Source organism: Ostrinia furnacalis, unplaced genomic scaffold (assembly GCF_004193835.3).
Source record: "Ostrinia furnacalis isolate ACB-3 unplaced genomic scaffold, ASM419383v2 OfSCF2810, whole genome shotgun sequence".
In the NCBI taxonomy this organism is placed as follows: Eukaryota; Metazoa; Arthropoda; class Insecta; order Lepidoptera; family Crambidae; genus Ostrinia; species Ostrinia furnacalis.
Genome location: NW_021133049.1, coordinates 1 through 116,041, shown reverse-complemented (window position 1 = coordinate 116,041; position 116,041 = coordinate 1). Strand labels below are relative to the sequence as shown.

The 116,041-nt window shown below is 39.7% G+C and overlaps 5 protein-coding genes across 5 annotated transcripts; 3 read left to right on the top strand and 2 right to left on the bottom strand.

The window, feature by feature from the left end:
- Positions 1-1,522: 1,522 nt before the first annotated feature.
- LOC114356490 (Down syndrome cell adhesion molecule-like protein 1) lies at positions 1,523-71,675 on the bottom strand. The gene is made up of 32 exons (XM_028309701.1): positions 71,626-71,675; positions 67,992-68,073; positions 60,586-60,683; positions 45,793-45,867; positions 44,796-44,940; positions 43,533-43,708; positions 42,266-42,356; positions 22,449-22,599; positions 19,345-19,509; positions 18,814-18,949; positions 17,783-17,902; positions 17,315-17,479; positions 17,074-17,218; positions 16,618-16,766; positions 16,180-16,390; positions 15,601-15,796; positions 13,289-13,455; positions 12,653-12,735; positions 12,223-12,360; positions 10,834-11,037; positions 10,403-10,532; positions 10,034-10,218; positions 9,465-9,644; positions 8,797-8,985; positions 8,195-8,419; positions 7,656-7,864; positions 5,334-5,448; positions 4,798-4,963; positions 4,287-4,438; positions 3,652-3,819; positions 2,386-2,493; positions 1,523-1,928 (listed from the first exon to the last, which is right to left on the bottom strand). The coding sequence occupies exons 4-32, from the start codon at positions 45,863-45,865 to the stop codon at positions 1,801-1,803; spliced, it is 4,470 nt and encodes a 1,489-aa protein (XP_028165502.1). The 5' UTR covers positions 45,866-45,867; positions 60,586-60,683; positions 67,992-68,073; positions 71,626-71,675; the 3' UTR covers positions 1,523-1,800.
- Positions 71,676-74,776: 3,101 nt separating this feature from the next.
- On the top strand, positions 74,777-75,349 carry LOC114356478 (uncharacterized). The gene has a single exon (XM_028309689.1). The coding sequence runs from the start codon at positions 74,777-74,779 to the stop codon at positions 75,347-75,349; it is 573 nt and encodes a 190-aa protein (XP_028165490.1).
- A 631-nt stretch (positions 75,350-75,980) lies between these two features.
- On the top strand, positions 75,981-80,797 carry LOC114356474 (regucalcin). The gene is made up of 6 exons (XM_028309685.1): positions 75,981-76,342; positions 77,857-77,992; positions 78,911-79,117; positions 79,537-79,755; positions 79,996-80,108; positions 80,435-80,797. The coding sequence occupies exons 1-6, from the start codon at positions 76,256-76,258 to the stop codon at positions 80,681-80,683; spliced, it is 1,011 nt and encodes a 336-aa protein (XP_028165486.1). The 5' UTR covers positions 75,981-76,255; the 3' UTR covers positions 80,684-80,797.
- Positions 80,798-81,329: 532 nt separating this feature from the next.
- Positions 81,330-86,453, top strand: LOC114356477 (SWI/SNF complex subunit SMARCC2-like). The gene is made up of 6 exons (XM_028309687.1): positions 81,330-81,555; positions 82,056-82,175; positions 82,535-82,648; positions 84,158-84,326; positions 84,869-85,023; positions 86,295-86,453. The coding sequence occupies exons 1-6, from the start codon at positions 81,439-81,441 to the stop codon at positions 86,451-86,453; spliced, it is 834 nt and encodes a 277-aa protein (XP_028165488.1). The 5' UTR covers positions 81,330-81,438.
- Positions 86,454-92,464: 6,011 nt separating this feature from the next.
- Positions 92,465-115,924, bottom strand: LOC114356462 (protein disabled-like; the record flags this gene model as incomplete). The annotated part of the gene is made up of 26 exons (XM_028309669.1): positions 92,465-92,652; positions 93,103-94,072; positions 94,147-94,240; positions 94,696-94,853; positions 95,431-95,622; positions 96,736-96,884; positions 98,366-98,444; positions 99,018-99,137; positions 99,724-99,813; positions 100,173-100,235; positions 100,504-100,695; positions 101,477-102,053; positions 106,166-106,452; positions 106,562-106,870; positions 106,912-107,043; positions 109,020-109,151; positions 109,247-109,378; positions 109,875-110,192; positions 110,285-110,489; positions 110,637-110,758; positions 111,768-111,898; positions 111,939-112,073; positions 112,461-112,479; positions 112,876-113,025; positions 114,281-114,424; positions 115,640-115,924. Coding segments are annotated over 26 exons (5,373 nt in total), but the record flags the coding sequence as incomplete, so codon positions are not given.
- Positions 115,925-116,041: the final 117 nt, after the last annotated feature.

The following is a 116,041-nucleotide window of genomic DNA, read 5'->3' as shown; positions in this document are numbered from 1 at the left end:
TAGCGGCAATTTGTATTATTTAGGGATTCTATACAATCCCTAGTAAATGTGTAAAATCAATGCCTGGGGCGCGTAGGCAATGTATAAAATATTATTGTTCAATAAATTCTTTACCTAGGCAGGTGTATGTAATTCCTAGGCATTGTATAGAATACGTCCAGCTGGCCCACCGGTAATGTGTAAAGTAAACAGATTTTGATCATTATTATTTATGTACGGTTAGGGTGTAGCAAAGGGGGTGCAGGACTTAGCCAAATAACCGAATTTTCGAACGTAATTTGTATGGAGCTGACACTAAGAAAAAAAATTACGGATTTAGTATAGAGTTTGGACTTTCATGGAGTAGTAAAGGGGGTAGGGGTCATTTTAAAAAACTAACTGAATTACAGAATACTAGGTTAGGATTTATTTTTCCAAGGTAATCCTGAAGTAGCCTAAATAGCCCGATCTTATTTTCTAGGTAGCCTAAATGGCTACCGGTAGCCGTTTGCATTTTTTGGTCGCCATTTGACCCCCAGAGGTAGCCTAAATGGCGATAATTCGCCTAATCTGGCACCACTGGCTACTATGATAATGTTAATAATGTCTCTGAAGTCTTGGATACACCAGAGACAAATGGGTCAATGTCGCTAAACAACACCTACATATGTACGTGAAATGTCCGGGAGATAAAATAGTAGGGTGTGGTTTGTGGTTGTTGTCAAAACAGGATCTCACATCATGAAACTGTTATTTTACCTTCATTTATTGATCATAATAATATCAATTTGTTATTTAACTTCGTTAATTTGATGAAAACAGAACGCAAATGGGTAGGCGAAGTCCCTAATTGGCAATTTGGAATATTTTATAAACTGTCAAAACAACCCATGAATAACACACGGGTATTTTTTGGTAGGTAAGCATAAGTAAGTATTATTTGAAATGTATTTTAGTAATACATTATTTTATTATTTTTTACATTCAGATATCGTATCATATCAATATTTTATACAAAGTGATTGGCACATTCCGATTTTGTGTCATTTCAACTATAAGCAACCTTTATGGGTATATTCAGTACCTTTATGGGGCAAAGTTCGCCATTATCTTGAGTGCTATAGGAAAGAAGCAACACAAGAGTTATCTAAAAGCGATGTCAGAACTAATAAAACCTAAGTGTTGTACTCAAATAGTTTTATGAAGACCCTAATCGCGAGTTATTTGTTACACATAAAGTTTGGCACTCGGAAAGTTTTCCGCGATTACGTGTGGGATTATCTTTTGGCCACATACATTGTTCTAGGCGGGAATCTTGACGTGTGTATTGGATTTTGTTATCACAATAAAACTGATACTCGTGCGACTTCAAGGACAGACTAGACGAAAACCAACAACATCTAGGTATCATGTGCCTCGTACTGTCTGTGCTGAAAGGAGGAAATTGAATGAGTAAGCTGCTTCAGAGTACAATTCCTAGAATAGTTCCTATGACGTCACAATCATAATAAAATTTAAAGATTTCATAAAGGTTTGTATTCTAAAATAACGCTCATACTCGTGCACATTTTCATGCATGTAAATAAAAATCAATATTAAGTTCACTCATAGGCTTGATTCGTTTCATAATAAAGATGCGATTCCAAAGCGTTACAGATAGCAGCTGCCGATGGCATGACTGGTTTAAATGTAGCTGCTTCTTTATGCATGCAGTCCACTTCGGAATAGCACCTTTATACAGCATCGTTTTAGAATACAAGCCTAAAGTTTGACATTTCATTGGGTGCCGTCGGACGTGGTTCGACTGTGAGCGGTTGACCGCTAGCTGTGCTCGTGGTGCGTCCGCGGGGAGAGAGAGCCGGGGCCTGACTCAGCGCTGGAGTCACCAGCGTAAACTTCTGAGAACCCGCCCCCGCTACCGCCTCCGCCGCCGCTACCGCTGCCACCACCTAGTGAATTTTATTTATTTTTATGTTTCCTATTTATTTAATGTTTGTTAGGTAACTTACACGTGTAATGGTAATGATGTCTACTTTTCAAATTAAAATAATTGTTGTGTCCTTGGTAAAGCTTATTGTATGACAGAATAAATAAAAATAAAATACCCACACGGGTATTTTATTAAAGTTGTACTTTTAAGTAAATAATTTTAGGTAGATAGAATAGAATGAAAATGGTTTTCGTATGAACAACTTATTTATTAGTAACCATTTGAACGCCGGCAATCTATGTTGCTTAGCCAATCTGTTTTAAAAACTAGCCTAATGCCCGTTTTCGCCATCAATCCCTAATTTTTAAGTGACGCCTATGAAAACAAAATTAATATTGTGTTAAGATAGAGGTCACTTAAAAATTAGGGATTGATGGTGAAAACGGGTATAAAAGTATAAAAATAAATACATTTACCATGATGAGAGAGCGGCACGCAGTAAGAAGTCGCGGCGCAGTGGCGCGGGCGCACCTTCTCGTAGCGGCTTAGCTGTTGCAACTCGCACTCCGAGTGGTGTTTCTCAACTGATACAATAAATTAATTTATCTATCTATTCTTTAAACAAAAATTATCACATTAAATCATATTGAAATGTGTAGATATTATAAGGTAACAAATAAAACAATAACCGCGTCAATAACGATGTGTTCTAAAATAAATCTGAATTATTTGTGGATACGAGTAAAACATGAAACATGCTTTATGGTTTTTGAGCAAACCCTAAAGTATGACACTTGTAGGCACCTACACATTTTTGTTATACAGTGTGAGTCACGTTAAAGTGTACATATGAAAATAGATGAAACTAGACCTATTTTTATCGACAAAAAAGAGGTCAAAATATTTTTAAGGTTTTTTTTTATTTTTTTATAAATAACATTTTCTTCCAATTACTTATTGTAAAGAAAACGTAATGACTTTTAAATTAAGCGGTATATCCTGATAAAATAAAAACAGTAATAATGCTAAATAACAGGCAATAGTAAAAAAATACATAAAATACACAAAAAATGCCAAAAAATAATAAAAAATGATACTTTTTGAAAAAAATCTGCTTAAAAATTCGTGTTTTTTTGGTTATTTGATAAATTTCTCCAAAAAATGCCCCTATAACAGGTGGTTTTTATTGTTTTGTATTATTCTCTATCGTATCACCTTTGTAAAACAAAAAATTGCATGTCTCTATCCCTATCACAACATTTGCTATGATAGCGATTTTTGTTTTTACAAAGGTAATACGATAGACAATAATTCAAAGTAATAAAAATCACCTTTTATAGGGGCATTTTTTGGAGAAATTTATCAAGCAACCAAAAAAACACGAATTTTAAGCAGATTTTTTTCAAAAAGTATCATTTTTTATTATTTGTTGGCATTTTCTGAGTATTTTATGTATTTTTATAGTATCGTCTGTTATTTAGCATTATTAGTGTTTTTATTTTATCAGGATATACCTCTTAGTTTAAAAGTTATTACGTTTTCTTTACAATAAGTACTTGAAAGAAAATAATTCTATAAAAAGTAAAAAAAAATCTCAAAAAATTTTTGACCTCTTTTTTCTCGATAAAAATAGGTCTAGTTTCATCTATTTTCATATGTACACTTTAACGTGACTCACACTGTATTTTGTTAGCGGACAGTGAATCCGTTAAAAATAATTATGGTCATATCCTCAAGCTTACCTTCAGCCCTCTCGCGGTGTCTCTGAGGGTGCTTTCTGCAGGGCCGGTGCGGTGGCGCGTCGTTGTCGCGGTGGCCGAAGGTCCTGAACTGCAGCGTGTGGTCCAGGGTTGCGGCTGTCGCTTCTCCGCCCACCGCAAACGTTGCATAGGGGCTTATTTCGTATACGTCTGTGTAAAGCCCCATTTTATTAGTTAAGTTCTTTGAAAATAGCTGTGTAGTCTCACAACATCGCCCTTCATTACATAATGATCTAGTCGTAAGGAATGTCTGATGGAGTGTAAAGGTCTATTGAGTATAATTTCCTAAGATTTCAGGGATGTTAAAAAAAGTTGAAGCGTATTTTGGACAAATGGATATTTTTATTATATTATTATTATTATATCGGTTGCAACATTATTATTATATCGGTTGCAAAATTACTGGTAAGCAGTTCCATATGATGCAATAAGGACATACTTTTAGCTTCTATATGTATTTTTACTATCTTTGAAATATTGATCTAAGATTAATTACATAAAACAGTGTTCATATTAGGAGCAAAATTATCTATAACTAGGGGTTAAATTTTAAAGCGATATTTATAGCTATTTCTTAGTATAAGTATAAAAACATGTGATAGACAAACTTTCGATACCAGAGGCCGGCGACAGCTTGTCATGCTTGTAGTCGTGCTGGCAGTTCCTTATGTTCTGCTGTTCAGGACATACGGACTTGTCGGTGCTGGCCACGGAGTGGCTGCAACGCCGCGTCTCCTCCTCCAAGTTGCCTCCGCAAGGCCAGAGAGTGCTGGGTGAAAATATGTCTTAGTTTAAGTTTTCTTGGAATAAAACTTGACCCTCATTGGTTGGGTCTTTTGCTACTTAGGAAAACAACAGTGGTAATAAAAGTGGTAGAAATAGTCCCAGTCTAAAATTTTGTAACACTCGAACTGCGATCATGGATCACTTTGTGGTTCCAAATAAACAAAAAGGAACACGATGCTTCGTAGCATGTAAATAAAATATAGACAAGCTAAGAGACACTGACAATTATTCACAACTCATTGGAGACTTAAAGGAGTAGATGTAGCCGCAGGGTTCTCGAAGCATAACTTCTAGAAGACAAGCTTTTAAATTATGTATTGTTTTTAAGTATCTAACACTTACCTCCTCTTAGCCAACAACACGACTATCAGCGCCGTAACAGCTATAGCAGCCAGTGCTGCGAAGGCCACAGAGACCGCGCCCAACACTCGCTCGGCGTCCGCGCTGCCTCCAACAGTTGTGATCGGCCCGCCCTCCGATTGGAAGGCGACCGGCCGGCGGAGGCGTTCTGTTCAGATGGAGACCAGTCGCTATCAACTATTCTCTAAAAACTTAAATAAATGACTGGCGAGGTTTGATAAATAATAATTGATTTGATTGGTCTTTAACTTTGAGAATTAAGATCGATATTCTTCGGCACGCGGTGTTACCTAGTTTTCTTTATCTTTCTAATGGACTTTACTAAAAAGTAAAAAAAATAAAATAAAAATAATACCCTAGTATTTATTTCTATTATTGTTTTTATTGATTACAATTGAGAACAATGTTATCGCTGCAAACGCAGCAATTCTGTGATTCAAAAAAAAATTATCTGCTATAAACATCCTCATACTTGCTAGATAGCAATACCTAATGTAAACTTGTTTTCATATTATTACCTCCCGAATGCGTTGTAGTAGCTGCATATAACACAGCTTGGTGGCGAGCTGAGTCCGTGGCTGTCCAAAGCCTCAACCCGTACCAGGCCCCGGCTGTCAGCCCTCCGATCAGAACCTAATAGAAAAACAACTTGAAACTATAAACAAACAACTAAATAGGTTGGCACAGTTCAGCTGGCTACTCTCTAATAATTCTCATTCAATTGGGATATGAATATTTCATAATAGCAATTCCCAGCGGTTGTGTCCGCGCGCCATCTCTAAATTCGGTCTATCTTTCGGTTCGGTTTATCTTTTTGCGTATATCTTTCGACTTGGGAATTGTAATTTGATCTTAAAAGAGAAGCAGCTTAACAATATTTTGATTGAAATCGTTAAAATTAATAAAATGGATACACTTCAGCGATAGAACCTCAAGAACTCATCAAGATTGATAATTTTAGAGAAAAAAGTGTAAAATCTCGCGGGATCGATAGTCGATAATGTTTGCATTGCCAGTTGCAGTTCGTTAAAATTGCTGACTGAAACAAGTAGCATTAAATCGTCAAAAAACATAATATTATGTTATTTTATTTATTTATTTATTTAAACTTTAATGCCAAGATTTTGTACATAAGGCGAACTTATGTTATGTGATTTTTAGTTAAGTCTTTCAATAGAGCATAGAAATAAATAAGCAAATTATTGCTATCTAAATCACAATTTAAAGGGATATCACAAAATGACAAATTAGGTATTATTTAAATAATAGAAACAATTTATAACCCTTGTAATTTGATAATTTACTCTTGCTATTACGAAAACACGGCCAGTTTATCAATTTAGGCTAAACCCAACTCCCAGACGATTATTTACGCAAATAAGAAATTCATAAAGAGGTCCCTACCGACGGACTCTGGTGCCACCCTCGCAAATTTTGCCTCTGAGAAACTTTTCAGGTACCAACTTACTGAATTTACACAAAAAAGTTGCGTAGCTACCGCTGGCACAAATTCGTATGGGATTGTAATAAAGGTTTCAATTTGCGCCTTGTTTTTGTGGGATCGGAATGTGGATCGCGCTTAATTGAGGCATTCCTTCTCTTTTGGAATGAAATGGAATAAAATATTTTCCGTAATTTTGAGTGCCTGCGAGGCTTTTGAATTTCGGAATGCAAGCGCCATACTCGAAGCCTGGTTGCTTCAAAGTTTGGCTGAAAATATGAACGAAGTTTTGGAATACAGTTATCAACTTTAATAAAATCCCAGTTAAATTTATAATATTATGTGGCAAAGATGCTACTGTTGATTGATCTGCCTTCAGACGTACCTTTCAATGATGATGAAGTGATAATAATTTAAAAGATCAACGTTTTTCCAAACGAAACGTCAGAACCTCCTTTACCCAACAACCAACTTTTTTTAAACTTGATGAAGCCAGTGCTAAGGTCTACGGATAAAAGGACATTTTGATGCTCGCGGCTGCTGCTAAATCATCTTCCATCTTCATCCTCTTGAAAATCTTCACTATTAGCCCTATTTATACACAAGAACCATCGATACCCAGGCCCTGCTTCATTTAAAATCTTACCTCTCGGTGATGATGCAGCGACGTGAGGTCAGCGTCCCTCCAAGAGCCAGTGCCTCCTGCGTCCACCCTCCGCCACTGGAGGCGGACCAGGCGCGCCCCGCAGCGGACAGCGCGCCGAGCGTCGATAGCGAGGGCGCTGCTGTTACCCCAGACTGCTGCTTTGGCGCCCTCCTCTTAGGAATCTTCACTATTAGCCCTATTTATACACAAGAACCATCGATACCCAGGCCCTGCTTCATTTAAAATCTTACCTCTCGGTGATGATGCAGCGACGTGAGGTCAGCGTCCCTCCAAGAGCCAGTTCCTCCTGCGTCCACCCTCCGCCACTGGAGGCAGACCAGGCGCGCGCCGCAGCGGACAGCGCGCCGAGCGTCGATAGCGAGGGTGCTGCTGTTGCTCCAGACTGCTGCTTCGGTGCCCTCCTCTTGGGAATCTTCACTATTAGCCCTATTAATACACAAGAACCATCGATACCCAGGCCCTGCTTCATTTAAAATCTTACCTCTCGGTGATGATGCAGCGACGTGAGGTCAGCGTCCCTCCAAGAGCCAGTGCCTCCTGCGTCCACCCTCCGCCACTGGAGGCGGACCAGGCGCGCCCCGCAGCGGACAGCGCGCCGAGCGTCAATTGCGAGGGCGCTGCTGTTGCTCCAGACTGCTGCTTTGGCATCCTCCTCTTGGGAATCTTCACTATTAGCCCTATTTATACACAAGAACCATCGATACCCAGGCCCTGCTTCATTTAAAATCTTACCTCTCGGTGATGATGCAGCGACGTGAGGTCAGCGTCCCTCCAAGAGCCAGTTCCTCCTGCGTCCACCCTCCGCCACTGGAGGCGGACCAGGCGCGCTCCGCAGCGGACAGCGCGCCGAGCGTCTATTGCTAAAGCACTGCTGTTGCTCCAGACTGCTGCTTCGGCACCCTCCTCTTGGGTATCCTCTCCTCCGCCTTCCCATACTAACACTGTCGTAATAGTTTAATTTTTACTGTCCAGATCGCTCGGTAGGTATTTAATAGTCATCTTAATTTTGTAGGTTTTAAGAGCAATACAACGTTTCACTATTACAATTTAAATATATTTTATATGGTGGGTAGCTAAGGCAGTGGGGAAAATCTATGAATGAATAATATTAGACAAGAAACTAGAGCGCTAAAAGACCCTGGAGGGACGAGGTCAGAAGCGGAGCAGTGCAGTGTCAATATTACGCTGCTTTTTTGCTCAAGTCCACTCCGCTTTTCTCCTCTCCGCTCCAGTGGTCTAGGTCTAAAAAGTATAACAGCATACTTGCTCACCTGGTGGTTTCGTCCTAACTAGCAGAGGCACGGAGGGTGGCGAGGGGCCTGCGCGGGAGTGCGCCACGGCTCGCACTGAATAGGTGGCGCCACAAGCTAGCGCGCGTAATACTACGCTGGCCGCTTCGCCCCCTGCTTCTAACCTGCGCTCTTCATCTCTCAGGCTGGCTGGCTCGATGCCCTCGCCTGAGTCGTCGCGGACTCGCACCCACCAGATTGTAAAACCTATTATATTAAAATATAGGGCTGTTTTAAAATGCCTGATTTTGTGACCACCTAAGATACGATCTAATTGCGAGTTTCATCTGCTGGACTGTGATAGGCGACAAAATAACATTACGCAGTGTATCAGAGTACGCTACGTACTTGTAGTCTACCTACATTTTTTACAATTGAGAAACCTTTTCTTAACAAGAATTTACATTTAAAAACATTTAGTCCACGTTGAGCAGATATCTAAAACCAGATTAAGTAGGGCCTGAATAAACTAAACTACGTGATTGTCTCGTTATTGATCTGCAATTTTGTAAATAGGTAGACAGGCCAACACATTCAAAAATAATGAAAATTCATTCAAAATGATAAAATAGTGGTCTCCTTACCATGCGGCGGCGCAGCAGGATGGTGCGTGGTGCGCCAAGTTAATCGCGCTTCTTTATGCGCAGCGTGGTCCAACTGCATCGCAGGCGCAGCGGGCGGGGCCGCGCACTCCACGCGGTACGTAACCTCCTCCGAGCCGAACGAGTTGCGAGCGGAACACGTGTAGTTCCCGCTGGTGGAGGCGTCCACTTCTGGATGAAGGGGTCGCGTGTTAAACTGGTTTTTAGTGTCACGATTGCTATGCGTTGTAGAGCAACGCCGCGAGTCAGCAGCAACCGCCACCTACTTGAAAGCCTCTGACTTCAGTAAGTGTTTAGATGCGTATTACGTATAACTGAACGAAGTTTAATTTAATTAATCGACTGTCACCGCAGACGCGTGGTGTGGTCCAGCTGCAGATCAAGCTCAAAATGACCGTTCGTTCGGCGTTAGATACTCCCTAGGTCGTGTGATATAAGGTTGCCTCGCAGCCACCTAGCCCTGGGTGCTGGGTTGACACTGGGAAAAGAGTAAACTAGTACACCTACATAAAAAATCCAGTCCTGTTGTCTCCTCTAGCCAGGGGGGACAACAGAATTTTGAAATCCTGTGGGCTATCAGGGGGGCTAACCAGGGGGGACAACAGGACTGCACCTCCAAGACCTATCAGGATCTTACAACTAGGACTCACCGTGTATCGCAAGATGACCGTGTGGCGTTAGATGCGTCCTAGGATCGTGTGTGACAGGCCGGTCGCCCCGCAGCCACCTAGCCCTGGGCGCAGGGTCACCGCGCCACGCGCACGCCAGGCGAAGCGAGTGCCCACATTGTACCCGAGCCCACACTCCAAACGATAGCAGCTTGGCACCCGCTAGGAAAAACATTCAGGGATAGGTACATAAAGTAGGAGCCAATTTTCGAATCGAGTATTAATTTCGTTTTAATATACAAATGTTATTCCTTTTTCTCTACCAGCTGCCTCTATTTTTAGGTAAATAAAACAGAGCAAAGAAAGAAAACTCTTTTTTTTAATTTCTCAAACATACGAGTAGGTATATTATCTTTTAATAAACCAAATATTAAATTACATTTACTTTCATTAAGACCAGTTTATATGGGTCGTATATTTAGGGCATGTTGGAATAATAACTTGCTTGATATTTCTAATTTCATTTACAATAAACTAACTTCGTTTAAAAAAAGACATGTAGTTTTTTTACAAAAGACACATAGACAAAGAATACTGAAAATTCTTATTACCTCTTGACGTAATAGTTGTAGGCTGCGGGGCCGAGGGTTCGCCTTCTCCCGCCGCGGAGTGCGCAGCGACCCACGCCTCGTACGTGGAGCCCTCAGACAGGGACCTCAGCTCCGTCGACCCTCCCAAGCCTACTGATGCGTCGCCATCCTCGGCTTGAATGGTCGTGGTTTGAGGCGGGCGGTCCCTAGATGGTATTATAAATATCGGTCAACTTATGATTCAGTCAAAGACCTTCAAGACATAAAGGTTTTAACTAGTAGAACTCCATATTGCATTTCGAACTCATACTCAAAGATCAAACTGTAGATTCAGGCTAAACAGACGTTTCAAGGGTGGGATTACTTCCGATATAGGTAGATGGTAATTACCTGCCAAGCTCTCGATAGAAGACTGTGTAGTAAAGAATCGGTCCGTTAGGCCGACTGGGGGGCAGCCAGCTCACGGCAAGAGAAGTGACTGATGTTGCCACCACCTTCACAGCGGCAGGTGGTCCTGGTGCTATGGGAATATTGGTTTTATTTAATTACTGGATATCTTCAAGTAATTATAATAATTTGATAAGTAACAAGAAATTAAATAATGAACCTACAAAATTTCAATTCACCTCATAAAAAATACAATCGGTTTATCAACGTAACATCATCATAACATCATAATCTATTTACACGTTATCATTCATGACGTTCTTTAAGCTATTAAGCTTTATCACATACAACATAAGTGCACTACCTTAAGGCATACTTTCGCAGAATCCTATCAACTACCAAGTCTGCCGAGCTTAGCTGCATTTAAAACTCACCATCTTGCTGCGTGGTACAATGTATAGGATGAGCGGGCACGCCGTCGCCCGCTGCAGTATACGCTAGCGCTTGTATTGTGTAGTTCGTGTGCGGTCTCAGTGCGAGCAGGAGCGTTTCTACTCCCGCTACCCGCTTCACTTCTGCGCCCGCGCCCGCTGTCACCGTGCCACTACCCCGCACTTCCCACTCCAGCCACTCAGTCGCTGCCGACAAACAACTGCCATCACTCAGCTTGGAATTGGTTACAATGACTGAATGATGATTAACGAATGTTTTCTTGGAATAGAATTTATGCTCCAAATCACTCCTAAGTAGATAATATGACGGACCTTAAAATAAATAGGGTGATGGAAAGTATTGACAGAGAATAGAGTAGGGTCTGTCCCATAGACTCCATATTATAGAAACAGATTAGACAGTTTTATCTATTGAGACTTTTATCATTATAATAATATAGCCTTTTACCTACCAAGAAGACGTAATTATCCCTACGTGTGTTTGTTTATAATTGAGGTTTCAAAAGATTACCATCACTCCACTAGGAGCTAGCGAAAGTTGAAGTTACATTGACATTATGGTTATTAAACTCCATATAGCAGAGGTTGAGGCAAATACGAAACTTAGCACGCTCGCTTCTTGTTCTAACTTAGACCCGTCCCTCCATTGCTCTCCAACCACTCAGCGCTGCAGGCAAACAACTGCCATCACTCAACTTGGAATTGGTAATCGATTCCGAATACTATTTTAGTGCTGAACTTTATATTTGACCTTTCCATTATTAATATGAAAGAGATTAATTCGAAAACTTTGAAATTACATCACCCTTCATTTATTCAGATGAAATTGGGAATGTTGACAGTTACAACCAACTCAAATGATTATGTTAACAAAAGGTTAACATTACGAGAGGTGTTTATAGGAATCATTCCAACCGTTGCTTTTTTTCTCTAATACACAAAGGGTATCCCAGAATGTGTGAATCAAATTGGTAGGTAAAAACCACTGCCAAAAATTCGAAAAAATATACAGGATGTTAGGTAAATTGATCCGAAACTAGCCTATGGTAACATGGGCATATAAATGGTATGGTGAACTCAGAAAATTGATATCGTCATTTTAATTATTTTAATTTTCATACAAATCGAATTTTATAAAATTTATTTTGTATGAAAATTAAAAGAAATAAAATGATGATATGCCCATGTTAACATGGGCCAGTGTCGGCTCATATACCCATTTACCTAACACCCTGTATATACAGAAAATCACGCCATCTAAGTAATTCTTTTGGGTAATTTTAAGACACTTTGGTCACGCTTTGGTTGTAATCCGCTAGTCAGCGATACTTACACAATAGTATAAAAGAACATAACCGAACCCGTACTCACTGTGTTCCGGGCGGTAGAGCAGCTTGTAGCCGAGCAAAGCGCCGTGGTGTGCATGCGCCGGCGGCGGCGACCACTCCACCTTCAGGCTTTGAGGGGATACCGCGCGACACCGCACTGCCCGAGGACCCTCTGATGGGACTGGTAGGGAAATATCCTTATTTACCTCCATAACTACGCTTTGTAAGGTAATGGGAATATAGTACCCACTGTATTTTTAACTTTATTCTCCTGTGTTAAGCCCAAAAATAATGAAAAGTTTTGACTTGCTACGTCAAATGGCATTAAATTCACCTTATGTAACTTAACTGTTTTATGAAAAAAAAGCCAACAAAGGGAAGTTCTGTCTTTGTTATTTCTTTTAGTGCAATTATTGATACTATTAATCAAGACACAAATAACTTCAGAGACAAACAAGACAAGACTAACTCACCACTCTCTTGTGTCAGCGTGTTCACGGGAGCAGTCGCAGGACCAGCGCCAGCGCTATTAAAGGCTCGAACACTCACAGAGTACCTTAGCACAAAGATAATAATAATAAACACCTAAAATAATCTATACTTATAATAAATCTGTAGAGAGGTCAATTCTGTACATGAAATATATTTTCAAAATAACTATCAGGGGGTGATTAGTGATCGATACTGATGCCAAAAATGCAATCAGTAAAATTTTTGTCTGTCTGTCTGTCTGTCTGTCTGTCTGAATGTTCCTTATAGAAACAAAAACTACTCGACGGATTTTAACGAAACTTGGTACAATTATTCTTCATACTCCTGGGCAGGTTATAGGATACTTAGGAATTCCCACGGGAACGGGCATTAGCGGGAAAATCCTTTTGTATGAAAATGAAATTCGACAAGCAGGTACCTTAGTAAACTTAAAGCTTAGTTACAACAGGATATTGCGAAATTCCAACGGGAACGGGAGTTAGCGGGAAAAAACATTTGTATGAAAAAATCTAAACCGCGTAAGATAGATGAAGGGGGTAAAACGGGTCCACGCGTACGAAGTCGCGGGCGGCCGCTAGTGATAATATAAATTAAGTGAAAATTCTAACTTCACGTACCTAGTATAGTGTTCCAGGCTCTCAATAGTGTACTTGTTGATGAGTCCCCTCACGGTAGCAAACTCCATGCCGACGTTGGAACCCCCTGCCAGGGTTCCGTCGGCAGACGCCCACCACCACACCGTATAGCCCAGCAGTTCCCCGTTCCATGATGACGATGGTGGAGCCTATGGAATTGGCGGTAACTAAACATTGCTTCCTAGGCCATTGCACTTAAAGAATTAATCTAGGAACAGAAGTGAGCAAGCTACTGGGTTTATTTTTCTATGAATTTTTAAGACAAGAATAAACCTGATAAATGATTTCTACGGTTTCATAAGTGTAAAGCTACAATGCAAAAGGATGTAAGATTAAGTAGGTACCTATTAAGGCACCAGTGTAAACGAAATAAAATAAAAGTTCTTAACGATGTAAAGTTGATTGTTTCATTTACAAGTTCTTACTGCGCATCTATCCAACAACATAAGCTCCAACATGAGTGTATAGAACTATACTCGTAGTTATTTTCCGTTAGACACAGGAACTAACGCAGACATACTGGTGATTACCGACGGCGGAAATTTCCATCCACATGCAATATCATAGGAATACGGGAATCGAATGTTTAAGCCGATAGTTGCTTTCTATCAACAAATCATAAGGTACTTGATACAAATAAGGCCTACCTAACTTTAAATGCTTATATTTCAATAAATATTAACGCCTGTCAACAAAAACAAGGTTAATTAACTTCTTTCATCCTTTAATTTTAGCAATATTACAAAAAATAACACAATTTTTAACTAAATCTATTCAAAATAAGCAAATTACGAAACCACTGATTTTGGCTTTATTAAATCACCTACACGGAATAAGGCCTATATGATTCAAATGCCTGTAGACCTTAAAATTGAGGTTGTATTAAACAAAATGCGGTCTTATAACATTAAACACGTCGATTTGTTAGCGTTATCAAAATTTTACATACCAAGTAAACAGAAATATACTGTATATCTCTAGATAAACTTAAATTCCACTTATTAAGAATAATACATAAATTACAGATAAAATTAAATATTCATAGTAACAAAGTAATGATTCCTTACTTAAATTATATAAAAAAATATCAAAAACAAACAATATTATTTTTTTGTATAGGGCTTATTAAAACACCGTGTTCGAATAAGGCCTACACATAAAACCTTTTAAATAAATCAGTTTAGGAACATCATTTAGTCTTGATTTTTTGTAAACAAAATGAGATCTCAATTTTTGTTAGAACCAGGGCATAAAAAGGCTTCTGAATCATCTTTACGAACTCCTACACAATCTTTATGATACCACCAAAAGCAGTCCTTTATGGTAGCATATCTGCTACATTGTCTTCGAGACAGGCATGATAATATCAGCTTTAATCCTTTAGAATTATACATACGGCTTTTTTTTCTTATTTTTTATTGGTTTTGTATTTTGTTTCTTTTTTTTACAGGTTTAGTAATTTTTTTTACTCTGTTTTCTTTTTATTTTCTGTGCTGTTAGTAACATTCTTATTAAATAAATATTTAGTTACTCTTTGACTCATTTAGTTTAATGAATTTGTCCGTAATCAGGTGTTGACATAAGTATCCAATATGGCCTACCATGCTGAAATAAGGCCTAGGCCTTATTAGATATTTCGCTCTTGTTGTCTTTAAAAATTTACAAATAATGCATCTATAGCCAGTAGTACAAATTAAGGTAATTATTAGCTAGTAAGAAATATTTAGAAACGATTACTAAGAAAAGCTTAATCTAAAACAGCGTTATTTTACCGAAAATTTAAGATGAAATCGCCAGATTTTTATAAGAGAGCACAAAATCACCCACCACCTTAGAAGAACGCGTGTCAATTGGTGCTGGGATCGTGGATCGGGACGCTCTTGCACTCTACCGGGTTGTAGGGCATATGAGTACGTGTCCTTGAAGTATTATCCCGGTTGGATTTGTTTATCTATGTTTTCTGATGTATAGGCCTTATTAGAACGTAGGCCTTATTTGTATCAAGTACCTTAGATTCAAATGGGATTAACAACAGCTATTAATTTATTAACACTTGTGTAAGTTTTTTTTTCTTTTTCAGACTACAACAATAAAATACAAAAGAGATGTCTAATTCCCATTTTTTAGAAAAATTGTATTCAATTCTTTATTGCAATTCAAAAATAATAATCTAAATAATTTATATTCTCCAAAATGAAGATGGCACATCAAACTAAACAGGTATAAGTGGATGTAGTTGTAATAGCGGCGATTTTTCAACAAAAGTGTGTAGTCTGACAAAACATAAATCTAACCTGCCAAGCAAGTTCAATAGTAGACGGCCTCGGCGCAGACGCCCTTAGACTGAGCGGCGCGCGCGCAGGCGGCTCGTGCAGCGTTAGCGCGAGCAGCGCCCGGGTGTGAGCCGAAGCGAACTGTGCCGTGACCGTGCGCGCCCGGACTAAATAGGCCGTCGCTGGCTCCAGGCCCGTGATTGTTGCTCCTTCAGTTCTGTTTACGATGTAGGATAGAGCTAGTCTCAATGATTGTCACAGAAAAGGTACATAATACGACTTGAAGGAGGCATATGTTCAGCAATGGACGTCCTATGGCTGAAATGCTGAGATATGTGACTGGAACCTAGTACCTAACCTGCATCAAAGTATTCCAATCGCAAATTGCCACATATAAAGATATAGTACTTATGCCTATGCTGATGCTGAAGCAGTGGACGTCATATGGCTGAAATGATGAGGAAGAGTCATGTTATCTGTACTAAACTTTGAAACCTAGCACCAGGGAGTTTCCATCATAGCCGCCTTCATTGGAACGAGACCGAGGGGAGGTTTCCAGGACTCTAATCACTATCAAATTCATTGACACAGAATACTTACTCAGCGTAGGAGTCAATAGAATGCGCTGACACCGACACATTGTGCGTGTCAGCATCTCTCCAGGAGTCGGCGCTGCTAGAGTCATGCTTTCTATACTGCACCACGTAGCCTAGCACTGGGGAGTTTCCATCGTACGGCCGCCGCCATTGCAGCCTCACTGAACGAGAGGAGGTCTCGAGGACGCGGAAATTCGCCGGTGGCTCCGGTGGTTCTGAAGAAAATTTTTCATAGAATATCTTGCTAGAATTAGCGATGACGAAAAGTTTGAGTAGGAGAATATGAATCAATTGTCAACAATGTTTTGGAAGACTGGTTTTAGCTAACAAACTTATTAACTATGAAGAATGTGTTGGAATAAAGACTTTTGGTTTTTGTTCAATTTGCGCTTGATATGATTTGTAATAATTTAAAATTGTCCGGCCTCATGTAGAACATTACCTTGCACTGCCAAATGGACGAAGTGGTCGGACCGTCCATAAGGGTTGGAGGCCTGGCAGCGATACACTCCGGAGTCCCGGCGATCCGCGCGCTCCACAACGAGCTCGCTTCTCAGACCCTCGGCACTCCGCGTTTCTGATATGCTCATTCTATAGGACAATATTTTGTAATTGCGTATATTTATTGAGTTTCTGATAATTTGACAGTTGCATAAATGTCCCATACAAGGTGAGGTCAAAATTCTTATATATTGCCTCATTGAAAGAAATAAAGAAAAGAAAAACATTTAAACATTTTTGCACAAGATCCACATCATAGAGCTCTCACATTGAGCTCCTTCACTACATTTTCCAAGACCGGTCTTTTCTTTGGAGCCACTTTTCTCCCTCTGGGTCCAGCAGTGACTACAATAGCTGAAATTCTACGGTACCTGCCTATGTACCTAGCTATGCCTACCTGTAATCTGAATTGGGCAAAGCCCTCCCAGAGTGACTCCAAGTGGTAGAGAGAGGAGTGTCTCCGCGTGCCACACAGGCCAAACGAACCGTTTCTCCCAGCTTGGCTGTCACGTTTGCAGATGGTGTCTCAAATCTTGCTGGTTCTGTATTAAAGAAGTTGGAAAACAAGATATTAGGAAAAATGCAGGATAGTTTCGATCCGACCCTTACAAAAACATATTATGGAAACTACAACTTACCATTAACATGAATATTTAAAGTTTTCGAAAGCGCCGGGGCCACTCCGTTATCGGCCCTGCACCGGTACTTCCCCGAATGCTCAGCTCGAGCGGTCTCTAGCCTCAACGAACCGTTGCTAAGGACCACTGGGTCTGACACTCCACCTAGACTCGTCTCTGTGGTACCTAAAAAAATGAAGGCTTGTTGAAATTGTAAACTTCGTTTTAAGTCACGAAAGGGGAAGGGAGGAGGATATAGCAGCTATAAATTATGAAGCTGATGAGTCCTAAACATTTATAAGTCCTTATTCCGCATGGCTACGTTATACCTAACTTATCAAATACATTTCATACATTCAACATGCTCGTAATAAGGTCCAATTAACGTAAATCTAGGTGCCATAAAGGCGCTTGTATATACTTTAGTAAATAATGCCAAAGTTAATCAACGTCGGTAATTAGTTTCTGTGTCCGATCCCAGTGATCTACCTGAAAATTTGGTCCAATAAATAGCCGGAGATGGATGCCCGCGCGCCTCGCAGCTCACCGTGAGTGATCCGTTAAGCAGCACTGATGCATCGCTCGGCTCAATTTGCCAGTATGGTGGCACTGAAAAAATAAACTAAAGTTAAACCAGCAAAGTTCAAAATCGATTTTCACTAATTTTCCTTAAAATAGTAATCTTCCCGCTCCATCAATCGGCTCTCTGATTGCGATTTCGTTGCATTTTCATTGAACTTGTTACCTACATGTTTGTTTTTCATTCAATAGGAATCGCGCTAGGAAGTAACTAGGTCAAAGTCAGCTTACAAAGATTTGATTACCCGCCACAGATGCACACGGAAGTTCACTTGGGGAGAAATGTCACTGCTATTCGTGTCGCTAGACGTCGTGCGACGTCGTCTGACATCTTGTTATGACCCATTTCTACCAATTGACGTTGCAAGCAGCCTGACTTCTATGTATTCTAAGCTATTCTACGTTACCGTACCGTACCGCAAAGGTACGACATGTTGATACCATTTTAAATGCTGACTTAACACCTTATGTACACATGTTTGAACAAATAAATTTATCTTTATCTATCTTTATCTTATCTTTACCGTATTCTACTAAACAAGCCGTTCACATAGGTATCAAGATGTCAGATAGAGTCGTCTGAAGATTCACAGCATTTTAGGGACACGTGTTTGCGTGATATTATTGTTCTAAAAGTTACTGAAAATTTTAAAAATAAGCTGAATCTGATTTCAATTATAAAAGTAAATAAGATTACCCAATCATAAATATCTGGACCACGTTATAAACAAACGGAGCAGGGACTTTAACGAACTTAATATATTTCGGCCCAGTTACTAAATAAATTGATTTCTTTATTACCTCCCCGTCACAAAATATAAGGAACGGTCTTTATTGCTTTTCGTATCCGGCCCCAAATACATTTTGCGAAAAAAGAAAGGAGGAAAACGTAATTATTTTATGTGACCAAAGAGTCGGTAAATTAGATTTTAGTGACTCACCTTTGATGGCTAACTCGGCGGAAGTATTGGCCTTGCCGGCTGTGTTCGTTACCACGCATGTGTAGATGCCGCTGTGGGCCGCGGTCAGGGTTTTGAAGATCAACATGCTGTAAAATTCTGCGCCTCGCTCTTCCACCTAGACGCACACAAATGCCTTTTATAGACCGACAATTTTAATTAGAATTTAGTTCACTGATTAAAAAATTAAAATACTAAAGCGTTAAAGTAGATTGATGTTGATAGTATTTAGCATAAATAAAATGTTACTACGACAACACCTGACCTGTGAGCTAACACCCATTGTTTGGGATATTTTTTTCATGTGATAGTTGACAGACCTAATAATTTGAATGCTCGAATAAATCGCTTAGCTGATAAATCTTAGCACTAAAAATGTCGCTAGTTTTCGCGACATAATGCTTCAACTATGAGATAACAGTAGTTCCAAATGTATTACTCGTATAATGTCAGTTAACTCACATCAAAATTCCTAATTAAATCTAGCTTAACAATATCTTAATTGACACTTACTTGAAGTACACTAGAAATGGGCATCTGATCCTTGAGCCACGAGAAGTAGACGGGCATATCCCCTGAAGTGACGCTGCAGGTCAATTGCGCGCGGTCCCCTGCCCTCAGGCCGGGGGGAAACACCACGGGAGATAGTACCGGGGGGGACACCACTGTTATTTGAACCTGTTGGGGCAAGATCAAGTAGCTATAGATTTAGGATAGTTTTCATTTTACTTAATAAGCCTTATACGGAGTAATTTAAACCGTGTGTGGCTCGACAAGCCTAAAACTTGTTATTAAATATTAACAAAGAGTCGTGAAAGTGCATACGTTCATGGACCTATAAAAAAAGGCGGACGGAACTCGCGCCTCAACAAAACTGTGACGCAAAATTTTGGCGTTTGTCTATTGTGTGAGTGAATTTAGGGATGCCATGTTAGCCAAAACATTTTACCCATTTATTTTAAGAAAAACATACATGGGCAGATGTTACTTGGAAATGTAGACAGAATTAGTCCGTGCCATTTTAAAAGGATGAAAGGTGAATGCGTTGAGGTAGGCGCGAAATTTTCAATGTTCAAAGGATGATGGGCATATTTGGCGTTAAACCAACAGAAACAAAAAGTATACTAAATTAAAGCTTAATACTAGTACTTCATTTCATAGTATGACAAGAATCCTGAAATACGTGGGGATACGGAGATAGAGGTCGTTGAATATGCAAAGTTTCCATAGTATTTCACATCACATTAGGGTAATAAAAATAGTATTAGGTCAATTATATTGCTTTTATCTATCATACTGAGACTATTGTATCATATCTTACTATCGATTCTATCGATTTTGTAAGTATGTATACCGAATAAATCATAATCGATTATTCGATTGCAATAATCGATTATATTGCTGAAAATAAGGAATTGAATTAACAATCAAATGATAGTAATGATGGTAATCAATAAAATCGATTAATCGAATAGTTCATCGATAAATCGTTATTTGGCAATATCGATTAATAATCGATCCGTGATCGATTATGCGACAACACTACAACTTAACTGGTAGAAATCCCATTGAAACATGACTGTGTTCATGTCATTTCTCTAAATGGTACCTAGGTATGGTCCTACGCTTATAATGTACACTCAGCGGCACGGAATTTGGCCCAAGCCTAAACACCCAGATATGAGGCCAAATAGGTGTTGTATTACCTAAGTTTCGTGTGACATGTTAACAGAACATTTGTTTTTGTTAATTTAAGAGGCTAGATTAATAAAAAAATGCGTCTGTTTAACTTTTTTGACTCTAGAAACGCATTTCGTTGTTGTAGCGTAAAGAGTACGGGTAAGTTTAAATTCGATATTAAATGTTGTAAGGGTTTGGCGTTTTGTTTTTTGTTTTTAAATTAATCTTAGGGTTATTCTCGTTTCCGTAATTTGAGAATAATGTCCATTACTTCAGCTCAAGTTGCTCAAATAGTGCTGCTTAGAAGTCAAGGGCGTATGCAGCGGGAGATGGCTGAAACTTTCAATTTATGGCGTACAAACTTAAGATACACTTTAAAAAGGCATAAGCATACCGCTTTTTACACAAGAAGACCAAGAAGTGGGGAGTTAAGGTGTAAATCAGCGCGCGATGACCCGATAATCGTGCTTGCAATATCAAGAAATCGGGTTCTCACTACGTTTGAGATACGCCAGTGTTTACAAACAACAAGCCTAGTGAATGTCAGTGAGTACACAATAAGAAGAAGGATGGAAGATCATAGCCTGCATACTCGAAGACCAGCTCGAGGACCAGAACTTCTCCGATACCTTCGCGAAGTGCCACTTACGTTTTCTAGAGAACATGCAAATTGTACGTTAGACTAATGGAGTAAACTCTTTATGAAAACTGTCTGTTTGCGTAGAAACTCTTCTCCGCACCTTCTCTATACACTTCCACGGCCGTCTGGAGCTCTTAAGGTGACTCTGCAATCATCGATCCATAGAACTTTACTCCATTAGCCTTGCGCCCAATTTGCATGTTCTCTAGAAAACGTAAGTCGCACTTCGCGGAGGTATCGGAGAAGATCTGGTCCTCGAGCTGGTCTTCGAGTATGCAGGTTATGATCCTCCATCCTTCTTCTTATTGTGTGCTCACTAACATTCACTGGGCTTGCTGTTTGTAAACGCTGGCGTATCTCAAACGTAGTGAGAACCCGATTTCTTGATATTGCAAGCACGATATTTCAATATTTTAATGTCGGGAAATAAGTGATTGGATTATTATTTTGCCTGTGAAATATGATTCCTTAATTTTTGTTTGTTCGAACAGAACGGTTTTTACACAATTTCATCACACAAGACATGTCGTATTCGTGTTGTTTTTTCGCTGCTTAAATGTATCAACTGTGTGAAGTTTGCACTCGAAGTGGTGTATCAGGGTGTGAATGTGTGCGTGCCGGCCTGTACGTACAGGCAAGCTGGTGTATCCTAATGTCACAGTATTTTGTTGATGAGAATCCGTCCGACTTTTTTTATAGGTCCATGCATACGTTAAAAAATAGGAGTTGGGAGCGAGAGACAAAACAAAAGAATATCGATATTGGCATAATATTGGTCGTCGAAAAAATAATGAAGTTTTTCTTGGTGGCCAGTGTCGAGCAAGGAGTCCGGTAATGTGCGGTAAAAATATAACGTAAATAGGTCCAAAGCAGAACATAAAGGGGTAAGTTGATCCATCATTCATAAGAAGTAAACGAGCATGTCTCCCGAGGTGCTGCTGTAGGTCCTCCAAGTATGAGGGCCGGACAAGACCATGTCTCTCTCCATGCGTTGTGAACTTGTCAATGATTCACTCGCCGTCTGTACTGGAAGCTAACGTCTACCTCAGTCTCGCTTAAACTATTTTTTATATTTAAACATAGATTATTTATATAACATACAAGGCTTATAAATTAAAAAAAAAACGTTTAAATCACTTTCTTGGGGGAAGGTGCCCAGAAGGCTGGCCACATTGCATTAGCCACGCTAGATGGCCAGACAAATTCTTTGGCCAAGGTATAGGCTAGCCTTTGGATCGTAACAACATACATTAATATTTAAATAGTTATATAAATTCTATTATAAATAACCACTAACTTCTCTCTTCGCCAATTCTCCCCCAGGGGTTAGGACGGAACATGTCCACGTGCCTTTGTCCCTATTCCGGTCGACGTTGTGGATGGTCAGCTGACCACCCATCTGCTGGTAGCGAGAGTCCGCCCCGGCACCTCCTTCCCATTTCACTGACCTGGTACGGAGTTGGTACTTAGTTGGTTAATTAAAGTGGCAAAATAGATCTTTTAATAAAATAAAACTTAATATCGCACCCTTCCTGGAATAAGTACGCAAGTGAAAAATGCCAACTTTTCAGGAGCGTCAAAAAACTGTCCTAAAAATTTATTACCATTATTAAAAATATGTGTTATACATCAAAAGATACNAGTGTAGGTTTTTTGGAGTCGGTTTTTTTTTTTATAATCTGATTCCTGGTCTTTGAGTTGCAAGCATAGATTCAAACTTTTGAATGGTTAAATTACACAAGCTGAATTCTAGTCTTTAGTTTGAAACAGGCCAACACATTCACAGGTTCGAATGTATTCGTGCTGTCCTTATTGTTTCGTTTAGGAACGAAAGAGCTAGACTGTTAAAAGGATTAGTGAACGTCTCATCACTCATTCTGAGTAAATATCGTCGATATACATAGATAGGTAGTAGGTATGCATAAAGGACGCTGCCTGAGTATGAGCTACCAGCTAATATCAATATTTGCATTCGAACTGTTGTTTGAAAGTACGTAGTTACGATAATTTATGCAATATTTTTTTTAAACGGTGCACACGATAGTAGAATCTTCACCATCATGTTGCTACAATTTTATGATAAAACACCATCCTAAAAATCCAGAAAAACCGGTTGTTAGTAGGTACTAGCTCTACCTCAGATCATAGAAGGGAAAGCTCTACCGAATTGCTGCTTTTACACTGCGCGGAAATTAGCCAAGTCAAGTCAAAAAAAAAAACAGTGGGGTGGGGATGAAAAATTAATGAATTTCATCTCCACTTCACTGTTTTTTTGACTTGACTCGGCTAATTTCCGCATAGTGTAAATCCGCCAAATGACATTATTCTGTGGCTCTACTAACAACTAAGACATTTCTGAAAAATCGTAACCCTGAGAAAAAAAAACCATAGTAACTCAGGTTTTTACTAGCAGTCTAGCACATAGTAACCCTAAGCTTTGCACTTGGCAACAACCGGTTCGGCGTCACGAGTCACGGCGCGCGCACGTGCTATCAATAGGTATCACACCACGAGACCATGCGCCTGCGCACTTCAACTTCCAGAGTTCAACGAGTTTGACAAAGGAAATTCGACGATTCACGGAGTTGGAGCGTGATAGGACGTTTGCCGGATGATTCCAAAAATGTTACAGTGCGACACAAACTGTCCAATCCATAATAAATTATGTTTTCTGCTCGCTGAATAGCTTGATTTCACGCAGACACGGTTTTGAAATTATAAATATTTTCCTAATTTGCAAAAATTACCAGCAAAGACAACTTGGAGTCTTTCTGGTCCCGTACTTCTGATGGTCCGAAGGCATCTGTGAGTGTACAGACACAAACTATGAAAAATAAAGATAAGAAAACTAAACTCAGACTCAAAATAAACATCTGAAGCCAGACAAAAAACAGATTATACAATGTAGAGCCGGTATAAGGATGTCCATCATTTCCTTGTTTATCAAAATGCCAGAGTAAAACCGCTGCATTGATGATTCAAATTCAATAATTTATTTGTTAGAATACATTCAACTTCAAGGCCAAGAAACGTCTCTCATTACTGACCTGAATATCGACTAACCGTACATTATGGTTGACTCACCATAATGCATACTTAGAGTGGAAAAACAATGAAACGTTTGCTCAGACTTGCAGTCGCAGACAGTGTACATATTATTATCAATTGCGATAAGATTTTAAAAACGAATTTAATCTGTCTGTCTTATCTGTCTCTACGACGATAGCATTATGTGGTAGATTGTAGAATACATACTGTAAGTAACCTACAGTAGCTTTATTGGGACAAGAATAGTAAACAAGCCAAATTGTAAACTCTGTCAGCTCTATGCTAACTAGATCGGGATAGTTTCAAAACGAGTTTACTTTTAATAAGTCTGCTTTTACTTTGAACTTGATTGTAGTTTATACTTGATTATTTATTTAACTGTAGGATGATATAGTGAATGGTGACCTTAGACGGAGCCTGTTGTCACAGAATAAATAAACCTTTACTCGAGTGCTGTTGTCGAATAAGATGTCTCATATCCACTCAGGGTTAGGATGCACTGTGGGTACAAAGAAGGGATGGATTTACGTAGTCTCTTTAACATTAAGGGGACAATAGCCCATTGCTGTCGGGGTCAGACTGGCCATTATTGCGTGCTCTGTGGACTGACCGAATCGAAATTCGAGGAACGCGAACCCTGACAACTCTGGACTATTACGGTGAACTCTCTCCTATCACAAGCATTATTACGAGGGTTTAACGGGACATTTATCCTTTAAAAATATGTCAGTCGTCTGTAAAAATGGTGGACATGAAAAAGCTCGTGGGAGTTACAGAAAACGTCTATTTTTATTTATTTTATACGATCGCAAATACACGTCACGTCATTCATCTTTCTGCACTAATATATTGGCTCTTGCAGCGGAAAATTCCACATGCAACAAAGTAATCGTTCTATATCATGCGTCGCGTTACCAAGCGAACAGTACAGTCGAGGGCATAACTTGACCTTTATCCTTGGGCATAATAAGGATCTGTGCCAAACTCTGATTATAATGCCCTGGATTAAGGATCTGTGCCAATTGTCAAGCTTGATAATGCCATTATACTTGTAAGTACATTTACTGAAATTGCACTGCATTTGGAATACGAGTATCTTAACAGCCGTTAATCGTCATCCTGCGGAAACTATTATAGAAGCTGATAATATGATGATGGGCAGAAATTATTGTAGAAGCGGTTGACATGATCATGATGATGGTCATGTGTGGACGACGTGTGTGTATTTTAATTTGTTGAAGAAAAAAGAAAATAAAGAATCATTATCCTTCTGCAACTTATAAATAGCCAGGAATGCCAGGATCTGTGACAGTCTGACCGCCAAAGACACCCAAGACCCAACCAGTGAAGGTTAAGTAGACCCGAGGAATAGCTGGAATCCTTAACGAAGTTAAATCTAAAAATATTTGTCTAGTAAACTGTACTATGTGTTATATCTCTGCATCGTGCTATTACAATAGGAATAGTGATGTCAGACCATGACCTATCATAGAGACAGATTAGCAGAATTGCTTGTCATGTTAAGGGCGCTTTCAAGTAAGTCGTTTTGAGCTGGACACCTACTTATATTCTGTGGCTGGACGTTAGTCGTGTGTTTGCAGAACGCATCACACAACGCATAAAGAAAATTGCATTGGAATAAAAACGCCAATTATTACCTACCAAGAGTGCTTATAATCCAATAAATGTAGGCAGCATGTCCTTTTTAATCCGATGAGGTACTGTCCAGTAACTCTCCAGTAGCGCCAACTAGTGAGCGCGAAATCAAATACGGTAGCCCTATTATATTGCTATAGCACAACTCTCGTTTATTTTCGGACAATATAGATTTTGGATACTTGAAACAATTTGTTATTATTTTTTATTATCATCATTATCTCCTACCACATACTTCATTTCACTGATTATCAACAAGGCGCAGACATTCAAGGTCCACTGTAGTTTACCTAATTTTAAAGTAAACATAGCAACAGCTACTAGGTACCTACCAATGTAATCGTGTCTATTTTTATATAATTTTATTATACCTACCATATGTATTGGTAAACTTATTTTTATCATTGATATTTATTACAGCATTGATTAACTTGGTACCTCAGATCATAGAAGGGAATAGATGTGAAACGGGGGCGTGGCGCGTGTCTCCGCGATATGCCCAGAAACGAACATCGACCGCGTAGCTAGGTTAGTCGCGATTCAGTCGTACTAAGGAAATGTTCTCCGATATTTTGGATAATGCGTCGTTACGTGCAATAAAACAAGTGAAACGAACGAACTACAGGAACAATGGAGTCATTTACTACATGTAAGTATTGCAAATCCATTGGTATTTTGCTTATAAATAAAAAAAACTAAACATTTTTACGAACGTATTCAGTGCCGTAACAGTTACTGCGATATCGAAATCAGTGGTGATAAAAATTCTAACACACTTGTACATTGACGATTTAGTTAGCAACCACTTTATGTCGTGCTCAACTACTGCGCAATGTATTTAATTTCTTCCGATATCCACTGTCGTGTGAAAATACACAGTACGGCCGCATGTGCCGGTCGTAACATAGTGCCGTGCTCGTGTTCTAATGCGGTTTCCTATTATCGATAAATAGAAGTAAATTATAATTTTCCATTTTGTAATTTTAAATAAAAAAATGATGTTACAAAAAAAATAATAACAGTAGAAGTAATTAGTAACTGTCAACTATGTAATTACTATAAGAGCTAGTTGAAAGCCTAATATAGGCATTATTTTGGTAAACATAATTATGCGGTACGCAGATCGCCATAATTAAAAAGTAAATGCGTGATAGTAGCTATTATTAACGTATAATAATAAAAAGGTTTTCATACATAAGCATTTTGTGAAACCAGTTTCGAGCCTTGCCCCTAGCGATTTAAAGTATCGATATCTTGTCGACTCCATTTTATCTTTGTTCTCTCACTAGCGTTTTCTATGTGTGCGTCACGTCACGCGGCCATTGATTGGCCATAATTCACGCCTTCTGGCCAATCACAGCACTTTTAAGACGGTTGCACATGTTGTCGTAGACTCTCAGTCGCTTTGTTTTTACACAGTTGAAAGTGTGTGTGGGAGCTGTGGTGGGGGAAATGTGGGGACACTGGTTCTCGTTGTAGTTACGCGCGACTTCATATCTATTCTCTTTCTATGATCTGAGCTTGGTACCCTATTCATTTTCCTAAGTTTCTTAGGTAGGTATATTATTATTAGTTTTCTTTTTATGGTCGGTGCTAGTGTTGCTATAATTTTGGTATTTTTTTAAATCTATTATTTCCTTTTATTACTTTTTTGACCATACATTTTTTTTGTACATTTTTTTTCTTGTCCTATTGATTTTTTTATTTATTGCTCGTCAGAAGATGGAAGAACACACATTTTATAGGTATAGATAGATTTCACTGCGTTCAATTTAAAACCTAGATCGCAGGCGCAATTCCAGCCTGTGCTATAAATGATCATAATGGACGTGGTGTAGCTTTTCTAATATCAACTCTAACACCCTTAATTAAGGAACATCCGCGTTTATAAGTTCAACCTTGACCGTGACTGGCATTGAAGCCGGTCAAAAGTGTTATACTTTCGTGTTTATTAATAAGTACACATATCAATACGGTATTCCTGATTAGTTGTATGAACTTGTATGGCCAGTTGTATGATGCAAGAAATAGTACTTTTACAACACTCATTCTAAATTGTTCGACCAATGAGGACTTGTATTGTAGATTCATCCTTAGATACAATTTTAGTATTTTGTACTTTTGACTTTACACCGTACATTGATTTGATATTTATATTCCAGTTTGCTAATGATAATCTTAGATTAATTGCTTTTTGATTCTATCTTTATTTACCTAATGATTCAGATCATCAAACTATCATTACCTACCTACCGCCACAAATTCATACATTAGCTAGCTGGTAACTTATCCAAAATCATTAGGTAGGTACCTATCTAGTTACTATTGATATCGGAATCATCATCAGCTCATGACTTTAAGGCTGAGTTGCACCACTAAACTTTGACCGTAACTATCACGATAACCGGTGGTTTTTGTATGCAGTTTGACAGATTTTTGACGTTTGTTACAGTCAAAGTAACATGGTGCAACCCAGCCTAAGTGTAGTCAAATTTGGTCGACGGCTTTATACTTTTAAAATTTTATGCTAAGTCGTAATCAGCTCTTATCTCGATTAAATAGAGTTTAAAGTTACTATAATTGGTCCTTGTGCTAATACCAAAGAAAACAATGTAAATTGATACAGTAGAGTAGGTATAGATATCAGCACATCAGACTACACATTTTCGTTGCAATATAACCTCTATTGCAACTACATAAGATCTAATCGATTTAGCTAGACGTGCTGTAGGTACGTTGATCCGCGGTCAGAGGTCGATACCGCGCACGAGACGTGATACTTATCGCTTAAATATTAATCCATTCATTATGTAGTGCTATCGAACATAACAAAGAATGCAATAAGGTCATGTGACATGCAGCCTTGTAGCAGAATATTCTTTGAAAAAAAAAGAATAAATAACCCTCCTTCTGGCACAGTCGGGTAAAAATAAAACATACTAATCTGGTGTCAGTGTACGCCCTTGACGGCATTTGCGCACAATCGCAGACAGATATTATACAGTATAGATAGCATACTGCTGCATTTTTTTAGGAAGGAAGGACCCATGAGATAAGTACTTATTATAGTGAAGACTAGCTATGCTCGCGTGAAAATAATTTGAATAATATTTCCCGTTTTTACAAAATTTTTCTTTACTGCAACGCCCCTATTGGCTGTGGTCTTCCTTGATAAATGGGCTATCCAACACAAAAATAACTTTTCAAATCGGGGACCAGTAGTTCCTGAGATTAGGGCGTTCAAGCAAACAAAAAGATGTAGTCCAGCCCAAAAAGAGCCTGCTGTGTATATCCTTGCTAGCTATGAGAGCACCTACTATTTTTTCTGCTAAAAAATGTTACCAAAAAAACAACGGCATCTTAGCTAAAAAAGACAAGCCGGATGACTCGACAACTACAAAAACATTGATTTTGTACAGACGTCAGCGCATAAATCAAAATTGAATCTTATGTCGTCACAATATGGCGTGATATGCAGCAAACATGTCCTCGTAGGTAAAGTCTGATGTGCTAACGACAGTGAATGTCTGTGAAGATGATTCTTCTTCAACAATTCGACGGATTCAGATAATTCGAGACCTAGATCGTCGTCCGGATGACTTACAATAGAGTGTGCAGGACACTGGTCGTTAGTAATTTACACACAGCTATGGTTATTTCAAATGAAATGTGGATATCGTAATACATTTTTGCTGCAAAATAGATCCTATCACGAATACATAAGATTTTAGTGCTTAGCTTGATGTGAATAATAATCAATAATATTAAGTAGTTACAGTATTGATTATAAAAATTCTAAACCCATTATAACATGTCTTTGTAAGAGATCAGAAACGTTCTCGGCTACCATTCACCGGTCCCTTACTCGGTAGACCAACAAACTGGTGAAGATTGCTGAAAGCGCCTAAGCGATCATGCTCATTGATCCTTATATCTCGAAGAACCTAGAGGAACGCCGTTATCCAGCAGTAACGTTTAGTTGAAAGATTGTGCATTGTTGTGTTCCGGCAGTTAGAGGTAAAATAGCCAGTTCCTCCGTGGTTGAGGATTCCGGGTGAAGCTCGCTTCCACTTTCGGCCTGATCATCACTTACCATCAGGTGAGATACAGGCCAAGAGCTTCCTCGTTGTAGATAAAAAAATGATAGTACTTTATAGTATTAAAGGTGCCTATTTATTTCATTTCATTTCATTTATTGCATTGTATTACATGTGGTTTTATCAATCTAACCCAATATGTTTGTCTCCAGTCTTTCCGCCCGCTGCTGACGTGCGCACCCGTGGCGATGGTCAGCTTCGACCGCAACGCGCACACGCAGGACCTCACCAAGAACATCCAGTACATCAGCAACGACAAGCTCAAGCTGACCGCCGACCCTGCCACCATGAAGTGAGCTACTTCCTCATTTCCACAGCTTATTTCCACGTTAGTCAGTTACGACAAACCTACACCACTGAGCTCAATCCTAAGCTATTCTTTTCCAAATGCTGACTTCTAACCTGACTGACCTTGCCAAAGTAGTTTTAAAGATCAAAAGTTCAATCACTGAACAGTGGAATGTCTTCAGCTGCACCAGTAGTCGCCATTCTTCTGCTGAGGGACTAAAACTTTATTACATGTCGTTTCTCTGTAAAATTATATGATCATTTCTTTAACTTAATACCTGATGCTTGTCAATAAGAAACCACTTAAAAATAACTAAAGACCACACAGCAGTCTCCTATCTACAGACACAGTATCATCAGTTCCACTGTCAACGCTTTCACGAAACAGTGCCACGTTTGTCTTAGTTGTTTAACCAGGTTTGCTAGGCCTAAAGACCTAGATCTTTTAGCTACACAGCTTGCACCGCATCATAATTAGGAGGTCGGTTCCAACTTAGACCTTTGACATCTTTAGCTGGACGAATGTTTGAGGAAAATCGCCGATAGTGATGTCCCGCTTTTCCGACTTATATGGCTTACCGAGGGAAACGTCAGGTTTTAAGTAGGTAGGCCCTGCCCTTCTAGCAAGGAGAGCCCTACATAACCCACTAACTGCCCCCGCGTCTAGTGGGTATACAAATTCATGTATTTTCCTGACGATAACAATAGTATGACTTTCTTGGCTGGACCCTAATGCTGTCCCTTTGCAGGTTGGACAAGCAACGGAACAAGCCGGTCTGCGTGATGATCAACTGGCTTCTAGCGCGGCAGAAGCACGTCATGAAGTATGCCACGCTATACCTGGAGCAGGGCTTCGACGTGGTCTCCGTGTCCTGTACGCCGTGGCAACTCATGTGGCCGCAGAAGGGATCGCAGGTATTGAATTATTTTAAACTTATGCACATTGAAGGTACAAAAGTGTAATACCATACGGTAATGCTGTATGACATTCTCTGCCTCTTCAAACTTTGGGCCGAGCAGAAATTACAAAAGGAGTCATTTAGTCTCCACCATAGGGGGATCTTATTTACCAGAGGCAAATGGAGGATTTGAACTACACTCCATATGCTGGCCAGACGAGTTTAGGAGGCCTGATGTTAGCATAGTTGTTCTTTAGTCAACCTTTAACTTCTACCACGTCCACTGGAAGAATAAGAGTGGTCGTGGTTTTAACTATACTCTGCTGTAACCACACCACTTTTATCACTGCTAATAAGAAAGAGACAAAGAACCCCAGCCCCCCTAGACAATTGTCAAAACGAGGTAATGTCGAAAGGCTTTTCGTCGATAGCTTCGGCGTTTTCTGTGTGGAGTAATGGAGTTACATCGCTCCGTGAACGGATTCGATTTCCGATTCTATCAAAAAGTGTCACTTGTCTAGGTTTAGGCGCATAATGTCAAAAGCGCAAAATGTCAAATCCATAAAAATCTTATTAATTTATGATATTTTTATCCTGCTTTAATTTTGTTGATTAGTTTAACCGCTGATTTATTAAAATAAAGAAGAAATTAGGTTAGGTTTAAGATTTTTCTGGATTTGACGTTTTGCGCTTTTGACATTATGCGTCTAAACCCTTGTCTAGACCTTACTTTTTTGACAATCATATTCACGTTTCACAGCCCCTCTATGATTCGAACCTTGAACTTCTGGATAAATAGATCCAGACCTCTTATCACTAAACCACGAACCTGACTTGTCTTTATTCCCACAGCTGGTAGCAGAGGACTTGATCAAGTTCATGGCAGCGAACGAAAACGACCAGCCGATGGTGATCCACGGTTTCTCCGTCGGCGGGTACATGATGGGCGAGGTCTTCGTCCGCGTCATGAGGAACAAGGCTCTGTAAGTCATCCCAGAAGTGTTGAGATTGTGTATTTGGGACAAAGATCCCAGTTAGCTAAGTTACTGGCACATAGCTTATTAGCTCACAAGATAGGCCACTATAGTTGATGTTATATTCTGGTCTGTGAGCACGTAGAATTTTGCGACTGTGCGACGGGCGCACGCAGTGAGTGTGCGAGCGCGACTGCAACATAATTACGCGCGAGCGATAAGGATGGGTAGCTTGGGGTCATTGGACAAAATTCTACGTGCTCACGGACCAGGCTTTAGTGTGATACGCAGACCAGCGACTTTTAGTTAGCCGATAGTTGGTGGGTCGGCCTGTTAATGTTCTTCATACAAATTAGAAATGGGCCCAGCTATCTGCTAACTAAAAGTCGAAGGTCTACGCCTAGGCTAAAGGTTTGTTTTGTCACTTGTCATCCGCTTTGCACTGGAAGTCGAACTTTAACTTCGAACTCCTCCTATGTTCTTCTGAACTGAAAGTCATCCCAAAAAGCTTGTGTCGTTTTAGCAACATAAAAACATACTTCCAAAATTGTTATAGTACTACTACGAGTATAGCTACCAAAGCTTACTAGTGTTTTGGAATTTCTTGCATGTCATGATTAAAAATATAACATGTGAAATTGGCTCTGTGCCCGAAAAAATAATAACATTGACCAAAAGGACGAAATACACGTAAGGTACAATGAAAGGCATACTTCTGAACTTAGGCATAATGTATTTACCACTAGGTAGTAGCTTTGTAGTAAGCTTTTATTCTATAGACTTTATATGACTGCGACAGACAACAATTCTAGCGTTTAACTCAGTCAGTGCCTGAGGTATGGGGGCGGCACGGGAAGGTTTACTTTGACATAGTTATTATGACGGGAAACTACGCAACATCTTTTCTTCCAAAATACCCCAGTGCCTGAAGACGAAAGTCTACAACCAATGTGTGTTACCTGTGATGACTTATGGCTCGGAAACGTGGCCCCTCACTATAGGCCTTATACAGAAGCTCAAAGTAGCACAGCGTGCTATGGAGAGGGCTATGCTCGGTGTCTCTTTACGAGATCGAATCAGAAATGAGGAGATCCGTAAACGAACTAAAGTCGCTGACATAGCCCGACGGATCAGCAAGCTGAAGTGGCAATGGGCAGGGCACATAGTACGCAGAACTGACGGCCGATGGGGCAGCAAGGTTCTGGAATGGAGGCCGCGTACCGGAAAACGCAGCGTGGGTCGTCCACCCACAAGGTGGACCGACGACCTGATAAAGGTAGCAGGAAGGCGCTGGATGTAGGCCGCTACCAACCGTGCGATGTGGAAGTCATTGGGGGAGGCCTATGTTCAGCAGTGGACGTCCTGTGGCTGAAATGATGATGATGATGATTATGACGTGACAAAGCATATAATTTGTAAGAAAACACAGGAGATCTGAAATCTCGCTGACATTTGACGTTACAAAAACACTCATGTGCCGCTCCCATATCTCAGGTACTGACTGAGTTAGCGGTAGACCTGTAGTAGGTGGTACACTTATTTTCTGTATGGCTGGGGTGTACTTCCTCTGAAGTCTACCTTTGAGTGCGTACTAAATCGGCGTATCGAAGCCTTTAAGCCGAACGTCCACCGCCGGCTAAACTGAGTTAGTTTAGCTTAGCTCGCATAGTTGAGCCAGTTTTTCATACATGTGCGTCCACAGCAAACTATGCCAGCTAAGCTACGTGAAATGCCCCAGCTAAGTGTAACTAACTTAGTTCGGTTAACTCGACGTTCTAGCACAAACTGACCATCACTAACGTAGTTTTAGCTTATTTATTGGTGGACGGACAACGTAGTTCTAGTTTAGCTTAGCTTAGTTCACTGAGTTTAGTTTTCATTTAGTTTAGCCGGCGGCGGCTTTAATTTAAACCCATAACATATTGTTGTTCGTATTCTCTGTCTTATAACTTTAATAAAAGTATTATTGTTTCAGCTACCAACCCGTCCTGGACCGCGTGTCGGCCCAGATATGGGACTCCGCGGCGGATATCAGCGAGCTGACCATAGGTGTCCCGGCTGCTGTCTTCCCCAAGAACAAGATTATGCAGAAAACGCTCCGAGCGTATATGGAGTGAGTATACAGTCAATACTTCTTCTATCGGCTGCAGGGTTACTCCGAAAAACGTTATCCGACGTTTCAAATGTTGCCATCCCTCTCACGTAAAGCGAGATGCCAGCATGAGCGACGGTGACAGATCGACATAGACCTGCTGTAAAGACCTGGTCACCTGGTGTTAGACTTTAAGCAGCAGGCCATACGTTCGTTCGTTCAAGCCAAATGACGTCCACTAGACAAAGGCCTCCCCCAAGGATTTCACTTTGGTTCTCCTGTGGATCTCCTCATTCCTGATTCGATGACGTAGGGAAACTCCGAGCACAGCACGCTCCATTGCCCTTTGGGTGACCTTGAGCCTTATGAGGCCATACTAAGTCAGACGTATGACAGCTATTTGTGGGACGCGATGGCTTATAGAGCCAACCAAGCAATGTATACCTTCACTTATAATTCAAATTCTTTATTAGCACGTAGGCCTAGCTATCATAATAATATAGGTATTTATTTCCTAAAGTACTACGTTGTTGCTATTACGTTTTAGTTTTCCAGACTTATCACTATCATTTGACGTCACGAATGTTTACATTCCAATAATAAAATTCCAAATATAATGTATTTATGCAATAAAAATATTTGGGAAGTCAAAACACCAATTATTTTAAAATGTAATAATAAGCAAAAGATAAATAAAGTAGGTATTCTTTTAGCATTATAACAGTGACCCACAACTGACTTTTTAGTATTATATTATCTATCACTAAGGGTAATATCAGTAAATTATCTCTAGTATAATAAATATTGCTGAAATCTATTAATTCGGAACTAACAACTTGGATTAGTAATAATATCGCCGAAGTTTGAGCTTTGTTTATCAATAAATTGATCGACCCAATATAATACATGTGGAAGGCCGACAAAGTGTTTGTTTTTGTATTTTAAACCTTCCATTTTATACTATACATATTACTATCTACACTAATATCATTAAGCTGAAGAGTTTTTTTTTGCTTAAACGCGCTAATCTCAGGAACTAACTGGTCTGATTTAAAAAAATATATTTTTATGTTGGATAGCTCATTTATCGAGGAAGGCTTTAGGCTATTATAGCATCACCCTACAGCCAATAGGGGCGGAGCAGTAAAGAAAAATATTGGAAATATTACTCAAACTATTCTCACGCGTACGAAGTCGCGGGCACAGCTAGTTTCAGAGATAAAGATAATTCATTTGTAATCAAATAACATACAGGAAATTTGAAAATACTATCATCACGTATTTGATTGCGTAATTTTAATCTTATCGTGGCACGTGTATTCAAATCTCATGAAAAACGTGTATTCAAATCTCATGAAAAACGTGTGTTGCCGAATTTTATTTTGGCATTGAGTAATCTAAAAATATCGCATGATCTTCCAAAATTAGACGGAACTCGAAAAAGCGACAATGGACTTTGGATTGAATGGACAAGACATTCAGCCAGATTTTTTCAGAGTCACTGAACTTAAAATATGTAAAAAGGTGACCTTTACGGTAATATTAAACGTAGCGAGCGTGTAATAAACAATATCAGGAAGGATGTCAGGGACCCATTCTCTCAACTGCTGACCTGTAGCTGAAAATTATTACCTGTCATCATCATAAAAGTGTTGAATATAAAACCCGATCGGGCTAACTGGGCACGTACTATCGGCAACAGTGTTAACTGCCCATTGCCGGTCATGTCTCGTTCTATCGCAAAGAATCACCATTTGATGAGAGCGAGAGCAAAAACGGTAATGGATAGTTAACACTGTGGCCGTGTGTACCTCGATGGAATGCGACTCTACCCGCACACCTCCGCGTTTGCCACGTCCGAACCAAAGCGTCGAAGTGACGTCACAGCCGCTCGGTGCGCAGCTAACTCGTCCGGATTGTAGTGCGGCATTCTCTTAGCGGACGAACTGTAATAGAATTTTTATTTTATTTTCAGGTACCACCTGAGGACTTTCCACGACGCAGCCACCACACACTACATTCGCTCGTCGCAGATGTTCCACAGCACGCTGTGTCATGCGCCCGCGCTATTTCTGTTGTCCCGTAGCGACCCCGTAGGAGCTGAGAGCAGCAATCGCAGCGTGCACGATAGCTGGGTCAACCTGGGCGTTAAGGTAACACTAATGTTTCATGGGACGCACTAATGTCCCGTAATTACCTCTTATAGGCGCCGAGAGCAGCAATCGCAGCGTGCATGATAGCTGGGTCAACTTGGGCGTCAAGGTAACACTGATATTTCACAGGACGCTGTACTTCTGATGTCCCGTAGCGACCCCGTAAGAGCCGAGCGTATTAATCGCAGCGTGTATCAATTTGGGCATCAAGGTAACACTGATGTTCCACGGGACGCACTAATGTTCCGCGTTATTCCTGCTGTCCCGGAGCCACCCCGTAGGCGCTGAGAGCAGCAATCGCAGCGTGCACGATAGCTGGGTCAANACCAGCATAATGTGCACAAAAGTTTCGTGGAAAAACTAAGCAACTAAACTTGCACCACGATACCCACCAAATAATATCCTAAAATAAGTATGCAACAATAGATACGCGAAAATATTTTTTAAAGTCTTCGTGGAAGATGTACGTAACTATTAATATGCTATTATTCATACGGAACTTTATTAAACAATTAAGTGCAAATGTATTTACTTCGTTTTTGCTATGGAAATTTAGATATTTTAATGTTGCAATATTTTACATATTTGTACATAATTTCTTCATTTTTAAGAGAAAAATTATGAAAAAAATTGACAATATGTATTACCTCCTTCTTGATTTTATAGTGCAATAAAAAAAATATCGCACAAGTGGACTTGCATACTTATTCCAGGGGGGGTGCGATATCTTAAGAGTCAATTTACAAACCCAAAATTATTGTTAACATGTAATCATTCGTATTTTAACGATATGTAAAAATCCCCCTTTAACTTATAATTCGTCGCTAAAGTTAACACAATAAAAAAAAAGTTGTATAATTTTCGTATTTTGTAACGTCATACCTAATCTATGTTTTCTGTTATTTTAAGGCAAGAAACTTTACTCGTATACCTACTATTGCAAAAAAACAGGCAACAGAATAACAAATAGGGTAGCAATGTATTTTTATGAGACATGAAAACCAATATGAGCCTTATTGCGTAGAACGTAAGGGCGAATATCGCGGGCGCGCGTGCTATCGCTGTCCTTTGCGCGCTCGCGCTGTCTCTGTCTTTTGATGTACTTGCCGAGCGCCGATGATTTATTTACATATCTATAGCTATAGTTGCGTATACGTATTTACTGCGGTTTCTTTTGATATTTTTAGGGTTCCGCTCGCCGATTTGTAGTCGTCCTGCACATACTCCCGCCGTGCAGCGACGGACTCGTCGATGCAGAAAAACAGCTAGCAGGACGGCTGCTGTCTCTGCTCGGTGAAACGGTGACGGAGATAACTATTACGGTCACGGTGATGCAGTTCTGTATCTCCCGCCGGTACTGGAGTCTTCTCTCTCCAGTTCGTTGATTCTGTAGTTTGGCGTTGTCTATAGAAGTCTGCTGTTGAACGCCGTCTGTCTTTACTTCGCGGTGTTTGGCGTGGTACGGACGATGAGCGGTTCATAATGTTTCTACGCTGTTCCTCTATATTTCTTCCACGCCCTGAAGCCTCCCGCCGGTATGGAAGCTGCGATGACTCCTGTCGGTTTCTATTTGACGATAACTCCCGCAGGTTACGCGATGAGCTTCGATTTCTATTAGCGCCTGATCGATTTGTAGCGGCAATTTCTTTGACGTGTGTAGGCGAAACTATTGCGTGTATTTTCTCTGTAGGCGCGACGGTTTCGTGGTGCAATATTCTGTGATGTGTCTTTCGGCACCCATTTACTCTGCATTGTATGCCTGGGCATCTGTGTGCTCTATTCCAGGGACGAAGGCAGCGGAAGCAAAGGCGGTTCTGTTTCGCCATCTCCCAGCGTTCGCTGCTTTCGGCTTTCTTTATCTTGTAGCAGTCGGTGACGGAGTGGTTGCCGTCGCACACTGGGCACGACGGTCTCTGTGAAACTATTTTCTTCTGTTCGATATGGAAGACACGCTGGGCTCGTGGTTTACGGTGACTGTCTTCGTGGTAAATCGGTTCGGGAGCGGCAAACTTGGCACACTTCTCGGCCTCTCGCTTGATGAAGCGGCTAAACTTGATGAGGTCCGGCTCCTCTTCTGTATGCTCCCAGGCGTAGTCGTACCAGCGGTACCGAAGCGCTGGTGTAAGCTTCTCTGTTAGACTGTGAACTATTTCGGGATTGTACAAGTAGTGTGTTCGCTCAAGTGCACGGAGTGTCGCTACGCTGTTCTGTATTTTACTGGCGAACACACAAACCTGTTGCGACGAGTCGACAAGTCTCTGTAGGCATCTCAGATTTTCTATCTCGGACAGAGCTATTGAGTCCGGGCGGCCAAAGCGCATTTCTAAAGTGCGCATGATTTCTTGCGCCTTCGCGTTTACTATGAGCAAAGAGGTCACGGCTTCTTTTGCTCGTCCGGTAAGTGACCGCCGGAGTCTTGCGATATTTTCTATCTCGCTGAAAAAACTCGCTGTTTCGTTGTAAGCTGCTTTGAACGCGAGCCAATCGTAGTGCGCGCCACTGAAGTTCGGCAATTCTCCTATAAACTGTGGCTGCTGTCCGGCGCGCGCTGCTGTTGCGATAGCGGATGCGAGCTCCGTGAGGTCTATTAATTGTTTCGATGACGTCGGCTGCGGTGCGGTGACGGTTACAGGGGATGGCGGTTGTAAGTCGCCATCTCCTTTCAAAGATGCCGAGTAGTCTTTACTATCGGCGGACTCCATTTCGATTAGCTTGCGACGGGCGATGGCAAGCTCTAACTGTAGGCGGGCTATCTCTGCCTCCGCCTTGGCTAATCGACGGACGCAGTCGGTATGCGAGAGCCGTGCTCGCAGTGAGGCCGTCGAGTGTTGTTCGTCTCCTGTGACGTCTGTAGGTGGAACGGATGGAGGCCCTAATTCTATTAACTCCTCCTGTGCGGTTACGGCGGACTGTGATGACGTCATGTTTTTTGGTGATGGCGTCATGGGCGGCGTAGCGGGCTGCGATGGTTTCGCCTTGCCTTTCCTGGATCGTGTCACAGGCATCTTCTATCGGTGCTGTACTATGCCACTTCACGAAGGCCGCTTCGGTGTTCTCGAAGGTTCTATAACTTCGGGATCGGTAGACAACGATCCGGCTCGAAGGACCAGAAAAATGTGCAGGACTATTTATTATCCGGCTACAAAAATGTGCGGAACTGTCGGAGGCCAGATAACTGTGACTGGAGTAGATGAGCGGAGTAGACTGTACGGATGCGGTGAACGGAGAGCGGTGGACTGTATACTGTAGAAGCTCCGCTGACGGTGTCTCCAATCGCTGCACTACTATACTATAATCGGTGGTGGATCGTTGCCACGTCTTCGTACCTCATCCGGCTCGAAGGACCAGAAAAATTGTGCAGGACTGTTTATTATCCGGCTAAAAACTGTACGGAACTGTCTGAGGCCAGATAACTGATGACTGGAGTGAATGAGCGGAGTGGGCTGTCGAATGCGGTGAACGGAGAGCGGTGGACTGTAGACTGTAGAAGCTCCGCTGACGGTGTCTCCAATCGCTGCACTACTATACTATAATCGGTGGTGGATCGTTGCCACGTCTTCGTACCTCGTGGCTTTTATACTATGTGCGGTGTGACGCTATTAAACGGTGAACACGGTGCGGTCGATGTCACACGCTGTAGGAGTCCGGTCTATACGGTATCCGAAGTCGCTCTGCTATAACGGTGTCCGAGGTCTATGCTGTAGTCGTTCTTCTATTCACTATCTTCACTATGCGCTCTTGAGACTCTTGCGTAGACTGTTCTTCGCTGTACTATCGGAGACTATTCTCTTCGGTTTACTATGAGAGACTATTCTCTTCGATTGTTTAGAGAAGACTATGCTTGGTGCGGCCCGGCAGCCGGTTTATATACCCATAAAATCCCGCCTATTTTCTAGAATAATACGCGGTCCGCCCGTATTCGGGAATACGCAAGTACTTACTCGAACTCGCGGGAGTCGTAAACAAACTATAAGGCGTCCGGATATGAGCCTTATTGCGTAGAACGTAAGGGCGAATATCGCGGGCGCGCGTGCTATCGCTGTCCTTTGCGCGCTCGCGCTGTCTCTGTCTTTTGATGTACTTGCCGAGCGCCGATGATTTATTTACATATCTATAGCTATAGTTGCGTATACGTATTTACTGCGGTTTCTTTTGATATTTTTAGGGTTCCGCTCGCCGATTTGTAGTCGTCCTGCACATATGATACGAGTCAATAATTTAGACCGAATACAATACCAGAAGTAATGTATTAAAAGTTTATTCGTATATTAAGAAATACAGAAAGTTGCCCCGACTTTTACATAAAAAATAACATGGTTAGCAACTTTGTTTGGGAAAGTGTGTAACTTTCCGCGCGTCCTTCACGAAGTTATAAAAGTAATGTTATTTTCATGTTACGAGAGAAATTGATGGTCGGAAAACTTATTTCTTTGGTATCAAATTTATGAATTAAACAAACTTAATCCCACCAAAAACATTCTGTAAAAAACTAGCCAAGTCTCGATGGAGCTGCTTGTTTATCTCTAAAAAGTAATGAAATCTAGACAAAGTCGTGCCAAGTCTATGGTTCTTTACTGCGATTTCTTTTTTATTATAGTTAATGTTGTGTGACTTGGCCGTTGAAGGGTACAAAACCAGGTGCTCCATGACACCATTGCACCAATCTGTTGCCAGAACCACTACCCATTGACGATGGAAAATTGCCACTTGGAAAACGTTGATTTAATAACCAGTTAATTGTAGGCTTAATAAAGCTGCGTATTTCAATAATACTTATGCATAATTATTGATTATCTTAATAAAGATTGTTCAACGGCCAAGTCACACAACATTAACTATAATAAAAAAGAAATCGCAGTAAAGAACCATAGACTTGGCACGACTTTGTCTAGATTTCATTACTTTTTAGAGATAAACAAGCAGCTCCATCGAGACTTGGCTAGTTTTTTACAGAATGTTTTTGGTGGGATTTAGCTTCTTTTTGTAGAATGTGGCATAATTATTTAACGTCGTCGTCCTTTAATATTATCGTCATTTTTTTTACGATATTAAACACATCTTTAAAAAGGACAACGAATCAGAATTGATTTAATAATAACTAGAGGGGAAAAAAAATCTGGACACCGCGGTGCAGAAAATCGACGCTCAAAGTGCTAGCGCCATCTAGCGGTGAGCGGTACAGGCGAACACCACGGCGCCGGTGTGGCGCTAGTAGTATTGATTATTATGAATGTGGTGTTACTCCAGATCTTCGATTTTCCTAGTTTTTATAGTTTTCCCTTTATGTGGCCATTAAACCCTAACTCTGTACCAAATTTCAGCTCTCTGAGTTAATGGGAAGTACTAGTTCTATTTTGATGATCATCAGTGAGTGAGTGAGTGTCATAAATGCGAAACTTTGCTTTCGCTTAACTTCGGAACTAATTGACCTACAGACTTGAAATTTTGGATTTTAAGTGTGTGATTATAGCTTACTAGATGACGAAAATTTCTGCGTTCTGGTCTTATCTAAAGGTTCTCAAATAGAGGCCTGAAAATGCGGCGAAATGGTTCCAGTAAAGGATGGTACGGCAGTGTTTGCTTCGCGCTCGACTTGGCGGGGGCACTGCCGTGCCCCCAGATTTTAAGACTGGATTTTTTAGAAAATGTCTATTTAGAGTGGATAATTATTATAATAGTTTGGCCGTAATGAAAACTCTGTTATCTTTTGTGTTTTGTTTTTCTTACAAGAATAATGATTGTCGTGATTTAGCCTTATTAATAACTTTTTAATTAGTGTACAAAAAGGTTAATATTTAAATTACTTACTTCAAGTTACCCTAAAGTTACAGCATATGCGTGAACATTCTATAGTAAAATCATTTTTTTAATGAAATAAAAAATACATACAATCTAAAAGTTTCTTACTCAACAGGGAATCCGTAGTAGGGGCACCAAATGGTCACTTCAGACCCGGCAACCGCTTTCACAGGCGCCAATGCTCTGATATAAGGTGGACCTAGAAATAAGACCCTAACTTGTAATAAAATAAAGTTTTGAATAACGTTTTCCGGGAATTTAGAGTCGTACAAAGATAGATAGAGCGTGCCCAAATTAACTGATTCAATTTATGGGACTGAATAGGCCTAAGATACAATACCTATATTGGTATGGTAATCACGTGTATTCTCATCTTAAATTTTTAATATACATTTGATTGTGGCACCTTTTTTCACTTTAGCTACTAACCACTGCATTGCTTTGATTAACGATTGCAACAATTAATTACGAACCATAATGAGGTAAGGTAATCCAAATAATCACGTGGTTTTATTTATATTACATCAGACCATAATATTCATAATACATTTTCAGCATCATAAATTCAGATATTGACACATTGAACATGAGCCAAATGTGACCGCGCTCTGTTGGTATTGATAAAATACATTTTAGGGGCATAATAATATTTAATGTACTAGCTAAGTGATAAATTATTAAAATAACAATATAGCAAGAAAGTATACTGTAACTGAATATGTATATTTAAATACAATTCACTTTATACACATATTAAGTAGGTACCATGTCGAAATCATAGCAATACCATTTTAACAATCGTCGATTTAGCTAACCGATAAGTAGTATTCGTAGCACACGCGATTCGTAGTTCGTAGCCTCGTAGCTCGTAGCCGCGTAGCAGCGCGCCACTCATATGGGCCTTATTTGCACGCCAATCGTAACGCTGGCTGTGCTCAATCCGAACCACATAGGTTTAGTAACAAGTTTGCTACGCATTCTGAGCCCCATCAGTACATTTTGGGAAACGTAATCAATGTTGTAATTATTCTATGCAATAACAATGATGCCCTAAGCTTTTGGGAACGCTATTAATTTGTGTACTGCCTGTATGTAATGACTATGAAAATTGATTGACTTGACAAATGGGGCCGCCTTTAGCGCTAAAAAAAAGCAACTTAACAATATTGTTACTTATTTAAAAATAATTCTCAAAAACGATTGTTTCCGATCGATGGATCCGCAGAGAAAACCGTAGGGCTATAGTGATATATACTCGTATATAGCTATAAAATATATAGCTTAAACTAGAGAAAACTCTTAGGACCACATATCCGTAGTCGCTGGCACCTACGCCGGCCGGGCCGCTCTCCCAGCTATCGGTTATGAAGCATACCATAAACATTGAGCCTGGCAGCATGAGCGATGGACCCGTGCACGTTGGTGGCGCGGCACTCGTATCTGCCGCCGTGCTCCACGCGCGCGCTGGTAAGTGACAGCGTAGACAGCACGTAGTTGCCGCTTGCACCCACGCCAGCTGGGCCACTTTCACGGCCCTCGGTTATGATGGCACTGTAGACAATGAAACACTTTATTGTCTTGCTGAATCAACTATGACAAATGCAAAACGCTTTACTTGAAGAATGATATTAACATGTCTGCATTATATCAAATTCAACGTCTTGCTCAATCTCGTAAATAAAGCAAGCAGTAAAAAAAGAAAGAATTTATCTGATCTAAATTCTCATTCGGATATAAAACAAAATTTATGTCTGCACATAGCATAGACTTAAAATCGTGTAATGTGCTTCGTATTGTTATATCATCCATCTCGATTTGGCACTCAAACACCGTTGTGTGGCAAGACAGGGCGAAATACCGACAGTTGGCAAGCAAGCCCGTTTCTGTGCACATTTTACACACATCTAATGTCGGCCCGCTCGGTTTTTACAACGCGAAATGTTTTAGAGCTTATTTATTCTTTTAAAGCTATGTTCAACATTACTGTGCATTCTGACAGAGAGAAAAACGTTAACGCCCGTTGTATTTTTGCTGTACAGGCCATTATCAGATGGAGCAAGCCATGTTGTTTTTAGCAACGGTTTTGCTGTTCATTAAAATTATTTATTTATCTTAGTTTATAAAAAAAGTAAGTTAGATTGGCAGTGGTTTAATTTGACTAACAAAAAAATCATCATCATTTCAACTAAGTTTGAACGAATATTACTAATGATTCTATTTCCTTTTCCACATTTTAGGGTAAAATGTAGAGCGTCGCAAATCTATTTATACAGCTCTAACTGAAGACCGACCGACAATAGATATTGATCTTGCATCAAATCTATCTGCTCGCGAGCCAGAGAGAACTTCTGGAACGATTGAATCTTCAATGTCAGTGAAATGCAACTTTGGGCAAATCTATAAATGCCGTGACAATTTATTTGTTCTATAAATAATCTTAAATTTACTATTTAGAAACTGAGTGCTAATATCACCTTTCCTAATAAAGTTTGTGATTGCCACCTGACTAAATAAATATTGGTAAAAAAATTCTCGCATTACCTGTCTCATGTGGACTTATTTTATAGCTGTAACAACTGTATGCCATGTTTTATGCAAATAAACAATTATTATTATTAGGTATTATTATAAATCTCACCCGTGATGAGCTGGTATCGGCAGTCCATCCAGGTTCCACCTGAAGCGAGGTGGCGGCTCTCCCACCACGGAGCACTTGAGCGCCACCTGTGCACCTGGCTGTACAGCTTGTTCGATGAAAGTGTACACTAGTTCAGGCCGGGAGTCTGTAAGAAAAACTTTGATTTTCAATCCGTTTGATGGACTGATAGATGTGGTACTAATACTTACCATACAGAAACGGATACCAGTGGGCTGAGTGTGAGTTTACATCAAACGTTCTCACTGGTGAGCGCGTTTAAAAAATGCATGAACATTTTAGTTCTTGAACGTTTCCGCTAGGGGCGCTGTACAATCCGTCATACATTTAATGTAATTTTTTACGCGCTCACTTTGTTTCATGTAAACTTACACTAGGCCCTCAGTAATTAGTAATTACAATCGATTATGAAACGGATTCTTTGACCGATAAAACATTTATTTTTATAGGACACAAAAAACATTATAAAGGAGAAACGGGAAACAAAAAGTAAATGAATATCGTGTCAAAGAGGCGCCCAACTTTAATCGAAACACACATGCATTTCTCGACACTGTACACTCGTAACGGACGCAATAAATTTTACAGCTCTGTTAACATTTTAACTCAACTACATTTAGATATTTACTCATTATTCATACACCCGTATTCACAAACGATGCTTGCTTATGAGAAGCATCAAATCGAACACACAGCGTTGAATAGAGCTCTGTGATTGATTCATGTGTCACCCTGTGCGTCAACGCGCATTGTGAGACATATAGGCCTAAGATGCGCGCCGTGATAACTTTTATCGACGTCAATTTGTATGGGCAAAATCGATAAAATGGCGTGATAACCGTCTATCACGGCGCGCATCTTAGGCCTAATAGTAATGTTTGTGAATACGGGCGTAATATTAGTTCTTGTAATCCAACAAAAAATAACACTTTGAAAAACTCTGGACAAAATAAACATAGCAAAAAGGAAGTACGCTCACCTGAAGACCGTTTTAAACGCTTTCGTTTGAACGACCGGAAGGCGCCCGTTTTCTTCCCTAATGAGCACCACATAACTGGAAATACACGCCGAATTAAATAAATTGTAAGGATTTTTACATTACCTACACGTGGAAAAAAGGAATTTAATTTATGTGATTAAAGGCTCGAGTACAGATGATGTCACCATCTCAAAGTATTAATATGAATATGGAAAGATTCAAGAAAGTATTAAGAATTTATTGTAACTAGCATAAGCCTTAGGCTCGTTTATCACGTCTTATGAGATTTTTACACCTAACTATGTATACATATGTGATGGCGTCGGTACTTTTAAATTACGACTTTTAAAAGACAAGTAGTATGTGGCTTTAGTATACGCATCAGGCATTAAATTAATCTCCCATACAGTATTGTTGAGGTGGCGATGAATGTTTTATAGTAGAATAACTTCTGCTCGAGATTACGCCCGCATGGATTTAGGTCTGTCACAAAATGCTTATCGCGAGACCCTCTAAAAATCAGTCGTAAAACCTAAAGAATGTTATAATCTACGACTTTTTATTTCTCACAAAAGGCATAAAATATTTATCTTACTTAAAAGATATTCTCTTTCTTTAAAATCTTTTATTTAATCTTCAAAGTCTTTTTTTACAAAAAGTACCCCTTTTACAAAAAGTAGCCCAACTTTGTCCGTGATCCAAAATTCTTATGATTGGTTCAGTAGTTTAAGTATAAATGAAACCATAAATGGACATGAAAAACATAACAAATGTCATATTCATGAACCTAGCGCTTCCGTATGTACGAAATATCATTGAATCTATTCGATTATTACCCACATTTAAATTACGACATATAAATCCCTAATTTAACCTGAATAGGTTACCATCAAAGCAACCAACCAATACAAGCCTGAAGAGGCAGCGTATTCACTGAAAATATCTGCTCTATCGTACACCAAAGCTTTTATACCGAGTAGTATGAAAAACGCCATGAGCTAGGTATTTTACGAGTGGCAATAAAATTGCGCTGCACATACCGTACTATGTAGTACATACATAGTAGGAGTAGGTACCAACACAAAATTGAGGTCTCGTTGAAAAATTCACTCAGCTTTTCGTTTTACTATCCGCATTCGTTCAGAATTTATAACGCTGTAAATCGTAAAAGCCGGCAAAAAATTTACAGCCATGCAGAATCCTGGATCGGCGAGATAAGTTGAGCCCTTGATAGCTCCGGCTTATCTTTTTCGCAGTAAACAACATGTGTGCGCTGTTAATTAAGCATTTCACTGGTAAAAGCAACGGGAAAACATAAGGCATTAATCCTGGAAAATTTTAATAACGCATTTTCGTTTCACGTGAGAGTGATGACGTGAGGGAAATTTAATACTGTTCGTGATTAATCACAGAGAGTCGTGAAAAGAAAATAGACAAAAAGTTATCTCTGTATTCTCATATTATTTTACGCTGTTCTATGAATTACATAAACAGAACTAACTATAATGTACAGTAGACAGCACTAACTTATTTGTTCTAAAATTACTTAGTTACAAACAAAGTTAATAAAATTACTTACTTACAAAGTTCATAAAATGCCACAGTGTTTTGCTTGATGTACCATATTCTGTACTTTAGTAGAGAATAACCTAATCTTTACTGAAACATGATATTATATCCATTTAAGCGTTTCATATAAATATCTTTAAATAAATAAATATCTTTGGACAATCTCACACAGCGCCATCTAGCCCCAAAGTAAGCAATTAATATGCTTGTGTTATGGGTGCTAGCTTAACGGATATACTATTTATATTTTTTTTTAAATACATACATATTATACATAGTAACACCCAGACCCGTCACAGAAATCAAAATTCATCATTTCAATTTCTGCCCGGCCGGGAATCGAACCCGGGACCTCTCGGCATAGAAGTCCGTTCTGAACCACTACACCAAACGGCCGACAATAGATCTTCAATGCTATACATTGCTTCTAAAAGTATTCTAATTCAATTCCAACATTTCCTGTTGAAATTGTTTCGACATTTATATGCCCAAATCCAAACAAATGATAAAATGTTTTACCTACGCAATACTTATGTTGTCAAATATCGTGATATTGGAGTAATAAAACAGACACTCCGCGAGATGGGTATTGACATATGAAAAAACCCACAAAACCCTTTCCAGTATCGGCATCCCTTCCACCCCCAAAGATGGATGCCAACGCGAAATAACCCGGGAACTATTCCAATTTAGGAAGTTTCCTTTCGGAGGCAACCGCACTTGGCTATCCCAAAATGGACTCGAAAAATTGATTTCCAGGTCTGTGATCAACACTTTTAAGTAGTTTTTGTTAATTAAGCTATTTTTAGAACGTTATTGGAAAATCTAGGAGATCTTGATTAGTGGGAACTTTCAATATTTTGTTCACGTATAACAAAAATATAAATAACGTGATTCTTATGTAGTTGGAATGTGTCCGATTTTGCAACAACACATTCAGTCTGATTTGCCGACGCTGTAGGTTATATTTTAATAGCCTTCTGGCATTGTAGTTCCATGCTTCGAGTTCGAATTCTTCTAGAAGTAAATTCTTGTATGTCTGGGTATTTTGGAGACATAATGAAAGTTAATTTGTATCTAAGAGTATTTAAGTATCAACATTCATTATCTCATGGCTGTAGTGTACAATTACATTAAGGTACAATTTGTTTAATTTGGGGTTCGTTAAATGTCTACTAACATTGTTAGAAAATGTAATTACTAATCTATTTATTATCAATTTCCTCATATATCTCTTTGGAAAAGGTGAATTTGCTGCTTTAGAACATAGCCGAAGCAAAAACATACGAATGTCACAAAGAAAGCACGTAGACTTCTTGCTTTTTGCTAGGAACAATGACATTGAGCACATTCAATAGTCTCAATTGAAATTCTGTTCAGCTTGCCGTACATACGGGATGCGGCAAAAAAACCAAGACCAGACTTGTTCGTTCCGTTCGTACGAATCAATGATCAAATTAGATCCGACGCTCTATGCTCCTGTACTACGGGTAGGTATAGAAGTTTAAGGCTTAGAACTCACAGATGTTTTCAACCACGAGCATGAGCGTGAGAAAGTGAACTTACAATACATAAAATTTTACATCGGTGAGTTATGTAGTCATGTGAAAACTACACCAAATAATGCAGTGGGTATGTTTGTCAGAGTCTTACAGAGGACAAAACGTTAATCGAAACTCTGCACACATAATGATATGTAATAGTTGCAGTAGGGGCTATTTTGAAATTACAATTAGATACTCGTAGGTACTGTGGTGATCTGATATTAATAATAATTATGTTGTCGTCTTTACTTCAAATTTCGCGTACTCAGTCTCGTATAAAATTGAAAATATTTAGTTCGTAGCTAGAATATTTTATTTTGAATAAAGCAATAAAATACGAATACTACACAACAACTCGTTACAGCTCATACTTTGTCTGCACTGGCTTAAAGCATTTAACTAGCATAGTTGCAGAACTTCAACGAGCAAACAAAACAACTTACAAAGCAGAGGCGCTGGTAGTCCGAAACATTTTCCTCTAAAACACGTGGACGCTGAATTTTTAACAACGGTAAATATTTTACAGTCGCGCTGATTGCAACACGCTCAGGCATAGACAAACATTGCAACGGAAGGGTTGCCAACATTTATTTCAAGGAAATGGAAGTATTTTGTTTTATTTATTGAAGTGCAAAGATAGATAACCAATAAGGATTTTATACTGTCGAGCTACACCTATGATATTGACCCATTATGTTTCCACCTTTAACATCATGTTAAAAAGTAGGTAAATAACTAATTCATTCCTATATTCATACACAAAATCATCTAGAGGCTTCTGCTAGTGGGTTTTATTATACATATTACCAAAAGCTTTGCGCCTCGTATTCTTGCTTATAAAAACCATATGAAATGAAATAAATAATACTTTCATTAGAATTAATGTTCAGCTCTACGTTCGCTAAATCTTTAGCTATCGTAGCGCAACATGAGAGCTATATGATTACGACTGTTGAGTCATACTTCACGTTCACTTGCACCTGCTATTAACGATAACTTTAACGGAAATGTCAAGTCAGAAAACAATACGATGGAAAATAAAACTGCAACTACATTATTTCTTGTGATTTCCTTATCCTACTTTTTAATGGAATGCTATATCCCACCGTGTATACCTCTAAAAGTATCTCGTAAAGTCCTATTCAAAGTATAAGGCCCAAGATCTTTCAGTCTATGACCAGTCCAGTCACATTGTTGGCTTTAGTGCCCTTTTACACGCGCCCCAAGTATTGATCTGATTTAAAAAGCAGGGATCGTTAACTTGCGTGTAAAATGTCTTTTTCTATAGAGGGCATTGTAGGCCGCGAATAAGAAAGCCCTATACTGTGAAGGGTCGGTGGGCATGTACTTTCGTATCGTTTTCGCCGAAGGCTATTAAATGGCTTTTACGATGTTCCGAGCCGCTGAGTTGAGGTCGAGATATTCACAACAATCTCATTAAATTAAAATTGTATGATTTTTGTTTCTTTTTTAATTAGTTACCTAGTGGTAGTCAAACTATTTTATTACAACAGTAATACATAGCTGAAGCATGCGATACATTATGGGCAATTAAACAGTGAAAACGTAATAAAAATACTCGACTGAAGGTACTCGGTGTTGTATTCAGTGATTTGAGTAAGCACCTGACTGCCCACGCCTAAAACTTTTGCACGCCTTTGAATAGAACCCATTCATTATTATTATTTCAGAGTACCCTAAAAGACTCTAATATAGAAGTTTAGAGTTAGAATACAATATTTTAAGTACTAAGTATAGTCATGAAAGGATAATGATGACATGAAGATTAGTAGATATATCGTATCTTCCATACTCCTTACTAAATATTGTAGATTGGACTATCTTACCCCTGTGACCGCCCTAATATACCAATATGTACCAGAGACAGCCCTACGCGGATTGGTCTGTCAGTGCATAAAAGATCCGCGAGTCGATCGGGCCGTTTGTAGGTCACATGTGAGCCACACGGCGCACAAATCACAGCACAGTCGTGGAATGATAATGCTGACATGAAGATTAGTCGGTATATCGTATAGTCCTTACTAAATATTGTAGATTGGGCTGTCCTAAAATGCCCGTATGCCCTAGAGGCAGCCCTACGCGGATTGGTCTGTCAGTGCATAAAAGATCCGCGAGTCGATCGAGCCGTTTGTAGGTCACATGTGAGCCACACGGCGCACAAATCACAAATTTCGAGAGGCTCGCTCTGTTTGCGTATTGATCTGCAATATGCCGCTGGTCGGTTATAACCGGCACCGTTGTAATCTATTGTACACGGCTGAATCCACTGATAGTCAAATGTACACCTTTTGATAGTATCCCATGTAAAATGCTTTGTGTATGATGACTGTTTAGTCTCTTGCTACGATGGATACATCGTAGGTGTAAAAAAGTAGATAGGTTTTTTTTGGTCATTCATGTTTATTTTGGTTGTAAAATCCAAACAAAAGTGTTTCATCATACACTTTTCCTTGCCAACATTTTTGAAACAATGGTACGGGCCAATTCTTAGGCTTATTTAATTAACTCTATGCCAAAATTCATCAAAATTGTTTCAGCAATTAATTTACAATAAGTACGTACCTAACAAAAAGACTGAAGGTAGAGTTTTACTTCCGCTATTTTTACTTAAGTTGACACTTTGGGGAATAATGGGCAATGTTCATGTAGCTAATGTTTATATTTTGTGCGGTAACAAAATAACTATGAAGTTAATATTATATTAGTTAATATTGCATTTAATCACTAACGTTCAAAGGCCTCTATCAAACAATTAAGGTTTAACTGACCATTACATGAAATAGTTACGAGCTATGCATGCCACGAACATTCTATCGGCTTTAAATGTTATTGAAGCAGTCGGGAGGATGCAAAATCAGCTCCGATTTAACCGTGACTTACTCAAGGAAAACATTATTTTGCTTAATACGTAAACAAGTAGAGAGGTTGATCGTGACTTACTTGAGGAAAACATTACACAATCACACAAATGGTTACCTACTAGTAAAGTTTTGTTGACTTTTCTAAAAATAATCCGTGATTTAGGTATATTTCAAAATAATAATTATCTTTTTTACTACAATTAAGAAGAAAAATGTCTACCACTGACACAAAAAAATTAATAGTTCAATTACAAACCATTTTAGTTAGTTATTCCGAAAGTAACTCACCTTCATGGCTAACTTTACTATTCGATCAAATAGAAAAACTTTAATTGTTAATTACTTTTATCGGTTTTGTTATAGGTTAACTTAGAGGAACTTAAATAGCTTTTTTGTTTACAGAAGTTAATTATCGCCAAAAAAATTGGGGAAAGGTAGGTTATCTTTTTGGTTCTCTCAATTTCTAGTTACCAAATTACCCTGAATCTCACTTGTAACTCTATTTTGTACCTCAATTTGGACCTACTGACGTATCTACAACACTAGCACACAGGACAAATAAAGCTGCCTGTATTTAGCATGTTTATTTCAAATATTTAATTACCGAGTTGAATTTCCCACGTAACAACATTATCATTGCACAATCTGTATTGTTTGAGCACTAAATTACTGGGATACCTAGTAAAATTCATATTAGTGTTTTGATTGTAGGTATAATAATAATTGGATATAACTGCATCGACTTGTGTGAGATGTCAATATGACTATTTGATTCTTATGTTCTTTATCTACGAATTGAATAGTGAGAACAAAGGGTCCTTGCTTATCCTTCCCTTTCGATCAAAGGGGGAATATAATCTTATTTTACCACGGCCGCTCATGTGCTACTAAATTATCCCTCTTCAACATTAAATAATTCAAGTAGTAGGGTAGAAAAGTCATGTTTTTGCAAGTACAGAGATACTTAGTAATTATCTATTTCTTTTACTACGTCTTACACTAAGATGTGCTGAATTATACCATGAAACATGACTGAGCCCTGCCTGTTTTTGATTAATATTAATTAAGTAGGTACCTACGTTGATGGAACCGTTAAGTCATACATTTCACTAAGTGGTTTGCAATAATGTACCTCATATATTTCACTCGTAAAGTTCTCTGTGAATTTTAAATCTAATTACTTATGTTCTCTGGTTGAGAACCTTAATCTTACACATGTTTTGTTAATGTACTGATTAATTTGAAGCAAATGGATTTCCATGCAGTCCATCCAAAATGCCATTTTAAATCCTGTCAACAAATTTATTTTTTAAGGACAACATTCATTCCATTATGGAGTCACGGTTACGGTACTATGTCAAGTTCTAGTATATTAGCCATAATATGTAAGGTTATTTTTCTTTTTTATTTATATTGACATTTGCTAACAAACAAGCAACGGAAATTAAAAAAAAAAGAATGGTGGGGTCGCAAAATACGATTGATTTGATTTCTGGGAACACGACGTGTCCTTCACATACGTGGAAATTGGTACTTTGCCCTGTTTGTTCGTTATGAATAAAGAAAGAAAGAAAGAAAGAATGATTTATTTGGCACACAAAAAAGAAACAATAAATCAGGACATTAATATGGAAATAAAAAAAATAACAATAACAATAATAATACTTAAATGTCTATAAAGGCGATGTGCCAAAAAGGACGCCCACACAGTATATCCAGCCAGCTAAATACATGGCTGGACACTGATTTTCAGTGGACGCCTTGGGCTTATGGGCATGCTGTGTTATAAAAATAATCAATACAACGAAAAAAAAAAAAAAAAAAAAATAATAAAATAAAATAAAACAATAATAATAATGAGCTCCAAAGCGTACAACATAATAAATAATAAAGATTCAGATTCAATACATAATTTTGTTTGTTTATTACATAATCTCTTTAGGAAAAATGTTTTTATTTCTTGATAATAGAGCTGTCTTGTGTCTTGCAAACTTATTTTGTGAAGTTTCGAATTTGTTGATTTTTATGTTGAGATCTTTTTGTGGCAAAGGTTAATAAAGGTTTTTCAATAATCTTCTCATTTCGACCAAAATAAACGCAAGCGGCAATTCGGGCCAAAATTTAAAGCTACTCTATAAAACACTCATTATCCTACCCGGAGATAAATAAATTACTTATGAATGAACCTGGCACCGCATGTTCGCATGACGAAAATTTGATACAATTTTACTGTGCTACATAATCTTATGCTTATAAATGGTAAGTTCCTTATCAAAAGTCAAATCCTATTTTAACTCGTACTAGCGCTTTGAGATGATCATAAGTTAGTAGTAACTTTAAGAAGTTAATAAACAAAACCTCATTCTCGGCTTTCCATAACATTTTGCAAAATAACATAGCTATAAATTATTGTTAGTTATTAGATTGTTTGTCGAACATCGACTAGCGCGCCTTTCACTGCTTCTGATTGCTTCTATTTAGGTCTGACAAGTTTCCCCAATCAGAATAATTTAATGCCTGAGGCCCTGAAACTAATAACTTAGTGATTCCAACTGTGTAAATTATACATCTGCCATGTCCATAGCAAATCAAAACTATTAATTTCACTTTCGTTTATTGAAAAAACATGGAAAAAATTTGTAGTATTCGCTATTATGAAATGAAATCTAAACAAACAAAGCCAGATTGAAACTCAAGTAAAGAAACTAGTGATTTTTTAATTTATAAAAAAAACTATCAGTCTTAAATTCTTAGGTAATTCATACTTGAGAGCCTATGATTCCATACCGAACCTCGCTCCCTCTCCCTATAAAATATTATCGTCTTAATTTTTTTGAAGTACTTATTACGACATGTATTATTATATTATATTATGTATCTCTCCTGTGGATAAGCACGGCGCGGAGGCCGGTCCTTTTGGAAGGCGTTCATGGGGATACAGATCCAACACGAAGAGGCCCCTTCGAGATACGATAATGTGTTGGGATGTGTACACCTAGCGGATACTATCTCTGCCTGCACTATTGAGGAGATACTATGTATTATTATTATAATTGCCCATCACATCAAAATGTTCATTATTATTCAAATATAATACTAAAAATATAGATATTTTAAAACAAAGATCAATATTATAATAATAATATGTTTAACTAGGTCACATTGAACGAAAATCTTATTTTAGTATACTCTTCCCTCAATGTGATCTATACACATTGGCAGTTGGAGGCACAGGTGGCCCCGTGGGAAATTCACCATGCCTTTGAGCCTGCGTCTTTAATCAGGGAAAGAAATGTAAAAGATGTCTTTGGTATTAGGATTTGGATGCATGACGATTTCCTTACTTATCTGTACCTCTATTACGAAAAACTTTCGAGTTCGTTTCGTTTGCGTATTCAAAGTGCCATCGAAAAATTTTGTATAATATAGGGGGCGCTGTTTAATTTTTCATACAAAATTTTTCGATGGCACTTTGAATACGCAAACGAAACGAACTCGAAAGTTTTTCGTAATAGAGGTACTGATATTCAATTTAATTCGAATTTCTTTTAAAAATACAATTAGTTAGTGCTATGCTTAAAGAAATAAGAAGTTTCGGAAACATAATAAAGCGTAATAAATACCTCAGTTTCCAGTAGGTACTTAATTACTTTCGTATTATACCGTACCTACAAATATATTAACTTCGTGCCCAGATTTTCTGCTACAAAAACACGAAATGCTATGAAAATAACCGAATCAAACGAGAGAATACTACGTATGAAGTCAAAATGACCCCAGGGACTATGTGATAAGAATAAACTAATAAGAAATTTTCGCACCAATTTCTTCCGAGGCGACTAGACCTTATTTTTCTCTTTGAGTGAGTACGGAATTTATGAGAGACCCCAAAGCAATAAAATACCTTGCGAGAAAATGAAGGAGCAAATCGCAATATATTTGTTTCTTGGTGGCTAGAGGGAAACCATTTCAGCCATCTGCGGATAAAAAGTATTTTATGGTAAGAATGTTCGTTTTATGAAGTCCATTCATTATTTTATATCAAATGGGAAACGGCTTGGGTCAGCGATTCCGAATGCTGTTAAAGTGATTGGAATTTTGCGCTCGGTCAAGGAGCGTTACACAGGATCCTTTTAAAAGGTCGTCATCGATAAGTCACGTGACTTTGCGATCTTCTATTGAGTCAACTTATGTAGGTATGCGAGTCATTTCTACTAGTATTTGAGTATGTAATCTGTAAGTCTAGATATTAGCACGTCACTACCTTGTTTAATATGCCACGCAATTTTGTATACCCATTCTTATAAGATACACTATACAAGAATGCATGGTAAATTCAGTGAACTGCTCCTGAATCGAATGTACCTACTACTGCTATTTCTATTTATTTATATTAACCGGCAGACAGTGGTGACTGAGTTTGTTGCGGCGCTTCTTCTCAGCACTTGCCAAATGTTGGTCTCGAAGCGCTGGTAGGGTAAAAAGATTATGAGACATGTAGAGGCTCCTTAAGAGCAAAATGACGATTTGTAAGAACTATTTATTAGTCTAAACAAATAAAGAAATTTTGACTTTGACTTTGACTTTGAGTACATGAAATAGAATAAGGGCTACTTGTGTTAACAAGTTCACACTCTTATAAACTTAAAGGTGACTGACTGACTGACTGACATAGTGATCTATCAAAGCACAGCCCAAACCACTGGACCAATTTGGCGTGCACGTAAGTAGATGTTATGACGTAGGCATCCACGAAACCTCAAAAGGATTTAACGAAACTCCACACCTAAGGGGGTAAAACGGGATCCACGCGTACAAAGTCGCGGGCGACCGCTAGTATCTACATATAGGTACTGTTTATTAAATAACGACGTACCAAATCGACAAAGAAATATATAAATAACAACGTTTCACTGTCTCGTAATCTAATAAGATGTAATATCTAAGGCATACATGATATCACGCAACTGGCAAACGGTGCGAATATGACGATACGTTGTTAATTACCTATGCCTCTCAATCACAGTTCTGAGAAAATACGTGAGAAAGATCTTTCTAATTAAATGAGTTTCTCGTCACGAATTGAGTTATATAGACGGTAATCTAATAGCGAAACAACTGAGGCAGTAATATGATGTAGGGTTTCAAGTTCCTTAACCTTTTTTTAGCACGAGTACTCGTATAAGTATAAAAACATACATCACCACTCAAATAAAGACAAAAATAAGCAACAAAAAGTATGTGACAAAAGGGCACCCACTCTAATCTGATGGGACATTTAAATCTGATATCCTGAAATTTGTTTTCAGTGAGAAACCCATTCGATATTACGCGCCCTGCCCTGTCATGAAGGCGAAGCGAAATAGCTCTTTTTTTTTTTTAATGGCAACCAAACCTCTCTGGGAGGTTTATTTCTGCCAATGTCGAGTGAAAAATAATTGACAAAGTTATCAATAGAACGTGGGTGTTTCAGTTCTATTGATTTTTGATGGATTCCGTGGAGTTAAGTATGCCCGTAAGCAGGTTTCGAGACGCCACCGGGTCCAAAGCGGGTTGTTCATACGACAACCCACTCGACACTCGATGCGCGCTCAAATTCGAAGTATTTCAATGTTTTTTATAATTTATCACTTCACTGCACTTTAGAACACAAAATAAGACCAAATTTGTACACTAAAGTCCATTAAATAATAAATTGAAACCATTAAAACAGATCAACCATGCTTCCCGTTCAACTACCCTCCACGGAATCCAAAATAGCTCTTATTTGTACAAAAAGTAAGTTTCGTACAAAAAAATAGTAAGGCTGGGTTGCACCACCTAACTTTCACGGTAACTATAACGATAACCGGTGCTTTTTGATAAATTTTTGACGTTTGTCAAAGTTAAAGTTAGGTGGTGAGACTCAGCCTAATGCTCGTTTTCACCATCAATCCCTAATTTTTAAGTGACCCCTATGGTAACACATAATATGAATTTTGTTTTCAAGGGGGTCACTTAAACATTAGGGAATGATGGTGAAAACGACCATAAGTGAAGTGATTGCGGAATGAAAACTGTCAAGAATGTCATTTTGTCTAGAGAGGCCGAACTGTTTTGATATAATAGGTAGGTTAATTTTACTCGTAACTATTATAATTACAGAATTAACGAACCGATAAGGTTGTTAACATAGCGATCAAAGTAAGCACCTAATGTTATACTTATTATATTGTGGCTGTGGTGGAAGTGTAAGTATATTTTCATAACTAAATGCGTTGCGTGAATATTTTATCGCCCAAGACGGATCTTACGCAACACTTTCCTCTTTCTTGGATCTAATAAATTATTTACCTACATCAAATCCCAGGAAAATGGTGCCGAAATATTTTAGTAACAACATTATTTATTTGAGGTAGAGCAATGGAATTATAATTTACAGCTTAGCGTTGCTTCAGCCCATTTAAATGTTTATAACCACATTTATAACTCATAAAGAAAGTTCAGTGATCTGGTTTCACTTTAATCTTCTAATCTGTCGTGTGGATTCTATCTATGGAGGTCATAAGCCTCCGAAGACGAATTCGTTATTCCACCGTATAAACACCGGTTATCGTTAGTTACCGTCAAAGTTAGGTTGTGTAACTCAACCTTAGTGATTGTTTAACTATAACAAAAGAGAATCAAAGGCAAGTCGAGGAAGGCGAATACTCTGATCACTGGATTAACATCAGTACCCATAGATACCATATTAGGATAGGTACCTTCGATATAGAACGTAGGTATGTAGAATCCAAAAATTTCCAGTGAAATTCGTTTCAATAAGTAAACAGATTCATCTCAATCGAATCAACATTATGGTATACTGAAAAATCAAAACATGTTATTGATAACGGTATTAATGAAAAATAAATGACTGACGAAATGAAATACGTGACTGAATTGCAATTTGCTTATTGATTATTGTACTGTACGTACAAGCCCCGCGTTGCGATTTGTCATCATTAATTTGCAATCATTTCTCTGTTTTTGAAATGTTTTGTATTTTTCCACGGGATAAACTCTCGCAAACAATTTTGGATTTATACTTTGAGGTCGGTGAAAAACATATTTTATCCGAAAAATACTTGCCGAGTTACACTCGTGTTTTGTGTACATTTTTGTGACATCACATTAATATTTTTTTAGTAAATATTAAAAAAAAAACAACTGTATAATTATCAGTGTGAAATAATAATATGGCTCGCAATATTTTTACCAAATTCATTTCTTTATTCAGTGCCAGAGACATGGGATTCATCTTTTTCGCGTGATCTAAAGAACTTTTTGCGCGATATGTAATGTACACTATTTTGCTTTCAAACAAATTCTGAAAATTGTACTCTCTGAAGTTAACGACACGTTAATGCATTTTTTTTTCTTTAAATATAATGAAAATTTAAAGTAGGTACACCAAAGTAATTAACAAATAACGCTACATAATTATTTCTAATGGCATACACAACTCTGAAAAAAGTAATGTACTTATACCTACTTACATCTTCTATGAAGACAGGAAATAAAAACATACGAGGTCGGTGTGGTCGGGAACGAAATATCTCAGCGCTGGAACTAACCTTCATATTTATTGCCTGTCTTATTATGGAGCTGCTACTGTATTTCCGACCTAACTTAAGCTTTTACATAGCTTGAAAGGATACTTTATTTCAGTTTTGTACTGGATGAAGGAGGGAGATATAATGAAGTCTTCTTACTTAGATCTTATAAAATGTGGAAGCTGGATGTGATTATGTGGCGATATTGAAGTGGGAAACATGGTCTTAAATTGGATATTATTAAAAGAAAAACTACTCGCTAGAATGTAGATTAATACAGCACATAGGCTGTAAACTATAAGGCTATTGGTGACATAAGCACATCGGGAAAATAGTCATAGTCATAGTAATAAATGTTCATTGCATCATGTCATCAATAATCAGCGAGTTACGTCATAATCGTGACAAATGCAATGAGTGAACTAGGTAAATACCTATTAGGTAATAAATTGTGCGTGTACGAGTATTAGGTACTCGTACTACTACACCTACGAATGCTCTGTAAAAATAAGTAACCATTATAACCTGTGTTTAATGGAATTTAAAAAAAATGCTCGCATTAGGTAACATTATCCTACACTGCAGTTCCCATATTAACGTTCTCGAGCAGAAATGGAAAGGACTCAGAAATGTATTTCCAGGATTATTTCCGTCCTCATAAAAGTAAATTAAGTTCTTTTGTGTAAGAACACGAATATTGTTATCTCACGCGACCGCTCGTCTATAAAACATTATAATATTATAACGTAAACGTTTTGAGGATTCCAGAATAATCACTCAGCGTTAGTCTGATAAGAAACATTTTAGATGAGTTCTCATAAGATGTCGTCATTATATTCAATATTATGTAAAAAAAATACAGCGAAGAAATATCGTAAATTATGAAACATCACTTGAGACCGAATTTAAACTCGAATAGACGAATTGTTCATTTACAACTTATTTAAATTCATTTTAGCTACACGTTATTGAGCTCTATGAATTCTTAGATACGAGTAAATTATTATCATCAATATAATAAAAATCTTTTTTGTATTTTAAATAAAGTATAGCTATGTGATATATCATTTTATTTAATTTGTTTGTATTAAAAATATTCATAAAGTGTGTTTAAGTAACTTTTAAAAGTTACAAGTGTAAGTTGGTAACAAATTGGAGGAAGCCTTTTTGATCAGCAGAGGTCTTTGGGTTTAAAAGAAAAAAAAAGCTATTAAAAATACGTACCATGTGTTTTCTGTTCTGGCAATTGGAAACTCTCCAGGACGTCACATCCAAACTTTCGATTTTGTCGGCCATTGCGAAACACGAGGGCGAAGTTGTCCCTGAAAAAAATATAAATGTATCCATCCCCGGGCAATCTCACAGAATCTGACGGATGGTCGCTTTGTCCGATACGGGACTGTGTTACGAAATACCATTTTTGAAATACACAAGACTGTGAATAGATATTTAATAGATACTTAGCTATTTAATAGCTAAAAGTAAGGTAAATATTAGGTGTAGTGATTTGATGGGCCTGATTTTTGCGTGTTTATGGTCTTCGGGTTATCGTAATTATAAGTACTTAGTAATCGATTTACGGGGTAACAACGTGAATAATATTCCTACTTTACAATATTTTACAAATTCAAGTAAGTATTTTTTCACAGGAATCGAGGACCGAGCGAGAAAAAAAAATAGAAAGACGATATTGGGCGTCGAGAACATTTTCTTAGTGGCCAGTATCACGCGGCCAAGGAGGCAACCGTGTGCGGTTGCAACATAGACACAGGTATTTTAGTTGGTACTATTTATTATTTTGTAGTACTAACATAATTCACTTTAGTCTTTGGGAGCTATATCGCAGTGACATTTTATGCTGTTGCAATATACCTACCTAGGTTATTGCAGCTAAAATATATAGACTTACGTGCAGTCGTCCGTTATTCCTGTTTGTTTGACGTATGTTGACGATACTCCTTTACCCGCCTAAAGGCTTTGAATTCCGTTTAGCAATCCTTATCCTCAGTCAGCCTATTCTGACTGACAGTAAATTACGTATTAAAAAATTAAAATTACTATAATTATTTGCACCTTTTTCTCTCATACTACCCCTTGCGTTTCGAAAATCCTTTAGGGATGCCTTTGTCCAGCAGTGAACGTCATTTGGCTGAAACGAACCTCTTACGTAATCTATCTATACTTAGGTATTGATAATTATAACTAGTTGTTCACTTGTTTGTTATTTGTCAAGCTCACAACACGCTTCACACACAAACATTCTATTATAACATTCTATCACCTGTACGTACCAGCGAACTAATCTGCCGGCTTTAGGTCGCCAGACCCTAAGTGGCTGAGCAACCTGTTTAAGAGGCTTTGCTCACCGACGCTCCCGTCCATTTGTCCCCCTCTTACGGGATAACTGTGACTCTAGAATTATTCAGCATACCAGCTAGTGCAGACGAAAAATTCAACATCATTAGACTGAAACTATAAATTGGTGCCTTGTTTGTAAAATATATCCAAACAACTTTGAGTAAATTGTAGGTAGTAATAACGACAACAATCGCATGTATGTCTTATTTATTTATTTAAGAATAGTAGGTACACAGCACAATATAAATCTGTGATAATAATGTTTTTAGTACATTTTGTAGGCCAATTATGACTATCCAACATTACACATTTCTACATACATTACTTGCATAAAAATGCTTTAGTCTATACTCACCTTAAGAAATCACAAATCTCTTCCTAACATGGACTCACGGTGCCATTTGATCTTTGCCAATCAGCCTGTTGTGTCATTGAACGTTAATTATAGTCAAAGGTACACCTTTACAAAGTGGCTACTTGTGTACGATCAAAAAGGCTACATTTTAAGGGAACCCGAATCAACATAGGTTCGTACTTCGTACGGTGACAGGATTTAATTTGTATTTCATAAAGGGCACTGTACTCAAAGAAAACGTTTCAATTTATTAATTATTTGACTTTAAAGGCTGTAATTTGCCAGTTTGGTGTTCTCGCCTGTTGGGACAGGTACCAGACCAACGAGAACAGCCAGACATTTCAAAACAAGTCGTAGCTAATATAAGTTAGTCGTACCGAATTATAGAGATAGCTGGAAAATTTTGTTGTTTCTCTGAATTAAGATATTAGTAGCATAGTTAAATGGTAAATTGTTAGTTAAAAGAACGATATTATAGCATCAAATATTGTAATGAGAATTATTTGAAAGTTCGACTAACTAAAGTCTTTGCGTAACATCCACTCATCCACCCAAATTCACGTTCATATTTGTAGGAGTTCAGCTAAGTGAATATAAATAAATCATTGCAAGGCAAAAAAAGTTTTACAGGCTCCGCTCAGAACTGACTGATCTTTTTTTAATACGTCAGAAGCGACCAATTACGTTCTAGTAGAATGTTCTTATGTAAATTCAGTTTGAAACAAAAATCCCGGCTTTTTACTGATGAAAGTTGGCTATAGATTGCGTGCATGCGTCAGCACTTTCAAATTTATTTCATATTCAGATTACAAATGGCTGCTATAATGCATTTTCTGTGTGAAATAAAAAACCCATTTTGAATTTTATACACATTACGGATGGAGGTACTCCATTAGTAACTTAAAACTTTCATGAAAATACTGAGGCGAATGAACATGCAACACATGCCAATTCGAATAGTTAGGTACTTAATTGTTACAACTACATAGTGTTAAGCTTGATATAGTGTTAAGGTGTACATCCTTATACTATGTATTAAGTATGAAATAGATAGGCATCTTGAATAATTATCGCGTTCTTTATCTATATAAATAAAAATGAAACCCGTTTTCCGTTGTCACGACATAACATGAAAACGGCTTGACCGATTTGGCTGATTTTTTTTATAGTTTTCTAATACTCTGTACAAGGTTTTTACGGAAAAAAATATAAAGAAAATCTCTACGCTAAGGTGGTACGAAGTTCGCCGGGTCAGCTAGTTGGTAATATTTATGAAACATTAAACACACATTTTATACTGCTCAAGTTCAGTCGATGAATGATTTAACCTACATTAGTCCGGTGCTCCAAGCTTTTTACAGCAAAGTGCGAACACTTTTCTATAGTTTATTTAGTATAAAATCACGGTAAAAAAACTCCTGGACAAATCCGAACTTCACCATATCGGAGTGGGAGAGTCGGCCAAGTTTCCGCATTAACATACTTAGCGCCGGCAGTTTAACTGCCTATTACGGAAAAACACAAGTTTCCGACTTATCCTTGTTGTTTATGAAAACTTTAATGTTTATTTATTATTTTTCTACGTCCATTTTCAGTGCGGTGAATGTTTAAACAGGCTTTCGCTGAATTCTGGGTTGGAAAACAAAGAAAAACGATAGAAGTATCAAACTTTCTATTGTTACTAAGCTATAGATAGAGAAAAAGAGAGCTATAATTTCAATTCAAATGTTTTGAATATCTTCCTTTTATTATCAAGCCACATATAAAGCAGACCTTATGAGTTATGTGGTTATGTCAACTAAATAATAATACAACACAATACATTACCTGCTCGCATTATTCATACTAACATTTGCCCGATGCGAGGATCGAACCCGGTCCCGTAGGTAAATTGGTATGCGAAACATCATGGTCAAGTGGACCGTAACAAGATTAAGAAAGAATCTTATGAAGTGGAATAATACTAAAATTAAGATTAGTCACAAGTACTTAAGTTATAATACCCTTACCCTTCGATTATCTGATTTTAGATTATACATTACTACTCAAAGATTTCAGAGGGACCATTTTACTCATATTGAAATTCTTCCATAAGTTGAACAAAACCTAACCCAATGAAATGTTCTTCTCTCAATTGTGAATATTTCGCATTCAATTCAACACGAAATGAACTGTAAAATCCAATTCGGGAAGCGCTCTTGTAAGAGTTTGTGGTTATCCGCTGTGCAACCGAGCACTTCAGTAAAGAGATATCTTTCTATAATCGGCTGAAGTGTCCGGACGAAATGGAAACTAATGGTATCAGCTCTTATCGCCACTACTACACTGGACCACTACTCCTCCTATGTTCTTCTGATTAATTTCGTTGCGGGTCCAATGACAGTTTTACTTTTCTCCGAGACAAACTTGACCTTCATTGGTTGGGTTTTTATGGCGGTCAAGCTGTAGATCCTGGCTACACAGGAGTTGCAGTGGTGGGAATAGTCTCGTACTACACTGGACCGAGGGTATATAAATATATTCATAGATTTCCGAAAAGATTTTTCTGTCCACATGTTCTGCTTTGCATGACTAATTAAAAACTTGTTAAGACAATTTTTTATATTGTAGTTTTAATCTAGACTTGGAAGTTTCAGTTTAATTATTAATCAAGGTAGGTTTTGTATTCAAATATTAAATGCGGAACGCGCCAAATATAATATGTTTTTGTGTCAGATTGAAAACACGAACAAAAGTTAGTTGTATATAAAATACTGTACATGTCAGTTTTCACGCTGAATTTGTGAGCCTATAAATATTTTATTACAGCCATACTTTATTCATGATCACCACAAGGCTGAACTCGATAGAAAAATTGGAAATTTTCCCCTCAAAGTCCACAATAAGTTGCTTTTAAAACCCACAAAGGCAATCATACCTAGAAAATAGTCGATTATGATAATACAACCTTTTTTAGGGCTTGTTGTTTTATTCAACCCTTTTGAGATACCCCAAATCATAGGTAATGGAAAGAAAACATTACAGCCAAACTTTTAGAGTAGGCAGATGTTCAGAAAATATAAACATTACGACAACCGGCGGCCCAAAAATCTACCATTGTTTTATTTAAATTCTACGAAAGCCCTTCGGATTTAACGTAAAGGGCAAAAGTAAATAAGACATAAATCACAAAACGGTTTCATTACAGCAATGCTAGATAATCGCAGGATTATGATTGTATTCACCAACGTGAACCAACTAATCTGGCTTAAATATACTTCGCTATTACGTAGAAAGAAAATTACTTTTGCATTGTTATTTGTGTTTGACTGTCTATTACTGGTTGCAGGTTCGATTCTCAAAGGGGACAAATGTTAGAAGCATGAACATTATTACAACTGAAGTCATTTAATTTAACGTTTTCAGTTGGATCACTGGCATTTACAATAAATAATTATCTGCATGTATTGTTAATCCTTAATGTCTATTAGACTAACTGCTTAGTTTAGGAACAATTTATTTTATACAGGGTGTAACAGGCCCGGGGGGGTGGATCATCGTAAGTCAAACGATGGGGGGCTTCAATACCTATCGATATAATAATATGTATGTTCCGCGATTTTCAATGGTTCCAAAGTTATTGAGATTTTTGTGAAATTTAAGTAAAAAGCCGGAATTTAGTATAAAAGTCTTCACTGTAGCTTAACTACTGGACCTGCGTGCGTGTTTTTTTTTTCTAGAAGTAGTTCAATAGTGGGTCTTAATATTCACGATACCGATTCGAGTCATAACCCTATCATATTGAAGTAAAAAAATAATTCTTCATAAAAGTTATACAAATTGAATTATTTCTAACAACTTCCAAGGCCTCTAGGGAAAAAAAGTACTTGAATTTTTCAAACAAAGGAAATTTTACATAATTATTTTTTTATCCTTTTTTTACAAATCGGTATCGTTATTATTAGAGATGCACCGAATGTTCGGTTGAATATTCGTATTCGGTACATTCGGCATATTTTTTTCATGTTCGTATTCGGCCGAATGTTCGGTTGAATTGCAGAATAATTACCGAATATTAAAAGTATTGTTAACAATTAAAAAAATAATATTTATAAGGCGACCGAAGTCGAATAATCGCGCTACGACCGCGCGAGCTCTAGGACACTCGTGGTATTCCGCGGCACTTCGTACTCGCTCGGCTCTCCACGCCGCCCGCGCCCCGCGGTCGGCCAGTCGCAGGCTATCACGCGCCGACTACGCGTCGTTTTCGCGAATAATTAAAATATCTTCCGTGTCCCACACCTCTTCTTCTGTGCTGATGATTGTTATAAGTTAGAACTTTAGATTAATAAACGAATACAACCATCAAATATTTAATTAAACAGTTTGGTTAACTAATTACTAAATAAGTGTGGTTTATAGCGAAAGTATTTTATAGTTTTTGAAAATGAACCAGACACTACTTGTACCAATTATTTATTGTGAAATAAAAAGATAAATTTATTTTTTATGAAATTGAAAAATTTAAGGACACTGCCAAAACTGCTTTGAGTAACAAACAACTATTTTCAGAAAACTTTTTTTAGAATAGTTGTAATGTAATAACTACTATCTTAAGGAACCAACACAAGTATTCAAATATGTTTATAAAATCAAATAAGTTTTTTTAAATAAATATCTATCTAGGAATGTAGGTATGCTAGTGAATGGTGAACTAGGAATTGTTATAACTACCTATTTGTAGTTTTAATTCAATGTAAGTCAAATAAAATTCTTTAAAATCAACAATAAACAAATTATATCATCCGTTAACAAATGAAATTAAAAAACAAATTTATAGAAACTTTAAGAGTCAACATTAGTTGGTAATTTAAGTTTTAATCAAATTTGAACCTAATGATTCGGCCGAATATTCGGTTCGGTTTAATCTACATTCGGTGCATCTCTAGATTATTAAGACCCACTATTGAACTACTTCTAGAAAAAAAATCGTGCAAGCAGGTCCAGTAGTTAAGCTACAGTGAAGACTTTTATACTGAATTCCGGCTTTTTACTTAAATTTCACAAAAATCTCAATAACTTTGGAACCATTGAAAATCGCGGAACATACATGGGGGTTATATCGATAGGTATTGAAGTCCCCCATCGTTTGACTTACGATGATCCACCCCCCCTGTTACACCCTGTATACAAGAAAGTGTTCAGGCTTAAGTAAGTATAGGCACTTTACTGTACAGATTTGTAGTAAAGATTTCAGTAAACTCTGAAATCCTTACATTAAAACAACAACAGCACTGTTTGTTTTTCAAAAGCAACAACAGAAAGCTATTTAGATAGATAAAGTTGTCTAACGGGTGAGACGCGAAAATTAGAGTCAGAAGTGGGTCAAAGTCGAGGTCGTCGCCCCGCCGTCTAAAGTAATTACATAACGAGGATGTCGCGACGGCTTCACTAACCCATTTTGGAACCTACACCTTGCCCCTAAAGTCCAATATCCTCCGCCCGCAAACACAATGTCGGTAAATTCGATGTTATGACTGTCTGAGATTCCCTTTACGACAAATTGTTGAGTTGGATAAACTTTATCTCGTTTAAAAAGCCTTTTTTGCGATATTTTTTCCATTTTGCTGTCGGGCGCGGATTTACGAAACACCTTTGAAATTGTGGATTTTAGGGCTAATTACAAAGACAACGTTTTTATCTACAATCTGATAGCAAATTCTATAGCTTTATATACTGGGATTCGTCCATATCTTACCGTACTTGTAAGTAAGTTTCTTTACTGGAATAATCAGAGAAAATAAATTTTATACCCACCTCGGTACTTGCATTTTCATATTTTATCAAAACATCGAACAACATTGCACTATGTTTTTCCATCAAATCGATTGTATCTATGTTACATAGTAGATGTAATGTAAGTGGATGACATACTCACTTTTGTCCCGAGTGTATCGGCTCGCACTTCAATAAAGTTTCGCAGATGAACCCTCGCCGCTCCTCCTTTAGCCTGATGAAACCTGCGAACCAGATAAAGTAGTTCCAATCAAACGGCCAATTCAATTAAATGATCAAACATCATCGATAAACAATCATCGAATTAGTCTAATTCGATTAGGGATCACCGCCACGCCCGTTAGCTTTGTCCGAGTGTTTGAAAAGGATTCATTTGCTAAGTAATCGAATGTGTGGGTCCGGTGTACCGGTAGTCGATACTTATTCAGGCGTGCCAACATAAATCAGCGGGCACTTCTACGCGGGATGGAACCAGCATCCATTTATATTTTCGGGCGCGCGCAATAAAATCAATACTGCGAACTTTCCAAGAGTACAGTGACCTAGTCATGCGCCTCATGCGAATAAGGTCACACGGTGCATAAACTATTTGGTCCGTAACGTGAAATAAAACAACGGCAGCGCGAGGGCCAATTAGTTTCAGCAATCTGCACACGCAGCAGGTCAGCTGGCGTTCAAACAACCCGTATAGTTGCTATAAACCTTATTTGTAACAGATGTAATCGATAAATTGGTTTTTAACATTTATCGAAACTGAAATAGATGTATAAAGAATCTACTCATGAACATATTTTCACGATGATAACTTTGTTTAGCATTCTTTTGGGCTTGACTACGCTATTCGAACTACCTACTAAGTCTGAGGTACTCATAATGAGCTCAAACACCTACATTATAAATTGGTTCACATTAGCCCTCCTTATCTTTTATTTACAAGTTTTCCTGACTACATTAATTGTTGATAAATTAAAAAGGAATATCATTTTTTTACCAATATTTTTTACCACACCCTACTTTCCATACCCAAAAATCCAGCGCCCAACGCAAAAGCTGAATCAACATAACATAAGCAAACGAATGGATCCCACGCAAGTCGCAACTAATGCCCACCACTTGAAAAACGATAAAAATCCATTCTGAATGCGCATATTTTCCTGTAAGCCGTCGCTCCGGCCTAGACAAAGGCCTGTGAAATTACTGTCTTGCTTTTAAATGCGCGAATGAATCGCAATGTCTCATCCACAAAGCTTTGCGAGCGGCGCAGCCGTTGTTCTTGAATATACAATCGGGACTATTTAAAAGGAACCTTTTTAGACCGCAATTATAATGCTCATAAAAATACATCTGTTAATTACGAATGAGGTAAATCCGGCGGGCTGAATAAAATATTAGATGCGTTGAGTTATATGCCCGAGCGGTTTGTTTTGTTATTTATTGTCTAACTAGTCCCTACTCGTGGCTTTGTCTGCGTGATTTTTCATAATGTAAATTACAGGAGTTATTTAATTCATCTGGAATAATGTACCTTTTAAATAAGTAACATAAAAATTGTTACGTGTACATTAAAACTTGCAGAGTCGGCTTTCTGTTTATTTAAAATTATAACCGGGATAGATATAGCAGAGTAATTATATCAAGTTACAGTAATCACTATAATTGTTTTCCACGAAAACCTAATTTAGGGGAGCGAACCACATTACATTTTGAGTATTAGATTAAATCATTGTTTTACTTTGGTCTCACATTACATTAGTGTGCAAATGAAACGAAACTAGCAAAACAAAGCAACAAAACCCTTTCTAACGTAATGTGAAAATAGTGTTTTTAAAAACACACTAAGCGATTTCGGAATACTTAAGTCCCGCTAAAGAAAAAAGTTAAACAATAAATCTCAGTGGCGCTCTGGCGCAGCGTAGTGCGAAATAGTTTTACTGTCCCGCGAAATTAAAACTAATCGCAACAGAATCTACTGCAAGCGAAACTAGAACCGCGTGATCGGAATACTTGGCTGCTGAGTAGGTACTGCAGCGCCCAATGTAAATAAACTCCCACACGAATAAAAAGGGACGCATTTAAAAAGTCAATTAGTTGGCAAACCCACATGAGTTTTTTCCGCGAACGGACCGGCCACTGTGGGGGAATTTAAAAATGCACCAACCCGCTTTGAATGTCGGCATCTTTCCATTTGTGCGATGTGTTGCCGCAAGACAAAACCTCCGGGAATTACAGTCTTGTTCCTCAAATACGAGACCGAGCGCAATATCTCTCCCTTTGAGAACTAGGGAAACTCATAAACAGACAAAACTGGAATGCTTGCACATTTGTGTTTTTCTTTCAAAGTGCGGAGCGAGAAAATTTTGTATGTTTTGTGTTACGTAATTGTTTTATAACGTGCTGCCGCTCGCTTGTCCCGCGGGTGCAGTGCAAGATATTACGTTTGCGATGTTTTGTTATGTCCCACGCATTGTATGATTAAATCAAATTTATTACTTATGCTGCTCTACTTTAACGGTATTATTGTTTAATTTTCAGATAAAAATACGAGTATTCCACAGTGCAACTCAGCGCATCGGCTATGTAAAAGCTGTAACTAACACGATTCCGATTTCGATTACTTTCTGATTCTATACTGTAATAAAGCATAGAATATCATGGCTGATAAAATCACATTTTCTTTTCGCCTGTATTTTCCACAAGTACCTAATGTTAAATAACATTGAATTAGCGTTACAAATGACCGCAAATCGACTTTTGCGGGGAGCGTAATGGTAATGGAACCCGAGCGGTAGTGCCGAGAGTGGCAGCGGCTCAACAACGCCGACACCCGAATGTGCCGCCGCAAACACAAATCGGTGGCCTAATTCGACCCGTTGTTGTAATGAGCTTCGAAAACAACTCGTTACACCTATTAAACCTGTCTAGTAATTTATTATTTCGTATCAAAAGAACGTGCTTCAATATTACGTTCGACACAATAACATCAAAAGAAAATGTGGACCATTTTAGAGATCTCACTAATACTTAATCATTATTAAGGCCAACCTTTTGATCGTTATGAATAGCAATACCAATAAAATATCCTATTTTGTGTTTCGACGTTAATAAAACATGTGCTATTACACTGTCCTATTTTCATTACGTTTAAATAACCACAATACAACTTTTGCGGTAATGAAATCGGGGTGGCACAAACAGGCGTCGTCGACAGCCGAATGTGCCGCCGCAACACGACAAATTACCGGCCTAATTCGGCCCATAGCCGTAATGTGCTTCATAAAACATCTTGTTTGTGCCGCATCAGCACAATGGACAGACCCGCCCGTGGCATTAGATCCCGCAATTCCAACCCACTTTGTCTCCGCTCGCTGTCTCGCCAGAACAAATGAGAAATGAACACAAAGATGGCACGTTTTTCATTATTTGCCTTAGCGTCACCTTTTGGGAAAATGTTTAAAGAAACGGACGCTGTACTGGAGCTAGTTTTGTTCGAGCCTTTGTTGTGAGCGGGTCATTTCTTTGTGATAAAAATTTATTAGCTTAAGATAAAGCCGAGTCTGTTTTCGAGATACAACAAAAAATCCCTTGAATTCCTGAGTCGAATCTGTTATGGTTACGTCACTATTCCGTGAAACAACCCTGACTTACGGGTAGTCGTATTTCAAAAAGTCCGTAAAGAAGAACATAATTTTCACCGAGACAGCTACATATATCGTCTGCATCCGAGAATGAGGCGTGATGATGATATAGCGGTATTAAAGCCAAGTTGTAGGACTCACCCGCGGTCTCACGCGCCGATACATCTTCGCTGACGTTAACTGGGGAACTTGCGCTGTAAATAAAAACTTGGTTTATTTAAAATAATAACAACACATCCAGAGCGGGTTACACGTAATCGGAAAAAGTATCTCTCTCTTTGAACTGAATATGTGAGCTCATATTTTAGTTACATTATTCTGTGTTTCTCTAACTAAAATAGGATGAAATTAGTGGCATCATAAATGGTGGAAGTATACGTTGTGGGTATGTAATTAGTAATTAACGTGCTCAAAAAAGACACGAGTAAAAATATTATTTAAAACTCTACAACTATTTTTTTGACGGAAAGAACATCAACTGAAAAAAAAACTTAACTATAAAATTTTATTCATGGTACTGACTAGAATCGAATTTATAACCGGAGGGTTACCATCCATTTATTTATTCTTTCATTCTCATCCGTTATAAGTACTTTACGAGAAAGGCTTAACTGCAAAAATATAAATCCACTGAAATAAAGCACGAAAGAATTGCTCTGCGATGCAATGCCTTCTGAAAACTGCTGAGTCAAATATGCTCTTTACCCTTTGCAGTCACAGATTTAATAACAATATCAAACGAGCTTTTCATGCCAATTCTTTTAGAGCAGTATAAAGCGACTGTCTATTTCACGTAGGATGGATATGATGACACGTTATAAAATTAGTTTTTTGAAACGGATTTTTTATGTGTTATCTTATGGAATAAATAGAAGAATCTAATTAATTTAGTTCCCTTAATATGCGTAGGTACTACTTTAGTCTGCAAATGAAAAATTCGCATTTTTGGGGAAAAAGATTGTAGTCGGTAAACGTACTTTTTACAATTAAGTTTGTACGAGCAATTGTCACTTCCTTTAAACATTTTTTTCGTACTTCTACCCCAAGTGGGTTGTAACTCTCAGTCCTCTCCTCCCNTTGCGAGAAAAACTAAATATTATCACTGAGCACATAACCTCTAGTAATTAAACGCTTGAGTCACAGACAAGAACTGTTTTATTTCAAACTAGCTGACCCGGCGAACTTTGTTCCGCCTTAATGGCAATAAATAAGCAGACTTTTTTTTTAATTTCGAACGGGATAAAAAGTATCCTATGTCCTTCTCCTGGCTCTAAACTACCTCCCTGACAATTTTCAGCTAAATCGGTTCAGCCGTTCTTAAGTTATAAGCGAAGTAACTAACACGACTTTCTTTTATATATATACTAGCTGACCCGGCGAACTTTGTTCCGCCTTAATGGCAATAAATAACGGGATAAAAAGTATCCTATGTCCTTCTCCTGGCTCTAAACTACCTCCCCGACAATTTTCAGCTAAATCGGTTCAGCCGTTCTTGAGTTATAAGTGGAGTAACTAACACGACTTTCTTTTATATAATAGAGATGTACACAGTGTTACATACTTTAGGCCAGAGGGCGCTAATAGTTTAAATCTATGCTAGTGACGATACAAATACAACATAGTTTATCATAATTTACTACGATTATCTTTCTGAAAAAAAATACAATAAAGAAGAAGAATAAAGTTGATAATAAGTAGTACCTAATTATATATAGTATAAAGAAGGAAGAATAACCAAACACGATAATGGTACAAGTAGGTACAGCATAATACATAAATTGTCAGCAAAGTACCAAAAACAAGTAGGTAAGACTTATAATGTGAGGAAATCATCATTAGCTGTTTCAAAGCGTCGTACGTGTCTTGTCATTAGAATTATTTTAATTATAATTATAATTAATGGCCATTATGAAAAGTTGGCCGAATTAAGTACAAAAACCAGCAAGAGAAAGGCGTGATGAGATCAGGAACTTCTTGATTAAATTAAGTAATTAAACTAATTATTTATATAACAGATATTCCCTTTGTATTTGTGGATTATCATTTATTATTCCTTTGAATTAGCTAAGTAAATTGTAAGTAAGAGACAGGCCAATAAAAATCCAACTACGAAGGTCAAGTTTGTCCCGAGGAAAAGTTAAACTTTCATTGGACCCGCAACGAAATGAATCCAAAAGAACTTAAGAGAAGTTTAAAGTTAGAATTCCCTCCAGTGCAAAGCCGATGACAGGTGACAAAACAAGAGTTAAGGTACCTACTAGTAGTAGGTAGGTAAGGGGGGAAAAAAGTGTTACCCTGATAGTAAGTTTGGTAGTATCAGTAGAACCACAGGCAAGAACGGTTTTTCCCAAATAAATGCAAGGCAACAGGTAAACAGAATTCTCCCATTGATCATCCGCCAGATGGCGCCGAAGGCTGATAGATTGGCTTGAAAGGTTAAGAACTACGCAGTACCGCATTAATTAGCAAAGTGCCAGTGACTTCTGGAAAGAGTATTAATAAACTCTGTAAATGTATGCATAGACGTTACGTAACGTAATAATGTTAGTCATTAATTCAGCCGAATGACGTCCACTGCTGGACAAAGGTGTCCCCCATCATTTCAGCCATAGGACGTCCACTGCTGAACATAGGCCTCCCCTAATGCTTTCCACGTTGATCGATTGGTAGCGGCCTGCATCCAGCGCTTCCCTGCTACCTCTCCTCTCCCCCCTTGGATATCATTGAGTGTAGACGTGCTTTTTGTTAAATTTTAATTCAAAATATTAAATAAATCATCAAAAAATATTCTGCGAAGTACCAGGAGTGCATAACTTGTTAAGAGCTGTGCTACGCGTATTACACTGTGCTACGACGTTAACTCCCGCTGGCCCCGCCCACTGACTACGGCGCCTACTACTGTGCTACGACTGTGAGTTTGCTTCTTCGATCTTATACTACGTGTGACTACGAGATCTTTTCACACTAACGCATTATGCCGCTAAAAAGAACTCCGCCGGCCGCACCCCAGCAGGTCACAGAGTCGGACACAAACCAAAGTTCTGCGCCAGCTACCGACACGGAGAACGAAAGTGCAAATGCGAGTAACAGGCCTCGACTCCGCAAACGTCATCATGATGACGAAATGTCAACCTTTATGGCAGAGATAAAAAAATCTATTGAAACCCTAACTAGGCAACAAAGCACAATTCAGCAAACTGTGAAAGATATCCAAAAACAAAACATGGACATAATGACCTCAATGGACTTTATATCAAAGCAGTATGAAGACATGAAAAATAAACTTTCCACGATGGAGTCTGAAAGGAAAGCCCACCTAGCTTATATCCAGAGCCTTGAGCTAAAAGTTGAGAATCTGGAAAGAACACAGAGACAGGCGAGTATCGAAATTAGGAATATACCATCCCAAAAAAAGGAAAATAAGCAAGATCTAGTAAATTTGGTTCAAAGGCTAGGTGACTCAATTAATGTTCGTGTTGATGAGTCCCAGATCCGTGATGTCTTTCGCCTGAAAACCAAAAAGGACACCAACCAGCCAATTATTGTAGACTTCACTACGGTTGTCCTTAAAGACAAGGTACTAACCTCTGTGAAGGCTCTCAACAATACAAGAAGGGAAAAGAAATTAAATACTGGAGATCTTAAAATAGAAGGTGAGCAAAGGCCAGTTTTCGTTGCAGAAAGCCTAACCCAGACCACCAGGAAGATATATTTCTTAGCTCGTGAATTCAGCAAGAATCACTCCTATGCTTTCTGCTGGACTGCTCACGGCAAGGTGTTCCTGCGCAAGGAGGAGGGCGCCCCGTGCCGCCGCATCGACTCCGAGGCTGACCTTGAAAAACTACTTCATTCTCTGGTGAAATGACTGCACCGGTGGATTAACAACTACCCGAGTGATTTGTGGAGTAATATCTCTATTTATCTTAATTTTTACATTGAATTTATCTACTGTACACATAGTTATATTCAATCAGTCAAGTATCAAAATCTTATATTTACGAACTATACCATACCACTACTATTATCCGTGCATTGCATTGTTGTAACTAATGTCCCACTCGCATATATTGCATGCACCTCACTTTTGCATTTCCTGCTCTCAAACATGANCACTTTCAGGATCAGTAACCAGTTTTTCGATATCTTGTATAGTTTAGAAATAATCGAGTGAGATCACTTATCGTTTCCACCCTGTATAGGGGTAAATTACTTCTAATTTCTATTCGAATAGCGAAAAAAGAAGACAGAACAAGAACGTTTGGTATTTTCTTTAAGATAATCAAGACCTTGCAGTGATCACATTTCCGTGGTCTGGCCGCATCGAACCATGAAAGTGTTCCTTTCAATATCGACTAGCTAATGAGAGAGGAAATATTAATTGCTCTAGCTCTACCTACCGAAGTAATAGTTACCTACCTTAAAATTAACATAACTTTTAATTGCAATGCAAATCAAATTCATTATCTCCGTGATAAATCTCTCAACACTTTTTCCAGCGCACCATAAGGCTATCGAATACTGAAGAGTAAGTATTGCGATAGTTTGAACTTTCTACGGCACTGCAATAATTTCACATAGAGCAATATCGCTGACCAATTCTCCATAAAAACCGAACTTTAGGCCTATTAGAAACAAAATCGCAACAGCTGTGACGAAATCAGTGAACGTTGTCTTCAGATTCGTACAGTCACTTGCGTTGCGCGCGCGCAACATTGACCGGTTAATTTCACACGAGAGCGGACGTAGGTACGCTTAACTTGGAAGATCAACAATGGCGGTGCTACGATATGCATTGATTTTAGCAGTGTTTGTGATCGGCACTGTGGTCTCCAGGTCATCATCGCCTCTTATCAAAAAAGTAAGTACTTATCTACCTTATTACCATAGAAATTCATACTCAGACTTGAGCTTTTTTGACATTAAACTTAGTGGAACAACTCTATTTTTGTATTTTTTGCGAAGTTTTATGTTGCGCAACTGAATCGAAGCTTTTAAAGAAAACAACACAAATTGATAATGATAGTGGGAATAATTAGTATAGCATTAATAAATTAGTCAATCATTAGCAAATAATCAAATTTTATTTGACCAATTCATTCATTTCTCATCTTCAAATCTTTGCTTATCCACTTAAACTTTGTAACCAGTTTTTTAATAAAGCCGTTTTGTTTTTGTAGGCTAATAATAAGAGTAAACTTGTTTGTATTTAGGGTGCATGCAAGCTTTGAAGTTAATCATCAAATCAAAATCTACAGGGTGTTTATCCCTTAACCAGGCCTAAAAAAAGTAATTGGTTTTCAATCATATCTTCACAGCATAAGATTCAAATTGATGTGGTCTCTGTGGATACCAGAGCCTGGTTAAGGGTTAAGGTACAGGTTTAGAGTTCGAATTTCAGTAATTTTCCTGAGTGATTTTCATGTAATCATTCGAAAATAATAAACAAAGCAGCACATACCTACTAAATTAGTTCGCGTTTTTTCCGCTAAACCATTTTATTTTTTATAAGGATTTTATGAGTAGGTAAGTACTTAATTATCTAATTAAAATTATTGTACTCCACACAAATTGGAGTACAAAACACGAACTTAATGCTGTATAAGGCATTCCCTTCCAGTCAAAGTATCAAACTGATTTTGGCAACTCTAGATATCCATGAGTCTTGGGAAAAAAACTATATCAGAAACAAGTTGTATATTAATTAATTATTTTTTTATTATGAAAACACTGAAACAATAACTTATTAATGGTATTCAAGTGCCTATTGTTTACCAGCCAAACCATAAAATCTTAAGTATGATAGAAATATAAAAACAACTAGAAAGTAGGTAGGTAGCAAGTGTACCTATCCCATTAATTACTTAGGTACTTATTTAGATACAAATTGTAAGTTCTAGCCTTAAGTATTTCGTTTAATTGTATAGGTACCTACACTACCTACCTACCTATTTTAGAGTTAATTTGTTATGTTAATTGTTCGAACCTATGACGTAGACGCTATCCTATCACCCTAGTTGTGGAACTTGTGTCTATCTATTATCTACTTAATTAACACATTGAAATTAGACATACCTACTTGAGGCAGACTTATGCACTGTTAATTAAATTAAAAACTGGTATTTTCCCTTGTTTATCATTTTCCACTATAGACGCACCCTCCAGTAAAGTAGGTACGAGTAGGTATACCTACATAAAAATCATTTATCAAATAGAAAATCACTGATTGCTTTATAGATATTCCGAGATTATACTTTCTTTATGGTGTCTAACTTCATGATACTGTGATCTTAAACTGTACCTACCTAGTTACTTACAGCCTACATTAGATTACTATCGTACTTTATTGATAGTGACACTCAAAGTTTTTTACAGGTTTTCTCCGGCGGAGATCACTTGGAAGGGCCGCACTGGTCTTCCACAGAAAATGCATTGTACTGGGTGGATATTACGGGGCAGAAAGTGCACAGATTGGACGACGAGACTGGGAACATTACTATTAAGGAATTTGGTAAGTATAACACTTGCGTTGCCCTTGGTCCTACTGATCAGTCCTACAATACTTACTTAGTCTATAATAGATAATAGTAAAAATAGTAGCAGCGACAATGGCTCAATGCAATGGTATCGGGTCGGAAGATCGGAACCGAGGATCGCGGGTTCGATCCCCGCGCAGCCCCGGTGAGCGTGCTGCTGGACTACTTATTATGGTGGATAGGTCGACCCACTCGTAACAAACATTATTTAGCTTACGAGGGGTTAACGGGACTAACTATTATTCTTTGAAAAACTATTATACTACTATCTGTGTGTACTTATCCAGTGGCGTAACATAAACGTATAGTTACGCCACTGTCCGTATCCGTAAACAAAAGCATAGGGCCGTGGGCAATGCATGTACGAATCAAAGCTTGAACGTTCGTGTATAACACAACAATTGATACACCATTCATGAAAACATTGCTCTGAAACAAATACATAAATGGTACTTGTAGCGTTTTGTAAATCTGGCTTTCAGGCCTGAAATACGTGCACGATTATGTATAGGTACGTGATGTTATAATAATACATATTAGCTATGTGTTTAAAAGTACCTACATATTAATACGTAGAGCGTATGAATAGTGTTTTGTTATATGTAGTTTGTTTGTTCATAATTATCCTGAAAAGCGTTGATAGCATAAATTTTACGCCTTGATTAGGATAGTGCATTAATTACAGCCTTTAACATATCTACTAGCTGTTAATTAAATATCCGTAAACCCATAAAACCTATTAGGTAAAGTAAATACGTACTTAGGTAGTATTTATGGCAAACATAACACTGTAGGACGTTTTTCTTAAATGTAGCTCATAAGGGATTCTAATGTGCCATCGCCTACTGTACCTACCTACAGGGTGTTCTTTATCCCATTTAATAACTTCTCAGGTTACGGGCCCATCTCCTTAGTGGTGACCGTGAAAGACTACCCCAAGCTGGTCCTCGTGACCGTCCGGTCTGAACTCTACCTCCTCGACTGGAACTCTACTGCCGTCGGAGACAGCGCCCTCAGGCAACTCAGCGCGCTAGACATCGGTCTCCCGGATAACAGATGCAACGATGGCAAGGTTGACGCTAAAGGCAGGTTGTGGATCGGTAAGTTGTTGTCAACTTAATGGTTTAGGAATTACAGCCAAAAGACGCGTCCACTGCTGGACCTCTGTCCAAAACTAAACTGGCAAACCTAAATAAATGCTAAAAGGGAAGTAAAATTGGAATTGATATTTGCAAAAATAAACAAACCATGCATTGAAATACCTAATATAATTATTGTGGCCATTGTAGCATAAAAAGTCAACTCCTTCATTTTTCCATAACTTTTAATTAAAACGTAATTTAATAATAAAGTAATAAATTGAAATAGATGTAGAAGTAATAAAAACTATTAAAAACTATTAAATATTGCTATAAATCAATCAAAATAAGCACTACGCATTAATGATGTTGGAAATAGATAGAGAGGTTTATTTAGTTTCGATTTGATGGTAATAAAAAACTCCCTATCTTCCCTACAGGAACCATAGGCAAAGAAGTATCAGAGGTGGTCGACCAAGACAGAGCCTCCCTATACTTGGTGGATGCCTACAACTACGCCAACCCGGAGATTAAGCTGCGCCCGGTGTCGGTGTCCAACGGGATCGCCTGGACGTCCGACAGCAAGTTCATGTTCTACATCGACACCCCTACGAGGAACATCGATGTGTTCGACTTTGCGCTTGAAGATGGGATTATCCGTGAGTAATTTATAATGTAGGCCTTTAAACCACTTGGAAAAATGGGATTCGAACCTACTGCCTACCCCTGTAAGTCGAGACAACCACTGGATCACGGAGATGTTATCAAAAGCCAGACCTACTGACTTTCGTAACTATCGGAGAATTGCGCTTGCCTAGCTAGAGGAAAAATAAGAACGATTTTAATAACATTGCATTGGTGTGAGATCTGTTTGTTTAGTCTTGAAATGCATGTTTCAGGTAACAGAAGAACTTTGTTCAGCTTCCAAGCTAACAATGTAACCGGGTTTCCTGATGGCATGACCATCGATAGCGACGGAAACCTTTGGGTCGCATGCTACAATGGAGGAAAGGTAAGGCATATTCCCCCTTTGAAGCGATGATAAACGGAGCGGACTGGCGATTCGTGATCAGAGGAACGCGGGTTCGATCCCCGCTCGACTATTGTGGTGAACCCACTCGTAACACAAGCATATTTAGCTTACCACGAGGGGTTAATGGTATAAATAGTATACCTAGTATTAAAGTAGGCACCTGCACACATCCTCAAAATATAAAAAAGTTGGAAAAACTACCTCGCTGTTCCATACTGAAAGTTATTTCAACTGGGTAAATGGAACGGACCTGTAAATGACAGTACCTATGGTGTTAATAGTATTAACGTTTTCATTTCTTACAGGTTATCAAAATTGACTCCAGGGCTGGAAAACTTCTGGAACAGCACACTCTAAATGTGTCCAAGGTAACTGACGTCATGTGGGGAGGACACGACCTGTCCACTCTCTACGTCACCACCAGCAAGCGGGGCCTGACAGCGACCGAGCTCGCACAGCAGCCGGAAGCGGGATCTCTTTTCGCCATAGAAGGAACTGGCTCCAAGGGCCTAGCCGAGAACCAGTTCTATTTTCCTAACGCTGATCAATATTAGCTTTCTCAATAATGGCTTTGTTGTTTTTTCCAAATTAAACTATCTATTCATAATGTTATACTTTTAATATGTTTTTTGTTTGTTCATGTAATGAAAATAAATCAATAAAATAAATTAGCATTTTTATTTAAGAAAGTAATTGAATCCCAAAAGTAGGAATTTATTGCAATTAAATAAAATAAGCTTTATTTAAAGGCAAAGCTGCAGAAAAAGCATTAGTTATTTTACCGTTATCGTTTTCGTTATTATAGTTATTATTCACTCTCATAGTGAAGTGGCAACATTAAATGATTTATTTGAGCTGGCTACATTACATAATAGGGATGTCCACTATCTATTAATGGGTTCTGAATTTGATTAATTTCTAGACTAGTAATCGATTTGGATAATTCAAGTATTAAAAACGTAACGGCCCCAGCAAGTTTATTGTAAAAGATCTACTGAAATAAATCATTTTTATTATTATTTAGTATAATAATAATATGTTGTTTAAATTACTTATTTTTGTATGGTGAATTTAGCTAATTATGACCATTTGAAAGTAATTTCTAAACATACTCGAATATTTATTCAATTAGTATTGAATCGATTCAAATGGTGCAATTGAATAGTCGGTGCATGGCGCATCCCTTAATTTAAACGTCAAATTGTGAAAGAACGACGCCGCACTGGCTTGTTTTTCAGATTTTATTGAATTTAATTTTACATTCTAATCAATTTGTCTTACTAATAGAAAGGAAACAAACTGAATCAAAATGACTACGATAGGTCCCAAAAAAGACGGCGGACCTAATGTGGAATATTTTCAATCGCCAGAATCATTAGGTCAATTCGATCAAATTCGTGTTTGGTTGCAGAAAAATTGCAAAAAGGTTAGTATGTTTTCCTATCTTTTGGTAAATTATGTTTGTAATGGCTACAAGACTGCCGTAACTCATAACTTTCCAGTCCTAATACATGAAGAACCACACACTTGTATTGAACTGATGATCAAAATTATTATATGGAGGCATATACTTAGTAGTATCTGTCTCGGTTAAATCCAATTTTGTTGTTAAAAAGAGTGCATTTCAAAGTTTTTCACCTATGTGTTGATTGAGTCTCTCACTAAAATGAATCAAAGACCTTATCATACTGAATGCTAGGATGCTAGACCATAAATATGGAAATTTTATTTCAATGGTCAATTCTATAGGATGCTCATATTCTTTGTTTGAAACTTGTAGCAGAGAAGCCCTTAAGGCAATCATTACAATAGTAAGGTATATTTGGCTATAATATCTACCAATAACTTTATTATTAATAACCTTTCCCAGAAGTACTATCTGTAGTAATGAGATATTGATATTGTACACCCTGAAACTTATTGCAGCATGTCCAGACTGACCCCCCCACTAAGGAGGGCTTGGCCCAGCTGGTCGTCCAGCTCATCCAGTACCAGGAGAATAAATTGGGGAAGAATGCAGCGGACCCACCCTTCTTGAGGCTTCCTGTAAGTATTTAATTTATTTATGAATTTGTCTAGTCCAAATCATGGCTTGAAACTCAGCTTATACACATTTATCACAGTCAGAACTCTAAGTATGAATAACAGTTGCATTTAATTATTTTTTTGATTGTTGAGTTTGCCCAATGTATTGGTTGCAATATACACTATTACAATTGAGATATTGACTACATACTAATTTGTGGATGATGTATTCCTATTAATTTGTATGAAATTGCTAATATTTAATTGTCATTAACTGATTGTAAGCCAAGACTCCAGACAACAATATGAGTCATTGTTTCTCACACTAATTAATTAGTGCTCACTGCACATTAAAGGTTTACAAAAAACAATAATTCCAGATGAAAGTATTCATGGACATGAAACCGGGCGGTTCCCTCTGCACCGTGCTCGCTACCATGTTCCGTTTCAAGTCGGAGCAGCGGTGGCGCAAGTTTGACTTCCAGGTCGGTAAGGTATGCACTGTCCCGCACGCTGCCTCGCTCACCGACCCCGTCTCGCAGTCCTGCCGCCCTGCACAGATAACTTGCATCGCGCAACTGTGTGTGACACTAAGGCTGAGTATGCCGAGATGCAGGCGATGGAACGCAAAGGAGAGCAGCTTGAAGCAAATATAGACTATGACTCCAACAAATGAGGTCCAAATCAGCTTGACTCAGTTAAAATTTATACTATTTCTCCCTAGGCTTGATGAAAACTACACTGTATGACATACGAAATTCGGTACATTACATTACGTTTGACTGCTCTACTCTGTGTAACATCGCCTACATCTTAGCTTACACGCACCCTGATAGAACGCGTTCATAGCGTGCTATAGACTGGCACTGTAAAAGTACTACCATTACAGTAACAGAATAATCACAGTAGAGACGTGCGCGATCTGAACGTTTTCTGTTAGGAAGCTATGTCCCTTCACTAAAACAAAAGAAAGTACACTTAAGCAATTAGCATTTTAAAAAAGCTAGTCTCTTGACTTAATCTCAACCTAGAACCTTTTTGAAATATTTACATACGTAACAAGTAAACAAAGTTGGGGTAGATGTATCTACACAAACAAATAACACACAAAAACCTTGGCAAGGTTTTGTATCTTAAGTGTCACACATATTGTTGCTTATCCAAAAGCACGAATTCTTCAGGGTATGATCTAAATTCTATATTAACCAAAGATATTTTAAGTTTTTTGTTGGTTAGGATTGTTACCTATCACTTTTGTGCAATTTTTGTAAATATCACAACTTAGCACCGTAAATATTTCAATTCTTATATTTTGCAGAAATATCTTTCAATATTTTGTAGTGTTTTTCCACAAGTAAGTTTTGATTTGATGCAATGTCATTTAAATAGTTTGACACACAATTTTACAGATCATTAATGGAAATTGGGTTCCTTCTTGGCTTTGGGAAGTTCCAACATTACATAGACCATTTCATGCTGTATCATGCCTAAACATGATTTTGTAAAAAATGCCAAAAAATTTAAATAATTTTGTGTTCTGTGTCAATAACACCTTGTGCATTGTGTGTCAAAATAACACTGTGTTGTTTTAGTAACTAATCCTAAGGGTTCAATTTAAACATCTATGTTAGCATGCAAATCTCTGTAATGCTAGGACTATGCATGCTTACACTGTACAAAGAGAAGTTGCATTGTCAACAGCTAAATCCTGTAATTAAATCCAATTTTGATCCTTTTTTGCTATTTTCCACATTTTTTATTTGATCTTGATATTTTCTAAAACTTTTTAAAAACTTTTTAAGTCAACCTCCTTTGGCACTTAAAACTAAAACATATTCAAAATTTAAAAAACACTGGCCAGTTTTGTCATTTAAAAAAAAAGAAGTGCAAACTGACCTTAATGGTTCATAACTTTATACATTTCTAAAAAAAGCAGTCGCGAATGATGTATCCATACTAACACTGACACCTTCTCTCGTCCCCTCCCCACTACCCCTTTCCAGAACCCGTCGCGCAAAGACCTAAACGTTCAGATGATGATGGAGATTGAATCCTCGCTCGTGGCGGCTGAGGTGATCCGCACACCGTGTGTGTATATCCGCCCCGATGTGGATAAGGCTACTGCGAATAAAGTGAAGGACATCGTCAGCCATCATCAGGGTGACATCTGCGGTAAGTAACTATTCAGTTGATATTGTTTAATATGTATAATGCTATGACATTGAACTGCTTACTAAAACCACAGTTCATGCTTGAGCTTGAATCGATTTTTTGGTCTCGTCGTCGAAGTCTAATAACCACGTCATTGAAAGAGCGACAGATAGACAATACCTATCAATATATCTAACTACATGACATTGGTCTCCCTCTAAACACTTGGTGCAACCACTGTAATCTTTATACAAAAAGTTTGTACATAAACTAAAGTCCGGTCGCCGAGCAGATAGAATTTAGCCACCCATCCCTATCGCTCGCGCGTAATTATATTGCTGTCGCGACTGTGCGAGGGCGGCCGCAGTCAGTGTGCGAGCGCGACAACAATATATCAATATGGTATGGTAGCTTGGGGTTATTGGACGACATTCTATGTGCTCGTCGATCGGACTTTACACGATGTCCTAACGATATTTTACTCGTAAATATTGATTATCACATCTTTAACGGTCACTTAATTATAACGAAACATTAATAATGTTTTTACCTTATCCAAACAGAAGACGAAGAGGACGCCACTCACATAATCTACCCGACGGTAGATCCATTAGAGGAGGAGTACGCCCGGCCGGTGTTCCGGCGCGGCAACCACTCGCTCGTGCACTGGTACTACCTGCCCGACAGCCACGACACCTGGGCGCAGGCCGACTTGCCGGTACGTGATAACACCAGGCCTGTTCATCTCCGCGAGTTTACATCGTAAACAAAACACGCACGATTGCCCCCTACAGGATTACTATTCGACAAGGCCTCACATACTAGCGAACATTGACTCACGCACGCGTATTCTTGTGTATGATGGAAAAAAATAAAGAAAATGGTGTACTAAATACTGTGCAGTATTTAGCTGCCTCAATAATAATAAAAACACAGAATGTACTTTTTTAAGTTGCCTGAAGACACTGAGAGGTAAATAAGTAGTTAATATTATTCATGATAATTCATGCTAAATCATGTGTTTCATCCGCCATTTTCTGCAGTTTGGAACCTCACGTCACATCATTTTACCGAAGTCAGCCCTATAGCTTCGGCGCAGTACCGATCACTGACGTTTGTCAACAAAATGGTGCTTGACTCTTGAGACAAGCTAAATTACACCATATTGTTAATGACATTGAGCATACATTTTTTTAAATACCTTCGCGAAGTAAAACTTCTGTACGTAGTACTTATTATTATTCTGTGGTAACACATGGTAACGTGACGTCACCCACATAATCTACCCGACGGTAGACCCGTTAGAAGAGGAGTACGCGCGGCCGGTGTTCCGGCGCGGCAACCACTCGCTCGTGCACTGGTACTACTTGCCCGACAGCCACGACACCTGGGCGCAGGCCGACTTGCCGGTAATTTGTACCACCAGTCAATTGACATAAGGTTCAAAATAATACACAGCAAACCTGGCTGCAGGCCGACTTGCCGGTATGTTATAAAAATAAGACATGGTAATTAAGACCATTAGTCAAGGTTCAAAATAATACCCGGTAGACAGTTACATGGTAGGTTGACACCACTCAATCAATTGACATAAGGTTCAAAGTCGGATAAGCGTCTAAAAATATTGAGACCTTCACAATTTTTGTTACTATTGGACTTTAGCTTGTTATAGGATCACGTACCAAGTACTGAATAAAAAACTTTAGACTTTGAATCGTTATGTGGATGTCGAAAAAGCCGACTGATGTGCGAATATACATATAAGCCTCTCCAACGTGTTTTTACAGCGCGGGGGTGTAGTCCAAACACTCCCTTTTTTCTGTAAATTAAGGTGGTTGTGCTCCGGACTCCTTCAGTGGAGACCTGATGTTGAGTCACTTGAGTGGTAGAAGTTTAATTTGATTGTAGGTTGATGAGCGCTAATGGCTGCTAAGTACTGATAAAATGTTCCAAAATAGACACATAATGAACAAGTCAATGTGCCCACAGGTGGACATCCCAGAAACAGCGAATTGGGACTGCAACCGCTCGGAGCCGTGGCGCGTGTCGGCGTCCTGGGTCCTCGACCTGCCGCAGTACAACGAGTGGATGAACGAGGAGGACTATGAGGTCGACGTCAACGGGAAGAAGAAGGTGACGATAACATAGATCGATCTGTCACGTGCCTCGGTATCTGATGGACCACTTGACCAGTGGTGACCAAACTTTTCGTAAAAAGGGACTACTTTACTTTTTTTTGTTGTTAACAAAGATCAGCGCGTTCCTCTGTCTTCATTCTCCCGCTATTGTTAGAGCACTTTCACATTTAGGCGACTTTAGCAGCGCGATAAACGCGCAACAGACGCGCTGCCGATAATTTCATTTCATACTATATGACACGGATGCCTGCTTTCACATTATAAAAATGCCGCTGCCGCGCTTCGGTTGAGCTTCGGTTTGTCATCGTGCTGCCGCGCTTCTGTCCCGCTTCTCACGCCCTAATTTGAAAGCGGCCTTAGATTGGAAAACCAATCAAAATAAAGGACAATGACCAAAAGTGGTCCAAATGTCCACCACCAATGAGACCTATATTGGCTTATAGTCCTTTAAATAGAGATTAACTTTCAGTATGGGACGAAAAAAAAATAAGCTGTCAGTAAAAAGTTATGACTGTTTAAAAATTGTAGTAGTTTACGCGCTAATCTCAGGAACTACTGGTCCGATTTGAAAAATCCTTTTTGTTATGGATAGCCTATTTATCAAGGATGGTTTTAAGATAAATAACATCACCCTACAACCAATAGGGGCGGAGCAGTAAAGACAAATGTTGTAAAAATGGGAAATATTATTCAAACAATTTTCACACGTACAAAGTCGTAGGCACAGTTAGTATAATCTTCTATATATATAAAAATGAAACCCGTTTCGCGTTGTCACGGCATCACGTGTGAACGGCTGAACCGATTTCGATAATTCTTTTTTTTAAATGTTTGTGGAAGTCCAAGGATGGTTCTTACGGAAAAAAATATTAAGAAAATCTCTACGCTAAGGCGGTACGAAGTTCGCCGGGTCAGCTAGTATTTAATAAAATTCATCTATAACCCCTGCGCCACATGCGACATGATATAACATGCGTAGATTAGTCCAAAATGTGCAATGGATAGAATGATATCAAGAACATTTTTCGGATGAAAAGGTAAAAAACAGACTTTTCATTCGGTCATAACTTTTTACTGACAGCATATTTTTGATTGCGGTTTGGTTATAATGAATCAGTATTTAGTAGGCTATTTCGTCACTGTATGATCAACACAAAAGCGACAATTACACACCACATACTCGCACTACTCGCGCTATTAATGCTACTTACATACTACTTACATGCATATTTTGCACTTTTGAAATTATAAAGGTATTGTCTCTACTGCTGATGAGAGGATCCAGCACGCATCGGTTTTGCACGTTGTACTGTTATTTGTTCTTGTGGATCCTCTAGTTAATATTTCTAATGACATTGATCGTATGGAAGTGTCTTCATCGGTTATATGTGAACCTGAGGAGTTGTCTAATCTTAGCACAACCTTTCAAAGGTCTATCAAGATAATACATACGAATATTCGTAGCTTAAACTGCAACTTTGACATGTTCCTCGTTCTACTTGATAGAATTGCTTTTCAATGTGATATCCTAGTACTCACCGAGTGTTGGTTGAGTAAATCTTCAACTGTTCCGGAACTGCCTGGGTATATGCACTATACCGGATTACTAATGTTTGGCCAAAAAACGTTTCCCAAATTATCACATCGCAAACAACGTTTCGCAAATTTTCATTTGGCAAATTCTCATTTGGCAAAACAACTTATGGCAAACTTTTAATTCGCAAATGTCGTTTTTGGCATATTATTGTTTAGCAAATTATTGTTTGGCAAAGTATGTTTTGCCAAATGTTTCATTAGGCAAAAATATTTCATGATAAACTATTTACAAAACAATTTGATTGGTGCATATAATGGAATACAAATTAGCATGTGGTTATTATTTTGTTTAGTGGGTAGTTAATATAAAATTTGTTATAAATTATTTTTCATATTTTTATCGAAATTTCCAAATGATTCATTAACAATAGAGGTGATTCTAGCGCTCGGCGGCCGCTGCCGCGGCACGCTCACTTCGCTCGCTTCGCTCGCTCCGTTCGCTCGCCTTCGCGCGTTAAGGGTCACTGTTCTAACCTAACCTACTATTTTCTGCAATACCTACTTTCTGCAACCATACTATTTTCTGCAATCTCTTTGTTTTACATAAAATTCTTGTGAAAACCACGATCATGTGGCTTATGCTTTGATTTGTGGGTAAGTATGTGAAGTGTCAATTTGACAAACAAATTATTTGGGATATAATATTTGGCAAAATAAAACATTTGCTATATAAACATTTGCCAAGTAAAATTTGGCCAAATGATAATTTGACCAAATGAATTAGTTGCGAAAAGTACAGTTGCTAAAAGTTTATTTGGGAATTGAAACTTTGGCGATAAGTTGTTTGCGAAGTGAAATTTGGCGAAAAGTAATTTGGCCAAACGGAAGGATACCGCACTATACCTCTGATTACCAAAACCAGAATGATGGTGTTGTCATTTATGTTAAATCGGATATTCAACATAATACTTTAATAGAAACCGGAATAAAAGACGCAAATAGTCTACTACTAACTTATAATAATGAACTCGCTGTCTTGGCCTTGTATCGATCACCATCATACAAAAACACTGACAACTTCTGCGATAGCCTAGATCTCTGTTTATCATCCCTGGCGTCTGTAAAATCTGTGGTTTTAGTCGGTGATATAAACATTAATATATCCCCGGGTGGTTATGACCCTAACTGTGACAAATACTTAAATCTTTTGGCATGTCATGGATTATTACCAGCGCATATACTACCAACCCGTTTAGAAAATTGCCTTGATCACGTGGTGTTAAGATCAGACAAATGCTCGCGAACTTTTATATTAAACTCACTAATAACTGATCATGCTCCACTTGTTTTTATTCTAGATCATAAAATAAAACGTGACATGCCTAAAACTAGTTTATTTAAAATAAATTATCCTAACTTAACGAAGGACCTAAACGTCACTGACTTTGGCGCAGTCTTTCAAGCTAACAACGCTAATTTGGCAGTCGAGATGTTTGTTAAAATAGTTTCACGGGTAATCACTGCTCATTCTAAACTGATTTGTGTTCCACATCGTAATCGCACCATTAAGCCTTGGCTCACGCCGGGACTCGTGCGGTGTATTAGAAACCGTGACAAACTACACAAAAAAGCTAAAACAGATCCGAATAACGCTATATTACAATTAACTTACTCTAGATACCGGAACTTCTGTAACAATCTATTAAAAAAACTTAAAACTGAATACGAACAACATGAAATAAAGAAAAATAAAACTAACCCTAAAGGAATGTGGAACACCATTAATAAAATAACAAACCTAAAAACAACAAGATTACAACCTTCTGAACTACTTCAAATTGCCCAGGGTCCGCATGAATCAGTAAATCTGGTTAATAACTTCTTTGCCGGTATAGGCGAGTCGTATGCGAATGCTGTATTGCAACGACGAGGTAATGTATTTCCTTCAACAGTCCATTCCTTTCCATTACAACACTCACCTAGAGATTCAATGGCTCTATTAGACATTGACTTCTCTGAAGTTGAGAGTATTATTATGAATTTAAAAAATGACTGTGCAACTGGTGTTGATAACATTCCCACTCTTGTCCTAAAAAATGCAAAGAAAAGTCTAATTCCACCATTGACTTATCTGTTTAACCTGTGTTTGTCCAATGGAGTTTTTCCAGATATCCTAAAAAGGGCCCTTGTTCATCCCATTCATAAAAATGGCAACAGAGACAGTGTCGGCAACTACAGACCCATTTCTGTACTAACTGTAGTTTCTAAAATACTGGAAAAGCTACTTAACATTAGACTGGTGAAGTTTTTAGAAAAAACAAATGCTATTGCTGCCAACCAGTATGGATTTCTTAAAGGAAAATCCACAGAAGACGCAACTCTCAAGCTCACTGAAACTATAGTTAAACATCTTGATGACAAATATAAAGCTGTAGGCATATTTCTTGACCTATCAAAAGCATTCGACACTGTCTCTGTGCCACTGTTACTAAATAAATTGGAATTGATTGGAGTTCGAGGTCTTGCCCTTGACATTTTTCGTGATTACCTATCAAATCGCTCCCAATGTGTAAAAATAGGCGAATACCGAAGTTCTGACTTGAAGTTGACTTACGGAGTGCCACAGGGAAGTGTGTTGGGCCCCACACTCTTCCTCATCTACATCAACAGTTTATGCACCCTCACCTTAACTAACTGCAACATCATTACCTACGCAGACGATACAGCATTAATTATACACGGGAAGGACTGGGAACAGGTTAAAATCCATGCGGAAAACGCCTTTGGAGTAATTAGTCAATGGTTGGATAGTAATTTACTGACATTGAATTTAGAAAAAACTAAGTATATTTCTTTTTCCCAGCGCATCAATACCCTACCTCCTTCTAATTTTTGTATAAGAGCGCATGTAGATAAATGTTTTGATAAAATTAATAATGCATGTGGCTGTCCTGAGTTGATCTCTGCGAATAGCATTAGATATTTGGGATTAGTTGTTGATAACCATCTTAATTGGTCACTGCATATCCAAAATTTAACATCTCGTATCAGAAAACTAATGCCCATTTTCCGTAAACTGAGGAACTCTGCTGATCGTGATACATTGGTTTGTGTATACTATGCTCTTGTGCAATCTTTACTCCAATACTGCATTGTTGCGTGGGGTGGCTCCTCCACCAGTACATTACTTCCCCTGGAGCGCGCTCAGCGCTCAATTCTCAAAGTCATGTTAGGAAAACCACTTAGGTATAGTACATCTCTCATTTACCAAGAATGTGTAGTTCTGACTGTGAGACAACTGTTTATTGTTAATACCATTCTGCGGAAACATAAGAGCCTCGTGTACGCACCTTTATATAAGCGCAACAAGAGTAAAGTATGCTCTCCCGTGCCCCACCGGACACTTTTAGCTGGGCGCAGTTTCTATGTGATGGGCTCATTTCTCTATAATTTTGCTAATAAAATAAATAATATTTACCCCCTTACATCGAAAGAATGTAAAGACAAAATACGTGACTGGTTATTAAATCTAAATTACGATGAGACGGAGNGAGTGACTCTCCAGCAATTATTATTATTATTATTATTATTATTTCCAGATTGGACGGTTTATAGCGGCCTGCATCTAGCGCTTTTCTGCTGCCTTTATGAGGTACTTAAAAAATGTATGCTCAATGTCATCAACAATATGGTGTAATTTATTTATTTGTAATAGGTATACAAACAGTTTACAGTCTGGGCTTCATCGTAAAGAAAAAGTGTTAATTACATACTGGACCGTAAGCCAAAATTAGTATACACAGCATGATAAATTAAATTAAATTAAATTACAAGTACTATCTAAAAATAAATACAGTTCTAACTTAACTCTAACAGTTACTACAACACAATATTATGAAATTTTATTAGATATTTTATACTAATTGCGGTGATTACGACGGAAGCAAAAGATTACCCAGAAGACATTACGCACCGTTCCCACCGGGAGACGCTGTCGTTTCGTCATTTTTGAGCAAGTCGGATATAGCCTTTTTATACTGAGGAAATTTACTATTAAATACATCTATGTCCTTGCCTGCACGAGCCAACTCATTATATGCGCGACACATCCTGACTAGAGGGTTGTAGTAAGAAGTATTGTTTTTGTATGCCTGTATTGCGAAGATGTTTAGACTTCATAATTTAGCTTGTCTCAAGAGTCAGGTAAGGAATACGTGCGTCAAAGCTCGCTCGTGAGTGTCCTGTCGATTATCTATCCCAGGAGGTACGTCGCGCGTGTTTTGTTTACAGACTCGCGGAGATGAACAGTGTGCTTACCATAAGTTTACGTTAGGTGTGCTCGTTAGCGACTGCGTAAAAAAATGACATTAATTGTATGACATATTGTGCAGCGCCCCTAGCGGCTACTTTTAAGAAACAAAATCTTCATAGAGATTTTTGACGTACTCGCTATCGATAACACCTCATGGTAGGTACACAGGCATGTTAGTACTCACCGTTGTGGTTTTTCGGCGGTGTCCCGCGACGTCGACGCGCGCGTGGTTCTGAATCGCGTGAATCCGAGGAGCACGGCGACGCTCCCGCCAGCACGGCCCAGCGGCCGGCACCTACTACGCCCGGGCCCACGCCCACGCCGCCTCCTACGCTTACGCCGCAAACGCCTACGCATTTCTCTGCGCAATCGGAATGGAACATTCTTAGCAAGAATTTGGAAAGATCAAAAAGTATTTACGGATTTCACAGTAAAATTACAAAAATAATATTGGGCTATAAAAACTTCAGATCGATCGGAGAATCATTTCGCTTCATGTCTTTTCCAAGCAGTTTGTCGAATTTATCATAATTAATATTTTGAGGCTAAGTTGCACCATCATATTTTAACCATGACCGGTGTTTTTGTATGTAGTTGACAGAGTTTTGACGTTTGTTTAAGTAAAATGGTGCAACCCAGCCTTACGTACCTACTATGAAACATGAAGTCGATTAAAAATGAACAGACAATCAATTGTGCAGGCGACAATAGTTGTAGGACACCACCGCTCTTGTGCCCAGGATATGAGGTCAGGACGGAAACTATACTTATCTACTTAAGACTGTCATATAATCTAATCAAATCAATGTACCTTTAGTATCAGGAGATGACCCGCTAGGCACGTCGCTGATGGAACCCGTGGACAGTCTGGCTGGTGGCTGTAGATCTCTCACCGGCGCTAACTCCACTGAAACCTCTTTCGGAATCTCCGGTTTTTTCTCTACCTCCCTGTCTTTCACCACTGGACTCTTCCTAAACGCGTCTTCCACGTGCGAGAAAGAGAGCGAGCTATTGTCTATGCAGTCGAAGAAGTCTGAATTGTCGAAACCATCCGACTTCTCGTCCGACTTTTTCCGCTCTTTTGGCAGTTCGGGAGGCAGAGACTCGAATTCATCCGCCGGCTCCGTTATCGTGATCTCCCTCAGAGCTGCGTATCTATCGTTGGTATCCTCTTGCTTCACATCCACGTTACCGTTATCCCTAGGCGATACGCTCCGCCTCTGTTTCTCTATTTGCAAAGTCTTCATCACAGATTTGATGTCCTCTATTTTGGCGTCGATCTGTGACGGTTTCGGACTGACAGAGGTTCTAAACATATTGAAGGAGTCCAACGTCAACTCGTCGAGCGTTTTCAAAGGACTCCGCGAAGTTTCTTTCGCATCGATTTTCCGCTCCTCGTTTGCTCGCATAATGTCATTTATCGCGGTCAGCTCCTCTTTTTCATCGGAATCTTGCTTAGTTTCCATTTCTACGCTGTCAAGAGGATCTAATATAGATTTGGCTTTGAGTTCCTGCTCTTGTATTTCTCTGAACGCTGCGTATCTGTCGTAGGAGGGGTTCGCTTTTTTGTCGAAATCGTCGAAGTTCGCTACGAATGTATCACTTGTCTCGCTCGTAGGCGCGAAGTTGTCTTCGAATTGCGGTTTGAAGTCAGTGCTAATTGAGGGGGCGGTAACTAAAGGCTTATCCGGCAAAATAGTCGTTGGCATAGCTGACAATGGTTTTTCTTTCTCCGTTTTCATGGAAGGCTCGACGTGAATATGCTGCGAATAAGGGGATGGCTATTACGAAACGTATGAAGTGATATGACTAAATTGTAAGTAACATTTGAAATAAGAAGAATAAAACAACATACCGCTCTTTCATTGTCTGCTGCTAGATATGACCTGAGGTATTCTGTAAGCTGAGGTAGAGTCATGGAAGATAGTGTTGTGGCAGGAACTCTTAACCTGTAAATAGAGAAAATAGTAGTTATGTTCTTCGGTGTGCTAATCGGACGTTGTATTTGACTTGGTATCTGAAGGACATCCTGTACGTTTATCTTTATTGGAGGCAGCCTCGGCTTGAGACCTTTAAGTGGTGACCTTGGTGTGGGTTTATGCATGCCGCAAGGTGAGCCAAGTGAGGACACTGCGCGGTGATTCATCTTTATAATGAGTGTGAACGGTTGGCGGCTTTAGTTCGTGTTCAAATGCATCTTGTAAGAGTCGGGCTCGCAATGATGAAAGCCATGGCTATATCCGGTTCTTAGGTTGTGGTTCGAGTTGAGCGCTGCCGTTTAGTCAGTGTTCAAGTAGAGACATTGATTGTGCGCTACTCGAGACTAGTTGAGCTCAAAGGTGATCTATCCCTAATGGAGATAAGGCTTATTTTCATTTACTTAATCCTGTTGCTTTGTACTCACCGGTGCGCCAGCTCATCCACAGTGCAAGTAAGCAGCTGGCTCAGCGTGATATCGAAGCGACGCGCGGTGGGCAGCGGCGGCGGCGCCGGCGTCAGATACTCGTCTTCGCTGCTGTTGGTCGCCGCCGATGATAGGCGAGGCTTGGTGCTGCGGTCCGCCTGAAGAGTAAATTGAACTTTAATGAACTTAAACTATGGTGTGAGTGAGCTGGGATATTTTTAGATTGGACGTGAACTGTTAAACTAACGATGTCTTTAAGTGTGACGCTGTTGTTGGCAAAAAGTAACGTCATCAAGCTATGACTGCTATGATTGCCAATTAATTCTCTGTCATTCAAAATCTATGGAAGAACTGAGTTTTCAGCTCTAATAAGTATGTCCATTAATTGGTAGACTGAAGTCCTAATTACAAAAAAATATACGACTTTAGTAAAACAGCATACCAACACCATTTGAACTAGTGTTTGCAAATGACAGTTTAATTTTCCCCCGGGTCCAAGTTGGCTACACAGGAGTGGCAGCAGTGAGAATGAAAGGTATTTAAATCGTCTCGTAAAAAGGATTGCCATAGGTTCCTTCCTCCTTGCGGGTCTCGGCAGCGACGCGCAGGCGTCGAGCGGCTCGTCATGGACGTGGTTAAGCTGACTACAAAAGAGTTGTAGCGATGAACGGTTCCAGCGCCGGCTCCTTTCCTCCAGGTCAAACTTGCAGCGGTGGAAAAAGTCTCATAGCTTACCATAGGCTCCTTCTTCCTGGCGGGCCTCGGCAGCGGCGGGCCGGCGTCGGGCGGGTCGTCGTGCGGCGGGCGCGGCGGCGGGCGCGCCAGGGCGGGCTCCTTCTTGGGCGGCAGCGGCGGCGGCGGCGACCCGCCCTCGGCCAACTTGCTGCTAGGCTGCGGCCGCTGCCGGACCGAGCTGGATTCTGTGCCCTGAGAATAGTAAACTTCAAATAATATTGTATGAGGGAAGATGCAAAGGGGAAGATCAGCAATGCGATGTTTTATGCTAGCTCAACTCGGTGCCCTGAAGCGCTGTCTAAAGCAGGGTACTCATCTAGCCGTGTAGCATGTAATGTATCAGATACTGTATCAAGTGAGTAGGTACATAGGCACGAGCCCGCTGCGAGCTGCTCGCGAGTGGCTCCCAGAGAGATAGCAGCGACCCGCCAAGTGGCGGTATCACCGCGAGCACAAAGGAGGCTCGCAGTGGGGTTCAGGAGCTCGCAGCCAGATACGCGATGAACGTGGATGAGCCGTACTCACTTGAAGGTTGGTTACGTTACATGCTACGTTACGTGCTACATGGCAGGTGAGTACCCTGCCTAAAGTCCACGAGGAACTCGAACACGACGTGTCTCAATAATAGGTACGTCATATGAATAGGGCGCGCGTAAGGGAAGCCATTGCTTGCCGCTTCGCGCTCTTCGCTGACTTTGAACACCGTGTGAGACACGCTACGAATTTCAATCAGTCTTGTACGCGGGAAGAAACACGGACGAATGTTCAAAAATGCGATAAGCTGGGGCCACACTAGATGTTTCAGCACGCTTCAATCGCGTGAGGTATTTAGACATCGGTGGATCGTCCGGCTTGGAATCAGCTATTGCAACGCACAACCGAACTTCTACGCGAGATGATGTAAAGTAAACGATAAGCAATGCTATGAAGCAGTATGAACGTGAAGTGACGTACCTTTGGATGGAAAAAATGAATCTTGACGTGATGATAACGTCCGTCTGAGTTAATGTACTAGAAAGATATTTCACAATGCTAATTTGCGGGTAATTTTAACCGTTGTGGACGGGGCTTTGCCTGTGGTTTAACGAAACATGCACGAACCTTGGAGCGATTATGTGGAGATTATTTAACTTATGATTCTTTTTTATTACTCAGCAACACTGAGCGATTCAGTGTTTCTGTGTTTGTTACTTTACTTTTAATATCAAGTATTGAACATGAACACGGAGGACTAATGCACGAGTCTCGAATAGGCTGAAATGATAGTAAAAGATGAGCATGAATGACGACCACCCGTTTCAATACCTGTCGCTGCAGACGCGGCGACTTGGGCGCGGGTTCGGGCGGCAGCGACACGTGCAGCGGCCCGTTGAAGCCCTCGCCCGGGCCGTCCCTGGCCCGGCGGGGCTCGTCGCGCGCCTTCGGGAACTCCTGCACGCTCGTGAACGGGTCGTCTTTNATTTAAAAAATAATCACACTATCGTTCCTATAACTACTTTTAAATAATTATAGGTGCAATAATATTCGCCATACACCAACCTACCTACCTGCAATGCAAAGAGAAGCTTAGTGTGTACCTTTCTTTAAATAATAATAAAATTGTAGTTTGACCCAGCACAAAATAAATTTTCTAAAATATCTATATATACAGGGTGGAAACGATAAGTGATCTCACTCGATTATTTCTAAACTATACAAGATATCAATAAACTAGTTATTGATCCTGAAAGTGCTTCATGAGCTCTATCAAACGGTATTAATAATAGGTTACAGAATAAACTGGATCTATCCGAAACTTCAATGTTTCCAGCTTCCATACATTTGGTAGTCACATTATTTTAAAAACTACATATGATATCGTAAAAATGATTACTGATTCTAAAAGTGCTTCACAAGCTCTATCCAATGGTATCAATAATAGGTTACAGAATAAACTGGATCTAACCAAAAATTCAATGTTTCCTTCTTCCATACATTTAGTACTAGTTACTACAGTCATGACACTCATCTCTTAACAATATTATAGCAAGTAAAGCCTAAAACCAATGTTTTTCATTAATAATTTAAAATAAGAATACAATTTACGAGTTTATTTTAAGTATTTATTATTAAATTAAAAAAATTACACTTCTAATATTGTGTGTCTGGCATACATTTAGTATGGAAGCTGGACACATTGAATTTTCAGATAGATCCAGTTTATTCTGTAACTTATTATTGGTACCGTTTGAAAGAGCTCATTAAGCACTTTCAGGATCAGTAACCAGTTTTTTAATATCTGGTATAGTTAAGAAATAATCGAGTGAGATCACTTAACGTTTCCACCCTGTATAAAAGAAAGTCGTGTTAGTTACTCCACTTATAACTTAAGAACGGCTGAACCGATTTAGCTGAAAATTGTCAGGGAGGTAGTTTAGAGCCAGGAGAAGGACATAGGATACTTTTTATCCCGTTCGAAATTAAAAAAAAATCTGCTTATTTATTGTCATTAAGGCGGAACAAAGTTCGCCGGGTCAGCTAGTTTTTAAAAAAATAATCTATAGCTATTTGTCACCTGGGTGTTTTAGTCTTACAATAATAATAAGTTAAACTTTGGATATTAGTGATAAAAACAGAATGTCACTTTTTCGGGTCAAAAAATACACTGTGCGCGGCACTGGCGGATGACAGTTAAGATTTCCCTGGGTCAAACTTAGCCACACGGGAGTTGCAGCGGTGGGAATGAGTAGTGGTAGTCTCATTCATCCAACCATAGGTCTCTTGTACCTGGCAGGTCGCAGCAGCGGCGAATGACTGTCTTAACTTTCTTCCAGGGCTTTCCTAAAGTTGGGTACACAGGAGTTGCAAAGAGAAGTGGGAACAGTCTTGTAACTTTTTACGAGACTATTCTTACTCTCTGTTCTCAAATTTTTGCTTACCATAGGCTCCTACAGGCCGGCGTCGGGAGGGTCCTCGTGGTCGTGCGGCGGGCGCGCCAGGGCGGGCTCCTTCTTGGGCGGCGGCGGCCAAGTTGGCTACATAGGGAGCTACAGTATTGGGAATATACTCATCAATAAGCTCACCATAGGCTCCTTCTTGGTTGTCGACCAAGCTGGCTACATAAAAGTCTTGTAACTTACCAAAGGTTCCTTCTTCCTAGCGGGGTGTAGCAGCGGTGGATGACAGTCTAATATTCCTCCGGCATAAACTTAGCTACACAGGAATTGCAGCAATGGAAACGTGAGGTGAAATAGTCCTAGAATAAGCTTACCATAGGTTCTTTCTTCCTGGCGGGTCTTAGCAGCGACGGATGACAGTTTAGATTTCCCCTGTGTCAAAATTTGTTACACAAGAGATGCAAAGGGGAATAGTCCCCTTTTTTTTTACCCAGGAAAATGGCCTATCCATACCTACCGCCGGGGGACGGTAGGTTATGTGGGACTCGAACCGACTAAAAACCTGGGGTGTTCCCTCTGCCGCATAGTGGTCGGCGCCTTGGGTACTAGAAACGACCAAGGCGCCTTCCGCGGACGTCCCGCCCTACACGGCGGGACCCAACACGCCCCCACTTAATGGGGGGCGGGGAATAGTCCCCTAAAAAGGCTCACCATAGGCTCCTTCTTCCTGGCGGGCCTGGGCAGCGGCGGGCCGGCGTCGGGCGGGTCGTCGTGGTCGTGCGGCGGGCGCGCCAGGGCGGGCTCCTTCTTGGGCGGCGGCGGCCAAGTTGGCTACATAGGGAGCTACAGTATTGGGAATATACTCATCAATAAGCTCACCATAGGCTCCTTCTTGGTCGACAGCGTTGGCGGCGGCCAAGCTGGCTACATAAAAGTCGTGTAACTTACCATAGGTTCCTTCTTCCTAGCGGGGTGTAGCAGCGGTGGATGACAGTCTAATATTCCTCCGGTTTAAACTTAGCTACACAGGAATTGCAGCAATGGAAACGTGAGGTGAAATAGTCCTAGAATAAGCTTACCATAGGTTCTTCCTTCCTGGCGGGTCTTAGCAGCGACGGATGACAGTTTAGACTTTCCCCTGGGTCAAAATTTGTTGCACAAGAGATGCAAAGGGGAATAGTCCCCTTTTTTTTTACCCAGGAAAATGGCCTATCCATACCTACCGCCGGGGGACGGTAGGTTATGTGGGACTCGAACCGACTAAAAACCTGGGGTGTTCCCTCTGCCGCATAGTGGTCGGCGCCTTGGGTACTAGAAACGACCAAGGCGCCTTCCGCGGACGTCCCGCCCTACACGGCGGGACCCAACACGCCCCCACTTAATGGGGGGCGGGGAATAGTCCCCTAAAAAGGCTCACCATAGGCTCCTTCTTCCTGGCGGGCCTGGGCAGCGGCGGGCCGGCGTCGGGCGGGTCGTCGTGGTCGTGCGGCGGGCGCGCCAGGGCGGGCTACTTCTTGGGCGGCGGTGGCCAAGCTGGCTACATAGGGAGCTACAGTATTGGGAATATACTCATCAGTATGCTCACCGTGTCAGTAGGCTTCTTCGATGGGGCAGCAAGGTTCTGGAATGGAGGCCGCGTACCGGAAAACGCAGCGACAACATCGTAAAGATAGCAAGGAAGAGCTGGACGCAGGCCGCTACCAATCGATCAACGTGGAAAGCATTGGGGGAGGCCTATATTCAGCAGTGGACGTCCTATGGCTGAAATGATGATGACGATGATGATGATGATGAAGGCTCCTTCTTGGTCAACAGTGTTGGCGGCGGCCAAGCTACATAAGTCGCGTCGTCGTTGCAGCAGCTTACCATAGGCTCCTTCTTTCTGGTGGGCCTCGGCAGCGGCGGGCCGGCGTCAGGATCGTGGCCAAGCTAATTGCACAGGAATGGTAGCCCTAGGTAGTTGAATAGTCTATTAAAGCAGCTCACCATAGGCTCTTCTTCCTGGCGGGCCGGCGTCGGGCGCTGGTCGTGGTTGTGCAGCGGTGGGAAGTCCCGTAACTTACAGGTTATAGGTCCCTTCTTTCTGGCAGGGCGTGGCAGCGGCGGATACAGTTAATTTTCCCGCGGGTTAAACTTGGTTACACAGGAATTGCAGCGGTGGGAATATCATACTCTCAGTTCTCAAGTCTTTGCTTACCATAGGCTCCTTCTTCCTGGCAGGCCTCGGCAGCGGCGGGCCGGCGTCGGGCGGGTCGTCGTGCGGCGGTCGCGGCGGCGGGCGCGCCAGGGCGGGCTCCTTCTTGGGCGGCAGCGGCGGCGGCGGCGACCCGCCCTCGGCTAGCTTGCTGCTAGGCTGCGGCCGCTGACGGACCGAGCTTGATTCTGTGCCCTGAGAATAGTAAACTTCAAATAATATTGTATGTGGGAAGATGCAAAGGATACGGCCAGCAATGCTATGTACGCGGGAAGATGTCTAAGCTCGACTCTGTACACTGAGAACTTATACGCGGGAAGATGCGAAAGAAAACGACCGGCAATGCGATGTTGTATATTATGTACACAGGATGTAGAGCTCGACTAAGTATGTCATATGACACACGTAATAGAACTTCGTTAAGCTGGGTCTACACTGGACCATGCACCACGCTTCGATCGCGTGAGGCATATAAACGTCGGTGGGTCGTCCGATTTCAACTGAGCTATTGAAACTCGCATCTCAACTTAGACGCAGGTAGATCAAGCAGCGATGAAGCAGTATGAACGTGAAATGACGTACCTTTCGGTTGGAATTAATGGATCTTGACCTGATGATTACGCTCGTTTGAGTACAGATGTATTTAAAATGTTAATTTGCGGGTGAATTTTGTATGAGATACAGGCAAACCGTCGTTGGGTGCGCGAGCTTGTCTATGGTCTAAACGCACGCACGTAACTCGTAGCGATTATGTGAAGATACTTTAACTATTTTTTTTTTGTATTACTCGGCAGCACTGAATCAACATCGACTCAGTGTCGCCACCATAACCAATCGTGTATTTTTATATCAAGGATTGAACATGAAAATTGGATTATGAAAGTGTACGTATTTGTTAAGATTTAATGCACGAGTCTCGAATAGGCTGAAATGGTAGTAAAACATGAGCATGAATGACGACCACCCGTTTCAATACCTGTCGCTGCAGGCGCGGCGACTTGGGCGCGGGCTCGGGCGGCAGCGACACGTGCAGCGGCCCGTTGAAGCCCTCGCCCGGGCCGTCCCTGGCCCGGCGGGGCTCGTCGCGCGCCTTCGGTAACTCCTGCACGCTCGTGAACGGGTCGTCCTTGAACGAGTCGGAGAAGGGGTCGGTGTTGTCGAACGGGTCGGTCTCAGCGAACGGGTCGGCGGCGAAGAGGGGCCCTGTGAACAGCGCGGGCGCGCGCGCCACCGACACCGTGCCGCCCGAGTGGCGCGACAGCGACGTCATAGTGGTCGCGTAATCGGGCCTGGGCTCGGCCGCGGCCGGCACCGTGTCGGTAACGAGCGTCTGACTCTGAGCGGTCGGAACGAGGTCTTTGAGCACTTTCTTTGGCGGATTTTTGAGCTCCTGAAAGAAGAGTTTTTTGTCAACGTATGGTTTACTGCGGCCGGTGCCGAGGGGGTCTAGGTCGGTGAATACGTCGTAGCCGAGCGCCGCCGCGGCCGGCTGGCTCACCTGTAACAGGCACACCACGAGACTAAATAACGACTTGCCCACACACATCATGACACTTAATCGAATATTACATTTATCTATCATACTTTAATATTATTATGTACATATTTCCGTACCGATTCGGATTAAAATTGACCGTCAATTTAGAAACAAAAGAGGTAGGGAACATGCGTAGAGGGGTCATTGCGTAACATCGACCAACAAGCACAATTACGTGAAATCAAATAAAGATCTATAGAAAATACAACGAAAGCCAGATAACGTGTCATGTCTGCAATTATTTATTTAGTCTTATGGTAGAGATACCGCGGTAGGATATTTGACTATTTCGTTGAATAAACAAAACGAGGACGTCGCTCAAAGACATTTTCTCCGAACTTATTGTAAGTGATATGATAATGAATGATAATTTAATTTAAGTGGTTGCGTTATTGTAATGATAAGTCAAACATTAAACACACAGCTAGGTACAAAAGTATTACAAAAATAACACCAAGATTAAAGTAATAGTCAAATATCCCACTCTAGAGTTGCAACAAGTAACAAAGGAATGCCAGACGTCACAAATACGGGCCAAGGGAACTAGTGGGTAAAGTAATAAAATAAACTTAGCTTTGGTGCACGAGTGTCAGATTTCATGCTTCAGGGTAGTTTCAGCAAATCATAATAACATAGACTCTAACCCCTTACTAATAAAAGTTACACCCTAGTTGAACTCTGGTTTAAGTTGTCATTTAGTATGGAAATCTCATTTTAATCCAAGGTTCATCCTTGGTTTAACTTTTTATTAGGGGTTAGTTTGTTTATACTAAATGCGGGGAAAACAGAACAAAGAGAAGTGTATCCTATGAAAGAGATTTCTAAAATTTTCTAAACATCAAATTAAAAAAAAAAATCCATCTAAAGTAATAAAATACACACACAAGTGCCGTTAGGGCGTGCGTAGAAAGAAACAAAAAATGGATGGAAGGTGGTTTTTAAAGACGAATTTTAACCGAATGATAATCATGAACACAAGGCAGAAGTGAGAAAAGTGATATTGAACTATTTGTATCAATACATAATATCGTTTTACAATACTCACTTAGAACAAGCGTGAGTATACACTGAGAAATTCATGAAAAGTAACTGAAAATTATAGTTCACTATTCTTCCCACTGATACCGCTCGATAATATTATATTTCATAATTATCTAAAATAATGAGATAGTGTAAAATACTCCTTCTCCTATTGATTAACTTATGACCTAAATATTTCAATACATAAAAATGCACAAGTATCACAGATTTTGAGCGCTAGGAACGCGTAAGATAAATCGTTTACAACCAGTGCACTGTACAAAAATAGACACCCAAAATAGTTTGGTTCATAGAAGAATCTAGTGATCAAAACATTTGAAGAATCTTTTTTCTAATAAAGAAAACGTTAACATACCTACTTACAATTTTTCTCAACGCTCAAAATCCGTGCCGGGAAACATAAGAACATCTAAGATTCGACCAAACTTTTATCCGAGAATAACTCCTGGGGTACGATTGTGATGCAATCGAAAAAAGTTCACATTCGAAGATCGTTCAGAGGGTTTCGTTAGGTTTTTTCGACTATTTACACCGTTTGTGCATTCTCAAAAGTTCCCGATCGAAAACCACTCGAACGCTACGAGTGCTATGTATGTACCAGTCGATGTTGAAATTCGTATACGAATTTGCTGTCATAATCCTATGAACTGTGAAATAAAACCAAGAAATTTTGTATTTTGCAAGATAATTTGTTATGAAATGGATTATAAAATATAAAAAAAACTCCAATAAAACTCGTATGAAGAAAACAAAAATTTTTTTTTTCAACGATGACATTGGCATTAATTAATGACATTAACCATTTTAACGTGTTCCGATACATTCAGTACATGTAATGAATATTTAAAATTGAACCTTTAAAACTTTATGTTTTGTGATACTGTGTATTAATTTTACAACATTTTTATCAAATTATAAAAATAAATGGGCTTTGTAATAAAATTTCACTAAGTAAAGATAAAATTAATCATACGGAAGTTACAGCGCGTTTTTAAAAACGTCGCAACGGACCGTATACGGAAAAAATTCGATTGCATGAGAATCGTATCCCTGGTATGGCACATTGACAGTATGGGAAATATGTCAAAACTGACGATTTATTCTGAGATTAATATGTAATCGTTTGGTGGAATCCAACCTAAAAAGACTAACCTACCTATGAGCTACACGAAACAAACGACATACTAACCGAAGGCTCTGGCAGGTTATCGACGAGCGTGGTGGGCGTGGNCATGTAATGAATATTTAAAATTGAACCTTTAAAACTTTATGTTTTGTGATACTGTGTATTAATTTTACAACATTTTTATCAAATTATAAAAATAAATGGGCTTTGTAATAAAATTTCACTAAGTAAAGATAAAATTAATCATACGGAAGTTACAGCGCGTTTTTAAAAACGTCGCAACGGACCGTAACAGGAGTTCATATACGGAAAAAATCGATTGCATGAGAATCGTATCCCTGGTATAGCACATTGATAGTATGGGAAACATGTCAAAACTGACGATTTAATTTGAGATTAATATTTCATCGTTTGGTCGAATCCACCCTAAAAAGACTAACCTACCTATGAGCTACATGAATCAAAATNTCCCGAAGGGGGAGGGGGGAGGAGACCCTTCTGCAATGGAGAAAAAATAACAGATGACGGTTGAGCTCTTTGTCAAATTCAAATTATTTATTGCATGTCACATGGGTAAGGCGTCGCCGGGGCTTTGTTAGGGCTGAATACGGTGCGCGTGGTGGTCGCCGGGGTATTGCGGCCGCGGCTGGACGATCCTAAAAGGGGGAGGGGGGAGGAGACCCTTCTGTAATGAACAAGAAATAACAGATGACGGTTGAGCTCTTTGTCAAATTCAAATTATTTATTGCATGTCACATGGGTAAGGCGTCGCCGGGGTTTTGTTAGGACTGAATACGCGGCCCCGGCTGGACGATTCTGAAGGAGGAGAGACCCTTCTGTAATGGACAAGAAATAAGATGGTTGAGCTCTAGTGAATCCCATCCTCGTTGCCACTCGCCACTGGTAAATACGTGGGAACGAGTGAAACACCGGGCTGCTCGTAATGCACTGAGTGTATTCGGCGTACGTTCGTGTGGTGTCGTGGCACGCGCATAGGTATAACTATACACTGAGCTCTTTGGCAAAATCATTTTTTTTTTATGTGATAGGAGGCAAACGAACATTATTACATTACATTATTGCATGTCACATGGGTTAGGGTTGGTACTTGGTAGAACATAATTTTGTACATGTGACGCCCAGTGTCAGTCAATGTGTCTCGTTGTGGCCGAACTCCGAGCGAGTGGCGGCGTTGATGTTGATCTTATGATTTGACAATGTGAAAAGTGGTGCGAGGAAAGACCCTACTGCAAACAGTTGATTTCATAGTTAAACAATGTATCTTGTTGGACTGAACACTGCGTAAGCGTAAGCGGGGTTTGCTTTTATGACTCGATATGAGCCCCTCGACCTGCGTGAGCCCCCGCCGCAAAGAGCACAGCTCTTGTTCCAAGTCCACCAGCTCTGCCACGCCCCTCTAGCCACTTGAATATCACAATAAGTCCCATTTCTAAAACTTCACTCACTTGCGACTGTGCGGCCACGATGAAAGAGTCTCCGAAAGGGTCCGTGGAGGGAGTTAGCCCTTCAACCTGCGTGAGCCCCCGCCGCAAAGAGCACAGCTCTTGTTCTAAGTCCACCAGCTCTGCCACGCCCCTCTAGCCACTATAAGTCCCATTTATAAAACCTCACTCACTTGTGACTGTGCGGACACGATAAAGGAGTCTCCAAAAGGGTCCGTGGAGGGAGTCAGCCCTTCAACCTGCGTGAGCTCTCTTCGTAAGGAGCACAAATCTTGTTCTAAGTCCACCAGCTCTGCCACGTCTTATTGCCGCTCGCTAACATAATATTTTTTTGTCCCATTTGAAGAACATCACTCACTTGTGACTGTGCGGGCACGATGAAAGAGTCTCCGAAAGGGTCCGTGGAGGGAGTCAGCCCTTCAACCTGCGTGAGCCCCCGGCGCAAAGAGCACAGCTCTTGTTCTAAGCCCACCAGCTCTGTCACGCCCCCCTAGTCACTTGAATATCACAATAAGTCCCATTTCTAAAACTTCACTCACTTGTGACTGTGCGGGCACGATTAAGGAGTCTCCGAAAGGGTCCGTAGAAGGGGTGAGCCCTTCAACCTGCGTGAGCCCCCGCCGCAAAGAGCACAGCTCTTGTTCCAAGTCCACCAGCTCTGCCACGCCCCCTAGCCACCCGAATATCACAATAAGTCCCATTTCTAAAACTTCACTCACTTGTGACTGTGCGGGCACGATGAAAGAGTCTCCGAAGGAATCCGTGGAGGAAGTCAGCCCTTCAACCTGCGTAAGCCCCCGCCGCAAAGAGCACAGCTCTTGTTCCAAGTCCACCAGCTCTGCCACGCCCCCTAGCCACGCAAATTAAATACCTTATTATAAAAATATTACTCACTTGTGACTGTGCGGGCACGATGAAGGAGTCTCCGAAGGGGTCCGTGGAAGGGGTGAGCCCTTCAACCTGCGTGAGCCCCCGCCGCAAAGAGCACAGCTCTGGTTCCAAGTCCACCAGCTCTGCCACACCCCCTAGCCACTTGAATATCACAATAAGTCCCATTTCTAAAACCTTACTCACTTGTGACTGTGCGGGCACGATGAAAGAGTCTCCGAAAGGGTCCGTAGAAGGGTTGAGACCTTCAACCTGCGTGAGCCCCCGCCGCAAAGAGCACAGCTCTTTTTCTAAGTCCACCAGCTCTGCCACGCCCTTCTAGCCACTATAAGTCCCATTTATAAAACCTCACTCACTTGTGACTGTGCGGGCACGATAAAGGAGTCTCCAAAAGGGTCCGTGGAGGGAGTCAGCCCTTCAACATGCGTGAGCCCCCGCCGCAAAGAGCACAGCTCTTGTTCTAAGTCCACCAGCTCTGCCACGCCCCTCTAGCCACTTGAATATCACAATAAGTCCCATTTCTAAAACTTCACTCACTTGTGACTGTGCGGGCACGATGAAAGAGTCTCCGAAAGGGTCAGTGGAGGGAGTCAGCCCTTCAACCTGCGTGAGCCCCCGCCGCAAAGAGCACAGCTCTAGTTCTAAGTCCACCAGCTCTGCCACGCCCCTCTAGCCACTTGAATATCACAATAAGTCCCATTTCTTTCGGGGACTGGTCAATCCAAGTTATTCAAATTTATGTATGCGAGTCATTTCTACTAGTATCTTAATATGTAAGTCTAGATATTAGCACGTCACTACCTTGTTTAATATACCACGCAATCTTGTATACCCATTCTTATAAGATACACCATACAAGAATGCATGGTAAATTCAGTGAACTGCTCCTGAATCGAATGTACCTACTACTACTATTTATATTTATTTATATTAACCGGCAGTCCGGCAGTCCGAGTGGTGACTGAGTTTGTTGCGGCGCTTCTTCTCAGCACTTGCCAAATGTTGGTCTTCAAGTGCTGGTAGGGTAAAAAGATTATGAGACATGTAGAGGCTCCTTAAGAGCAAAATGACGATTTGTAAGAACTATTTATTAGTCTAAACAAATAAAGAAATTTTGACTTTGACTTTGACTTTTGAGATATTTATAGTCTGTGGTTAGTCTGCCGCCATTGCAGCCGCCATATTGTCACTTTTGACAGTTTGACTGACTGAACGTTTTTCAAACTTCCATCCATTCCAGGGGTCTGACAGCTTTAGTTCCATTAGAGTAGTTGTGGCGCTAGCATCGCGGATATATATTTATAGTCTGTAGTTAGTCTGCCGCCATTGCAGCCGCCATATTGTCACTTTTGACAGTTTTACTGACTGAAAGTTTTTCAAACTTCCATCCACTCGTTGTGTTGTTTCAATTTGAAGAGTGCCGGTTAACTAGTTTCCCCTCCCCACAGATATGAATTAGAGTAGATACAGCAAGTTGCTCGTCAAAGCGTGCCATTCCGATATGTCCAAATGGACATACATGGTCGAGTGATGTTCATGTAATCCGATTACAATATTCAGTTACGATGATTTTACAAGGACAGTAGACAGTAGTACGAACACGGTAGAAAGAAGAAATTATTTACGGATTGAGAATTGTAATTAACAGCACAAGTAACAAATAAATCAAGAAGTTAGGTCTGTGATCGCAGTATACGTCTATGTATACGACGGCACTGGATTTTCTCGTTTAGAAATTTCTTCAAAACTAGGTACCTGACTTAGCTTTATGTAAGAAAAAGTATTGGAAAAACTACGCATTTTTACATTTATTAAAAATAAAAAGCTTGAGTTAATATGAATAGTAACAGTAGTCTTTATTTTATGAAACTAGGTCAGGTACTTACTAGGATATTTAAAAGTATGGAAATAAGTATGAATTACTAGTAGTACTATTTAACATAATGGAATAATGATCATTACTTTCATAAACATTAGGCACAACAAAAATATTATTTGCAAATTAATAAGAAAATTAATAATGTAGAATAACGTTTTACGTTTACCGCGACAAAATTATTTTAATCCACAGTCAGACTAGCTATAAATTTAACAAAATATCAGTTTTATCGGAATTAATTAATTTTCGAATCGAGTCACACGATATCTTTCGATGACTTTGCGAATGCAGTACGATGATACGATTACTTTTACGTTGCGGCAATCACTAAAATTCGCTAAAATGACACTAATGACGTTTAAAAAGTGGCACGCTCGGCTTCATAACGTTAATTTTAAAATAACTGGTATTTCGATATGCATATCGTTATTTCGTTATTTTGTATCGGTATGGTTTGAATATTTTTATTGTACCAAATGTGGGTATCCGCGAGCGATGTTGCTCCGTGCGCGTTGAAATTTAAAAATCAGTCTGCTACCATCCGAGCGCGACATCGNTAAGTCCCATTTCTAAAACCTCACTCACTTGTGACTGAGCGGGCGCGATGAAAGAGTCTCCGAAAGGGTCCGTAGAGGGAGTCAGCCCTTCAACCTGCGTGAGCCCCCGCCGCAAAGAGCACAGCTCTTGTTCTGAGTCCACCAGCTCTGCCACGCTACACTCACCGCCCATATATTATAGTTATGTCCCATTTGAAGAACACCTCTCTCTCACTCGAATATCATAATAAGTCCCATTTCTAAAACTTCACTCACTTGTGACTGTGCGGGCACGATGAAAGAGTCTCCGAAAGGGTCCGTAGAAGGGGTGAGCCCTTCAACCTGCGTAAGACCCCGCCGCAAAGAGCACAGCTCTTGTTCCAAGTCCACCAGCTCTGCCACGCCCCCCTAGTCACTGGAATATCACAATAAGTCCCATTTGTAAAACCTCACTCACTTGTGACTGTGCGGGTACGATGAAAGAGTCTCCGAAAGGGTCCGTGGAAGGAGTCAGCCCTTCAACCTGCGTGAGCCCCCGCCGCAAAGAGCACTGCCCTTGTTCTAAGTCCACCAGCTCTGCCACGACGCATGACCGTTTGCATGTCATAATATTATGTCCCATTTGGAATACATCACTCACTTGTGACTGGGCGGGCACTATAAAGGAGTCTCCGAAGGGGTCCGTGGAGGGAGTTATGCCCGTTTTCATCATCAATCCCTAATTTTTAAGTGACCCCTATGGTAACACATAACAGGTATTTTGTTTTCATATGTGTCACTTTAAAATTAGGGAGAGATGGTGAAAACGGGCCGCAAAGAGCACAGCTCTTGTTCCAAGTCCACCAGCTCTGCCACGCCCCCTAGCCACGCAAATTAAATACCTTATTATAAAAATATTACTCACTTGTGACTGTGCGGGCACGATGAAAGAGTCTCCGAAAGGGTCCGTGGAGGGAGTGAGCCTCTCAACTTGCGTGAGACCCCTCCGCAAAGAGCACAGCTCTTGTTCTAAGTCCACCAGCTCTGCCACGCCGCCTTCCCCGCTTGCTAACATAATATTTTTTTGTCCCATTTGAAGAACATCACTCACTTGTGACTGTGCGGGCACGATGAAAGAGTCTCCGAAAGGGTCCGTAGAAGGGGTGAGCCTTTCAACCTGCGTGAGCCCCCGCCGCAAAGAGCACAGCTCTAGTTCCAAGTCCACCAGTTCTGCCACGCTACACTCACCGCCCATATATCATAGTTATGTCCCATTTGAAGAACACCTAGTCACTCGAATATCACAATAAGTCCCATTTCTAAAACTTCACTCACTTGTGACTGTGCGGGCACGATGAAAGAGTCTCCGAAAGGGTCCGTAGAAGGAGTCAGCCCTTCAACCTGCGTAAGCCCCCGGCGTNCAAACGACATACTAACCGAAGGCTCTGGCAGGTTATCGACGAGCGTGGTGGGCGTGGTTTCGAAGTCGGCCGCAACCGACGCCAGGTCGAATGGCAGCGTCGCCGGGGCTTTGTTAGGGCTGAATACGGTGCGCGTGGTGGTCGCCGGGGTATTGCGGCCGCGGCTGGACGATCCTGAAGGGGGAGGGGGGAGGAGACCCTTCTGCAATGGACAAGAAATAACAGATGACGGTTGAGCTCTTTGTCAAATTCAAATTATTTATTGCATGTCACATGGGTAAGGCGTCGCCGGGGCTTTGTTAGGGCTGAATACGGTGCGCGTGGTGGTCGCCGGGGTATTGCGGCCCCGGCTGGACGATCCTGAAGGGGGAGGGGGGAGGAGACCCTTCTGCAATGGACAAGAAATAACAGATGATGGTTGAGCTCTGCTGAATCCCATCCTCGTCGCCACTCGCCACTGGTAAATACGTGGGAACGAGTGAAACACCAGGCTGCTCGTAATGCACTGAGTGTATTCGCCGTACGTTCGTGTGGTGTCGTGGCACGCGCATAGGTATAACTATACACTGAGCTCTTTGTCAAATTCATTTTTTTTTATGTGATAGGAGGCAAACGAGCAGACATTATTACATTACATTATTGCATGTCACATGGGTTAGGGTTGGCACTTGGTAGAACATAATTTTGTACATGTGACGCACAGTCTCAGTCAATGTGTCTCGTTGTGGCCGAACTCCGAGCGAGTGGCGAAGTTGATGTTGATCTTACGATTTGACAATGTGAAAAGTGGTGCGAGGAAAGACCCTACAATGCAAACAGATGATTTCATAATTAAACAATGTATCTTGTTGGACTGAACACTGCGTGAGCGTAAGCGGGGTTTGCTTTTGACTCGATAAAGTGAAAGGTAGTGGGGGTAGGAGATTCAACTACAAATTATTATCGCAAACTCAAATATCATTTTCATCTTGGGACATTTTGTCTCATTTGAAAAACATCACTTACATAGGGGGTGAGCCCCTCGACCTGCGTGAGCCCCCGACGTAAAGAACACAGCTCTTGTTCTAAGTCCACCAGCTCTGCCACGTCGCATCGCTGCTCGCTAACATAATATTTTTTGTCCCATTTGAAGACCATCACTCACTTAAGACTGAGCGGGCACGATATAAGAGTCAAAAGTCAAAGTCAAAGTCAAAATTTCTTTATTTGTTTGGACTAATAAATAGTTCTTACAAATCGTCATTTTGCTCTTAAGTCTTCAAAAGGGTCCGTGGAGAGGGTGAGCCCTTCGACCTGTGTGAGCCCCCGCCGCAAAGAGCACAGCTCTTGTTCCAAGTCCACCAGCTCTGCCACGCCCCTCTAGCCACTATAAGTCCCATTTATAAAACCTCACTCACTTGTGACTGTGCGGGCACGATGAAGGAGTCTCCGAAAGGGTCCGTAGAAGGGGTGAGCCCTTCAACCTGCGTGAGCCCCCGCCGCAAAGAGCACAGCTCTTGTTCTAAGTCCACCAGCTCTGCCACGCCCCCTAGCCACGCAAATTAAATACCTTATTATAAAAATATTACTCACTTGTGACTGTGCGGGCACGATGAAGGAGTCTCCGAAAGGGTCCGTAGAAGGGGTGAGCCCTTCAACCTGCGTGAGCCCCCGCCGCAAAGAGCACAGCTCTTGTTCCAAGTCCACCAGCTCTGCCACGCCCCCTAGCCACGCAAATTAAATACCTTATTATAAAAATATTACTCACTTGTGACTGTGCGGGCATGATGAAGGAGTCTCCGAAAGGGTCCGTGGAAAAAAGCAAGAGTTTTAATTAGTCCGTCAGTTAACTTATCAAAAAATACTCTACACGTATTTTTCACTTTTTCAAACTAATGAAAATTTAAAGAGATAAAGCGCGCCAAAGTTCATAAGAAGAGGCCCGTGACGTCAACGCTTGCTTAAAAATGCCGCACGTCGTGACGTCGTGCGCAACTTCAACGCACCATAACTATGTAATTATTTGTTAGATTGACAAATAAAAATATATGTGTCCAATATTTTTTGATATTAAACATTACGGTCTAAAAAAAAATTTTTAGGCAACTAGCCTATTGGAGAAACTACATGCTAAAAACAATAAAAAACGAGGAGGTCGCAATTGTTTACAATTGAGATATCAATGGCAAAAATAGCCATGAGTGGTACCACGCAAGTCCACTCTTTCTCTTCCCGTGGATGTCGTAGGTGACTCTTGGATAAATCTGCAAAAATCAAGCCTCCAACTTCTCTAGTCAGGGTAGAGAGAGTACGCTAAGTCCTGCATTTGCCTTTGGCAAAGAGGGCCGGCAAAATTCCTGTTATGTGTTACTAAGTACTTATTATTATTCTGTGGTGTTACCCCATTTAAAAATTAGGGATTGATGGTGAAAACGGGCATAAGTCCTGCATTTGCATCTGGTAAATTAAGAGGGCCGTTTTCCTGCAGCGGTGATGATATCTGATGATGATGATGATGCTGCTTACCTTAGACTTGGTCTCCACAGCGGCGGCGGCAGCGTGGCGCACTAGCGAGCTGGTGACTGTCTTTCCTTCTAGCTGCTGCTTGGCCATTTCCACCTCTTTCTTCTTCAGCTCGAACACTACTTGGAATAAGTCCCGCATCGCTATAACTACCTGCAATCATATTTACCATGGAATAGGAATGGTTGAGGGTTATGACTTGGCTATTAATTTCAACGGGATTGGTATTTGAGGTCTGACGCACGGCACTTTTTCATATTAATACCTACATATTACAGAAACAAAGTCTTCAGACTTTACTTAGCTATATGGTATACAAAAGCTAGCATAGAGAAGTGAGTATATTGCGAAGTGCACATTCTGCATCAGACCCAGTATTTGGAATTACCTAAGCATATAACAAATTGATACCTAGGGTAAGTGCGGAATTTAAAGGATTAGGCTTAGATATTTGGTAGAATTCGAGCCATTTTTAATCTCGTTCTCTCATGACTAACCTAATGACATTTGCTTGGCATGCAAAAATTCTTTTGCTATCTTATCCCAACTAAAGAATTAGGTACTTAGTAGCATTGTTATCTACCAGAAGTAGTACAAACTGGACAGACAAAATAGCGTCTCACACATTACTCTTTATAATAAGAGACACGTTGTCCAAGCCGATACGAGCATTAGTAATGTAGGATAAATTATCAGCAGTCCAAAGCTCAGTTTGTAAGACTAAACGATGTTTGATGAACCAATACAAATATAGCCAAATGGCTAAAGTAGATTAGGTAGTGATTCGTGACTGCATTGTAATACAATAAAATGATTTGTAAAACATGTCGCCTAAATTGTCATACAATGCACCGCTGCGAGGAATTCTGATGCTGTATGTCAAGCATAAAGCTACTTCAGTATGCTAGCTAATATAAACGATGTTACTATGTCTGAGCTAACATAATGATCTCAATATATGGATGCGGATTCATCAGTTACAAGCGAGTTAGTTAATTAATCATGAGTAGAACTATACAGGTAGACAAAGTATTTATTAAACTTATAACTTTTTTTTTATTTAACTCGGTATAGTTGGTATAGTTTTCAAAAATAAATCAGTGTTAAAAAACACATCTTACCCCACTAAACATCGAGTCGTTCTGGGGCATTATATTTTACGGAAATAAAATGGTTGAACCTTAAAATAATGTATTCAGTATAGTGGTTTCATGGTAAACCGTGTGGTTAGCGCAGCTCAAAAATTAAATGCCAACAGCGCTTTTGCCAATAGCCCGTACCGGTTACCGACCGCACCATCCAAATTACAACTATGCAATGCGACGATGCGACAGGACAACATAATGTAATAAAAATAAAGGTTGAGATCCTCCTCCTTTTTTTGAAGTCGGTTAAAATAACAACTTACTTGACTAGCAGCCTTATCAGTCTTGATGCCGAAGAATCGGTGACCTGTGTCGGGCGAGCCGAATATGTAGCCGAATGCTCGCGAGTCCGTCATGTCTTGCGCGATGAACGATATCTTGTGCACCGGGTGGTGGTACAGTGAGTCCTGGATAAAAATATTGCGATCAAAGAAGTCGCTTAAACTTGAGATACACAAAACCTAATGAAATGCAGTATCCACCAGCAGTCAAAACAGGTGTCTGTACTGTGATACTTGAATTAGGTAGAGATACTTTACGCATCCGGAGTCTTCAAACATATTTTTGCGCGTCTGATTGACTTTGATCACCAGCCCACATTTAGTTTGATTTGTATAAAGTGCTTTATTAACCAGCGGAAGTGCTTCATCTAAGCATAAGTTGATGAACATAATGCTATTTCATCATTAGGTTTGCTTAGAAGGGAAGGGAAGTCTGAGTACCTGACAATCGAAACTTGAATCATCATGACCATAACTACCATTTTAGAGCTAGGATGAGTTTGTAAGAACTATTTATTAGTCTAAACAAATAAAGAAATTTTGACTTTGATCTTGGACCAAACAGGTAGAAACTAAATTTAGTTTAATTAGACTCCAATCCATTTGGCTAGCGTGGGTAGTACAGAAAGAATCCTCCATTTGATTCAGGTAAATAGGATGAGTCGTACTGCTGCAGTAGAGATTTTAATATGATCTACTGATGATGACTTACATTATTTATTATTATTATTTATTTATGCTCACCAGTGGCGCACATGGCCTATTCAATCTTGTAAAACTTCATTCTTCTACAGTGGAGACTAAATGATTTTCTGATGATGATGATGACTTACACTCGTTTTATCATCGCGCAGTCGCAGCCCATCAATGGCCACATGAACTTGTATCCTCTGCTTGTGTTCTCCAGCGGCTCGTATGGCCATCTTCAGTCTCGCAATTACAAAATGGTGCTCCTGCAGTGGAGACTGGAGACTAAATAACCTAATGATGGTAATGACTTACGCCCGTTTTATCATCGCGCAGCCTGCAGCCCATCAATGGCCATCACGTGCACTTGTATCCTCTGCTTATGTTCGCCGGCGGGGCATATGGCCATCTTCAGTTTCGTAAATGAGAAAAGCTTGTGTTCCTGCCGCGGAGAGACTAAATAGTATAATGATGATGACTTACACCCGTTTTATCATCCCGTAGCCGCAGCCCATCAATGGCCACGTGCACTTGTATCCTCTGCTTGTGCTCGCTGGCGGCTCGAATGGCCATCTTTAGTGCCATAAATTACCAAAAGGGTGCTCCTGCAGTGGAGACTGGAGACTAAATAACCTAATGATGGTAATGACTTACACCCGTTTTATCATCCCGTAGCCGCAGCCCATCAATGGCCACGTGCACTTGTATCCTCTGCTTGTGTTCTCCAGCGGCTCGTATGGCCATCTTCAGGTCGGCCAGAGCCTCCTGGCACATGCGGTCTCCCCTAGCCTCGGGCACCTCGAGCACGCCTATCAGCTTGGCGCGAAACGAGACGCCCTCGCCGAGGAACCGACCGGGCTCGTTCTTGTCTGCACAGATAATGTAACGTAATAAGCTAAAAGAGGTTATTCCATGGCCAGTTTGAAGAGAGTTTTGTTTTTTTTATCTTTAGAAAAAAACTGCCAGTATCGTTTTAGCATCATGAATATCGAGATTTATGAACATTTTTTGGATATAATTTGAATGTAATTTTAATTGATTTTGAATGCAAAACGG

Coding starts and splice junctions, on each gene's coding strand:
- LOC114356474 (XM_028309685.1), top strand. CDS start 76,256: ATGGCGGTGCTACGATATGCATTGATTTTAGCAGTGTTTGTGATCGGC. Junction 77,993..78,910: donor CATTACTATTAAGGAATTTG/GTAAGTATAACA, acceptor ATAACTTCTCAG/GTTACGGGCCCATCTCCTTA. Junction 79,118..79,536: donor TAAAGGCAGGTTGTGGATCG/GTAAGTTGTTGT, acceptor TCTTCCCTACAG/GAACCATAGGCAAAGAAGTA.
- LOC114356477 (XM_028309687.1), top strand. CDS start 81,439: ATGACTACGATAGGTCCCAAAAAAGACGGCGGACCTAATGTGGAATAT. Junction 81,556..82,055: donor TGCAGAAAAATTGCAAAAAG/GTTAGTATGTTT, acceptor AACTTATTGCAG/CATGTCCAGACTGACCCCCC. Junction 85,024..86,294: donor GGGCGCAGGCCGACTTGCCG/GTACGTGATAAC, acceptor ATGTGCCCACAG/GTGGACATCCCAGAAACAGC.
- LOC114356490 (XM_028309701.1), bottom strand. CDS start 45,865: ATGTGGTGCTCATTAGGGAAGAAAACGGGCGCCTTCCGGTCGTTCAAA. Junction 18,950..19,344: donor CCATTTCTAGTGTACTTCAA/GTAAGTGTCAAT, acceptor GTGTGCGTCTAG/GTGGAAGAGCGAGGCGCAGA. Junction 13,456..15,600: donor CTATTGAACTTGCTTGGCAG/GTTAGATTTATG, acceptor CCAATTCCATAG/GCTCCACCATCGTCATCATG.
- LOC114356478 (XM_028309689.1), top strand. CDS start 74,777: ATGGAGTCTGAAAGGAAAGCCCACCTAGCTTATATCCAGAGCCTTGAG.